The sequence below is a fragment of the Lepeophtheirus salmonis genome, chromosome 14, assembly GCF_016086655.4.
Source record: "Lepeophtheirus salmonis chromosome 14, UVic_Lsal_1.4, whole genome shotgun sequence".
NCBI classification, from domain to species: domain Eukaryota; kingdom Metazoa; phylum Arthropoda; class Copepoda; order Siphonostomatoida; family Caligidae; genus Lepeophtheirus; species Lepeophtheirus salmonis.
Window position 1 is genome coordinate 33,473,668 of NC_052144.2, and position 144,179 is coordinate 33,617,846.

Sequence of the window (144,179 nt, forward strand, 5' to 3'; positions counted from 1 at the left end):
GATACAACTTCACTTTCAAAATCAGGGCCTACATTTTTGATGATACGAAAATACGGAAACTCTTCATATTTGTTCTCCAAGAGATAGGAACAAACCCAAATGGAGAAAATCGAAGAAAGATACTTATAGCATGATCATCCATCTCAACAGAGCAGATTATGATTATGATTATGTTCTTAGAAAAATTATAAAACTTCAATAAAACAACATTTATAATGTAGAAAATAATTTATTAGCATTATCTAAACCATTGAAAACCAATAATAATATATTCAGGACTTCAGTTTAAATAAAAATATACAATTGACTTTTTTAAATGTTCTCATAAAAAAATTAGTGGATTATAAATAAAATTTCAGCCTGAATACAGAAATAAAATGCAAATTTACTTGCTAAAATATTATAGATACAAGTATAATATTAAATACAATAATTTTTGGATTTGGACAAAGCATGAATTTAAGATACAAATGACAGTTTATTCACTCTTCTGTTTGCTCCAAGATCACTTTCTCTTACGATCCTATTTTCTTGCACATTCACGGGGGGCATATCTTTTAACTATGAAATTGAAAGTTTCTAAGCTATGAATTCAATCAATTTAAAATATAGCACAAATAAACAGGTCCATTGTATAGGTTAGTCTTCTTCTATCCTTATTTATGATGAAGAGAGCAAAATTCTCAAATTTTAACTTTTGGTTTACGAGACATTAGAAGAAATCCATTTCTAAATTTTAGTGTTCATCTATTTTGTTACAACATTATAATCTTCCTACCAAAGAATAACTTTCAAATAAGCTGTGACATTATGAATTGCATCAACAATCTTGACTTTATTAGACCTCACAATATACACAAACTTTGGACATGAAGCTTCTTATGATTTTGATAAGGATAAAAAGTAAGCTCTTACTCTAAAAACAACCTTAATTGGATGTTTGACAAACTTACGAGTTGTTGGAAGAGTGAAACGCGTTTATTTGTTCATTTAATAACTCCAATTATTTACTGCGTCTTGCTTTAGAACATACCCAATTCGTATTTTACCTTTCACAAGATTAAGGAGTGTGTTTCGGGTACAAAGATTGATGAAACATTATTTTTTTTTAGTTTGCTTCTTTTTAATAGGACATGACATGTAGAACGGCAGGTTTAGTTATCCCATTTGTCGCCTTGAAAGTCCTAATTCAAAAATGTAATGGGTTCACACTTGAATTGTAGTAAGTTCTACTCCTTTCTACATATATCTTATATCCATAATCTTCAAAGATTTCGGGGTGTCACTCCCTGAAGCTTACGACACAGCATTGATTTTAGTAGGGAAAACGTCCTAATAATGTAAGTCCACGTCTAATCTCATGTCAATTCCAAGTCCTGTGAAGTATTGTGAAGATTGTCTTCACAATAAGGAGAATAAGTTGCAAGTCTAGAGTCCAAGTTCCAACCTCTGGCAATTATTGACCATCTTATCTTAAATGACACATATATTATAATAATATAAACAGCAATAAATAAAACATAAATGTAAAATTGAAAAGTGAAAACTCCGCTTTTCTTCGGAGGGATATTCAAAAAAGGAAAAATCAAAGAACAAAATAATATATTCTTTTCCCACAGCAATTTTTGAGTGAGAGCCATGCTTCATCTCCCTTTATTAGATCCCAGAATTAATAAATAATCAAGAAAGAAAAAGAAGAAGAAGGAAACGCAAACCCGTTTTCCTTTTCTGGGAGCCCTATAAGTAGAGTTCCATCACTGGGCTATCTGCTTTCACGATAGCTGACTTTCTCAGGTGTTTGAGTCATGGCCCAAAACATTCATAATTTAACACTATATTTTTTTTGAAGAAATCTGCAAAGGCAATTTTGTAAAAATACCCCAAGTATGCCATCATGTCGTGCGCCATGGATTACAGGAATTGTTCTTGATCTGAGGGTGACGCTTTTTTTCATTTCCAAGGGACAAATTCCTTGGAAGGTAATGGGTCATAAAAATGAAAGGGAATCTTTGGAAACCATAATATAATTCTCGATTCTATTCTAAACATTTTGAAGAAATATGGAATTCCAACTCTAAAGCCATTCCAACATTGTTTAAACATCTAAAACCTAAAGTTCCAAGGCTCACCAAAATCTCCAACAAACCCATTTTCATTTGGGAGAACAATGCTTATGCTAAGAAAATTAAATAATTAAGGAAATCTCAAGCAACTTTTTTATTTCGAATTTTAGGTAAAAAAATATTCTACAATTTCAGGATCATACATACTTTACTCCTTATTTGGAACCTCCTACTTCCAAAAAATAGAGCATTAGACTTGGTGGACATTAACCTAATTTCATCAACAATAGAAGATGAAACTTCTTATAATGATATATATTTTTTTTTTTGCATTAGTTACTTTGCATGCACATACATTTTGCGAATGCAAACTGCGATTATCAATGAAAATAGAATAGCTTCTTCTACTTTCGGAAGAGAAATAATGTGTTTGCGAAATTAAGTAAGTTAAAAAGATTATCATTAAAGTTATTAATCCTTTTTTTCATAATAATTAAGCTCAATAAAATTATTTTTTTAGTATTCATTTATTGTATTAAGTTATTTTTGGGACATTTGATATCTGTTACAAGGGGGCGCTGAAATCTCGAGGTGTAACTCTTCTTATAGGGCCCTGCCTTTTTTAATCTTAAAAAAGTAATTTATTTGACTAAATGCACCCATGCTTAGTAATAAGTCATAACTTCCTTTATACTGAAGTTAGAGACATGATTTTTGTATACAAATGTCTTTTTTTACCATTATCTATGAGATAAATTAGCTTTTAAAGGAAAAAATTAATTTGATTTTTGTTTGTATCATACCTACATAAAGAGTTGTCAAGTTCAAGAACGAGCGAAAAAATGAGCGCCACTCATTTTCATTGAGCTGAAGCACTCATTGTTTTAAAAACGAGCGGGAGCGCGCTAACAAAATTAGTAACTTAGTGGGAGCCCGCTCAAGATTTCTCGAGCGGACAACCCTCTGTCTATAAGGAACATGGACAAAACGTGCATCAATGTATAGTAGGTACTATCTACAGATACATATTTATATGAAAATTAAATTAGAAAGACATTTGTCATGGATAGTGTGGATTTAAAAGCTGAGGATAAAATTGTTTCCATACAACTTGATCATCATTTTTGGGCGATGGCCATATAAAATGCACAAAGGCTTCATATAGCAGAAATAACAATGTGGATTGGATGGAAGTTTTAGAGTAAGACAAATTTGTTCTTTTCATGGTAAGTTTAGATACCATTGATCTATAATACTTTAATATCACTGTATTGTGTATTGGAATTATATTTATGTGAGTAAAACTGACGAATGCTAGAAGTAAAGATTGTAGGAGGTCAACGTAAAGAGACTATAAGGGAACGAGGAGCATGTATAGAAATGTTCAAATAATGCATAACAATGGAGCTAATAAAAAACTCAAAAATGCAGAAAATGACCAAAAATGCAAATAAATCACGTAAAATAGGATAAAAACAATTATATAATTAAAATTTCTCAATCAAGTAGGCCCTTGTTCCATTGAGTTATCATCTAGTCCCTCAGATGGTCTTATGTCAGTCTATTCTTATAATTAGTGAGGAGATCTTTGAAAACGCTGGAGGCTCTCTCACAGTTCACGTATGTCGCAAGGGCGCAGTCGAAGCTTGCTATGGTGTTGAGATCCTCCTTCATGCCAAGCATATACTTGCCAGAGAGCACTGAGTCAATAAGACTCATCTTCTTGTATGGTGGATTTTTTTTTCAGTATCTCTCTAGCTTGTGAGCAAACTGGGGGATTGCAAGGTTCTCCAAGACCTTCTCAATTATGGACAAGCCCTGTACAAGAGGTAACTTGCTCAAACAGAGAAAAGTTGATGCACTGCTGCACAGTGCATAGACAAGTTGATAATAGCGTCTAGTTTGACCATGTTGATCAAGTATGGCCTTTCCAAGTATGCCCCGTCCAAAGTATCTGCCAGCACTACACACATGGTCCTACGCAGCCTGTCTGTGGTTTCATCAATGGAAATAAACTATAACTTATCCTTAAGTTTCTTCTTCATATTGCCCACTACCTCCTTTTTTGTTTTCTCTATTGTCCTGGTCATGGTGGTGTGGCTAGGTATCGTCTTGTTGGAGTACTTCTCTAAGAATTCTTTGAGCTCCCTGTTATTAATCTTGGCAAGCGGGATATTAGCAGAGACCAAGCCTTTCACTAGGTCAGTATTGAAGAAGCCACCCCTATTATCCTTGGAGGGGATGACGTTGAACACCTTATGTGTAGCTTTGTCTAACTTGTTGTTTAAATCTACATTCTTTTTGTGCCTGGCGCACTGGTCATTCTGTTCTAGGACACACTTCCCCCTTGGCTTTAGCGCTAAAGTTTGTGTTATGCATAGATACCTATTAATATGATGAGTAATTAGATATCCAGTCTTGTCGGCAGGATCGACTATTAGATTTCATAGGATGGTAGTACCGAAACACAACAGTTTGCATAGTACTTTGTTTCTGGCACGACAGTCCAAATCTGGGTTTCCCCGAGCTCCTTAATGACTAATGAGAGTACACTATCTTAGGGACGGTCAATTTAAAAAGATGGTCTTTCACTTCGAATGAATGTAAATATATATATATAAAACTCTCCTGGATGTCCTTCCATATTTATAGTGAAAAAAACGATTGTAAAAAATATAATTAAATCTTATTTGCATAATTTGACATAACTTATTATCAATTATCATACTCTCCATTACAAGTTTGACTCATAGATGGGAGTCCTATCAAAATATATTGTGAACTGTTGTTATATATGTTAATATATTAATTAGTATTTATGCGGCAAGAATATATGTGGCCCGTCAACTCAAAGTTAGCAAGAATGATTTTTCTCAAAAGTAAGTGTGGATTAAATTTGTATTTATTGGAGAATTATTTTGTTGATTTTTATCAATTAATTATACTATTATAACCCTTTATAAGCACAGCTAATTGCACTTTGAGTAGTTGAAATGTATCGACACTATACAAGAATGATAAATTGATAGATTTTATGTAAAAGAGCCCATGTTTGGGATAATATAAGGCTCTTACATCAAATGAAGGTTCTACACTATAGCTAAAATTCTTGGTTATCTTAACTCATACAGCAAGTTTGAATACAATTCCTATAGTTGACACAAATGGGTGTCTATAGAATATTTGGTATATGTATCCGGTGGGTCACTAAGTTCCAAGGCTGACAAATAAAACGAAGTTTATTTGTCAATATTCGAAATTTATTTTCTAGATAGCTTCCTTCAAGAGCGATACAATTAGTCGAGCGCTTCTCTATTATTTCGATGCCTTTTCTATAGTACGATTTGTCAAGTCTATCAAAATAGGCTTCAGTTTTGGGAACCACCTCATCGTTCGATCCTTATCTTTTCCCAGGAGCTTTTTTTTACATCTAAGAAGAGCCAGTAGTCGCTGGGGGGGGCAGATCTGGAAAATACGGGGGGTGACAGCAATTCGAAGCGCAATTTGTGTATTTTTGCCATGGTTTTAAAGATTTGTGACATGGTGGATTGTCTTGATGAAACAGCACTTCTTTCTTCTTAATTTGGGGCCGTTTTTCGGCGATTTCTTCCTTCAAACGCACCAATAACGCCATATAATATCCGCTATTGATGGTTATTCCTTTCTCAAGGTAGTTGATGAAAAAAAATAACCTTGAGCATCCCAAAAAAGGGAGGCCAAAACCTTACCGGCTGACCCATGCTTTTTTGCTCACTTTGGACCGCTTTCTCCAGATGCTGTGCACTCAGCTGACGATCAATTTGACTCTGGTGTATAGTAGTGGATCCAGGTGTTATCTACTGTCACATAATGCATAAAAATCCTTGTTATTGCGGATAAACAGCTCCAAATAGCTCTCCGAAACATAGACACGTTGTTGCTTTTGGTCCACTGTGAGCAAACGCGATACCCATTTGGAAATCAGCTTTCTCATCGACAAATGTTCATGCAAATGGTGGAAGCACGTCCTTTTGATATTTTTAAGATTTCAGTTATATCATGCAACTTCAGTCGACAGTTTGTCAACAACATTTTATGTACTTTTTGATGTTTTCCGGTATAATCAGCTAATACTTACAATTCGGCGTCTTCAAACTTTTTGCACCGGCCGCGCTCTTCATTTGTCACTTCAAAATAACCACTTTGGAATTTTTCAAACCTCCTGAAGCACTGTGCTCTGCTTAGAGCATGCCCACCGTAAGCTTCCACAAGCATTTGATTGGCTTGAGAAGCATTTCTATTCAATTGGTAACAAAAAATCAAGGATATTCGCACATTTTTGCGTAGGGACCAAATTAGACATTTTACGAGCAAAAAAAGTGCGTTGTTGAATGAAACTATTCAAACAATGAATTAAATATTATTGACACATGTCAAAATAATCATTTAGATTTTTAAACCAGTTTATAATGTCTAACTGGCACCTCATTCAATTAGCCTAGAATCAATTAACCGATCCATCAGTAATATGGTCCTAGCTAGAACAGAAAATAAGAATTAATTATAGCTAGATTACGATGACCGGGATATTTTGTTGAAATGTCCAGGTCATCAGGTCGAAATCTGTTTCTTTTGATAAAAATACAATTGACAAAGCTTGATCAAAATTGAACAACGAAATCATTTGAAGGCTCTGAACTACAGCTAAAACTCATCCCAGTAATTTGAATACAAAGCTCAAAATATGTCTATGAAATATTGGCCTGTACGTACCCATATATGATGTAAATAATATATTACGATTTTTTCTTTTAATTCAAGAGTTGACACACCACATATAATGAGCCGGATTCAAATCCAGAGCCTTACTCATTCACTAATAGCAACATAATCAAATCAGTATATGACGATAAATGTGATCCGGTGAAAAGGTAAGCAACTTTATGGGAATCTTTCAGACTAATATCCGCAAGAGCTACTAGGTGTATATCAAGAAAACCAATCATCTTCAAATAGTTGAGAACCTTACAGGCTACAGCGCACGGGAAGATATAGAGTTGAAGGTAAGGATAATAATGAAATATTCTTGTTTTACAGTAAGGTAGAATACCACAAGAGTCCTAAAACCTGAAACAGATTGGATATAAATTCATAGTTGGTTTTTTTTTTATTTGATCTTGTCATGAATGACTGGGGATCTGAGTTTTTCAAAACCAGATAGATGATTCCCATTTTCTTAACTGGATTTTGCTAATTCTTCTGAATGAGGGCAGCTCTCGGTGTCAGTTACAACTTTTAAATTAGTTTGTAGGTTCTCTAGACGGGATATGAGATAATATCTTATTTTCATTCCTTCAATCTTTTCAGGTTCCTCTTCCGGTAAGAAGTCCCTTCAAGTGGGATGTTCTTGAGAGATTCCATAATGACTGTGTGTCCCTCAGTTCTCTCATCATTACTTTCCATAGAAATTTCCTGCCTCCGTCTTTTGATTAGTGGGTTTTGCCTCTACTTTACTATGAACTATAACTGGGGATATCTTAATCTTACTTTCTGAGAAGGTTTCCCTCTTTGTGTGTAAATTTGAACTTATTTCCATTTGAAATACAGCACCCCTATACGACTTCATTGTGTTATAATTATCCCCAAAATTTCTCTTTATATTATATTTTATGGGCATCTGGTCATTGAGTAGCCAAATTGGAAGCAGTTGCTACATTGTTTTGGGGATCTATTGAAAATCAATTTGATGATACTTTCTTTCATAGGTAAATTTTGAGGAATTTTATGTGTATCTCCCTTTAATTCAAGCAAGAGAGAGCCAGAACCAATGGTCTTAGCTGACTCTTTTAATGTCGGATGTACAACCAAACTTTTTAGATTTTTCATTAATCTCACATGTCCATTCAAGGGTAATTTTTCAGTAAAGAGTTTCAAATTCAAAACTAAACGGTCTCTATTGCTTTGGAAATGTATCGTAGAGCTTGGATTTTGAATGAAGGATTTATGAATTTTTCAAGAGCAGACTTTAAGCCTATCACATGGATTTTAAATTTTAATCATTTTGACGTTTGATCGTAGTCCATGGGAAGATTTAGATTTGAGAATGTTTATAGGATACTACTTTTCAGCCACACAATTGCACGACTTGCCCAATTTCTTAACTTATATGTGATAGGTCATAGACACACTGACAAGCACTCCAAGTTTATTGATGGCTACTTCAACTACGTCGTAAATTCAGGAGAATATTCTCCTCTGAAGTACTGTCGTCCAAACATATGTAGATTTAATATAGTCTATAAGGAAGGTTTTGATATAAATGAAATCGATGGACCTCCAGAACATTCTTTATCACGGAAGAATTCGTTATTTCTCGATAAAGCATGATCTGAGGAGTTTTTGGCGAGAAAAAAACAGGGAGTTATCCAATTGAGAATTGATTAGCCGGTCCGTGTTATTAAGGCGATTAAATATATTTAATTTAAGAAATTATGGGAGTTCTAAGGATTTTTTCATATTTAAATTAGATTACCCAAAAAATCCCCTTTTCTACAATCTGGTTTATAAGTAAAATAAAATTAATATATGATTTTGTCAACATTATAATATGTGGTGTGCCACCAAATTTGTTTCAAGTCCTTCACTCAAATAGTTTTGGTTTAATTAAGGTTGCTTAAGACAATGGTTTTCAAAGTGGGGGCCTTGAGGGGAGGCTTGAGGGGGGGGGGCAGGAATATAGATAAGTGAGGATTGCTTTCAGTCTACACATACATAGACAATACAAATGTTTTGTATAAAGGGGGCCTTAGCTAAAAATGTATTAGTGTAGGGGCCTAGGCATAGGAAATTTTGGGAAACACTGGCTTAAGAAATATTATATTTATCATATTAAAGGGCCCTGACAAGCTTAGTAGCATACTTGGATTTTTACTGTTTCTTTTTGGAGGAAAGGTTACGGGATATAATAAAAGTAACAACGTGTTTCATTTACATGAAATTATGTAGACGGAATATTAAAGGGTCATAAATAATCCAAAATATACATCAAACGAAAATAAGCACAAGAACCGAGACCGATAAGCAATATATTGGTGTCTCGTTTCGACTTTGTCGGTTCCGCATCCAGCGGTTCAAGAACTGGAACCACTAGACCGATAAGGACAAGACCTTGAATTAGACACATTTTTCTCTCCCCGGAAATTCAATTCATTTAAAATCTGTTTGAAGCAAGAGCACTAGCCATTATTCACTATCAATGGAAACTATTTTTTTTAACTCTAAATGCGGGTTACCACATATATCGTGCGTGTACCAGGACTGCCAGTGCTTGGGGCTTACCTATATATTAGGTTTTACAATATCATATTTGGTTTTTGGGTATTATCTTAGAAAATACATTGAATCCTGGGTTTTTCGTATATATTAAGCTAATAAAGAAAGATTTACTATGTTTTGTTATTACAAAATATTTCACTTAGTTATTTGATACAAGCCTATATAGTGGATGCAGTCTTGTACTTTATATTACATACACGCCTGAAAAATTTCCCAACGTGTATGGTTTAAAACGTTTTGAACAACTTTAAACATGCAATAAAACATTTGCAAACTATAGTGACGCTATGGTTACAATGCCTCCACACATTTCAGAAACTTAGTACTTTGAATTACTGTTAATTCAAGACATTTGTGGATGTTGCTAAATCGATTCATATAATATATATATCCAACAATATTCAACACCATTTTCCCCCATCGGCTAAATCCCCACATTTAGTATTGTTGAAATGACCATTAAAATTTTCAATCGCAGTAGGTTTGGCCTTTAAATGCTTTTTTAAAAACTGAGAAATTGTCTTTGTAGTCCATATTCATAATGTAGAATTTCAGTCTCTATGAGCCATCGAGTATCCAACCTACGCAGATTGGGGTCAAGATCATAACTTCTCCCGAGCTGTTTGTCCATTGAGTTTCACTTAATCGAAACTTTTGAGTCAACCCCTATGCAGATTGGATCCTGGTGGGCCAAAGCCCTACCAAGAACAAAATGAGTAACCCTCCTCTTAAAAAATTAAATTTTTATTCGTACTATATTCCTTGATGGAATAATTATTAAAAAATTGTAATTTCTGTATTATTTAGGTACAGATAATTGCTGACTTTGCTCATTTGTTTGAAATTATACTCATCATTTGAAGTTTTGATTATCCTGGAGCTTTAATATTTTTACTTTGTTAATTAGAAAATGTACTTTTTATAGAAAACATAACATTTTTATATCAGAAAATAATTTTTGTAAAAAGACATATGTATGTCTTTGGTGGTATGGTGGTAATTGGGCAGAAGGAATATGTTTTGTTGGGAGGACATTCACCATTCTCCCAACCTGTTTACAACTATAACATTTCATCCTCCAACAATAATGATTGGATTGGACATATTTCGAAATAATTAGAGATACTACTAACTATTTGACGAAAAAATATTATAATACTTTTAAACTGCCATAAATTCTGAAAAAATACTGAAGTACGTCATAGGAAAACACTATATTGATACCTGAAGAGAATCCTGCAATGTAACAAAATGAGGAGTATTTGCTTATATTTTTGCTTCTGTATCCCTGGTTTTAGAAAAAAATTTGTAAAGAAGTTACGAGTCTTCATTCTACTCCTGTCTATAACATCTGTAATCTCGTCAATAGGCTATATTCAGGGATCAAAGTGAGTTGGAACAGTAAAAATTTATATAACAAATTTTGTACATGATAAATAAAATTAAAAATATTGAGTCCGGCAATAAATAATCCTATGGGACTTTTTCATGCTAAGTTAACTGATGTGTTACTAATGTGTAGTTACATAAGACAAGTAATTTCAAAGTATTTTTGATGCAGTGTAATAATTAATAGCCATTTATTGATGTTTTAGAAACTAACCAAAAGTAGGATACTTGATACACTAGAAGGAGGTACAGGGTAGGATTAGACATGCTACAACAGGAGGAAACATGTAAAAACATGAATTAAATACTTATAATTCCATATATAAGATGAACAAATAAAACATTTACAGAAATAATAATAAAATTTAAAAAATATTTTTTTTATTATTTACAGTGATTAATAATTAAAGTATAACATGAAATTACACAAAAAACAAAACATAATTTAGTATATGTATATAATAAAAATGGGGTGAACAAGTCTCCTCTATAGATTTGAAATCGGAATACATGATGTGACCTGAATAATGAAACTAATAATATATTAAAAACATGTTAATTAATTGAACAACATGCTAGGGATTTAATAAAGTAAAATTAAAATCTCATGTTTTATAATAGAAATATATTTTAACAAACACTTACCTATAATGTTTACTTTTTGTGTCAAAAATTTCAATGTCAAATTATCTATAACCGTAAATATTAGACAAACATAAATTTACATTGATTTGATAAACAAAGACAGACGCTCAATTGTATAAGAACAGGTTAAACAGGAGAAACCCGTCTGTCAATTCCAAGCAAAATGGATCAAAGGTTTGACAAGAAAGGATTTTGTCAATTCCATTTTGAAGGCAATTGAAGAAATAACTCAAATTCTCAATCATTTTGCACGGGCTGTTGTTCCTGACGTAGCTTAAATTTGTAGAAGCATCCGTTCAATGCCCTTGAAATTAGCTGACATATCGTCTCGTAGTAAAGTAATAGTGTACCAGTCGTCAACTCAAACTTATTCAGTAAAAATGACTGATTCATACCCCTAAGCATGCAGATCCCAACTTTAAAAATTACGAGAGCAACTATGACAACTCAAGAACTCAAGTGCCTTAGGAAAAAAAATAAACAACTTCAAGAAACCCTTTAGATCTTACAATCTGAGAATCTAAATCTTATTTTCAAGCGAGGATGAAAAGAGAACGTGAACTTTTTTTTACCAAGGTTCAAAGTAAATTCATCGTCAATGAGAAGAAGTCGGGTGGATGGAATAAAGAAAATATTATTCAGGAACGGATACTCTAGTTTTTATTTTCAATTCATTTTCAAAAATAGTGACCAGAGATTGGTCATATAATGGGTTTTTCATTGTCTTATAATATATTTTTTTTTTTCAATGTTATAAGAATGCAAAAATACTGAGTTATAATGAGTAATAAGATCAAAAGAGTTTGCATTGAATATTTTTTATTGATTCATTTATGCGAAAAGTACCTGCTTATTCTATTCAGTCAATTTCATCCTTAGAATTAATCAGCTTCTTTAAGTAAAAACGTTAGAAAAGGATACTGGACAAAAACAAGCAAAGGCTGTTCATTAAAGTATCGAAAGGTTGGAATTTGAAACGCAAGGTTAGAATTAGACTTGAAATATATAGACTCAAGAGCCTCCAAAAGGGGGGGGTTGGAGGACTAGAGACCTCCCCATATCTAGATATTTGTAACTTGATGGTAAAATTATTTTGAAGGATTTATTTTCTAGAAATTTAAACTAATACCTGGACTTTTTGCCTCCCCTTTTTCATCTACATAATTTTTCGAGTAAACAATAGAATGTTTGCAAGGTACCCGGCAACCCAACTTTTCAAATTCGTAGAATATTTAGAATGAAGAACTAGTAGTAGGTAGTAGTAAAGGTGTATTCGTTGATTATATTATGGAAAATATATAATGTATTGGGGTGTTGACAATCGTAAATGACTTAATGCGACATACAAAAGCTAGATATTCAATAAGTAGTCTGCAATAAAAAATAAGTACAATTTTGAAATGTGTTGTAGGTCACTACGTGGCAGTCACAACCTCAGACTCATGAACACTTTGTTTAATATCTATTTTATAAATTGTTCCTATTTAGAACATGATCTTATTAAATGTAAACACTTTTATCTTGTTAAGGAGGTCTCTCTTTTCATTTGTTTCCCATTTTTTGAATTTTGTTCTTTGTAATTGTTGATACTGCACTTATGCTCTGTTCCTCATTACCTTCGTACTACAGAGATACCAAGATTGAGAGAAATACAAGGTTATACTATAACGCGTTTACAACTGATGTTTGACTTCCACAACGCCTTTTAATATTGACGTCATACAGTAAGAATGGTTGTGTGTTTTCTCAAAATCTACCTTTCATATCCAGTAGTAGGTACGATAGATCGAATTGAAAATTCTAGCAAGGCCGATTACATGATGGTCAAACCTTGTATTTTTATTAACCTTGAGTGGTATAAGAGTACTGGCTCACTTAGAGAATGATTATATTAAAGTATTATTATAAGTCCATCGTGTTATCTCGCTAATACAAAAATACCCTATATATTTTGTTGTCAGCTGTTGATTCTCTCGAATAAATAATATGACAGTGGTAGTCTGCGGCTATATAAGATATAAATAGCGATGGTATGATAAACTTATTTGGCTAACCACCAAGTGATTTCGGGCCTCTTTTCTGTTTCTTTCTGGATGAAAGGTTGCGTGGTACAATAAAAATAACGACGTGTATCACATCTAAAGGACTCAAGGGATAGAGCAGACAGACAAAAAATCTACAACAAAAATATTTTTTGGAAATAAATAAGTTCTCAATTTTCAGCTATTGCACCGAATAATATAAAGTTGCCATTCTCTCATGAGCCATGATTAAAAATGGATATTTAAAAAAGAAATAGTTTTTAATACTTTGTTTTATTATCCCTATTATAACATTCCGTTAAAAATTTATTTAAAAAAAAATAAATATAGCGTTAAAAATTTACCGAATTTACTTTTTAAATATTAAATGCTTAAATGAGTTTCACACCATAAGCTTAAATAACATTTTCAGCGAATAATACACTTAAATAATTAATTATAATCAAATGTGGCCAATGATCAAGACATGCGTTACTCAATTTCATTCATAATTCCACTTTTTTTTGTTTGGGTTAAACATGAGTTTTTGCTATTTTTTATCTTAGAATGCTTTAATAAAGTAGGAATTACATTAATTACCAAACGCCAACGTCCTTCTGGAGACTTTTGCAGAAACATTGATTCTTCAATGTGAGCCTGAAGCGAATAATTTAAGTATGAATAATTAGAATATGGAACTCAGTGACATCATTATAAAACAACCCATTAATTTAATCTTCACATACCTCACCTAGTAAAAAATAGCTGATTATATTACTAGATAAACCTTTGAGTGTTTGGTGGGAGTCCTATTCGCACGTTTAATGGCATTGATCCACAACTTCCTTCGATTCATGACTTTTGGAAAATTAAACATTTGCTTGGGTGATAAGCCTCGAGACTTTATAATAGAAGTTCGTCTATTATTAAAATGCACGTTACTATTATGAAAAATATATTGCTATCAATAATTTTTGCCTAACTATCATAAATAATTAAATGAAGCTCACAAAATAGTGGTAATATGATAATGGAACCCCCTGACATTAGCCATTATCAAAAGTTAATTCATAGTTAAGCCGTTCCAGAGGATGAAATCAACCGAATTAATTACTCAAAAAATGGAGCACACTTTATAATTACAGGGCCGTCCGTAGGATTGTATTTTGGTTTTTTGATTTTTTTGGAAAAAAAAATTAAATATTAAAAATCCATAGCTATTCACAAAGAGTTAAATTTTTTGGAAAAAAGATAAAAAATTTCATAGGCTCTATTCTCAAAAGATTAAATTTTTTTGAAAAAATTTCATAAATCTATAGCTGTTCACAAATAATTTTAAATATCAAATTTTTTTAAAAAAATCTCAAAAATTCATATTTATTCGCCAACACTTAAACTTTTAGGGGGAAAAATCAACAGTTGTTTACAACAAATTGAATTTTTTGGAAAAAAATTTCAAAAATTCGCAGTTCCTCACAAAAAATTAGAAAGTTTTATTTCAAATGTAATTTTTTTTGATAAATCCATAGCTATTCACACAAACTTAAATTATGCAAAAAAACTGACAAATTATATTTTTTGGAATTTTTTTTAAAAATAACTTCAAAACTTTTTAATTTTCGAGTAATAAGCAAAAATTTCTTAATTTGGGGAGGGGGTTACATCCCCTCTAGCCCAGGCCCTGCGGACGTCCATGAATTACTTACTATGGAAAGCCCAATAAACATTCTCTTTAAATTTAATCACTTTAAAAGAACTTCAAATATCAAAGGCTATCATAGAGTGTAACTAAAAAGAACGATGATTTTACTGTAACCTATCGGAGTAACAACTAAAAATGGATGTTGATGTGTTATTATTTGCAGGGATTAGATTTTTTTTCACTTCTCGAGTCCCTTTTTTATTATTTATATTGTATACCAACACATGATTGAATCAAATATACGAATAAGAATAACAACAATGCATAAAAACGAACGTTAAATTGAAGGGAAGAGAAGAGTTATCAATACGGAAAATGTTTTTACTACTAGAAGGTTCGTATAGTTTATTTAAAGTTTGCGCAGCTGGTTTCTCATTGTATCTAAAAGCTTCTTCAGCGTCTCTTGATAGTTGGTATTGTATTCATCAACATATCAATGTATTCTAAACATATGTTTGATCTAGATCTATGTCCATCAATTCCATATTATATTCTTCTAATGCTTCACAGGCTTTTTGAAAACGGATTCTTGCTTCATCCAGGAATAATTTACCTTCAGAAGTTTTCCGTGTTAATATGGACTTACAAAAACTGTTTATACTGTTTACAGCTCTGGTTACTTGAGCCTTTTTTCTAGATGATCGCTTCCTTAAGTCATCACCTCGTCCAGCCGTTTTCATTTAGCAATTCTTATAACATAAAATTCACTTAAATCTACTTAATCTTTTTTTTCTTAATCAAAGTTTTAAAAGATTATAAACTCTAATAATTAATCAGTAAATACCAACTGGGTATTGATGTGTTATTATTTGCAGTGATTAGGTTTTTGCACTTAGGAATAATGCTTCACTTCTCGAGTCACCTCTTTATTATATTATATAGTCATGTTCGAATCAAATATACAATTAAGAATGACAACGTATAAAAGTCACGCAACTAAATACACCTAAATAAACACGCAACTCCTCAGATGCAAGGTTGATTTTGTGAGGATGAAGGAAATTATTAAAAAATATGAGACGCTTAATGGGAGTATAGGAAACATACCATACAATATTAAGAATAAGTTTGAAATGATTATAAAACACTATGAACAATTGATGGAATTAGAAATGGGTGTTGCTCATTGCGACGAATTAGAGAAAATACTCTGGGAGAATTAGCAAAAGAAGAAAAAGCGTAGTGCCTAGCTTGAAAGCTTCATAGATGAAATAAAGGTCGGAATGGATATGAATAAAGACGTTGAGGGATTTAAATATCACTCGGGATCAATTTAGAGACGCCATTGGATATAAAGGCTCCTGCAAAAAGGTCAATGCAAGAAATCCGGAAAATATTATATGTGATCTAAAACTTGTTTGACCTAGCACTAAAATTCTGCAAATCAAAGCCTGAAATGACATTTCATACACGCCACATTCACAAAAGCAACGGACTTTCACAGATCTTCTTGTAAACTCCATGTTTACCCACCCTCTCCTTTGGCTCAAAGAAGATGGGCATGATATTGCAGATGCTCCCAATGACCCCAAGAGTCATGATGCCGGTCGATAACTTGATATTAAAGACTTGAAGAATATTATCTCTCTGTGTCGGACTCTAAGTCTTTTGCATATCTGGCCATATAATCACCTATTGGCAACCCAATAGAAGACTTCGCTCTCTTTTGATGCAAGCAGTGCGGGTGGGAGCTCAGGCTTGTTTTTACAAACCGTACCAACCATGGCAATCTTCCTCCTCTTCAGAAGCTGTTGTCCGAGTTGATAAGAGGTAAAAAAATTATCACAAGTCACATTGTGACCCCTCAGTCCCTCGGTCAGATCAAGTACAACACGCATCCCTTGGTTTTTCTCTGAGTGTCCATCGGCCAACTTTCCTGTATATACCTGGATTTTCCAAGCATAACTTGATTTGGCATCGCAAGCCACCCTCCTCCAGCCGTCCTCTCCTTCCAGTTCGGAATCAAAGTTTTCCTCAAGAATGAGATCGAAAGCTTCTACAGAAATATCCCGCACACTCATATTGAAAAAATGTAAATGCAGTGAATTCTAAAAAACCAACCACCTTTATACCACCTTGAAATGCAAGGACAAAGAACAAATATCGCATTGTCATTATGCTATTACGCATAGGAAATTGCATATTAGAGAGACTAATCAAACAAAGAAACATTTTTTATTACGCAACTACTTTTGTAAGTTTCAATTCTGTTAAAATTTTATCATGGGTCATTTTGACCCGTAGGACAATCTTTGTGCATTTTTTTGTACTGCTTACACTAAATTGTTTCTGCGAATTTTTTTTTAATTTTTTAAATATTCGGGACAAGTTAGTGAAAGTCAAAAAAATCAGGCCAAAAAAACGTTATTTTATTGGTTTTTATGGTTAGTTAAACTATGTGATGGGGCATTTTGACCCGAAGACAACAGGAGGGTTAAAGCTATCGCTTAACTTTAAATTAAAACAACTGAGTTAAATGTTTCTTTATTGTTGAGGATGTAAATAAAGATATTCCGGAATTACCTGTACATACAGTCCAATATTTTATAGATATATTTGTATCAATTATAGGCGTATCATTCAAATTTGTGGAATGAATTAATAAATTCAAAAACTTTGGCTATAGTTTATAACCTTTATAATTTGTTTGAAGAGACTTTACCTGGCTCAAATATAACCACTTTCAAAATTAATTTATCCTTTTTTATGTGATTATCAAGTTTGCCTACTTTAAAAGCAATTTACGACTCACATAATTGGTTAATAAGAATATTCTTTTCTTAAATTTTAATGATAATTATTCGAACAATACAAATGTATGAGAAAAATCATTCTAGCTTGCTTGTGTATTTACTGACTTCATATACGAATTGTATTCAAAAAGTAGGGTTACTTTGTAATTTTTTAGGAAAAAATATTAACTTATTCATCAATATTTATGTTGCCCCCTCCAAAGCAATTCCTCTCAGATACAATACACTTGTACCAACGCTTTTTCCAATCCTACGAGCACTTCTCATAAGCACTTTTCGGTATAGCCTTGAGCTCTTCCAGCGAATCAGTCTTTATCTCCTCAATCCTTTACACATCTCCATTCTTTCAGTTTTGGAAACAAGAAAAAGTCAGATGGGGCCAAATCACGTGAATATTGTGGCTGTGGCATGATTATGGTGTTGTTTTTGGCGAAAAAATGCAACGATTCTTGTGGTCAAAAGTAGCAGTTTGTGAACAAATTCGCAGACACTTGTCTCATGCCCAAAACGTTTGAAAAAAAATTATAGCGCGAACCAACCAATATAGCAATATCCTCAGCGATTTGTCTGACAGTAATTTGTTGGTTTTAAAACACAATTTTATTCACTGATTCAACGTTTTCATCTGTTGCTGACATGCTTGGGTGTCCAGAAAGAGGCTTGTCATTGGCACCTTTCCGGCCTTTTTGGAAGAGCTTGTACCAGTTTTTTTTTTCTTTTTTTTTACTCAGAGTAGTTTCCCCGGTTCCCACAATGAACATTGTAAGTGTTTTGGAGGCTTTAATTTCATTTTTTACAAAAAATATGATGCAAATTCTTTGATCCATCTTTTTCAATAGCTAAAAATCGCCAAATACCCAAAATACTTTTGACTGTTATGCCTCTCACAAACAAAATAAACACATGACATAGCTGGAACAGTAAATATATATTCATGACGAGTGTACTGAAATTAAATAATCGAGGATACAAATGTACCTTACCAGCCAAATTTGAAAAGTCATCTTACTTTTTGAAAATAACTTCGTATACCCCATGTCCAGAGGAAATAGTAAAAATTAATTTCCTATTTATCCTTATTATTTTCACTGAGGGGGAAAATCTTGCATGAGTCGTGCAAGAAGAGTTTTGGAGATCCCAGTAGAAATGCTGGATGCTTGTTAATTAAATAATGGAAATCAATTGGAAGTCATTTATATTGAATGTAGATAAATGCTTAATCTTCCATCTACTTTATTTTTTTTACAATCCGTTACTTCGTATAATCCCACCATCCGCTGGAAAATAAGTCACTTCAAAATAGCTTTCAAAATTACAAATTAAGTGCTATGGATCAAATTAAAGTTATAATGGACATTAAAAACTTATTTATCTAGTACAGTGTGTACTGTTTAATAAATTTTTTTTTCTTTCAATTCAATTTTTTCCTTTTAAACCTGATTTATCTGGTTTTAAAATAGACATTTTGATACCAAAATCATGTCTCTAGCATCAATATTAAGAAAGTTATGACCAATTTAGCATCGATATTTCACGCCTTTTTTTTGTAATGTTTATGTTTTTAATCTACACCTGAATCTGTGATCAAAATAAAATAACACAACTTTCTTAAAAATGAAGAGAATTGAATGAAATTTTCAGGAATGATAAAGTACAGTTTTGTGCAAAATAATATGCTTTTAAATACCGACAATTGAATTGTATAATATGAAATTTGAGTATATTAATATCTCCCCACACTCTCCAGACAATAAATGATAATTATTGATACTCAATTAAGCAGCCGCAGTGGATAATGATCCACCTTTTCGACCACAACCACTTGCACAACCCTTGGGTCGGGGTGTATCATAGGATATTAGAAGAGATCCTTGATACTCTGAATAATTGTGGTGATAGGTTTTGATTCCCTATAGAGACCAGATGTACCCTGCCTAAACTGTTGGCAGATGTATATTTGCAATATAAAATGGAGTTTCTTGTAACAATTTCTTATCATAACATATTTTGATAATATCAAATTACTTAAAATGAAATTGCATCATAATCAAATGTATTATGATCAAATTACATAGCAAAATAATTTATAAATCAAATTACATAGATGTGTTGACACCTCCACTCAAACCAATTGATTTAGTTAATAAAATAGTTGAATTTTATCATTCTGATTAATTAAGCAGGATATTACCCGTGAAGAAAGACTGTGTCGATGACCATACAGAAACATGTTGGTACAATTACATACAGAAACGGTTAATTTAGTACAATTTGAGAGAACTATTTCGTAATTTTAGGAACCCCGATTCATAAATAGTTCTTTCGAAATTAATTTGTCTCCGACATTTACAATGCATTTTTGCCGTAGAAAGAGGCACACACAGTGTATGTGTTTGTATTATTCACCAAAATGTAAAATTTAGGATCATGGGATATATAATGCCGGAGATAACGGAATATCCCTCCTACCGTCGCATTCTAGCGTCTTCAGTTTGTACTCCTACATTGTCTGTTGTTGTTTCTTTTGTAAATGTGAAAGTTGCTTGACCACTTAGAGTAAAATAGTGTTCATGAAGTTCAATTTCAGCAGTGGATATCAACCAATAGGTCGGAGCTTACCCCTATAGTACTTCCAATTCAAAATTTTGTAGAAATATTTTATGACCCAGCAGAAAAGCTGGCAAAAACACGACTTCATTACTAAATCACAAGGTAATTTGTCGAATAAAAGCAAATCTGAAATTATGGAAGGTGAATTTGTGGTAATTTAAGACTTTTCCGAAAATTACAGCTTTGTAGTACAGGATGCTGCTGCTCAAGGTGTCGTTAGAATTCGTTAGTCGTTACCAAAAAATGGGAATCATTGTCATCTCTTAGTTACAATTATTTACGACTACTACTGACCTTATTTAGTAACAGTAGATTTGTTCCAGCGCAAACAATTTGAAGGCCACATTCGGATTGATAAAAAATATGTATTACTTTAAAAGGGAAGCCACGCAATATAGCCTTCGCCTCCCATATGAGAATCAGACCGATTTAGTTGCTCGGGCTTGTTTCTAACCATTTAAAATCAATGGAGTGTGATTTTGTACGCATTCGGACAACAAAACTGAGCGTAATTTTTTAAAGAAGAGGTTGAACAATGCAAAAACCATAGCAAGTACCCAGAACCTTCATGCATTTATCCCCGAAACGGATACATCCATTACATTTTGGGAAATAGCGATACAGCCTAGTCGACGGTGGGATGAGTGGTTCATACTGGATACTACTAAATAAAACAAAAAACTGCTTTATACATATTTAGCAAAACTTTGAAATAATAAAATATTTTATTTTGATAAATACATATAATAGTGACAACTACCAGGATTATGAATTTTTAAAAGTTAGAGGGGATAGAACGGAAGAATAACACAGATTTTTTAGACTAGCGGGAGTAATCGACATTGCTTGGAAGAAGAAGGCAAGAAATCCATCAATTTGGGTGAGTCGGCTACAGTTGTTCACTTCAAAGAGCCAGCTCATAGAGCCCTTACGTTCGCGAACGACACATTACTTTTCTTTACATAATATTATCTTAGTAACTATCATAATATTCCTTGTTTAAATAGAAGTTAAAGCTTAAAGTAAAATAATTTAACTAATTTTTATGTAAATCTTGGAAAATAAATTGGGAAAACATTTTTTCAATTAAAAGTTTTAATAATTCTTCTGACAATATGATTTTTTTTAACGAGTTTGTTAGCGAGCAAAAGTATTAGGGTGGTTAACGACTATTCAGGCGATCAACGAGTATTAAAGCGAGTAACAAGTAAAGTTCGTTTTTTCTTGGAGTTTTTTTTTTTTGAGAAACTCGAAAATACTTAACCGGCAAAGTTCAGCTCGTGGCACATCACTAATTTTAATAATAAGTAATTATTAAGTCCTTATAGTACTAACATTGGATCGTTCCTTCTTTCAGCATTAGGAGTTGGTAAAAAGTAAACTGACTCAGCAATCTATTAATTTATGTCTGAACTTGGAGTAAAATGTCATAAAATTCGAAACCAGTAGCTGTCTCATTTAGTCTGCAGATCTAGGATCTTCTAGGGTATTATAGTATATTAGAAGGTGTCCTTTATGTTTTGGAACTGGGGGGGGGGGACTACTTTGAGCCCCAAAACTCAACTTGAGGGCATTTTTAATATTAGAAGGGATCTATGATGTTCTTGGGAGCGGCTGCGATATAATATTTTTGTCATTCAATAGTTTGATTACCCGAATATAATATACGTAATTGCAATGAAATTGCACACGATAATATTGTCTTGCAATTCAATTACTCACAATCATATAACTAACAATGAAATTGCTTCACGTTGATTTTACCCCCAAAATGTTGTCCGCAACCTTTTTACCACAATCATTCTAACGGACAGCCTAAAAAGGGTTGACCTTTTCCAAAGAATCATAGTATGATAATAAAATTTGACTGCATGGATTATCCTTTCTTTTTTTAGATAAACATGAAATAAATAAAAGTGGGATTCTAAAAGCTGTTCGTACTAAGATTGGACGAAGATATGGATTTAAATCTAACATTATTATTTTATGATTTTGACATTTACTTTATTATTAATAATTATTAAGATATCATCGGTGGAGATATATCTATCCTGTGCACAATTGTATATAGCAACTTCCACATGAGGAAAAAGGGGTGATGATCTTTTGGATTAAACTCCACTTCTCGTTTGTGTTTTGCAACCTAAAGTTATGACATATGTAACTGAATTCCGATGTTAGAACAAGAAAATATTATTTGGATCAATCTATTATATAAATATTATGTATTTATAATTTATTGTTTTGATTAGTTATATGATTCTAATTGTTTAATTTTGTATATTTAACTTAAATGTATGATGGTTTATTTTTTAGTATGTAGATTATATTTAATTTAAGCCTTCTATTACAAACTTGGAACTTGAAATATATTTCGAAATACTTTAACTTTGTCGTTTTATTAGTTATTATTCTGAGAATATGGTTCATAATGAATTAAAATTCCATGGAGTGTGACGTTTTCAATTCTTCTGTAACGGGTAAAAACTGTCTAAGTCAATTATACGTAGTATATCTTCATTAAACATTTTACTAATAAATACTTTCGTTATACACTCAAAAATCATAATAAAGCAGGCAACTTATAAATACTGATGTGATTATCAGTGAGAATCACATCAGTATTTTAAACAATTATACCATATGTCTTTCTCCCCCCTTCTCCTCGCACGCGATTTTCTCTAAAATATTATCAACTATGAGTCTATGATCATATCATGGTTCATGTACTTTTGTGTGAATGCGTGTACGCTTAGCGTATCCTCAAATCCCCTCCGGGTATATAAACTAAAGTTCAAAATAATAATGGCCTACTAATTTTTCGTTCCACACCCCGACTACTTTCACATTATCAACAATATGGGTAGGGATTTTCGAAATGTGTTATCTCAGTAATAGTTGTATTATATTCGGTTATCTGTTTAGGTTTCGTACATTTAACAGATGGATACGTGAACGTCTATACGGATGGGTCCCACAATCCCCCTCGTTCTGGTGGAATCGGAGTTTACTTTGGCGATGATAATAATAACAATGTGAGTGAGAGAGCTCAAGAACCCGTGGATACTTCTCACTGTGCCGAGTTGCAAGCTGCTACTAAAGCTATCAATATATTAAAGCGTCATCATGAAACTAATGTAAATTTATTTACGGACTCTGACGTCTTAAATGAGACTAGGAGTAAAGCTGGTAACCAAAGATGGTGGGATGACTACAATGCTGCCAAGAGTGGTATGAATGTTCGGATACACAGGGTTAGTCGAAGCGATCCTTCGTTGCATGAAGCTCACATACTCGCCAGGAAAGCTACCCGCTAAATGTTGTAATTAATTTAACACTCATTTGTTAGCTCACGCCATTGCTTTCCTCTATTTACTAAATGTTACTTATAATTTCATTGATAAATAGATATTGCTGATGTTGAATTATTTTTTTTCTTAATTACACATGAATACACATACTTCCGTATATGATAAAGTTGTTAGGACAAATTAGTATACCTTAGCTATTTCATTGATCAACATAATTAGAAGTACACACATCCTCTAACCCGTGATTTAAGCCTTCATTCCACACTGAGATATGACTGAACTATGGATTGGCAGTAGGAAGTAAAATAACATATCTAGATAAATACAGAGATTTACTTACAACAAATCCTATTGTTGAATGTAGCTTGTCTATGCTTCCAAGTTAATAAGGTCATTGTGTCTAAATTATAAATACTTGGAAGTCTGTGTACACTTAACACAGGCTAATCTAGGCAGTTAAACCATACAAGTAATATATATATCGAAAAAGTAATGTTAATTGGAACAACAATCGTACGACTCAGCAAGAGAGATTTAATTAATTTATTTGTTTAAAAAATTTGTCATATTCGTCATATCCAATGGACTTCTTTCGCGGAGTAGACGGGAATATGAACATCTGTCTACTCAAGTTCCATTGAATTTATATCTGTAGATGCCATTGAGATTTCTATAATGTTCAGGGATCTCTTCTCTTGGGTGGTTCTTCAGCTTCAATTGAAAGACCCCTTCTCCTTCAATGGATAATTTTAATATTAATTCATTTTGTGATGTATGTTAAGTTTGAATTTATATTTAGCTAATGTGGTTTCTGATCAAATTTATGAAAATAGTTTAGACAATAAAAAATCTCTGATATCTATTTTTTTAATCTGGTCTGATTAAAGCTAACTGAGTACACGAATTATAAGAATGGTTATGGAGAGGGTATGTTTTCTTAAATTCAATATTCCTGCCTCGATCAAAATACAAGTAGTACTCTCGATATAGACTCCCAAACTATTTCAATAAATACTACTACATAAAATAAAAGTTAGATCATGCAACCCAAAACTTGCAACCTGGTTTCACAGGTAATAACTGTCAGGATAATATTATAATTTCTAGTATTATATATATATAAAGGAGGATTACAACCGTAGAAATCAGTACTTTGAAGTTTTTAAGTCCCAATATTGGATTGGTCTGCTTAGAATAGATGATTTATCAAAAACTTCAATATGTACATTCAAAATATATGTATTCAAATGGATTAAGAGACCCCTCCTCCCCTATTCCTCCCTTTCGACATTAGTAATTGTTGATACTTCTCCAATTTCTTAGCCTATGTATAACTTAAGAAATATGATAAGATCTTTGGAAACAATGTAAATTCGATACCTACAAAAAATATGATTCATAATATTGATTATTTCATTAATATTGAATATTTTGACGTTTTGATGTGTACCTATTAATAATTTTCAATGGATATCTCATTCATTCTCTGAAGTCCAATTGCAGGATGAAGGGAATTCAGAAGGATTCGGGAATGGGCTGGAAAGCTGTAGCCCCTTCCCCCCCCCCAAACTAAAGGATTTTGGCCTCTTACTCAAAAAAAAAAATTCCAAAAAAGTTTAATATTTGAAATTTTTTTCCAAAATATTTAATTTTCTGTTAATAGCTATGGATTTTTGAAATTGTTTTCCAGAAAATTTAATATTTGAATTTTCATTTTTGAAATTGTTTTCCAAAATATTTAATTTCGTGTTAATAGCTATGGATTATTGACATAGTTTTTCAAAAAGTTTAATTTTCGAAATTGTTCTCCAAAAAGTTAAATATTTGACATTTTTTATAAAAATCTTGATGGTAGAATGGTACTCTTAAGCAGAGTTTTGCAGAAAAAAAACAAAAACTTATTGATATTTCTAATAAACCAGATCTGGAATGGAGATCGACTGTGTGACTGTATGCTCAGCTCTGACTTATATATTTTTTTCAACTTCTTAAATTAATAAATGTGACGCAACAACAAAGGTTGAGTGAATTCAATTTATCCAATGATCCGAAATTAATGATGATTTTCTTTTCAACAGACTCTATAGTAAGCTCAGTTATCTTCTGCTTTGTTCGGCTAGAGTCATAGATAAGATGAAATGGTGCTTCCTCCTCTATTTCACAGATTTGACAAATCGGGCTCAGGATTTTACCTATTTTAAAAAGATGTTTATTATATTGTATCTGGCCACTAACCATACCTACTATACTTGAGACTTGATGTCTCAAGTATATGTAAACTTTTGTTCCGATCTATGGATCGGCGATAAATTGCTTAGATTGGCGGCAGCTATCCAACTATTGTCAAATAGTTCGCCACTCATTCAATGTGGTTTTTCTGCACCTTCCTTGGCTAAAGTGTCAGCAAGCTCTTGGAATACTGTGTTTGGATCATCTAGTACAAACGTGTGGAATTGAATGTAATAATAAATCGTGTTATTCCGTCACTCCCGGTAATAAAGAACAAGTCATTGGGATAATTACATATATTGATCATGAATAATTAATTTTAAGCATTCCTTCGGATTCATTCCACTCTTACCATATAATGAGCAAATTAAGTGTTAAGGAGACATAACTAAATTCAAATACCGACTATGTACAATGTTTGCTTGACACATAAACCTTTTAGGATTAAATGTAGTCAAAAACTTTCATAGTCTGTATTGTTATCTAATTTAATTATTTATCATAATTAGCCAATACTTATAATTTCAATATATTATTCATTATGTTAACATCTAGTGCAGCGTATTATAATAATAGATCAAATTCGAGTAAAAAGTCTTGAGGCTTATCGCACAAGAAAATATTTAATTTTACTAAAGACATCAATTGAAGGAAATTGTGGATCAATGCCATCAAATGTGGGAATATGACTCACGTGAAAGACTCAAGAGTTTACCAAGTAATATAATCAACTATTTTTTACTTTGTGAGGGATACGAAAATTAAATATGTTGGGTTGTTTTATTAGGATGTCACTGGGCTCTATATTCTAACTATTTATGCTTAAATTTTTTGCTTCAGGCTCACTTGGAATAATCAATGTTTCTGCAAAAGTCTCTAAAAGGCCAGTGACATTTGGTAAATAATGCAATTTCTACTTCATATCAACATTTTATGATAAAAACAAACGAAAGCTCCCGTTTAACCGAAACAGAGATACAGAAGAACATCAAAGTAAACAAATAATTCTAATGTTAGATTATTCGTATGCAAAAACTCATGGGGTATTAAATATAGATGATTATTCGGATCACGAAGTTAAAAATCAACTCTTATCAGTCATTTTTATCCAAGAAGCACCTGAGATTGAAGTTTTAACATACGTATAAAGCTCTTATTGTATCAATTTATTAACGGAAAATAAAATTTGTCTGCAAAAATACAGCATCTTCAAACAAAACTTAACAGGAACAAGGGTTTGATAATGTCAACTACAAAAACGATTAAAAGATATCGAATATGGTGGTATCTGTAAATGATATAGTAGAGGCCTTGATATATTACTTTTATCATATTTATTGTTTTAAGTTCAGTTTTGTCGCAAAACCTATGTTGAAAGGCTCATGAATGAAGATCGATTAATTCATTTGGTCAAGTCCAGCAGTTAAAAAAAAATACTAAAATGAAGGAAAATAGATAAATAGAAATAAATTATTTTAAATTATTTTATACCCTATCTTGAAGCTATGTTCTTTCTTATGAATTTGTAATGGTTTAATACACTTTACAGATTTGCTTATGGTTCGTCAGGGTATGAATATATTCTTCACCAATTTATTTCTTTTACCCTTGCTGAGGTCAATGTGAAGGAAAACTGAAGGCATTTGATTTGAAAGTGGTATTTTGAATGATGTTTTTGAATTTTGACTTTTAAAATAACGACCTTCAGTGAAAAAGACAAAAATTGTGTACTATTGATGTATAAAATGGTTATAAAAAAGTCTAGAGACTATGTTCAAGGACTAGATTGTCTAATGGGCAGATTACTCTTCCAGAGCCCACAGGTGAAAATGCAACACATATTCTTGTCATTGTGCTCGCTGTAATTGCAAGTAGATGGAAACAAGTATTTGGTTATTTATTCAATCCAGATTCAGTCAATGCGTCTGTACTGGGGATAATTACAAAGGAGATCGTCATAAGAGCTTTGGTCTACAGATGATATATAGGGCCATTAAACCACCTCTGTTGGTAAGAAGTTAATTTGGAACAAAAGATGAAATTGTCAACTTCTTCCCTCATCCAGAAAATCCCAAAGAAAATGTATACTGTCTTTATGATGATCCTCATCTTCTAAAAAATCTTCATACATCTTTTATAAACAATATTGAAATTATTTTGCCATCATTTTTTTGGGGAAGAAAGACATTTATCAAACTATATTGTTTCCGTAAAACATCTTCAAAAACTCATAGAGTTAGAAAAGTTTAGGAATTGAAAATTGTTTCAAGGCTTTCTGAAAATGTCATAAATCTCAGCTACTTTTTCAAAAATGAATGTCGCTGATGCAAGTGGTGCAGGCCTGAGATATTCCACAATCCAGGAGTCTGATGGGTTAATCTTATTAATGGCAGAATGTATTTATCTAATTAGTTCCTGGTTTGAACTCATGACCTCTCCATCACCCTTTAAGTCATCAAAATCTCGACAAATATAACGAAGCTATTCAAACTTTCAAAAAGATGATTTGTCAATGTTATGTGGGGAAAAAGGTTATTTGAAGGCATGTCAAACTGGTATCATTTTGTCGACAACTTCCACACTTCAGTTGCCCAAGGAACTCCTTCATTATGTCCATGAAATTTTTCATTCATTTTAGATGGAAGATTTACTCATGATGCCGTGAAAAATTTATTCAGCCTTTTTAAGAACAATAGATTGAATTTGTTCTTTCAAATTTATAGTCTTCATGTCTAAAATGTTTGCTACATAATTGCCAATTTCGGTAATTTTTATTCTGTTCCTGATAATAGTGTAATAATAAAAAAGTTTACTTTTAATATCAATACATTTTTAAAAGTTTACATAAATATAATTTATAACCTTGGTATAGCCATCATCCAACTATGGAGGAGAGTTTCATTATCTATAGGTTGCCTTTCACAAAAAGTATTGCATTCCTTTGGATTGCTGGAGTAACCTAATCTACACTTTGGAGAACAACATGTTGCTGTCATTGTTGTCAATTAGTTACGAATACAGAGTTCCAATATAGTAATAATTAAATATACAATTTTAATTCCTTCCAGAGCCTATTCTTCTTTTCTATTAATAGCTAGACGATAGTAAATTTTTTCTACACACAATGGTAGGCAGCAAATATCAGTAGTAGGCATCCCTTTTTATACATCCCAGGCTAATCCAACGTTATTAATTGTCATACGATATGATGGACTATTCATATTAAAAAAGACTCATGGATTTATAAAACAAGCATAATATTAAGCAAGATTTTTACCTTTTTATATCCAGTATGGGTCAGAAGAAAAGGCTGTGGTGAGGGAAACTACTGAGAGGATTTCAGGAGGCATTCTAGGAACAAATACAATGATATTGGAATGTATAACTTCGTTTCTAAAAATTGTATTAAGCAGTATTTATTAAAGAATATGAGTTTTACAACTCCAGATATTCATTCAATCAATTTAAAATGAGAATCCGGCTACAACTTCATTCATTTGTAAAACCAATTTATTGAATAAATTTAAATGCATACTTAATGAGACCAAAAATTTTTTATTGGATACTTGATATCATTATCTAATTTGGTTAACTGAGGTACTTATAGTTAGGGCTAACTCTATGGGAAGATTTCAGGCCCTTGAAGAATTAAGATTTGTCATATTTCTCTTAAAGTTATTGTATTTTATTTTCTGTTCAAAGTTTAACAGTTTTCTTCCATTATGCCTATTATTTCATGCGTTTCTCCTACGACCTGACCCTTGAGTGCCTCTCCGAATTATAAAAAAGTGGAAATCACTACCTTTTTCGGCCAAATAGTCCAAATTGTCTTTCGGCGAAATGTTCACTCTGTTAAAAAAATTTCATCCAATGTTTTTAGAATCGAAATTGACTTAAAAATTTGCATATTCTTTTTAACTTTACACACAAAAAATATTCACGTCCCAATATCATTTGTAGAAAACAATTACTGAATTTTGTGTTAACTAACCCCACTAAACAAACAATGTCTCGGTAAATGCAAGTACTGTCATATGTTTCATTAAACTAAAACTTTAGACTTGACTAGGACTAGAAAAGTTGTACATATTATTATGATAGTGTTGCCTATTGCTATTGCACGCGAATTAATAGTAAAACATATTCTTTAACGTTTATCCATAGTAAATTGATTTCATTGTATTGATGGCTACACTGGCTATTATGTTAATTTATTTGTAATTTTTTTCATGCATTTAAATCTATTTCAAACCTGGTGAGATGATTAATTTAAAAATAAATGAAAGCTGAACTCAACTCTTTTAATTGATTGAGAAACAGACGGGAAATTATTGAATTAATTCAAATTTCCTAATTTATAATCCAGTGTTTTTTCACTCCAAAAAGAAGTAAGTGAAGAATTAATGTAATATTTAATATTTTCCAAATTATAAATCACTGTAAAAGTGGCAATCCCGAAATTTTACTCCATCAGCTGTTTATTTCTATATATAGTTAAAAAATAATTTTTGTGGAAAAAAAAACAACGAATCAACATAGGATTCCATTCAACATTTATATATTTTGTGAACATTATTGTATTATGATTTTACATTTAATTAATATAATAATTTGTATATTAAACTAATAATTTTTATTTTTATTAAAAATCATTTAAAAGAATTTTTTTGTGATTTTTCCATATATGTAAATATGTAACAAAACCAAAAAATCAATCCAAAAACACACATTTTAACCAAAAAAAATGCAAGTTAATTTTTTTTTAGTTGTTATTACCCTTGCAAAATATTTCTACAAAATATGTATTTTGAAAAAAAAAAAATAATAATAATAATATAATGATAAAACTGGAAAACAAAAAAAAAAGGACAAAAATAAATTGCAGTCAGTTATAAGCATCACAGACACTGTTTATTACGATAGAGAAAAAAAAATATTAAACCAATAATAATAAACAATTATATTAATTTTTTCTATAAATTTGTCTATTATCCAAGGGAATTTAAATATGAAATATTGAAAAATCTCCCAATTTGCTCCTATAATTTTTTTTATTATTTTCTTCGGAAAATAATCAGTAAATGGGAACGGAAAAAAATCAAACAATAGACTAGGATGGGAAAGTTGGAAATCAGGGCTATTCAATATGTGGTGGACTACCAAAGGATGAAAGGAGAGAAATAAAAGAACTTATAGCCTCAGGCCGTCATTATTATTCAGATAAGTGATTCCCAACCTTTTTCTATCACTTTAGAGCCCTAGTTCAATATATATGTTAATTCATTTTTTATAAATATCCTCAACTATGTGCTATATTTATGCTTAATGTAATCTTAACGGAGTCAATCCAGTTTCAAGTTGGAGCTTAGCATCATTTCCTCATGGACTTACTCTCGATTGGGCACTCGATAGATTTTAATAAAATTATGTTAAAAGAATGGAAGGGTCCGCATTAAATTTTCTAGAGAAGTAAGTGAATTATTTTTCAAAAAAAGATTTTAAATTATATCAAAAAATCAATGATTAAAAAAGGAGGCCTTGCTCTGAGCTATTGACAAGTTTCCTGAGAACATATTTTGACTGGATCCCCCCGGTTGAGAAACACATAGTTAAACAACAGTAAAATGTTCAGAATACATATTTTGGGACATGGATGAAACACTTATTTGGCATATACTATTCTCCTGGGTTTATAAAGAGGTGGGTTACAATCAGTAACAGATTTGAACCATGGTCCACTTATTGTAGTCCCTCATATAGTAGACTCTTGATAATTAAATAGCCCTGATTTTTTATTGTTTCTAGCAAATCTTTAAAAAAAAGGTTTTTTGTCAATCAGAAAGACTGACAAAATTATCAAGACTGTGGTGCAGGAAGGATCGCCGCTCAGGTATGTGCCTCGCGGATTTTTTGTACTTAAAAAAAGAATATTTATTAAAGGGGGGAGGGAGTGAAATTAAATAAACAGCAAGTTAATTATATAATGTTTTTGTTTAGGTTTTTTTTTCTATATAAAAAAGCAGTCAGTTAAAAAACACACAAAATCGAAAAGATAAGAAAAAATTATTTTTGCTTTAAGTACAGTAATTATAATAATAATTTATTTATTTATGTGTATATATAATATATTTAATATTAAGAAGTTAACAATATACCGGCTTCTTACCAAGGGATGAATTCTCTCCAGAATATATGTGTATATAGATTGTATTATATTAATAGTTGTATTTAGATAAATATATTTATGTTTTATTTCACTCTTAATGCGCGCGTAGTTCTCTCCAAAAGATTTAGCACTTTTAATTAAATGAAATGTATTTTTGTTAAATGAATTATTATCTCTCCTTGGAAAATATAATTGAAATATTTGTTTGAAAAGAAAATTTGTAAGAAGAAAAAAAAAAAAGAAGATTATTTTACATAATAAGACGACCATAATATTTTGTATGTAATAAAAAACAACACTTATAAACGATCAGAAAGACAAGATTTTTTTCTTTAAATAATTAATTATATATATATATGTATATATCACCTAATATCTAATTTATCTAAATAAGGAATGCCCGTTAATAAATTATTTTAAATATGTGTAATTTTAATTTATAAATTGATCCTAAGCCAATTGGGTGTCGTGTTTTAATAAGGTTCAAATCATTCCTTAATTAGTTGGTTTTGTTTTGTTTTATTTTTAATATAGGAAGAAAAATTATCTAATTAATTATTCACTGGGTTATTATTTTATAAATGTATTTTACGTATTTGAACTAGAATTTTAAAAAATAAAAAAAATATCCAGAAAAATGTGTGTATTTTTAAAAAGGAGAAAAAATCATTTGATTTTTTGTCAATCAGTTATAAATAATATGAAAAAAATTTATAGTAATAATGTCTACAACAGTCTTGTTTTAGGTGCATTTTTTTCTGGTACTTTTTTATTCTAAAATAAAAGGACGTTGAAGAGGTTTGGGAAAGGAGAGTTGGGTGGGTGTATTGGGTATATTAAATGGCAAGGGGGACTTGTTCTTTCTCCATGATTTCAGGCCAAATGATCACAACTTAATAATATAATATAATATATTTATAATAATGAGCTATAAAATAAAACTACGGAACTTTAATAAAATATTAATCACGCAACTTCATTTTACTCTTGAACCGGAAACCTTACAACTCTCAATCTTTCCCTCTGTGCTTGTAGGGTCATTCAGGTGTTGTAAAAAGGGATTAACAAGAAGAGTGGCTGGAGGATGGCCCTCTTCAATTTTTCCCAAATCCGCAACATTGTTTGAAGAGTTTTTTGAAGAGTTTTTAGTTGGGATGACGCAGTCATGTGCTACTTTCAAATGTTGTTTCATTTTATCTGGTCTGGAAAATTCCTTATGACAAATTGAACATGGGAATACTTTTCGAGAGGATCCTTCATGATAGAGGAAGGCATGTCTTTGAAATGAATATTTGTTTTTGAAATTCTTTATAATTTTTAGCTTTTCACATTCGCGGCATCGGTAAGTTCCATTTTGGGATATATCTGCGTAACGTAGTAGATCCAAGCCTCTTACAGACATTTCAGACATTGATTTCGGCTCGTTTGTATTATTATGACCCAGTTTTCCACCGTTACCACTCATCAGTGTTTGAGGGGACTTGGGGGAAATCGGAGAGCTTACGACCTCTTCACCCCCAGAGGGCTCCTCTTTCTTTGGAGTGAGTAACTCACCTAAAATTATACAAGAAGAAGAAAAATTCAGTTTATAGATCCATTTAATTAATTAAAATTTGAGTAAATTAAATTAGTTATATATTTGTTCATAGAGGGAGTAAGCTTCAATTTTGATACATATTATTTAAAATACCTACATAAATGAGAGTCTCTCTCTAAGTATATGACTTATATTTACAATGTACATACATGCTTGCTTAGCTGTAAGTGAGATTCCTCCTGTGAATAATGCATCCTATATGTGTATGTACTTTAGTGCAACTACCATTGGATATATAAATAATAATAAAAATGCCTCGGTTGGATTAGCAGTGTTCACTCAGAGGATATAGCCAGCAACGTGATTTCCCTTATATCTACTTAACATCTTCTCTACGAAAAACTAAGTATCATCTAACGACGTTATGTTGTGTAATTGAGTAATTGAAAATTTGATATAATAGAGACATACCACCACCAATTAAATGTGGGGTTCATTGTATCCTACTAGTAGTACAACATACATATTATATTTGAAACACATTTTGTCCCCTCGTGTATATATTATAAACAAAAAATCCGATCCTTTTTGACTGAGTAAAAAATCAAATTGACATGGCAATATTTGTTGCTATGTCTGTCTTATTGTTGTTGCTTGCAAATATGATAGCGCCCTGGATGATCATCATCAGAGCCCTAACGTCCTTTTTATTAATACTTCTTTCTTCTTTTTTTGTCATGGACTAATGTATGTGTATCTTTCTGGTACGTCAACACAAAGACAATCTAGAATAAATATCAAGATTTTTTATTATTATTTCACAAATATACTGGCCAATAAGTCATGGACTTATTATTTTTGAGAATATTAATTGGTATCTGATATGATCCTTTTAGAAGAGAATCTATCAATTCCAAATTATTTTATTATGACTTCTGTTACTATACATAAAAAGTGCAATTTGCAGTTTAATAAGCATAATTTGTATGTAGAAATTGATGCTAATTTATTATTTGTGAACGATTACAAAGTAATACAGATAAGTGTTCATATCTTTAGCTATGACGAGACGAACCAAAGTTTATTTTGCATGACGATCATGAAAGGAAACGAAACAATATTTTTCAATGTTTTTCCGTACTAAAACAAATAAAATTTTCTGCTTTCGATGAAATAAGGAAGAGACGAGAAATATAATGAAAGAAGAAAAAATGAAAATTGATCCATACTCCATTTTGAGATTATCGCTTAAACTGCGGACTCCTCTGTTTGTGGGGACGAACCAAATATAAGTTATTCACACATACAAAGAGAGAGAGAGAGAGAGAAATGGGGCAGCTTCATTCATTCATTGAACCTGTAATATCTACCCTTTGTCAACTTCCACATACAAAACAATAAAATATTTTCCCTTACAAATTATCTATAGGTATAATGTTTTAATTACAATTTGTATCCACATAGTTATTACTGTAGTGTGTAGTTATTTTAACAGCCACGGATTTAACCAGGGACGTGATATGACTTAGCTCTCCTATATATACTACCTATTAAATCCACGCCAAGGGAAGAAGAATAAAAAGCATGAAACAAAGGTAGGTACATACTTAGGAGGAGGGAGAGAAAGAGAGGTGCCTATTAGTGTTGAGACTCGGTCCAAGACCGAATTTTTTTCTTTCGGTTTGTTTTTTTAAGCGAGTTTTTCAAGACAGATTTGGACGGATATTTTGGCCCAGATTGGAGGGACGAACAGGAGCACTGTTAGCCTTGATGAAGTCTGAGGACAAGTTGTTCCACTCCTCCGTGGTCACGGTCTTCAGGACATTGACATTCGGAGTCTTATTTGTCTTACCCTTTCAGAGACACCAAAAAGCAAAGTCCAGGGGGTTCACGTGGGGAGAGAACAAAGGGCATAACTCTACCAGCTCCTTAAGCGTGCATCCCGGGGTGCTGTATTGGGTAAGCACATATTTGTCCCTGGGGAATGTGCTCTGCGACACTGGGAAGAAATGGTACCTGAGGACCTTTTAGTAGACGTCTTTGTTGACTTTCTCGTTGGCCTTCAAGAAGTATGGACGCATCTTGATGCCGTCGGACGCCACGACGGCGAGGACCATGACCTGAGCTGGATGTTTGGTTCTGAAGGTTAAAATGACCTGAGCTCTTAATTCAGCCAAGAAATAATCATTTCTCCTGTTCAGAACAGGGTCTATTTGCATATCTTCTTGTCAGAGATGGACTTTTGCACGGAGGAGATCGCAGACCCTCTGCCGTTTTGCTGTTGCTCGGACATTTTTGATCACAGAAAAAACAACAAACAAACATCCAATTGTAACTCTGAGTCAGTTCTTTCGAATGGCGCCATCTACAAAATTATCAGACTTTTAGAATGGAGGCGAGATGGCCTCGAAGAGGAGGACTTTTTGATTTTTTTGCACCCCTGCATAATTGGATCGAATCTATGTTAGTATAAATACTAGGATATCCTTTCATGTAATTGGGCTTGTCATAAAAACGGTACTCTAACAATAATAGTCAAGGAAGGTGATATATAGCTACTCTTGGTAACAGTTATACTCAGTGACGTCACTATTAAACCCCCGGTTGAAACCAAACATCAGTCGGAAAAGTATAATGGTATAACAATTTACATCATATATTAATCTTGGATCGAATGACCTTGATTTCGATCCAAGAAAAATAAATCTTTGAAAGAAAGTTTTATTCACTCTGTGTTTCATTATTTTTGTGTTTTTCAAGTACGATAATTTTCACAAAAACTCCTTCATTGGGAGGGAGCTACATCCCCCCCCACCCGTGGATACCCACGAATGTAGAACGAAATTTAATCGCTTTCAAATCGAGGACCAATTTATTTGAAACTAACTAAATCTATGAACCGATTTTCTCTCCATTTCTGATTGATGAGATCTACAAATATGATTTATCCAACACATTTAATTTTAAATGACGTTATTGTGAAGATTTTGTATTTTCTTCAATGTTCACAATAAAAAAGAATGACATCAGGGGCATCTGCTGGGTGTGGTATGGAAGAACTGTAGCGCCCTCCCACACAAATATAGGAATTTTTGGTCTTGGACTAGTAAAATTATCGCTGCTGTAGAAGAAAAATTTATTGAGAAAAAAGGGATAATATTTTTTTTCGAAGGATTTCTTTACTAAAAAAAAAGTCATTCCGCAAAATTTACTCCCCCCTAATATATATATATATTTATAATTCTGTGGATTCCGTTGCACGTCATTAACAGTTCATCTATATAATTGGACTAAACTAAATTCTATACTTTTTTTTGTATGCCAGATCCAATTTTTCATGAAGACATTTCCAGAGCGAACTTCTTTAATGGACCGAATTAGTTATGTTAAGAGTCTCAGACCGGTCTAGGATTTTCAGACCCAACACCAACACTATAATAACAACAATATGTAGTAGAGTGTACCGAACAACAGCGAAAGGGGATGAAAAAGTTCGTCGCACTTTAGAAGTCTGTAATAATAACAAAAAAAAAAAAACTAACTTACTAATGACAAAGGTGTAACAATAGTCATTTTTTTAAAAGCTTTTTTTGTTATTTTAGAAGCAACAGGAAAGAGTGACTTGGACATTATTCTTACTCCGAGTTCTATGAGAGCAGTGTGTTGTTTATTTTATTTCATTTGATTGTCGAGTTTCCTTTCTTTCCGTCATACAATTTCCTTCATTTAATTAATTGTACTGAGCGTTTTCACGTTACGTCAGCATTGTTTATGTTGGCCATTTTGGGGGCCTAAACAAATCAGTTGTATATTAATGAAAACCTTTTATTCATTAATTCCATCTATTCCATGTTAAAATGTGATCAACAAATAAAAGGTTTAAACAACATTGGCCGCCATCAAATATTATGATATATCCTTCTAATACTATATATTATATTATATTTCAAGAAATAAAATTTACTTAAACTGTGTTATTACATCATTATACCATCTTATTTGAGGGGTGTATGCATTTTTTTTTGCGGGGGGCTTTTTGGAATTTTTTAAAAATCCAAAATTTAAAATGTTTTAAATTTTTTCCAAAATCCTTAGTAATGTACTAAAAATAACATTTTCAATATTATATTCTTGTAAAAAATTTCAAAAATCTAGAGCTGCTAGCAATAAATTAAATTATTTGTAAATTTTTTTTTAAATATTTTGGAAGAAAATTTCAAATATGAAATATTTTTGAAAAAAATTTTTAAATATTAAATATTTTGGAAAAAAAAATTTAAATATTAAATATTTTGGAAGAAATTTCAAAAATCCATAGCTATTCACAGAAACCTATTTTTTTTCAAAAATTCATAGTTATTCACAGAAAGCTAAATTTTTTGGGGAAAAACTTCACAAAGGAAATTTTAAATTTTTGGAAATTTTTTTTAAATAATCAATTTTTGGAAAATATTTCAAAAATCTAAATTATTTGAAAAATAGTTTCAAATAACAAATTTTTTCCATAAAAAAATTCCAATATTACATTTTTTGGAATTTTTTTTCCAAAAATCTATAGATATTTATAAAAAAAATTATTTTTTTCTGTGATGCATAATTTGCCCGAATTACCTTTTTTTAAGAAAGGATACCTTTGGAAAAACTATTAGCCCTATTTTAGTAAAAAATTTCCATCCTGACAAAAAAGAAATCTAGTAAAAAACAATTATTCATTATTTCGGGGGGACGCCCCTCTCTTATTATCCTTTTTAATTTCGTTCCTAATCTCAAAAAAAAAAAAAAAAAAAAAAATTGTACAAATGGACATTTCAAAGGGATTTTCAATTTTAATTACTTATATTTTATTAGAACATGACAGTTTATAATTAGGATCAAGTAGTATTCAATACAGGTGTTAAATTCAGGATATATTGGAATCAGTTGATATGTAATGAAAAGTATCAACTATAAGCCCCCAAGATCAATTATGATGGAATGTATGACGTGAGTAAAAATGCTCTGTAGATAAATTGCTACAAAAAACTGTTTAATTCATCCTAACCATCATTAAATACACGTATTATTACATGTACGATATCAAAGGGAAAGAAATAAACAAGAGGCCCCCAGGTAGAGATATTTTCTTTGCAAAAAGTATATTTATATAATAAAAAACTTTTACAGTCCAAGGACAATGAAGGTACACACTCACAACATGTACAAAAAAAAGTAACAACTACGATTGGTACCGATTATGTACCTTGTGGAATTTACGTAATATATAATACAAAGCCGATTGAAGCAGAATATTTACGACGTAGGAGAAACTTAGAGGGGATTAGATTCAAAGGATGATGACAACGCCTTTGGATTCTCTATGTATGCACAACAATATATGTGGTTTTGCTAACTTATATATACCGAGTGGTCCATTAAAATCTGAACACTTTGAATTTTAAACTTTAACAAAATATAATTTATTACTTAACAATAGAATTAATACTATACATAGATGTGGATCCGAGCTCTCTTAATCATTAATGTGGCCGCCCTTAGTGGCATTTATGGCTTCCAGGCGGAGGCAGAAGGACTGTCACCTGCTGTGGATTTAGTCCTATGTGATTGCGTCCCAGTGCTACCTAACGGTGGCTTTGAAGGCCTCGGTGTTTAGATGAAGGGCACTGCAGCTCTTCACCTAGATGTACATCTAAATGGTGTAGTCGAGGGGGGCAAAAGTGTCAATAGACTCATTCAAGAGTCTTACAATGGATGAAATTGGTTTCTTTCAGTGCTGGTGTCAAAAGTGGCCTCTCTACGCTCACGAGGCTCTTTTAATACACTTTTTCGATAGCTCCCTTGATAGTCTGAAGTGAAAGTCGAGATCTCTTTGATGGACCCTCATGAACTTGAGGGGATTGGCCTGAGCTGTTTTCTTAAATCTTCCGTGTCCAGTTTGGTCTTTTTGACATAGCCCTTCTTCCTCTCTAATGGTTCGGACTTACTGACGGCGTAGACGATGGTCGTAGAGATGCCGAACTGCTTGGAGTGCGCGAATGGAAATTCGTCGAACACGTTCAAGTGGCATAGCTTTCTACTTGTACGAAAGGTAGAGAGCTCAGCTTTATTTTTATTTTGTAACTAATTATATATGTTTTAATATATGAAAAATATGAATCTTCATTTACTATTGAATTAGTAAGTGTTCAGATTTCAATGGATCACCCAGTACATATAAAAAGGTATGACAATTTTAGGGATTTTTTTCTTCTTCTTTATATAGCGCCTTTGTTTGATGATGATTTTTCTTTATTTCTCTTATTTTTTTTATTAGTTCTTTACCTTTTGGTTTTGGTAAAAAGGGCTACCAGTTCTACCACAGAGAATCATAGCCACCAACAATAAGAATGACTTGAAGGGTTTATTTGGCTTTTTCTTTATACATATTTAGTAATCAACTTACTCAGAAACAAGTTTCATATTATATATATATAATAAATATCTGAACAGATTTTGAGGTCCCTCAAATATATTATAATGTGTACTAACTTAGCCTTAATATTGTAGTATTTATATATTTTTATAAAATACTGAAGATACTTATTTAATAGGCAACTTAAGAAACGAGTTTGTATTGTGACTATCTACGCTCGGTTCCTCTGCAAAAATATACTAACAGGACTACCTACCTATGTAAGTTTAGAGGACAAAGACACACGTTTGATGATGAATGCTATGTAAAGGTCGTCTCTGCCTCTTCTATCTTCTTATGAACCATAAAAACCTTATTTATTTGCTTTTTTTGATGAATCATTTTTCTCGCTAAATAAATATATAAAATATTTCGTTCTTATGTATAGAAAAAGGCAATAATATTTCGCAAGAATATTAAGAATAACTATGTGCTGTAGACCCGAGGTGCTCTTATGTAATCCTAACACATGTTCCTAGATAATATATATTAAGTATGTAGTGCCTTAAGGAAGGAAACTGTCTCATAGTGCCAGCTCATAATATCTACAGATCTACTAATGTTCCATGGATTTCAAGTTTTGATATAATTTCACTCTGAGATTTGTATGTGACGTCATTTAACTGAGTTAATGAGAGTTGATAAATGGGGAGCAATATATATCAGCCAAATATATTGGATTGTTCACTTCAGACCAGTGGTGCCGGAATTTTAATATATTTGCAAGTGGGAACACCATAATGACGTAGCTTTACATTTTTATTATAGAACTATTACTCTTAGTAAAAAAAAAATTAATAATAAATAAATAGGTGCCAATGGCCGTGCTTCTGACAAAAGATTTAAACGGTAGCTTGTTTTGAGGGTTTTATGATGGGAGTAGAGGTCCCACAATGCGATTCTAAATCAGACGTGAAATGCGTGAGAATGTAATATTCGGGGAAATTATGTTAGACTTGAAAGCGGTCTTTTATGCGTACGCTGCTTGATCTTTTTTGCCATTATCCATGGCCTATCTATATATTGCTACTTGAGAATATAAAGTTCCCATTTGGTCATTTCCTAATTGGAGCAAATTTTTCGATCTTCAAAATATAAGAATCCCAACCTAGGACAACATGATTACATTGATAAAAGCCACAATATTAGAAGTCATGACAAAAAAAAAAAATTAAAGTCTGTTTTGGATAATAAAAACATTTGTCCCTTGTAAGTGATAATCAATATATGTATATAATCTCACCAGAAGGACATTTTTATCCTTTAGTAACAGTAATATATATGTAGATTGAAGAGTGGGGAATTTTAGCATTCGATTATTTGAATGGTATGCTTATTTTAATAGTGAGAGACATTGTATGAACAAAAGAATTAAGTGCTTGGGGAAGAAAAATGCAGAGTATAACACCATCCCACTATTAAGACTGGGGTTGGAAACATTGATTTTTGGGAGTGTTTCTCTACTAAGGGAAAATGATGACTTAACCGCATTGAATGGAGGATAAATAAGGACCATGCAATCTGAAAATCTTGGTTGACAAACACTTTCCTTCTGAAAGTGGGTCGTTCAGGAAGAAAATGAGCCAAAACATTCGATCAACGGATCCAAAGAGTAATTCAAGTGAAAGCCGCCCATTAAGGTATAGGACCTCGTATTACTTAGAAATCTTTATCAGTGAGCTGACAAAACTTACAAAATCGGCATGGGATGCCACAATGAACTTACAGATAGGTATATGTGATACCTATCCAATGAATTGGATCCGTATTCATCCCTATCGACATAAGGGTACAATGTAATACGACCTGATAGAAGGACAACATGCGATAAACGATGTGTTTTAAAATGCATTTCGTCATAACTAGATTTAAACAGTAAATGCAGTTTCTATCATTCCAAACATCTAATACTTGGTTGTCTACTTTGATGTACTTAATACGCGTATACAGGTTATTTTATAGGAGTAGGAAGGACAATTGTAGATATATAAATAATCATGGAACGAGATAAATGTTGCAAAATATAGCGTTAATAAGAGTAGAAATAAAAATACAAAAAGCAATAAGGAAATAAGTCTCCTTATTCTTAAGGAATAATGACCTTCAACAACATACTTTTTGTAGGTATCTAAATACAAATAAGAACACAATCTCCTCTAACGGTACGACAAAAAGGAAGGTAAATCCATTCAAAAATTTGCAAATAATAAAATTGCAGAACTTATTGGCCTGTGTGTTCCTAACCCACAGCAACAAAAACTAGTGTAGTATTTTAACGGTACTCCTTTTTTTTAATTCCTTGTCTAGGAGTTTTGGCCTTGAAAGTTAAGTATGTTTATATTTAACATACATCAGGCCTGGGGTCTGCAAAAAAAAAGAATGAGGCGTCTAGTCGACAGACTTGTTTTGTATAATATAATATTATTTCGGGAGTGCAGTGGCATTGTATTTTTTTTCTTCTTCGTGAGGGATGAACGTCTGCTGTGGATATTACATATTGTCTTGTAGGTAAAAAGGAACACTGTCTAGAATCCAGAGAGACACAAATATTAAAAAAAAAAACTTACCTCACTAAAAATTATTAACGATAAAAAGAGTAAAAATATAAAAATTGACGTATATTTGAGTATAAAAATACAAATTCTCTTTAAAATATTTGTAAATAAAATACATAGAACGAGCCAGTTAAAAAATAATATTATCTAAGAAGGTAAAGAAGGCACAGGGTAAAAATATACAGAAAAATTGGCAGTTTATCGGTATATAAAAAAATAAAAGAGTATTACAAAGCATGGGTTGGAACTACCAAGAGAGAGAGAGAGAGAGAGAATACTTGTTTTTATTTTGTCTTCTTCTTTTCCAAGGCATAGAGTCCTCCTCTATGACATCATTTTTAACAACATTCATTAGAATTAATAATTCAAAAAATTTTATTTAAAAATTTGTTAAAGCTATATTTTTTTTTCTCAAAAAAATATTTTATTTATTTATCTGATATGGACGACGAGGACGTGTTGTGTTCGTGAGCACCAAGGGGTTTCATCTGGTTGAACGGATAGATAATCACTGACTTGGTCAGATTTTTTAAATATTTCTTTTAAATTCTCAATAATAATTATAATAATAAAAATATAAGTGATGAAGGTAGAAAAAAAAATTCACACAAAAATTATGTTTAAAAAGAAAAGAAAATTTATTTTATACAAAAAAGGGGTGTTATTCTTTAATTTTTTTTCAAAAAATATGATTAAGAAATTCGGAAAATGGACTGGTAACTATTTGGTTTTCAAATTCAATTTTGGAAATGGATTGATTTTGTTTTTTTAAGTCTATTTCCGAAAGATGCCCAAGGTATATATATATATATTTAAAGTATATGTAATATTATGTAATGATTTGTTTTTTTTATTTATTTTGTATTATGTGAATGGTTCAGAAACTTTGTTTCTGATTATTTATGTGGGTTTTATTTTAAAAATATTATTTTTGGGGTGTAAAGTCTACAGACTTTTCAGACTATAACATAACTGACTACGATAATTTGAATAAATAATAAGATATGATATTGGGGAAAAAATGCCTCGAGAAAAAAATTAATGTAAAACTTTGGGTTTTTTTGAGCATCAAAATTAAGAGAAATGCCATTTGTGAATATTGTGTTGGCTCAAAAAAATTGTTTTAAAGAGTCACATAGATTATATAAAATAGGTAACTTGATAAGTTTATCTGTTTCAACAACTTTAATATAAGTTATTGCTTGTACACTACTTATAATGCGGAGAAAGTGTTTGGTTGGTAACTTATAATTGATTGGTTGGTTGGTTGGTTGGTTGGTAACTATGGGTAAAGAGTTGATTACAAGAATTGAAGAAGTGGTAACTACAATTTATAGGGTTGAGAGTTATTGTTCTTGCTTTGAGAGAATTGATTTTTTTTAAAAATTAGTTGACAATAGTAGGGGAAGGTTCTTGCTTAGGTACTGTCATGGATACCGCTGATGAGGGGGGAGCAGGGGATCCAGGTAGAGATGATGCTGAGCTTCCATTGGAACTAAGGGATCCACCCCATCCATGGACTGCTCTTAAATGAGCCGTCATATTATCTTTGCGATTAAACTTTTTGGAGCAGACAGTACATGGGTATGACTTTCGATTGAGATGAGTGGTTACATAATGCCTGTGGAAGTTGGAGGGATGGGTGTAGGCATTATTACAGACCTTGCATCGGTATGTGTTGCCCTCTTGGATACAAAAACTACGAATACTGATGGGATTCACATTTCCGCCATTCTCTGACTTGACAGGAGAGGAAGGTCCGGCGTTTTGAGAAGAGTTTATAGCTGCTTGTGCTGCCTGCTGTTGCTGCTTGGAATATATAGCTGCTGCAATTTCAGCCTCGTGGAGTTGTATAGATGCCAAATAGGAGGAAGATCGCTCTGCAGCGGATAAAAGAGCTGCTGAAGCACCACTTAGCTTCCCATGGATGGATGATTCTGGATCACAGAGACCTCCACTTCCATATAACCCGTTGGCCAATCGCTCTTCCCAAAACTTTTTCATGTCCATTCCGGGAGGGGAAATGATTTGCTTTGCGTTCATGGATATGGTTGTTTCTTCGTCAGAGGACGGAGGTGGAGTATTGTGGAGAGAGAGATTCGTTCTATTTAATAAATCAGATTTCTTTAAAGAGAGATTTTCGGGTTGATCAATTTCTGTGGTTGAATTGGGTAATTGATAGGAGGAAGAGGAGGAGGAACCTCCTGGAGATCCATTGCTTTCTCTATCAAATTCGCCTGAGCTACGGTCATCCAAATACTGCCTTTTCTTTAGAGGTCGAATTGTACTTCCGTGAACTGTATGAATAGTAACCCCGATTGTAATTAACTTTTCTTTAGTAAGGAATAATATTTGTTGAAGAGACAAAAATAAGAGTAGAAAGAGAGAGAGAGAGAAAATTGGGGGAAAAAAGTATTACAAAATTGTTTGTTTCCCTGTCTTTGAAGCTTAACCCTCACCCAAAAAAAAAAAAAAAATGTACCGGAAAATGAAAAAAAAGGATGATCGGAAAATGACTCACCTGAACTTCTTCCGTCAATGCTGTCTGCCTCAGATGTAAAGTCTTGTGACTTACAATCTGCTTACATAAAAAGAAAGTGAGATAAAAAAAATTCAATTAGAATGAGGGATTGAGAGGTATTTAAGAGAATTTAGGATAAGCGTGATTATTACCTGGTGGCGTGGATTCACTTCTCTCCGGTAATTCCTATTGAAAAAGAAAGAAAGAAAGAAATTGTTTAGAGATGTCAAATAGAACAACTGAGTCTATCTTCTCACCTTATGGTTCTTGGATTCACACCGATTTTCATCGTTGATTTCAGCATCAGAGAGTCCTGATGCAAGAGGAACGGCTTCGCTCCCTGATAGTCTACGGGGTCTGCCACGTTTTCTTTTAGGTCCCAAAGAGAAGTTGGATGCACTGCTGGACGGGGGATTTGGGGGAGGTGGCGGGGGTGGATTCACGAGGGGTGATGATGCCATTCTTTTAAGAGGTGATGTTAGATGTGGAACGAGATGATCTGGGGATAAAAGTCCAGTGAGACCCGTGAGTGCACTCAAATATCCCGCAGCACCAGACAAGGAATTTGTTGAGCCCCCTGTTATGCCAGCAGAAGATACTGAAGGAGAAGAGGATGAAGGAGGTGGAATATGGACAGGAGACTGCTTGGATTCTTTACATTCCTGAACTTCGGCTAATCCCTTAATCTTGAGTCCTTCTGCCACTTTGAGGAGGGAACTCAGGTTCTCCTGATCCACACTCACTTCTCCTCGATACATGAATTCAAGAAGAGCCTTCATCTCACTATAACGAACATCTCGAAGGAACACAATAGGATGACGGTCAGGCGTGTTGTAGAGCATACTTTGAAAATAGGGGGAACAGGCTGATAGAACCATTTTATGGGCTTTCAACTGAAGTCCCTCCACTGCAAGCGTCACATCCACAAAAGCTTCATGATTTAATAAATCCTCAAACACAGAGAGTAAGTTGTGTTGGTGATTATTCCAACGGAGGCAGTACTGTTGAGGTTGTTGATTTCCAGACATGTTTTTTATTTTTTATTTGTTCTTATTAGTTTCGTATGATGACTGTACTTATTTGGTACTTTAGGTAGTAGGTATGAAGTATTTAAATGTAGGAGTTTTGGAAGGGATCAAATAGGGGCTTTTATTATTACTATGCAGTTTTTACTTCTCTCCAATTATCTCCATCAATTTTTAAAATTATTCAGACCTAAAAAACAATAAGAAAAAAAAACAAAGCATTACTACGTGAACAAAAAAAAAAGCAATTTTCATAAGAAATATGAAATAAATAACATATAATAATTTCTACCTGGAATTGTTGCCTTAAAAAAATAAATATGTATGTTCTTTTTACAACCCTCTTCCCTCTGTTAGGGTATTTTTTAACCCTTTACTCAAATGGGTTTTTTGACTTACACATTCAAGAGAAGGGGAGTAGGCTATATAATATAAATATATGTAGATACACCTGTGATAGTATGCGGGAAACCACATCCAGGATGATAATGATGGCGAAGGGAATTTTTGAGCAAAAAAAAGCAACGAAAAAACGTACATTCAACTCAGGTAAAATGTTATATTTCTTTAACTTATACACTATGCTAAGAAAGGATAAACCGGTCGTGCCTGATTACGTAATGGAGGCCCCCCCCCTAAAGTAACTCATTCTGAACGAAGAGGAGAAGAAGGAGTAGGCAAAGAATGTATGTATGTCCCCTTGATAGAATTTGGCAATGCAAAGGAAGGTCCCTTTGTAGAAAATGCAGTACTTGGTGCAACATAAAATGAATGGCATTTGGAGTTGGTATAACTTACAGATAATTTGGATAAGGAGTAGTATGCTGCTCCCAAGTACAGAATGGATGGATTGTTTTTAAGGGAATTTGATTCCACTGATTGTTGTTGCTCATATAATTATATTATAAGTAATAATTTGTTGACTTAATCTTGACTAAGACAGTTTGCGGGTTGGTAACTTTGAGTTTAATAAAATGTTTTAGAGAATGAGTAGAAGAACAAGAAGAAGAGAGGTTCTCACTTCCACATGTCTGGATTTGAAACTGTCGTATGATGGTGGAATATTATTATATAATTCAGACAACAAAAAAATATTTAAAAAAATCCTAGACACGGGCACGCCGAGTGCGGAGAGATTCTTATTCATCACCATGGACTACAACATCATCACAACATATGTTGTTAGGCCCTTTAAAATGCCTTAAGGCAGGTAAAAAAAGCAACATACACACACACATATGTATACATATACAAGGGTTAAGGACCTCTGAGGCAACAGGTAAAAACGGGGCGCTGATGATGAAGGGGGGCGCCTTAATAATGCAAAATGAAGTCACTGAACTAAGGGCCCCCTGATACAGTTAAATATTTCTTTAAAAATAAAAAAATATGATGATAATAATTTGTTCATTTGTTGATGGAGAATGAGATACACGGATGCTGCTGCGTTAATTAACTTTAGGCAATCTTAAGGATGGAACAAAAGTACAAATTCATGGAGGGTGGAGGCTCACTCCAAAACTAATCAAATGATAATGACCTTAGTTAAAAGTTAGTCAATTAAGAAGGCAAGAGTCATAACTAAGTAAATACATTATAATAATATGTAATGTTTTGTAAAACAAGTTTGATATTAGAAGACAACACGGGGAAAAAAATCCTTAGGTCGATGACTTTGAAAAATTGGGAGAAAAAAACTATCAAAATTAATATTTTATATATTTTAATAAATTGTCAAATAACATGTGTGAAATGAAAAAATCACTAATAATTATCATTAAAGATGAAATACGATTGATATAAAAGAATGATAGTAATGTTTCCCTTCTTCAGGTAAGGAGGTTATCAACCCTTTTTATTGTTATTATTATTCAGGTAAGGGGGGTTGTAAATCCACACAGATAGAGAGAGAGAGAGAGAGGGAAAAAATATAGTCACACACAACAAAAACTTTTGACTAGGATTTACAATATAGTCTATGTATTAAAAATACTTTACCATTTGAAAATATCCTAAAATATATTGTCAAATTCAATGACTAAAATAAATATTGAATACATATAGTACAAATGAACATGTATGTTTGAAATGACTTGCTCCTTCCTTAACCCTAACAAACTTATTTGTACAAAAATAATAAGAATAAGCCGAGGAGTACGAGCTCTAATACGAAGATATCACATCATCGTCAACAAACAACAGCAAGCATAAGGAGGAGGAGGAGGAGCGGGTAGGAGAAATATCCTCAATAGCAGCACTGCAATAGGAGCAGACCGCAACAACAAACAACGGATAAAGGCGAGCGAGTTGCTGCATTAGCATTATTAAAGCAACAGGATACCTGCCGAACTTACTACTATTGCGGGCAGGCGTTTTACACGCCTAATTAACCGGCTTGGTCCTACTACAGTACTCTATAGTAGTATTAACAACATGGGATAGTACGTAGTAGTACTATTTGTAATCATGATGAAAATGACTTGTGTGTGTGTGGTGTGGGGGGATTGAGGCAAAAAAAACACGACATAACAAACAGTCTCTCTTTCTTTCTTTCTTTCTTTCTATACAACCCCCTCTCCCCTATCCTTCTACAAAAATGTATTTATAGAATTTTCTGGGGAAGTAATGATTTTGCGGAATTTTAAGTATATTAATATATTTTTCTTCTCTCCTCTTACAAATATATATATATTTTTTTACTTTTAAAAAATAGGGAGAATATTCATAATGAAATAACTTTTTTTAGAATAAGTTCATCGTCCCTAAGGAGGGAGATGATTATTGTACAATGTAGATACCTACAAAATACGTATCGCCCGGTATACGATGATGATACACAACGAGCTAAGATGAACCGTAGAAGAACTCTAAAAAGGCAAGTGCATATAAAGAGATGGGAAAAAAGAGGGAGAGAGTACAATAACCCTTGATGGTATTTGCCGTAAAATTAAATGCATTTCTTAAATGTAATTATATAATAGGAATATTTTTGGTTTTTTTCTTCTTTTGTTTCTTTCTTGCCTTTTAGAAAACCAGGGGCCCTTTTGATACCTTTATTTACATAATGCTAACTCATTTTTACGCATTTATTATGTATGTACTTATTTAATTGGATACGACTTTTTCCACTGTAACCGAGTGCATTATTCACTCATTGCAGGCAAGTAAATGTCAGGTGTATTTTCATTTCAATACCCCCGTACTACATAAGTAGTAAGAACCATAAAATATCTGATGATAATAATATAAAATACGGATACAAAAGACGTTTTGCTAAAGGAGAGGGAGGGATTTAACCTGTTCCATGAAAGAACAGGGGATTTACCGCATATTCCGGTTTGGAGCAAAATAAAGGTACACAACAAAAAAAGGCAAAAAACTGAAGAACATGCAAAATTGGCCCGTTAGTTTATGGTACATGTTTGAGGAAATTCCTCTCTCATTGATGTATTATCTACAGGACTGTACGTAGAATAATGGGCATAGTTGAAAAAATACTTAAAGAAACATTTGACCGGCAAACTTTAGAATAAAAATATCCAAAAATATGTTTTACTAAGTCAATCAAGTATAATGTACAGGGGGGTCCCGCATAATGCTGTTTTCGGAATTATTCTAACTCCCCGTATAGTGCGGTATTTTCTTGTTCTCGAAAATCGGGATTTGTATATGTATTTCCATACAATTATTACTTATTACTAGTATGTAGCATTGAGAATCGGTTCAACACCGGATTTTTTTTCCGGTTCCGTCATAAGTTATCTTTTTTCGAGTCATTTGGACCGATATTTCACTTCAGACCATAGACTAAAAAATAATTGTTTACAAAAAAAAAATCGATCTCAATACATATATGGACCAAGTTTTTCCGTCTCAATCTTTAGACCGACATTTGTGAATTAATATATGAAACACATTTAACTTCATATGACATTACTCTAGGTCAGAGGTACCCATCTTTTCCATAGCTGAGGCCTACATTAAGATTCTCAAAAGGCTTGAGGGCATCCCCCTCAAATAATAGATGTAAACAAATAAAGAAATTAGAAGCATACATTATAAACCAATTATGACTACAAAAAAAGAATACTCTCATATGCTATTTTCATTGGTTGCTTTTGGTAATTTCTAACATTCTTAGGATCGTTTCATTAATTCGACTTAAATTTAAAGTACGAACCTTTTGAATTATAAATCCAATACATTTAATCTGCCTTTAATTTAAACTCAACTTAGGTTTAATTAATGTTGGTCCAATCCGGCTAAATATTAATATTTACTGTTCAAAGTTCGCAATTAACTCTGATTATTATTCCTCTGGTACGTACACATCAATATTTATGAAAATAAAATGTGATAAAACAGGATCACGACATTTCTTTAATTTTTATTTTTCATCAATTCCGACGAAATATGGTCATATATGGTGACAAAAATTATACCCGAAAATTTTACAGAGAGTGTCGAAAAATATAATCCACTTGCGTATTATATTGGTGATCAACATCTGGTAGGAATACCTTATAAAAGAATAGGTATATTCATAAAGATTTAATTTCATAGGTGCGTAGCCTGACCTGCAAGCTGCATACGTATAATTAAATAGTATTTGGTATCTTATGGAAAAGAGGTGGGGTTGGAATGTTGCTAATTATATAATTTGCCAAGGTAATGGTTCAGTCTTTATTCGGCCAATGTCAGTTTTTTAGAACCTCAAAAATATTAAACAGGTCATTCAGTAGAGGTGTCCACAGGAAGGGGCTGTAGCCCCCCTAAATCATGGAATTTTTGAAAAATTATGTATATGAAACATGTGATTAAAAATTATCAGAAGAAAACGCATATTTTTTTTTATTAAAAAAATCCTCAAAACCACCCCCTCCCACAAAAAAAAAGAAGATTTAAAATAGGGCATAAAGCAACTATATCTTATAAATTTATAATACATATACATACTCTTCTGGGTTAGGGCAATTTTCAATCTACCTCAAATATAAGTCAAATCAAAAGTAACGAAGCACACAAATAAACAAATTTCAATTTATATATTAATATTTTAGGTATTTTTAAATCTTGTCAATGTCAAAATACTAATAAATACTATCTCCTCTTGAGGTTAGTTCTAGGATAGATACCATAATATAATAATATTCTATGTATGCCCGCCAATCAAAACTCATAACCAGGGTATTTATTTCAAAAAGGGAGACATATATGGATGGGCCCTAGACATAAAATAAAAGTTGTTCAAAATTCTAAGTTACGTACTTAGAGCTATATTTCATTCTGATCAGACCAGATTCTTGGGTTCTGGAGGACAAGTTATTTTTCACTTAATAAGTTGATTTTTTTCATTAAACAGGATCGAAATAAAATACATAATATGGGTACGTTTTAGTATATATATATTTTTTAGTAGGGTGTAGAAGTTATAATTTTTTTTCTCAAATGTTGAAACTGATATTTAACTTTTTCACTCTAATCTGAGATGACTTTTTTTTTTTTTTTTTTTTGAAAATTAAATAATTCCTTCCCCCAAAACAACAAAACCCTTATTAATAAATAATATGGTTCCTTTTTAATCGAATGACGTTTTAGAAAACATATATTTACTTTTCCAAAGGCATACATTTTTTAAAGACTAATCCTAAATATTTCCCATTTTTAATTAGTCTAATACCCCTTCAGTACTGCCCTTCCAACGCCTAAAACTGTCAGCCTCATATTTTTGAATTTTAAAATATGTTCAACCTAATGGTAGTACCCATTAGAAGTTACTGTTTATATACATCGTAGTGACCACTTTCCGATGCCCAAAAAAGAGGTCATGTGGTTCGGTCAGTATTGGTTTTAGGGATTTCAAAAATCAATAGCCATTCTCTAATAATCATTTTTTTTTTCATATGTAAAATTTTCTAGTAAAAACGAAAAATTCCTTAACTTGGGGGGCTACACCCCCTCCAGTCCATCTCTTGAGGACGCTCCTGGAAAGGTCCACTAAAAATCCTATTGATCTCAGACTGGGCTAGGATTTGTAGACCCTGACCCAACACTAACATTTATATGTATATTATACAAGCATAGAAATGCATTGAAGGAACATGCACATGATACTTAAAAGATTGCATTCCACCTCTTTTTGGACTGTCAGTATGTGTATGTATGTACGTAGTATAAGTTATGACGTAAGAAGGAGAAGAAATACAGGCAAGGGGAATACAAACTCCCATGTCTATGTATAAACGAAAAAAGGTCATTAACATCTTCTTCCTCCTCTTCGAGTGAGTGAGTACGCTAGCAGAGGGGTCTGCCTGTGTGAGCGAAGTATATTGGACTTTGGAAGTGTTCGTTCATCCCTATTACCATTCTTTCTTGACTGTGTATACATTTCATCTATTTATTTGTTGAGAGTCAAGGAAATAAAGACAGAGAGAGTAGAAGAAAGGGGTTATCTCCCCCCTCCTTCCTTAAACACCCCCTTCATCTCCTATTGCATCTACTTATCCCATGCTTTTTAAAAAGGTGCACCTTGTAGTTGTAGGGAGGAAGGAAGTAAAAAAGAAAGAAAGAAAGAGCGAGACTGCTTCTCAAGATGCTGTTTCCTTCTACTTAATATTTCCCTTCTTTCGTTCCACTTTGTTCTTAATTATTATTACTATTATATATAAAGAAAATAAGGGAAAATACATAAATGTATGATAAGTATAAGTGAGGGTTGATCGGCCTAGCCTAGCAGGAAGAAGCAGAAGGGAGAACCTCGTGTTATAGTTAGTTAGAGCTATATAACTACAATACAGGGGTAGATGCGAACAAGAAAGAGGAAGGAGACGACATCATGAGGGTGGCCAAGAAACACACACATACACAAAATAAATGTAGTGCATAGATTATTTTTTTTTATTTTTGTCACACACAGGAGACTATTTTCTATGTATATGGTGTCCGTCATCATAAAAACAATGTTCAAGAAAAATAAAGCAAAAGAGAAAATCCTAATTTAGAGATTGAGATGAGTTCAGAACCCTCAGAATTTTAATCATAGTTTAAATAATTTTTTTGAAGTAAGAGACTATAATTATTGGCTCCGCGTTATGACCTCTTTTAAATAAAATCCGTCAATTGCTCTTTTTGTATTGTGATTATCAATTTTGGGTTCGAAGTGGAGTTTGCGGAGCCCGCAAAGAATAATTTGTTTAATGAAATTGAAGAATACAAATGGTATCAGGGGCACCTGTAGCCCTAGCAAATGATGGAATTTTTGCTTTTTACTAGAAAATATAATATTTGATTTTTTTTTCAAAAAGTTTAGTATATGACAGTTAACTTCATTTTTCAAACTTTTTTACAAAAAAATTAATTTTCTTTGAAGGGCCATGGATTTTTCGAAATTTTTCTCCCAAAAATTTAATATTTAATTTTTTTTTCAAAAAATTATATATTAGAAGTTTAATTTTGAAATTTTATGTAAATATCTATGGATTTTTGAAATTTTCTTCCAAAATATTAAATTTTTATGTGAACAGCTATAGATTTTTTGATTTTTTTTTCAAAAAAAATAATTTTGTGAGAATGGCTATGGATTTTTGAAATTTTTTTCAAATTAAATTTTTTGTGAATAGTAGTGTATTTTTGAAATTTTGTTCCAAATATTTTTTTTTTGTGAACAACTAGGGATTTTTAATTTTTTTTTCCAAAGAAAATAATTTTTTGAGAATAGCTTTGGATTTTTGAATTTTTTCCAAATATAATTTTTTGTGAATAGTAGTGTATTTTTGAAATTTTGTTACAAATATTTTTTTGTTTTGTAAACAGCTATAGATTTTTGATTTTTTTTTTCCAAAAAAAATAATTTTGTCAGAATAGCTATGGATTTTTGAAATTTTTTGTGAATAGTAGTGTACTTTTGAAATTTTGTTCCAAAATATTTATTTTTTTGTGAACAGCTATAGATTTTTAAATTTTTTTTGCAAAGAAAATAATTTTGTGAGAATAGCTATGGATTTTTGAAATTTTTTCCAAAAAAAATATTTTTTTATGAATAGCTGTGGATTTTTGAAGTTTTTTTCGAAAATTTTTATATTTAAACTTTAATTTTTTGATTTTTTTTTAAATCTAAGAAACCAAGGCCCCTCAAAATATAAACCTGTGGACCCCTCTGGGTATCCACGTTCAATTTTTTGAGAAAAATTCTTTCAGCTTTCTTTTGTGCTGACGGGCTACATAGTATATCTAGGAATAGAGGATGTGTTTTGAAACCTTCCCTTTCCCCTTCCTTCCCCCTTCCTCCTCCTCTCTTCTGATGAATCATGAAACGTAATGTCTTTTTGAATAGATGTATATTTTGCACAGGTGAAAATTTAATTAATGACTTAAATATTACTATATATGTAGGTATATATAATTTAAAGGGCGGGGGAGGGGGAAGAGGAATGGAAGAAGGATATGGCTGTGTGTGCAGGGAGGATGTCTGATGTTTAACAACTGTAGAATGTACTTGTATGTATATAGATCAATCATTTTTCCATTATAGACATAGATGCTTGTAACTTATAGGAAATGGATAGTTTATATTGACGAAAAGTCCTTATTTTTCTATAAATATGTATAAAGGTAATTATTAATATTATAGTGTTGAGTTTCAGTCTGAAAATCCTAGACCGATGATTTATATAGTCACTTGGTCATTTAAATAAGTTTGGTCCAAATCAGAAGTCGGTTAACTTTTTGTAGTGCTAACCCAAAAGATGCATGGGCGTCCGCAGGATTTTTTTTTTTTTTTTTTTTTGTAATTGCTTGGTTTTTTGGATTTTATTTGAAAAAAATCCATTGGATTTTTGAAATTTTTTTCCTAAAAATTTTATTTTACAATTGGCTTTTCAGAAAAAATTTAATTTTTGAAATTTTTTCCCAAAAAAATCTAATTTTTTAGAAAAGATTAGGATTTTTGAAATTTTTTTCCCAAATATTTATTTTTTTAAGAATAAATAGGGATTTTTGAATTTTTTTCCAATAATTATAATTTTTGCTTATAGTTTGGAATTTTTTACCTGTAAAATATATCAACGGTTGCATTTTTTTTTTCAAAAGAATCTAATTTTTGCCAATAGCTTTTTTTTTTTTAAATTTTTTTTTGCAAAAAATTTAACATTTGTAATTTTTTCAATTTTTTTTCGAGACAGTTGTAATTTTTGGATATTTTTTTTCAAACCAATTCAACCCCCCTCCCCCCGTCCCTAAGTGACTCCCCTGTAGTGAACAAAAAAACATCCTAGAATTTTCTTTTTTTCTCACATTAATACCTTAATTGAAAAAAATGTGCTATTTCTGTCATTACTAAAAACTCTAATGAATTTATAACCCCCCTCCAAAAAAACAAAAAACATAAAAAAAACGACATTTAAATAGCATGAATGCCTTTTTACAGAAGTGCACCCATAAAAAATTGGCAAGAGTGCAGTTTTCTATCTGAATTCCTCTTCAATGACATTTTTTGTAGCCACAATATTGACTGCTTTCAAATTTATGATAATGAGTCGATATTATTTTGTTACCCTTATTAAAACTCAATGATTTAAAACCTCTCATATTACATATTATGACTTTTCTTACAAAAGATAATTGTTGCATGTGTGAAGCACATCTGTCTATAAGCTCAAATACTATTTAAAGCAAAAAACTATTCTTATAGATAAATAGAAATCAAACAGAAATCAAATCAATTATTGGGAAATAGGAGAAAAAATTAAATGTTTTCCCACGTCTTGTACAAAATAAAAGAAAAGTATATAATTTGTTTTGGGTGAATTGAATTGAGCAAGGAACGTCATCTAACAAAAATGTATTATTATTTATTAAAAAAATAAATGTTTACTTTGTAAAAGGATATGAACTGAGGATATGTAGATGTAGATGCTATTTTTAGAGCATAGTAAGTGCTCATATGTACACAGCTACCTATGTAAGCCATTTAAAAAGCAAAATTGAGCATCCTGTTTTTCTCTTTCTCTACACATGTTTTTAAAATTTGTCTCCTTCTTTTCCTTTCTATAAATATCCATTTAAGGAAATGAACTCGAAATGACATTTTTTTAAAAATAAATCAGAGGAAGAGAAAATTTTATTTTTTTCTTATTTACCCAACACCCTCCAATCTCCTCCTTACCTTAAGAAAAAAATAGATGACTTCATTCAAGCAATGAAAGAAATGTGTTGTATCATTAAGAACATTTAGAAGTATACAAAAAAAAATTTTTTTTTTTTTACAGAAGTAGACATATCATGTCTGGCCTTTTTTCTTCTTATCATTCATATATTAACAGTGCTTAGTCATAATGGCCTTCATTTTGTAGTAATAAATATATGGCTTACTTGTGAGTCTCTTGGATATAGTAAAAATTATCCAGAAAATAGTTATAAATATAATACTTCTCAAAGGGGTTGATAGAATTTATAAGCACTATTTGTATATAAGTTTTTTTTTATAAATCAGTGTTGGATTCAATCACTATTCCAACTCGGGGGGGAAAAAAGCTCTTCAATTTTCGGAAAATGACTTCAATTCACTCAAAATTTCATATGTTGTGTGCGAGTTGCAATTTCTTTGTCAAAAAAGGTATTATTTAATTACAAAATTGGTATTTCCAATTACTCACAATTAATTGATGCTCTCATTTCATTTTGATTCATTAAAACAATTTATGTGTAATGCCATTGCGGGCATTTGAACTTTATAAGTTGTTACATAATACTACTATTTTAAAAAGGAAAGCAAGGATATATGGATCATTTAAATAAATTCAATGATTGCATTATCTTTATTCGAAGTACTGTAAATCCTATATTTAAAATGATTCATCCCATTTTTTGGTTACAACTTGAGCAACAAAAATTCATCTATAGATTCGGTATAGATCTAGTTTTAAATGAAACCGATCTAAAGGGATTTATTATTATCAATTCAGATCGACTTTTTGTTTGAGACCAGTTGAGTCTAACTTTTTTAAAGGACGGAATGAGTTCGGCAAATTAAAAATCATAACGGTCTAGGATTTTCAGACCGAAAACTAACACTAATGGTTAGTCAAATTTCTCTAAGTATAATTCAAAAGGACAGTAATCAACTACAGACGCTTATTTATTATTAAAAAATAGAATATTTTTATGTTCGAATTCTCAAAGCTCGAATTATAGCTAACCTAAAAAAGGTATATTTACCTAACAGGAACACATCAACTTGACGTACAACTCAAAATAGACCTAATGGAATTTGTTTGCCTTGAATCCAACATTTTAGAAAATAAATTTAACTACAGGGGGTCCCTACTTATAGAGTGCATTATATGAAATCTGCGTTAAACGGGGACTTTTTAAGTACTAAAACCCGTCAAATGGGATAAATTATTTTCCAAAGTCCACTTTTTACTATTTTAATAGTATGGTGTGAACAATCAACACATTTTATTCATTATAAATTATTTGAAATTATGTAAGATACTTATAAAAGAATTGTATAATTTAATCTTAATTAGGTATTTACTTGATTCTTAATTAATTCAATTGAATGCAATACAATTTATAGAATCGGAGCCTGAGAAATATTTATTCAGCAACCTTTTTAATTGCAAGTTTGTATAATTTTTATAAGAAATAACCAAAAGTTTAAAGTCTAAGTATCAAACCAAATGCTTAAAGGACACTCTCCCCTCCCATGCAAAAGTAAACACTTATACTATATAAATATATAGGCATTCAGGGGGGTTCGCAAGGGGTGAGCGGGACCCTCCTCACATTAATGTAATTTTCCTTTTTACTAGAAAATTTAATATTTGAAATATTTTTCAAAAAAAAATATTTTTTTTTCAATAACTGTGTATTTTTTGGAAAAAGTATCCAAAATAATTATTATTTGAAATTTAATTTTTCAATTTTTTTTTCCAAAAAATTTATTTTTTCAATTTTTTTTCGAAAATCATTTATTTTTATTTCTTTGAATTAAAAACACGGCTTTATGCGGACTCCGCGTGTTTGAAACTGCGTTATGTGGGGACTTCCTGTACATTACAAAATGATTTGCATCTTTTGATTTGTTGGTAACAATAATCTCATAATAAATAAAGAATTAGAAGAAGCAAGAAAAAAAAGGTGAAAAAAAAGACATAGAAAATTCTAGAAAGATGTAATAAAACAAAAAAAAAACCTGAGGTAGTCAAACCCTTTTTCCCCCTTTCTCAAAGAAGAAGAAATATTCATTTTGATATGGTTAAAAAAAGCACACACAGGAATTTTTTTCCTTTTTTGAATGAAGACAAAATTTTTTGTATTATTGGCCTTGAAATTATATATATTATATGTTGTCCCGGAGTTTTGACCTTCAGAATTAATGGCCTTGATTCCCCCCTTGTATATTCCATTGAGGCGCACAGACAGAAGAGTAATAAAGGCACTAAAAATGATGACATAAAGGAATGACGATGATGATGATGATGTCTTTTTTGACGAAATATAATTGTATATATATTATCTAATTTTCTTTTTTTCTTGCTCGACTAATTACACAAATAAGTAATTCTAACTAACTAGGAGGTGAATTAGAAGCAAAAGACGATTCAAGCATTATTATTATTTTCTTTATTATCGTTTATAGTTGTTGTTATTATTACAGGTATCGTCATGGAGTATGTTCGTATGTGCTATGACTGTAGTTGCCTCCTTCTTCAAAACATTTTTTTAAAAGGCCTGAGACATTACGTAATGGAGTGCATTCACCCTTTTCTGTTTCCATCTCTCTTGTTTTTACTGCGCCTTGATCTTCATCCCCAGATTATTATTATTCTTTTCTTCTTCTTCTTCTGAGCGAGTGAGTGAGTGAGTGACTTAACCCTTTTTCTCATTCTTTGTCTTCACTAAGGATGGCTGTCCATGAGGAATATTATGTAGCTCCTCGGGGGCACAAGTGTTTATATGTACCTGATGCTGAGGATATTGTCACCGAAAATAATGTTTGATAAACATCAGTTAGATTTAAAATAGGGCGTTTATTTGATACTTTAGTACTCTATAATATTTTGTTGGAAGGATGAATCGGAAATAGCATCATCGTTTTATCTATATACCTATTCTGTAGGTAATATATTTATTACCTACAGAAAGTATGTATCAAAGTATTTGTAAAAAAAATATTTTGGTAACTAGTGATATCAGAATTCACAGCAATTTATTAATATTACATAACATTTTCAATTGCATTTCTAAAGGGTTGTTTAGGAATTATTTAGGGAGTGAGTAAGTGGATGGATATAATTAACGCCATTTCCTTTCCACTCTGTATTGTGTTTGTGATATTTATTTATTTTAAAGCTTTTTTTTTGCAAGGGAATTCCAACACGAAGCCGTGATAAATCTCAGGCAGGAGGATGGATTTACTTCATACTCATACAATCGTTCATAAATTGAATACATTTATGTTTTTATTTATATGAGTGTTGATACTAGTGATGAGACGATTTAAAAAAAAAAATCAAAAAAATCCCAAAGTCTATTCGTAGTTAGCCAGTTCTTCCCAAGAGTAAAATGATTATTTAATGATTGTTTGGATTTGGTCACAGATCAGGGACGTACGACGGATTATATTTTTGGGAGCTCGTTTTTTTTAATTTTTTTGGAAAAAAAATTTAAAAATTAAAAATTAAACTTTTCCGATAAAAATTTCAAAAATCAAAGGCTGTTTACAAAATATTTAATTTTTTTGGAAAAAAAAGTATAACTTAAATTTCAAAAATCCACTAAATTTTTGTAGAAAAAAATTAGAAAAATTAATTTAAATTTTTAGTATTTAACTTTTTTTAGTAAAAAGCAAAAATTTCCTATTGACTATAGACTATATTTTCCTATAGCCCTTCCCCTGCGGACCCCCCTGAAAATTAAAAAGAGCTAATTCTAGTTGAACCAAACCACGTTCAGAACACCCAACACTAATACACATATATATACATGTTTTTTCAGCATAGATAGTCAGTTATTATAATACGTCTACAATCCACACACATTTCCTTGCCTCAAGGAAGAGAAAATTTCGCCGGAAATCGTTTTTATGATTATTATATTTTGTCTTCTTTTTTTAGATGTTCCCTTCCTAAATGAGCCGTGATTGAGCTCCTCCGTTCGTAGCTTGGAACTTGGAAGTCCCCGAATGTATTTATTTATGTATAAATATACGCATTTTACGTATAAAATCAACATAACTGTACATAATAATATGTACAAAGGGCTTCTTCTCTCGAACAAAAAGGGTGACTTCGAACACGGAACAACAGCAGCAGACGATTATTAAGAAGAAGGGGGGAAGAAGAAAAAGGGAAGAATATAAAAGAGACGACAACCTGGGCAATGAACCCTTAGAATAATAAGAGTACTCTGTAAGGTTGAAAGGCACATGCATGCATATGTTGTATTAAATGACTTTTGACTTGACGTAAGATTCTAGTTATACCATGAAATAATACACAATATATATTTATATTATATTATAGATTCAATACTAATGAATGAGTTAAGTTGAGTTAAAATCTCTTTTTTTTCTTTCTTCAAAAGAGTCGTAAAAAGTATAAATATAAGGAAAATTGCACTTTTTATTATTCTTGCAATTTTTTTACAGATTATATAATTTAGCCACAAAGTACATTTTGAATATTATGACCATTTTATGACGTATTTAAAAATATGTATGCGGTCAAAAGATTGATTGCACAGCTATATCAACTATTAATGATATGGCGTAGGACCATCATTATTTTCGCAACTAACATCCTATCCTCGGATAACATGCTCCCCCATTCCGGCAAGTTAAGCAATATTCCACAGGGTCGGACTTAGGCTACAGTAATCTATGCGGATTAAAAAAGAGCCCTATGGAAAAAAATAATTAAAATCTTCTCAAAGGTTCTGCATTTTATTGTCTAAATAAATAAAAAAATATTTCAAAAGGGCTCTGCATTTTAATTTCTAAAAAAGAAAAAGAGATTTGAAATTAAATTTTCCACATATACAAATATAGCCACGCATATCTATCTTTGTTGAAGACCCTGCTTATGTTAGAACTGGCCATGGTCTCAGTTATCATCTGTACTCAGGGTAGTTTGCTAGCTTTCATCATTGGGGGGCTTAGACCCAAAAAATATATCAACGGCGTAATATAATTTCTTATATATATATTATATGATAAGTTTTTGGGGGCTCAAAAAGAGGCTAGCGACGACACTGAATCTACCCATATTGAATTTGGGCACATTGCAATCTATTTTGGTTTTGGATTTTTTGAAAATCCAAAAAATAAATTTTAATTATATAATTTTTTCGAAAAAAAAGAACTCATCATAAAAAATAATTTTTTTTTCTAAAATTTTTTTCAAATTTAAATTTTAATTATATAATTTTTTCGAAAAAAAAGAACTCATCATAAAAAAATAAATTTTTAAAATTTAAATTTCAAAAATAAAATTTTCTTATGAAAAATTTCTAAAATTTACAGCTATTCACAGAAAATTAATTTTTTTGGGAAAAATTTGAAAAATCAAGTCAAGTTTCAAATATTAAATTAAAAAAAAAAAGAATATCTAAAATTTTCAAGTAAAAACCCAGTTACCTTCAGCCCCCTCCAGCCCACCTTCCACCCCTGAGTAGGGTACATTCCGGCAAATTTATTGACACACCAAAAAATAAAATAATAATAATATATGGATGTGCTTTGTACAAGTTGTAACTTGTATAAGTAAATTGTACAAGTTGCAACCTTTTAAATCATGTAAATAATTTTAAATGAAGGATTTACAGTTCTTTCGATGAGGATAAATCAATAACTAAATATATCAATGCTGTCATTTTCGACTCTTTTAATACAAATGATTAAAATAAAAGAATTATGAGGTACCTTATTAATTTAAAAATGTCCACAGTTACATTACTCATATATACCTACATTATAGATCAAAGTGAAATGAGAGCATCAATTAATACTGAGTAATTAGAATAACTAAAGTCGTAGTACATTCATCTATTTTAAGACGTACAATTTGCAACTTGTATACAAAATATTATATATCATCTTCAACGCTTATGAATGATAATAATCCTGGTAGATAGTTGGCTTATCAATGGGGCCGGTAATTTAGAGGCCAATACCCTCATTGCATTTTTTATAGTAATCTTAAAGGTACAATAACAACACAACATATCATCCTTTATTTTTTCTTTTCCTTCTCGCAATGTACCTGATGTGGAAATTCTTCTTCCAACGTTTGTTTGAAAGAATCCGTTTCAGTGTGTTTCTTTCTTATTTATTGGATAGGAATAATATATATTTAAAGTACGGGAAAGAGGGAGGGAGGAAGGGAGAAACAGAAAGAGAGATACATAAATTGTACGGATGATAATGTTGAGAGATATGTACGACGTACATTATTCATATACATAATATAAAATATTAATATATAATAAAGTGAAGCAACATGGTGTACGCGCGCACGCTTTTTCGCAAAATAAGGAATGCGTCTCAGATTCATTTTCGTATATATACATAAATGGAATAACTCCTGCTTCTACTTGCCTGTGTCTACTTCTACATAGTTATTATTCTTTCCTTTTTTTCCCCGTCTCTAAAAGTAGCAGAAAAAAAAGGGAAGGAAGATCGAATATTTATCATGATGGCTCCTTCTCCCGTTTCTCTGCACCCTCTGCTCTCCTCCCCCCTCTCTCTCCTTTTTCTTCTCCTCATCATTCCCCTTTTTTTCTTCCCTTTTTCCTTTATATCACTCCTTCGAGCTGTACAGGCAGTTGTTGAAGCTTTTAAAAGGTTTTGTGATTTTATAGTCAACAAAACTTCCGTAGCATTAGTAGTATTTGTTAATCAAATGTTGACGGTGCTAGGTACTTTTGCCTTACCCTATTTTGCATCAGGACGTTTTGCCTTAAACCACTTAGTTGTAAAGCCATTTTGCCTTAAGGATATTTCCTCATAATATATAATTAAATACGTCTTTATTGTTTATTTTTAGTTTAAATTGATGTTCCTTTGATTTTTTTAATCAAAATATGTAATATTTATTACTATAAAAGGATTAAATGGTATGAACCTAATTTAACCTTAGGCGAAGGGTTTTAAGGCAAAACTATAGTGATACGTGATATGGTTTAACAAAACATACTAATTCAGTTCTTGCAGAACAATATTTGTTATACACTTAATACTATTTATATCTTAGAGTCCGGAGTTTGGCGTGGCCATCAGTTAAGCGAAACTACAAATAATAAATATTGCTCTTACTGTAAGGGATTAGTACACAGAATTAAAAGTATTTGTCTGCTGATCAAGCCGTACAGTGTGAAACTCTAATTAATAATAATATATTATGTAAATTGCTATATGATGATTTATGATTATATGTACTGTGAATAAAGTTAAATAATTGTATAATTTACAAATTCATATACTTAAGGTCACAAAATACGTTACAAGATAGCTATTTCAAATGGTCAGATCTTTTTTACATCCAAAAAAACTTTTGTACAGTAGAGTATAATAGTTTTCTATTTCTACGCAAAGGTATTGCTTAATAAATCACATAACCTCTAAAAATATTTTGTAGAGGCTGTTTAGAATCTATAAATTACTCCGAGAATGTTATGTAATATGGTGTAAATAAAGAATAAGATCAATTCTCGATAAATTGATTTATTTCTTATACATATAGGGTAGATTATAGGCCTTGTATTAAAATATATGGGATGATATTATATAGGCAGGATTAAAAACTATAGCTTAGAACCTTTATTTGATTTAAGAATATTTATGAAACCCTGGAATTTTTTAACAAAATTCATGGATTCCTCATTCTTGTATAGTGTTGACCTATTTTGACTACTTTAAGTGCAATTTGCAGCATCCCCTAAGGATTAAATAGAATAATAAAATAAATATTTAATAAAATCGACAATAATTTGTGTACAAGTCCAAAATATAATCAGAAGAATATTTGTAAGAGGTTGCGTAGAATCTAAAAATATATAAATATATTCCGAGTGTGTTTCATTTTCCTCTAAATATAAAATACATTCTCAAATGGAAAATAGGATCCACCATTCCAGAAAATGTCTAAAGGAGTAACAGAGACCAAAAAAAAAAAAAAAAAAAAAAAAAGATGACATCACGTCTCTTTCATTGAATATATTAATAGCTGGATCCACAAATTAATATTACATTTTATAATATGGTGTGATTTTGTTTTAAAACTTTTCTTTGAGATATTCGATTTAAATTTACTTTATGCGATAAAATAATATTTCTGACTAACATTATTTTTTTAAAAGTGCAGTCATATTTTTCATTGTTTATTCTGTACATGATACCTTTTGAACTATTAATTATTTTAACATCAGTTGGTATAATTTTATCAAGATTCAATACACTCATTGATAATTAACGTAAAAAATTGTGAAGCTCAGTAAAAAAGGAATTGGTTCTAACAAGTGTTACAAATTTTCCTCGTATTGTTTATTATTTTATATGCTTAGACTTTTGATATGAATCATTTTTGCTGGTCAGGACAGGGCTGTAACAAAGTTTTGAATAGTGATTTTTCCCGATATAAAATTCATATCAGTGACTCATCAATATTGTATCTAATTAGATATACTGAAATAAATTGAAAATTAGTTATTGAAAAGTTTGAAAAATCTAGTTATTTATTTCTCAAAAAAGATTAGTTTGTCTAATTTTATTAACTTCTAACTCAAATTTGAGTTTTTAATTGTTACAACCGTCTCTCAGCTACAGGAAAAGTTTAAATATTTGATGGTGTGTATTCATTGCTAATTCAAATTTTTGAATAACTACTCAATAGTTAAATCTCAAAATAGGTTCAAATCTATGTTGGTATATTGTGTTAGATTTTGGAGCTTTTGAATTAAAGTAAATGTAGGTAATTGATGCTAAAAACTAAACAAGTGATGTAACTGTACCCTCCTTTACAAACAAAATAATTATATGTTTATTATATTTCATATATTCGGAACTCATTTAAGTTTATAACGCAACCTTTTTATATATTTATCTGTACAACAAAGTTTACCCATCAGTAGGATTGTAAATCCTAAGGGTTTTTTGGCGTGCGAGTGTTTTTGTTGTTGGCAACCTTAACAGTATTTTTTATTTTCAGAAGTTATTATCATTTTATTCTTGAGGATATCAATATAAAGTGGAAACACGAATTTATGTTCTCCGGAATGATGATTGAGAGTAACGCTGAAGATTGACAATTGTATGTTATTGTTAGACTCAAAGATTAATCGAGGAATGAAAATGGAATAATTCCTGCCTATGACCTTACTAGAAACGGAGTAAGAATTGTGTTTATTTCTTTCATTTCATAGTTGCTCGCAGCTATTTTAACAAAACGCCATGACAGCTAAGCTTTTCTTCTCTCAAACATTCTTCAAATTGTGAGGCTTACTATGTAAATTTTCGGTTTCTTTTTTTCTTTGGATATAGAAAATGCTTATAATTTGCAATCTTACCCATCAGACTCCTTTATTAAATTCAAATGAAAGTTGCGTAGGTGAAGGTGCATTTTTTTTAGTGATGTGAGACGCCTCATTTGATAGTTTAAAAATTAATTCGGATATAGTTTTCTTAAAGGATAAAAGTCATCACCTCGTTCGTGACATAACCATATGTATTATTGCTATTAATATCGATGCATCAATATCAGGTAATGAGGGCTATAAAAATACTATTAATAAGAAGAATTTTCCATTGTTTAAAGAAAATAAAAACTAGAATAAATCTACTTTAAATATAAACCCTATTAACCTAATTCCAACACCTACATACCTCCTTTTTAATTCCCATACTAAGCTTTATAATATCTAGACAAACATTCAACAATTTTGATTACTGACATAAGGGGTAAACGTTTCGATTGGTCCTTATGATTATGAGAGGTCTAAAAAAAACAACATCCCATATACATCCGCAAGATAGCGTAGATGTTGCCGTAATACACCAATAATATACAAACTACCAATAAGCAATAATAAACGTAAGGTAGCGCCACTATCATCATCAGGTATATAAACAAACTATGTAATAATAAGTTAAAATACAATCATATTCTATTTTTTTCTCGCAGAACTCACCCTGTGAACTTATGGAGATTCCAAAGTTAGTTATAATGTAATATCCTTTATATTTAATACCCTAGGTGCACTTATGGGACAAAAAACTATTTTTATTGCCAAATAAATTTGAATAAAAATGAATTATCTAGTCGTCGTTTTCACTCTATGTTTGGGAATAGTCTTTGGGTTGAAATATGTCGTTGGATAGCAATAAAAAGAAGCAAAGAAATGAATAACTAAATTTTATGATTAATCGTTCAAGTTTTTAGGCTCTTAAAAATGAACAAAAAGCATTGGCGGCACATAATATTCAAGTCTGTTATCTTTTGATCCTTCACCTATAACATGAAACTTTATTTATTAAAAAAAAATCCCCAAAAACTTTGGCTTCTATCATGTTTGAACCACGTGTGGGCCCATTTTTGGAGAAGGGTTCAATATATTTAACAACAAATAAACACAACGGCAAGAGTCAAAACATATATTTCAAAGAAAAATATATAAATAAACAAACAATGCCTAAGATGTTCGATAACGTCATGTTTTTGAGTCAATGTATGCTGTAATTAAATTTGGCAAGGTTTTCAAAAGAGGCTCGCAAGAGTTGAATTAAATACATAATATATATTATTAATGTCTCAATTTCTAAACATGGAGAGAAATGACCTCCAATCTGATCTAACTTCTTTTTTTAAATGAAAAAAGAAATAGCAAAGGAAAAGTTTCACATATTATATCAAGACATTTATTGTGTTGCTAATGTAATTTTGTGCTAATTATAGGTTTACAACACAATGGTGGCAGCAAGCTACTAGGAGAATTTGATTTTTTTAAATACATAATGTAAATATTTTCCCTAGTTTATGACACATGCTAAATAATTAAAGAATTGAACTGTGTCCATTATATTTTAAATAAAAATAAGGCAAACTTTAGTTGTTCCATTTGTTTTCAAACAAAGACTTACTTGAACGTAGATTGTAGCATGAAATAAGCCAATGAGCCAGTGTCCATCATACATACTTCGAGAAAAAAAAAAGAGATCTTAAGGAGAATAGGTTTTTTATTAGCCATTCGCAAATCAGAAATAGACAGTGATAAAAAAAAAGACAACTTTAAAAAAAAAAAGATGTATCTTGTTTTTCATTTCTAGACAAATATATATGTATATGAGAAAATGCATTTTGAATAAATAGAAGTGCGGAGGTCTGCCCAAGGTTATTAAAGTGAATCTACACTTAGAAATACTGAGCGTAGTACTGTTATCATGGTACTTGGAACTCTGTGGGTCATAGTAGTTACTTTAATAACTGAATTAAGTTATTATAAATATAACAGAACTCATAAGTAATGAATAATAACTCTTAATTGAAATAGGTGATGGGGTAAACACCAATATCTATTGTGTTGCATAATATAAATAAAAACGTTGACCATAGCAACAAACAGGGTGGACCTATGTAGGAACAAACATCATATTTTATATATACCTTATAGTACCTTCTTCTTCTTCTTTGCTTTGAAACCCCTTTTAATTTATTTGCTTACTCCATTAATACCTTAAAGGCAAAAAAAAAAACCTAATGGACGAATTGTTATGTAATGACTGTTCATCCTTTCTTGGAACCCCTTCTTTTCTGCTTCTTGGTTAGAGTACAAGAATCTCTCAAGTGGAAAATATACTCGAAGGGGGCCCTTGCGGTAGAATTATAACTATTCCCCCTCTTCAAAAATATATTATGAACGTGGGCCCATTTTAGGGTGGCGTAGGCCGTTGTGTGGCAGATATATTTCTTCTTCTTCTATATAATAATTTAATACATACTTCTCTCCCTCTGCTTTTTTCGTGTGTTGGATATCATTTAATGTAGTACACATATACAGACGTCAATACGTCATATTAGATATTTATATACTATACATAAAAATAACGATAGAAGGAGCTTCTATCCACATTTGCTAATCGACATGTGTTGTACATTCATTTAAAGGACATTATTATGTATACACATAGGCAGTACACATGTATGCCCACCAAGGTTTGCATACATGTTTTACCAATGCCAGTCTAGGGAATGAGTTCCGCGAAAATACGTAGAAGACTATTTGAATCCAAACTGCTACGAAGTATGTAGTATGAAGTAGTATGTAATTTGAGGATTCGGCTACGTAAAGGGTCTTGAATGGAAAGATCATAATGTGTATGAATAGCTGACTGTTCGAATTTATAAGAATAAGGGTTCTCTATATCAAGGGAAGGCCACCTATACATTTTAAGGGGAGTTTGAAATTTGTAATAGGGAGTAAATTTTCTATTTCTTAGATACTAGGTTTACAATATATGTATACATATTCATATATGAAATCTTGAGAGTAAGGGTGAGGACTTCAGTTTATATACCCCACCTATGCTTTTCAAACAAGGGGCCAGATTATTATCATTTTCATAGCCATAGATCAAATACAACTTCACAAAATAACACATACACTTTTTAAAATTAAATAATAAGACTTTTACAATTTTGTAAGCTAGTTATTGGACTTTCGTGGTGGGGCAGTTTTAGATGTGGGCCTGAATCAAAAGTCTGGCAAGTAGAATATTATCGTTTGTTTTCTTCAGTAAATATATTATATTTGTGTGACGTAGATTGTTAATAATCATTAGTCAAATTTTAGAGGATTTTCAAAATATATAATTGATCTGAGAAAAAAAACTCATTTTTGCCAAATATGACGTCATCAAATATTCACAATGGAATCCTTCATTACCTACGTAGCTACATAGTTCATAATATGTATATTCATGAGTGAAACACTTCTTGCTAATATCATAATTGACGGGCGCACCTACCTAGGCACAACCAGCCTCCCTTACCTAGGCCCCTTTTTCAGGGTAATTTATATTACAAGAGTCATTATTATTATTTTATTGTTGTTGTTGTTATTTTCGCACAGGTAACAAAAAAAGCCATTAGAGAATGGAATACATAAATGTATAAAAGACGGGAGAAACGAGACAATTCTAAATAAACAGGGGTATAACTACGTACGTGGCTGTGAGAGAATCATGAATAGACTAAGAGTTGTATAAGGGAAGGAGACGAAATGGTGTGGAATAGGGGTATTATACATATTTGCCATTTAGTATTGGGTTTTTTTGCAATCCATTTTGCAAAAATCCCTTCTCTTCTCGTAAAAAAAGAGAAAGTGTCCAATGATATATTACTTAGCAGGAATAATTGAATTTAGGTTTATATTATGTACATACAAGTTTTGACACATTGTCTTGGGCAGAACACATGGGTTGTCCACAGGAATATATAAACATTTTTCAAAAAAAAAAAGAAAAAAAAAAAATTACAAAAATTCATAGCTGCTCGTAGAAAATTAAATTTCTTGGGAAAAAAAAAAATTAGGAAATGAAGTTTAAAATATTCAACTTTTTGGAAAAAAAATCCGAAAATCAACAGTTACTCACAAACAATTTAAAAAACTACACCTCAAATATTATTTTTTTTTTACTCTGATGCTTAACTTGCCCAAATAAGAAAAAAAATTCTTGTAATAGGCAAAAATTTATTATTTTATTTTTTTGGAAGGGGGTCTACAAGCCCCTCCCCTGCAGACACTCCTGAACCTTTTCCCGGATTGACGATAAGTGTTTTTTTCTAGAGGGACATTTCTATTGCGACCACATTCTCTGATTTTAGAGTGAAATACACCGTCTATTAGTGAATGATTTGCCACCTATTCAGAGTATAGGAATTGCAACACTTTAATGACGTCATATGACATCATTATACAAATAAAATTCTTCTATAATATCAGACTAGACCAAATACTGAGTGATCCCGAGTAAAGCAAATCTTTTTGGTGGAACAGATCCATAGCAAATTTCTTTAACGAACCGAATTAACTCGATCTTATAGTTGGATTACAATGCGGAAACCCAACACTAATACTTATTTTGTTGCACAAATGGGCATGAGTAACCAAAGAAAAAGTATGACTTGTAATATTTCAAAAGTTTGTTTGATTAGGTGTTTTTTTGTACGTAAAGGAGCTCTTTGAAAAGACGACTCCTTTCCTGCTTGCAAAATCCTTTAACAAAAGCAAGTATGAACATCATATTATCTCTAATAAGACAAGGTACATAATGGGTGCTCCACCGAGTCAAGGAAAAAAAAGTACGAATCATTGCCATATACAGATAAGTGAACAGCCAAAAGAGATTTATTATAAAAAAAAAAGATTATATCTGAGAGATGTACTAAGTCTATACTTATGTACCCATGTACAACTTAGGTACATAAGTATTTTTTGCTATCTTACACGTTGGATTTGCAAGACAACTCAAAATGTTTTACAGACAGAACCTTTTATCATCTTCAATGTAGGCATAGGGGAAAAAAAACATGGATAATCAGGGTAATCTACAGTCTATTGGCTAGAGGGGCTGTAGCCTCCCAAATTAAGAATTTTTTTTGTTTTTGATTAGAAAATTAAATATTTGAAATTATTTTCGAAAATATTTATGGTTTGAAATTTTTTTGTTAACATTTATGTATTTTGCTTTTTTTCCAAAAAAATTATTTTTTAAGAACGTCTATGGATTTTTGAATTTTTTTACAAAAAATTTAATATATTAAATTTTTTGTGAATATTTGATTTTTTTTTTTCAATTTTTTTAATTGATATTTAATTTTTGAGATTTTTTCCAATAAACTTATTATTTGCTATTCACAAAACATTTATAATATTTAATTTTATGAAAAAAAAAAAAAAATCTGTAAATCCATATTATATTACACAAAATTACCTTTTTTGGAAAATAAATTAATATATTAATTTTTTTGTGAATAGCTGTGGATTTTTGAAATTTTTTTCCTGACATTTAATTTTTGAAACTTTTTGTTAGCAGCTGTGGATTTTGAAATTTTTTTCCAAATTTTATTTTTGTAATCAGCTGTGGATTTTGTAATTCTTTTCAAAAAAAAAGAAAAAAAAGTTTAAATTTATACCAAACCTTTAAATATACACACCCTGTTAATTCAACTTCTTTTCTTAATCCAAACGAGGGATATGATATATAGAATGTAGATACAACTCTCCTTTATCTGAAAGATTGTGTGGTAGGTTATCAGCTATGAATGATGAACTGCACATCATCTTAAAGAAGAAGAAAAAAACACAGTATACATTTCCATTAATGGAATCCAAATTAATCCCTTTATTACACATAGTGAACAACGAACCATGGTTTGTTTTCATCATTTTTTGGAAATTTTATTTTAATTTATTTTAGGAAAATTTGAGAGGTTTTGTGATAATAATAATAATTCATTGTTGATGGAAATGGATCGCAGTGTTAGAGGCATAGAGGTATTATTATATGAATATGTATACATTATATACTACTAACAGAGGTCCCTGACAGAGACAGAGATATAGCACGGCATTACCTTATTTACACAAAAATATACTATGTATTTTGTTGTCAGCTGTCGATTCCTTCCCTGACTTGAAACGTATACCAGAATTTGTTCTTTTTGAAAAACAAATAAAGTCATAAGTTGTTCCATACAAATGCTCCCTTTCCAAAGAGACAAGAACACAATTTCTTGTTGATTGTTTTATTTTGATTGAAAACAGCTTCTTAATGACCTCAGGGGCCCAAAAATATATCATAGGAACATGTTTGGTTATTTTATAAGTCTACATGCCAAATTTCAGGATGATCTGTTCCACTGTTTTGGATTACGGTGGGTGAGAATCCCAAAAGCAGTTTTATAAATATAAAACGGCTATAAGAGGTATAAAAACAAATTGGGCCCCTCTAGAACAATTTTCAAACTCTGCCATTGATTAGGAGTACAAAATATGTATGAAGGTATTATGGGAGGGTTTTAAAAGAGCAAACATAGGCTATATATTGTACATGCACTATAAGGAGAGATAATGTTAAATAAATATGTTGTATACATCAAATGTAAACATGGGCTGAGCAAAAAATAGCAAAAGCATGTCTAGATACTTTGTTCATGGACTCTTTGCCCTTACTATCATAAAAGTTTATACTGTATTGGGTCGTCAGCTCTCGATTTTTCTGCATATTTTTTCCTTATCAATGTTTTGAACGTTGATTAGTTGAGTTCAAATTAGTTTTAGTTCAGATATAATCCATTCCTTTCATTATAATTTTTGTAAAGGAATGAATTTTATAATTTTAAATATTTGAATAATTTTTTTCCAAAAAATATAATTTTCTGTGAATTGCAATTATTTTTTGGAATTTTCTTCTTAAAAATATAATTGTCTTTGAATAACCTTGGAATTTTGGAATTGGAAAAAAATCAAATCCAAAAACCAACCCAAATATATTCCTGGGGACTTTTTGAGGTAACAAAGTGATATATGAGTTAAAGCTCTACTTCTTTAAATTATTTCCTTTTGCAATTTTTTTCACATGAAGGATTTTGTGGATCAAAATAATAATTAGAGTCCTTCAAATTACGTCACTCCAAGTGTTCCACAGAAATAAATCCTTATTCATTAGTAGTAGAATTGTTTACCGGATGACGACACTTCTGGGAAGCTTGGAGTAAAGAGAGAGATTTACATTATGCTAATGATATGTGTGTTCAACCATATATATACATATAGTTATAGAAAAATTAAAAATTAAAACTATGAAGAGGAAAAAGTAACACCCATTTCTTTGGTTGTTAATTCGTGTTCATTACCGTGACTTATATGGGAGGCAAAAAGAGGAGGTGGGGAGGATTGGGTGTGAGTCTATCCGAGTCTCACTATACATACATATATAAAGTATGCCTTGTGCTTGTAATATTTGAGGGCCTCCCATTGTTTGCAAACTTACAACAAAAAATATGAGATGATGCAAAGAGGGGTATTTTCGTTTAGTAGAATAGAGTGTGAGGAAAAATAAGGGGGGAGTATTTGAGGGAAGAAGCCTAACGAATCCACTGCCTTTATTTATATTATTTCATACTTGTATTAATATCTTTGTTTTTCCTCTACAAAGGAGAAGCCTTCTAAATAAGTGGAAGGAAAATTGCTTAGGCCTTAAATCACTCCCTTACTAGTTATGCTCTATACATATGAGTCATTTTATTTGTGCGTGGAAATGAACATACACCTCTAAGGGGTGTCTGTGTTCATCCTCTAGGCATTATGTATACCTATGTGCTTAGGTACACATTGTATAAAGTCCTGTTATTATCCGAAGGAGCAGGAATGTTTCATCTTTAGAAAAGTTCATTATTCATTAAATTGTTATTAATATTTTTTGAAAAAGTAAAAAATAAAAATCATTTGGAATAAAAAGTTAATTAGTTATTTGAGGAGGAGGAGGAGGGGAAGAATATCTATTTGTGTGTGTGGTATTATGACCGTTAAAACAGGCTGTTTGAACGATGGTTCAGGACGTTATAAAAACATATCATGTCTATTCAAAAAGTCATTGATCAGATGAATACAAACATTATTCCTGTAAGTGCAGGAACATATACTATTACGAGGAATTTGCTATAAGAGCAACTCCTTTTCAATTGCATAGAATGAAAACAGGTGGTCATGGCTACTTAGGCTACTATAAGTCAAGTGGCCAAACGAAGACCAAGGGGGTAAATATATTTATAAATATAGCTGACTGCCCCACAAGTTTTTTGTCCCCTTTTTCGTGTGAGCAATATTATTGCAATATCAAGACAATTCGTCCAAGGAACCCCTCTAACACCACAAACAAGTTTAAAGCCCTCGGGATGACCGGGATCCCGAGGATTGTTAAAAATCACCAGCAAACAACACCAAGTACCCCGTGCAACCCGAGGGCTTGGAACTATTTTTTTGATATTAAAGGCGTTCCTTGGATGTATTGGATGCATTGACTGAGGTTTCCAGCAATCCCACACTACCCCAGGCCAATCTGAGGGCAATCATCTCGATCCATTTCTTACAAGATTGGATTGAATTTAAAAAATTGCAATGAAATTGTATTGCAATAATGTTGCTCACACTTGAAGGTACAGGAATGGAACACACAAATATGTTCAGATATTTGTCATAATTAATATTAAGGGAATTTATAATATGTTATTATTCATCATGAATTTGATTAAAAAGGTCAATTTTCCTCCATGGTAATTTTCTCCAGGACAATCTTCCAAGGGCAAATTTCCACAGGGCACTTTTCCTAGTACCCCTTGGATAATACTCAATACTTAATAAATTTACCCTGTTAATTGAATTAACAGGTTGAATTCTCGGAGGAAACTAAATATACGTCTCAACAAATACATTGACAGGATAAAGTAATTTTGATTGACAGTTTGTTATAGTATTGATGTAGTATATTAAAATTCTGCTGTAAGGAACAGCGCAGCTATGACAAAGAGTATAAACTGGAATTTTAAAACCAATTAAAGAGAATAAGTTAATTGATTCACTTTTTATCACATCATCAGAGTTAGTCAAAGTTGAATATAATTTCTTTAAGTTGGAATTGCCAATGATTTTATCTGTAAAGTTCTTAACCCGTAAACCTAAGAGAAAAAATCAAATGTGATGTCATATATCCTTTATGTAAGCTGAAGTATTCGCTCAATCATTTGCACATCTTGTCGACTCAATGTATTTTTTTCTAGGACTACTCTATTACTAACCTCTCAACCTCTTTGAATTCTCCCCTTTAATTGAATAAACCAGGTAAATTATGTGTAGGGATAAAAAACTGCACGAAGGAAAATAATGTAGTAGTGTCATCGGTTGTATCATAAAAGGTGACATCTTGTGGAAGGGGCCGGGGTGCACATTTAAAGAATATACTCTATCTAACAGGGGCGTTTCGCTACTTGGTTTAGAGAATTGGGCATTATGTACCATGGCTTCAGATACTCTATCAGAAAGGCCGCTAAAGATGAAAACATTAAGGGGAGTCCGCAGGATTATATTTGGGATTGGCTTTAGGAAAAAATTTGAAATAGTAAATTTTTTGGAAACAAATTCAAAAACCCACAGCTTTTCACTCAAAAAATAAATCTGGAAAAAAATTTCAAATATTAATTCTGAATTATTACATTTTTTGGATAAAAAATTAAAAATTTTACTGTTATATTTAAAAAATTAATTTTTTTGAGAAAAAAAAAAATCAAAAATTCGAAGTTGTTCCCAAAAAATTACTATGTTTTATATAAAATTTATATCTATTAACAGAAAATTAAATTTTTTGAAAAATAATTTTGAAAATTAAATTGCAAATGTTACATTTTTTCGAAAAAATTTTCAAATATTAAATTTTCTATCAAAAAGATAAATTCCATTTTTTTTTTTTTTGGGGGGCTACAGCCTATTACCTATATTGAATCGCTTACAAATCATTGCTATTTTCTTTCTTTTACGAAGGAAGCTCTCAATCAGTCTAGGGACGCCTATCTCACACACAAATGATATAGCCCGTAATTCAAGAATTGTGACCTTTTATCGTACTATATATGCACACTACATAGAAATACAAAATGTAAAATGTTCCTCTCTGAGAAAATAAAGTTTGATTCTAATTATATGTACGTCATCAACATGTGTATAATATATATAAAAGAAGGTTAGGAAAAGGTCATTTCCCACAAAGGTAGGTATCAATTCAAAAGGAGGATTATTTTTTTCTTTTTTTTTTTTTTTTTTTTGTAAGCTTCCGTTCTTAGTTAATTTGATTTATGAAAGGAAAATGATGTTGAATTACATAATCGTAAAAATCCTTCTTTTTCATCAAACGGATCCATCCTCCTTCAGGTGGGGTCATTAGAGTGAACTTTGAAACAACCATTATTCAATTATTTATTGCACTTACCTAATTCATAATTTAGTTTTGATTATGAAACGTAGAGGAAATATCCTATGCAACCTTTTTTTCCCTTCTAATTTTGTGGGTATACGTACTGTAAAGTGCAATGCACATTAGAGAGGAAAAGTTGTCATTTGTTAATAAAATAATCTATGAACATTTTTGTATGAAATCATCTTTCAAGGTTTGAAAAAATTAATTTAGTCAACAAAGATTTAAAGTAAACCATTCTTCGCTATTTTGCATAAAACAATTTTATGTATACAGTTTGCTCACTGATCAGTATATAATTTCAATGGTAAGTTTATTTTAACAGTGAGACATAATATGAGCAAAAAAAAAAAAAAAAGTGTTCAGAGGAAGAAAAATGCCGAGTATATTTCAAAAAATGTCATCCCCACTGTCAAGGATTGGTGTACAAACGTTATTATTATTATTTTTTTTTGGGGGGTAAGAAAAAATTCAAATATAAAATTTTTTGCTCTATTGTATAATTTAACCGAATGAAAAGAATTTACAGTAAAAAAGAAAAAAATTTACAGTAAAAAGAAAAAATTTCTTTTTTTTGGGAGGGGGGCGGCGGCTACAGCCCTTCCAGTTCACTCCCTGCGGACGCCCTTGGGAAATGTTGATGATCCAGGCAAGATCATATATATGATCAAATTTTCCTTAGGTTATTCTAAAATTTTGCTCATCCATGGAGTAATTATAGAAAATATCTTTATGATTATTTTTGGAGGCTAGACAAATATTTATTAAAATTGTTTTATGCAAAATAAGGAAGCATGCTTTATATATATATATACACTTCAATGTAAATTGTACAATGTACCAAGTTACATACTTTGATATGCCTCTGTGCTTTTGAATTATCATTACTTTTCATAATAAATATTCCATTTCAAAATTTACATTATGTATGTGTATTTGTAGTTGGTATATAGAGTCACTTTTTGGCTTGAAGTATGTAGTAGGTATGCATGTAAATAGTTGGGAGAAATAGAATAAGTGTTTGAACACAGGAGCAAGACGGCCTTTCCTCCCTCCCTCAACAAAAATACATGCATACATACTTATATGTTGTTCCTCCCTCGGAATGACCTTGAATTCCCTCTCCCTCTACATATAATATTCTACCTTTTATTATTGTTTTTAAAGAGTCCTCCCTTCGTTTTTATCAGCTGTGGTTGAATGTATATACATACCTATAGTAGATATTGCTTTAAAAAATAATAATTATAACAAGGATATTTAAATACTTAAATATATTCCTTATTAGGGCCTATCTACATAATATGTAGGTTTCATTATCAATAACTGATAAAAACAAAAGGGGCGTCCATAGGGGGTGGCTGGAGGTGCTGTACCTCCCCCCCCCTCCCACCTAAAATGAAGGAATATCACCTTTTTACTAGAAAATTTAACTTTTGAAATTTTTGGTGAACAGCTATAGATTTTCAAAAATTTTTGGAAAAAAATTTCATTTTCTGTGAATAGTATATGATTTTTAAATTTTTAAGAGAAAAATTTAATAATTGAAAAAAAAATTCTAAAATTTTTTTAATAGAAATTAATTTTTCGTAAATTTTTTCTAAAAAATTTAATTGTGTCTCAACAGCTGTGGATTTATTAAGTTTTTTTTTTGAAAAAATTAAATAGCTGTGATGTTTCCCAAAAGTTTAAAATTTTGAAACAATTTTTTCAAAAATGTAATTTTTGAAATTTTATTCGAAAAAAGTTAATTTTTCAAAAAAATGTGAATATTGGCTAAACGTAGGTGACCATAGATAAAAGTATATATGGAATGTGCAACATAGGAATCTCCAGTTATGCTAATTGGAGGCATAGTTAATAAAAAAAATTGAAAAACAATCTGGTACCCCTGACAGTTGAATAATGTTTATTTGGGGAGGAGCTAATCTGTCATGACGTTTCATTAGATCAACTGAAAACAGCTGTGACAAGGAGGAGGAGGAAATTAACATGGACATGTACAATAATTACTCCGATGTTGATCTTTAATTTCTACTCTGATTCCAACAAGGGCTTACAATTATAACTCCGCAACAGATCCTCAGGGGTTCGCTCCGTCTTTTATCTGCACACACAATCTGGTTCAATCCGGTTCTATATATATCAACGATAGCTTGATGTGTAGTAGAAAAGGATTTCTCTCCTCAGGACTTAAATAATAATGTCAACAGCTTGGGAGAAGAAAATTCACTCTTCCGTGATTCAACTTAAGAAAAAAACAAAAAAACAAAACCCGGCGTAAGCCACAAAATGAAAACGAATAGCATCACTAGTGATCTCTGCCAGCAGATATTTCGACCCCAAAAGTTATCATACCCTTTATTACATTCTCTCAGGGGTGGTTTTTAAGCTCACCTCAATTAAATTAATATTCCCATCCCTAAATATGAACTATTCTTTCAATTTTCGTTCATTTTTCCTATTTGTAAGACTCTAGACACTAGTGGATTTTTTCTAATCCTACAATGGAGGCATGTAGAAACGACCTTTCTTTTATTATTACTATGTTCTTAATCCATTGACAGTTCTTTCTTGCTTAAAAACATATATGTGTATCTTATCTCTCTATATGTATATAAATAGAACAGAGGGAGAAAAAGAAAAAAAAGAGTTAATGTCTGAGGAAAGGAACTTCTCAAAAAAGAAAGATGTATATATTATATACAGCATAAATATATCGAATGAATGATGTATCAAAAGTTATAGTCAAAGTATATCAAACTAAAGGCTATTATTAAGCCTTTGAGGATGAAGAAAAACTTATGTATTTAAATATCCTCTTTGCATCATCTAGGGGATTAGGTTCATCCTCATCATGAGTACCAGGAGGAAACTAAAAAAAAATGAAATACAAAATTCTGAGACTGTTAGTGACTGATTTTAAACATTAGTGTCTACATTTTATAATATTAACTGTTAGTAAACATTAATTATTTTTGACTTCACCAAAGAATGGTATTAGAGTAGGACACAAAACTCAAGATAACAGCTTTAATTCGTGCGGGTATAAAGAGTGAGGCCTCAAAAATTAAAATCCCCTTCGAGGCCGTCTAGTATCAGTTCTAAAAGTCTGACAATTCTGTACTTGACCCATTCGTAAGAGGTGACACAAAGTTACAATTCAATGTCCGAGCTACAAGAAAAACTGAAGAGGGTCTACGATCTCCTCCGCACACAAGTCAATCACTGATAAGAAGATCTTCACAGTGGACGCTGTTCTAAACAGGAGAAATGATCGCTTCTTGGTTGAATCAAGAGTTCAGGCCAAGGGAACATTCCGGACCAAACATCCAGTAATGGTCCTCGGTGTCGTGGCGTCCAACGGCAGTAAGATGCCTCCATACTTCTTGAAGGCTAACGAGAAAGTCAACAAGGACGTCCCATGGTGGAAGAGCACATTCACTAGGGACATATATGTGTTTACCCAATACAGCACCCTGGCACACATGTCCAAGGAGGTACAGCATTTCTCCAGGGAGAACATGGCTGGCTTCTGGCAGGCAGAATTATGTCCTTTGTTCTCTAGCCACCGTGAACCCCCTGGACTTTGCTGTTTGGAGACTCTTGGAGGGTAAACCAAACAAGACTTCTAATCTAAATGTCGATACCCTAAAGGCCGTGAGCACGGAGGAGTGGAACAACTTGTCCTCTTACTACATCAAGGCTAACAGTGCTTCTTTTTTTCCCTTTATTGAAGCCATCATTCAGTATGGAGGGAGGCATATTGAATAAAAATTGTTGAAATACTAACATTTGCTTCAAAAAATTGCCATAAAAATGGCACAAAATAAAAATATGTAATAAAAGTGAAAACTACGTTTAAAATTTTCTAATTTTCGAGGCCTCACCCTGTACCTCCAACTGAGATTTCAAAGCAAGTTGGAGTGTCCAGAGAGACTGTTTATACTGTAGAAAAGAAGGCGAAAGAGGATGGGAGCATTCAAAAAAGGGCGGCAAGAATCCCATTATTATAAATACAGATAACCTCAAGTACATTGAGAGAAGTCATAGTGGCCGCTACTCTATTGCATAGATGCTAATCCTTTTTGATAATTCATTTTGACTGAATGTTGAGATGAAATACGGATGTAGAGAACGCCATGAAAGTATGGAGTAAATGAAGGCATCTTGGAGCATACAGCTTGGAGTGAAATATTTCCAGACTACTTCTGTAAGTCGTGCGTCTCTTTCTGTAAGAGGAATACTATTATGGTAAGATCCGATGGTGACATAATTGAATAGAGACATAACTGACAGTAATGCAGATAGTTTTGTATAAAATAATATTTTTGCAAGATGTATTATGGGATATATATATCCACCCCGTATATCCAAGAACGTACAATTTCCACACGAGTATCATTAGTTATTCATAAAACGTTAAATATCTTTTCAATTCCGTTACAACTTACAACAAGGGGGAGTAAGGATATGCAAATGTAAAGCAATGCACAAAATATATTGACCGCCATGCATTAAAAGTACCTACCATTCGTCACGTGCATTGAACGACAACAGCAAAGTAAGATATATGATAAGAATAAGGAAAAGCTTGACGTCATATTATGTTGTTGCTTACTCTAGGAAGCAAGTAAATTTATCTCCTGCCAAATAAAATGTGAAATAAACCTCCTTCAAATATTCTGATCCAAGGAAAGGACAAATAATACTAAGAGAGAGGGAAAATACTCTTTCCTATATGAATTTGCAAGTTCAATAACCCAAATAAACTAACTTAGTTTGTAGATGTTCAGTACGGAACATGCTCAACCTTTAACATCCTAGGTCTTTTTTTTTGTAGTCAAAAGATTATTAGGGACGTATCAGTCCCAAAATTGTACCGCCCTTCCCTAATTCTTAAGAACACGTACAAATCGGAAGTAAAAGATCCCACAGAAAAACAGTTGTTATATAGTATAATAATGACCTATGCATAATTGCATTGTCCTACGCGGTCATCTTTAGTTGACACATCTCGATCAAATTATGAAAAAATGCTTTTTACATAGTGAATACAGATACTAAGATAATTTTTTTAGTTATTTTGATAGATCATTTTTCAAACTATAAAAAGTATTTTTAATTTTTTTTTAAATTGTCTTATGGAACAAGAAAATAGAAAAAAGTTATTAAATTTGATGATCCACGTATTGCACACATCCTTTTTTTTTTTATATTTCCATAAAGGAAGGATCAAAATTTTCTTTAGTTATTCTCTCTTTTTACTCCTTAGAGTAGCTTTAGAAGAAAAACTTTCTTAATGTTTTTCATAGATTAGCATCAAGTCTATCATAATTAATTAATGAAAAATAAGGATTATTGCCGTATTTGACTCCTTATTGACGAAGTAAGAAACTATTGTCTCCTTTCATATTTTGAACAAGACGACATCGTAGAAAAATTAAATTTTGATTAGACTATTTTCTTACAACACGACAACTCTTCCAAACTAGCCGTAATTGATATTACAAAAAAGTTGAAAAACAAACCGCCCTACTACACAATCCTACTAAGATTGAGGAATTTCTTATACAACAGTTCAGGCAATCCTTTTTGTTCCAAGGCGTAATATATTTTCTACGTTTTATTTTAGGCCTCTGTAGAATTTCTTTGTAAATATTTTTGCAAAGTTCATTCACCCCTCCCCCCCTCTCTCTCAAACACTCAAGAAGAAGAAGAAGGTTGTGTGAGTGATTAAGTGAGTTATATATATAAGTAAAGTGTATTGTGTCCTTAGAACGACCTTCCCCATTTCTTCTTTCCTTCTATTTTCTCCCCTTTAACTCTCTCTTTTTTCATTAAGAAGGGTAAAAGAAGAGCCGAACAAAAGTAGGACAACGAGAGCCTAGTCTGTATGTATACACTTATTAAGCAGGAGTAGAGGAAGAAGGGTGGAAGAGGGAGGGGGAGAAGAAAAAGGGCTGCTTCGCGTCCTTGCATCCCATTCCTTCCCTTTGCTTGCTTTCCAATTTTCTCAAAAAAGCAAATAAGAAAAAGGGTCGATAAAAATCATCTTCACATTTTCATCACAAAATTCTTATTTTCCCAAATGATTAAAGCCATTCATTTGAACTAAAACATAGGTATTCCTTGATTTTTATACATAATTGAATACATATTTTGTGATTTATATGTTTTTATAGGCCTATGGACTTGCTTCAAAGAAATAAATAGAGACAAGAGGGATGAAGTATATCTAATCATTATTATTTTCTTCAATAAAAACAAAACAACCTCTCATATACAACAACATTCACTCACACATAAGTGGAATTAAATAAATAATAGAATGAAGTAAAGCTTTCTATTTTGGGAGTAGAAGAGAAGACGTGGAAATTTACACTTTGTATACATTTGTACATTTGCACCCTCGTTTGCCGTAAATATATGAATGTGAAAGCTGTCAGTTTTCACATTTTCCCTTCCTTCTCCTCCCCCTTTTTTTTCTTTACTTGCTTGCCTACATGGGGTGCCTTAATATTGAGGATACGTACATATATAATTATTTAGGATTACCCTTGGTGGTCCTCGTAAAAAAAGGATTCCTATTTAATTATACATATATTATATGCATGCATGGAAGAGGCAAAGAAATATTTTGACAAATTTGTTTTCTGATTAATTTCTTTAGCTCTTTGATAACATGTGGTGCTATCAACATAAACACAAACTTGAATAAAAATAAAAACAATTGAGAAAATCCTGGCTCACCCATTTAAATAGTTCATTCCTTGCGTACATTTTTGTCTTACATGAGAGCTTCTTAGGTTGCTCATACTCACTATATATTTAATGATGTATGAAAATGTTTATTTATTATTGAAAATGAAAGAAAGGGAATAAAAATGTTTTAAAACAAAAGGACAATCTTGAAAGCAACGTCACAAATGTTCTATGTTTCTCCTGTTTTCCTTATTGCTAAGGTTTAAAATATACTCTTGAATACATATATGTATACATACAAGAAATACAAGGAAATGTTTTCTCTATTCCTTAGAAAGGAAACGGTGCTTGAACTGCTTAGGCTTTAAAAAACAGTACTGCTTTTCTTCCTCTGTCTCTCATTCATGGATCCTTTTTCGAGTACATCTGTGCTATAATCATATTAACTACAAACAAAGGCCTTTATGAAAACACAACCACAATAAAAAGCCCATGAAGACCTTGCTTAACTGATAGCAGCATACTACATATATTGTATTTATATAAATGAGAGTCTGATTAGAAATACATTTCCCACTTATCTCATATATATGATGGTTTTTAATTTTGAGTAGAGTTGGATTATAGTCAAAATTTTCGAATTCCGTTGGGGGTGAGTTTTAGACTGTTCAAGTTTTTTAGAATATTTAGAATATCCACAGCATATATTTATTATGTTTGGGCATCCTCCTTTTTAAACCAATCTCCACTTTTCTTTTCAAAAGAAAAGATCTGCGCCTCTAGTTTTTTTAGTGTCCTGTCCAGTTATAATAGAAATTAGACATTTGATTACTCAAAAATTTCGATTTCAAGTAAATTCAAATTAAAAGAAAAATATTTCGCCCATGTTTGAGTCATTTTTCTGTAAATACCCGGGTTTTTTAGTCAAGTCAAGTTTGAGTGTTTGGAGTTCCTATATATTCTCGAATTCAACGCTGGTTTTGACTATATGTATACTAGTAATATGAGTTTTATTTAAGTATGTATAAGTCATAACTTTGCCTTAAGAAACAAAGAAATTCAAATAACAACAAATATAAGAACTCAACCAACAAATCATCATAAAAAATATATCGTTGCCAAAAAAAATATGTATATATATATATATATATATATCCACTCCAAATTATAAATATATATTACGAATTTCTTCTCTTTTTCAGAAATGTAATCTACAAAATAATTATTCATATAAATATATATTTCAAAATACAATGGGTTGCCAATTGACCGCCCATATCATAAAAAAATGGAGAAATTGTTTATTTTTATATATTTATAGCATATACCTATTTCATAGACATTACCCTCAAACAAAATTCATTCAGAATAACAGGTAGAAATGTATGAATATTGATTAATACTACATATGTAATGTAATAATTAACTGACCTGAAAAAATAGAAATTAGATATCATTAGAATTTTGAATATACATAAAAACAAACAAATATTGAATTATTTAAAACGGTATAAATATGTGTAACTTTGAAATAAAAATGTTGTGAAAGAAGTCTGTGAAAATATGCATTAGGCCAACTATGATTCATATTATCTTTCAATGTAATTGAGAGATCTTCGCCGCTTGAAGGGGAAACAAACAGATAAGAGACAGAGAGATATGGAGTTTTGAGACATGTATTGCAATTTTTATATGCATTTTGTTTTTATAAGGGGGCTTAAAATAAATTCAGGGTATAAACGTCACATTAAAGAGTATTTTTTATTAAAATTTTCAATATTTTATATAAAACAAAATTAAGATAAAAATAATAATAAAATACTTTAAGAGGGATTGCAATAAAATTGATCATAGATAAACGTTATAGTTTAAACTTTAAAAAAAAAATTCTCTAGTGGATAATCGTGGTTTACTTTCATTAGTGGCAAAATATGTAGGATGCATAAAAATATATGCTTCAAAAACGAAATTTTTTTTAGGAAATTGAAAATTTAGAGCTTCCAATTTTTTCATAATCTGAATTAAGCGTCAACATCAAATAAGGAAAATTGAAAATTTACTAAAGTAATTGTCAAATTCCAAATATTTTAATTTTTGTATATAATTTTATATATGGAAATTTAAGAAGAGGAACATCTAGTTCGCACTTTATATTTATGGAATAATTGAGTGACCTTCTTATCCTGAGTTTCTCAACATTTTCTGAACTTTATAATACCTATATTTAATGATATAATTTTTTAGTGCATGTATTGTTTTATAAAGATAATTTCAAGAAGTTTTATGAAATGGTATAAAAACACTTTCAAATTACCGGATAGTGTTAAAAAAGAATAAACTTTACAACAATTAGTATTTTATTACAAAAAAAAAATCAAAAAAAATCCATGAACAAGGTCTAAAAATGTCGTAGATCATATAAAACAATTCATAGCCATGGACCATTTATATGTCCATATATCTTCTTTCTAATAGGTAAGTGCTAATGTTAAGGTGATTTTTTCCGGTTATATATTCAATAATTTATTCTAGACAGCTCTGGACTTAAATTAAACTCAAGACCGTGAACTAAAATTTTTCCTTTCCAATAAAAAATAATTTACAAATTATTTTCTTTTCTAAAAAACTAGGGATTTATTCTTTCTACAAATTTATATTCTAAAAAAACGTCATATTTTTTAGTGATATAGATCCAGATTGATTTTTTTGCGTATACCTAGTTGGCTCCAAATGAGTTTATTCTTACAAAAATACTATATTGTCTTTTAAAGAAAAAAAAAATGACTTATTTACGGACAATAAGGAATAAATGATTGGTATTTATCAAAGTAAAAAATATTTTCACATATTTTATTTTGAAGAAATAGTTCGAGTATTTATGTAAAAATCCAAAAACATCAAAAATGAAACAAAAAGAGAATTTTTTTTCACTCCATATTTTATGATTTGTTTGCAAAAATCATTTTGCAAACAAACTATTGAAACACGACTCTTCATTAAAAAAATGTAGTACATGAGAAAAGAATAATTTCGTAAGTAGGGCGCACAACAAAGTATTTTTATGAATAAATGTATTAACTTTTAATTATTAGATATTAACTAACTTGATTAATGAATCAGAAAACTGAACTTAGAAGGGAAGAAAAAGATTTCGTAAATATACCTAAAAGTGTCATTCTGATAAAGGAGAATAAATGAGGAAATTGATACATTTATATTCATAAATTGAGGGAAAATATATGTGATTAAGGTAATCATGCAAATACTCTGGTAGAAATATTTGGAGTACCATGAAAAAAAATGTACGATAAATCATGTCAAAATTATAAGGGATTTAAATGAGATTTTACATCGAGAAGAACCAAACGTGAAACAACTTTTCAAATTCAAAAACAAAATACATCCTTTCCATTAAAAAAAACAAACAAACCATTTTCCTCGGTTTAATTTACCAGGGCTATCAATCTTTAAGAAGAAAAAAGAAATAGCCTATACCAATGTGACTAACAAATTTAATATTTAATTTTGGTCAAAAATGAATATTTTATTAAATATATACCTTTTTCATAATCTATTCAATTGATTTCATCGGAAATGATGTCCGTTTGTTCATAGAAAAAGTGGCAATACATTTCATTGCCCTAATAATGCTCAAATCTTATTTTTTATATTCATTTGAGTAAAGTTCCTTATTTAGAAAGTGGGCCCAAACATTTTTAAAATATGTTCCTTAGAAATTTTGATATTTGTAAATCAACCATTCTTTAGTCGTCAAAGTTAGGTTTTTTTTGGAACCGAGTAGACACAAGTAATTGAACTTCGGACTCGAGTAAAGTCAGATATTTATAGAATGACCATTTTTACGAAAAGGATTCTTATAAAAAAATCCTAGATTAAGGGCTTCTCAAGCTGTATAAAGAGAAAGGGGAATAAAAAAAAGGTTTTCAACAGGAGGGATCTGCATTACAAAAGATTAAAAATTGCTTTTGTTAGAATGAAGGAAAGGGCGCTGGTGAGAAAATAAGAGAAACAGAGTCAATATATTTTTTTAACAATATCATTTTGATTTACTGCCTGAGACAATGTACTACATCATGCCTATCAAAATAACTACTAGATAACAGAAATCCTACATATATGATTTAGCTAATACTCGTAAGCTCGGTTGCTTTCTTATTTGATCACACTTTACACAAAAAAAAAATCATCGGATTCAGATCCGCCCAGTTTTGAAACCAAAAGTGAGTGAAGATAATTTCGTCAAAATAGTATTGGAGATATTTTTTCGTGGTGTGCAAAGGGCCTGCCATATGTAAGGCCTCCTATTGACAAATACGTCAATCCGGACCTCCCCTTGGTCTCTAGTACATCCAGGTAGGCATCAGTGTTGACTTTGAGGCCCTGGGGGAGCACAAGGACGCATGATATGGTCTTCTATCTCAACCCGTATGGCCATTGCCTCAAAATTACCTTTAGAAGTCTCAAATTACTTTTTGATCTTGCTAACGAACGCCACACTAAGCCCCAGAATTCGAGTAATTGCTATGTTGACAGTCCCGGTGTGGATTCCAAGGAGGGCTTCCTACCTTTTCCAAATATTGGGGACAGTGAATTCGTTGATTGATTCCATTTTTTTTTCAGTTGCTGCATGCTTGAAGAAACTATATAAGAAATGATCCATCTAAATTTCTGTGTTTGTCCAAGAGAACGCGGCAAAGTGGCGGCATAGATAGCTTATGCACCTGTTGTTATTTGAATTGAAAGTTTCATTTTTTTTCTTTTATTTTTAAGTGTTAGACTTGAGGACATCAAACCCACCTATATTGGGGGGGGACAAAATAATATAAAACTACAACATTTGCTTTGCCATCTGTTGTTTATTTATAAGTCCTATTTATACAAAACGATAAAGAATCGAAATAATTTGTCCATACTGATTGATATATTCTCTATCTCTATATTCCATTGAAAATCCGTTCTTTGCACATGAAAAAAAACAACAAAAACCGAAAGTGCAATTTTCCCCGATTTCTTATTTTGCCCATAACTTTTTTATTTTCAATAAATTTAAAAAGCGCTTTTATACGTATGCTTGTTGTAAAGACGACAGCCATTTTTTGATTCATAACTCAACCCCATATCTAGTCTCCTTGAGCTCAAAAAAATATTTCTTGTGTTTTGGGTATAAAATAAGCCCTCCTTATATGACCTCCCAAAAATCTGACCCCCGTCTAAGCCTGACCAAGTTCAAAAGAAACACCCATCCTCATAGTCGTAACGGAGTGGACACCCATAAAGTACACTAACTCTATTATAGGTATGTATACATATTTGTACTTAGTAGATCCAGTGTTTTCCACTATGAGTGTCTTTATTGAAGCAAACTAAGAATATTAGTTATCTGTATGCATTAATCATAACGAAACAGAACATACTATTATTAATAACTTGATAGATGGACGAACTAACTATATTTCATAGTTTGTACAATGTACATACATATTAAACATCATCAATGGAAGATCCTTTACGAAGATAATTACTACTGTATTATGATGTAGAATGTTCATGCATTGTACATACATATATATTTATGTATAAATCTATGAATAGAAGAGAGTCCCTCTTCCACTATCCTCCTACGGGATCTGAAAAAAAAATCATCTACATAATTATGACCCTAACTAGGTGTGGAAAGGAATAATAATTATATTATGTAGTACATCCGTAGTATCATTTAACATGTACTTTATATCAGTGTACATGTCGTGATAATGAGTAGGCAGATGATGATTTCATTTCATAAATGCACAAGAGGAGAAAACGTCTTGAATTAACATTAGGGTTGCATTGCTCCAACAAAAACAAACTACTTATCTCATACGTCCTCCAAGACTATCATTTTTTTTTTTTTGTATTCCTGTCCTTTTGGGTACGGAGCATATGTATAAAACAGCTGATTACTTTGTTTATTTATTATATATGAAATAGCATGACGTAGCAAGTGAGATGAGTGAATCTACAGCTGACAACAAAATACTTAGGTTATTCTTGTGTAAGCGAGGTAACGTAGTGCTGAAGTTTAAAGTAGGAGACTCAAATATTATACGTTCAAGCTCTTATTCATACCTTTCTTCGTGTTTATTTATTTTCTCCAATTCTAGCTATGAGGAAAGAATAAAAAGATAGCTTGAACTGCAAGATCAAGCTATTGGTTCTTAGCACTTATGACCCAAAAACATGAGTAAATACCTAATATACCTACCATGAAATCCAAAATTGTTGCTCTAATTCAATGTCCATCTAAAATTATATTTAAAAGGGGGGAACTTCTAGTAGCTATTACACATGCGGTTAGTCAACACAAAAGAAAGCTAGAAAGCTAAAATTCTCTACACTCCAACATTTTTCCAATGTTCAGGATTACCTTGTTAATTTTCGGTTTTTTGTATGTCGTCCATCAAAGTTGTGAACATATATTATTGATTTAAATTCACGAAGACACCAGTAATTTTAAAACAAATCCAATAACATGAATATGAGTTAATGAACAACACGTAAGAAAGTAGGGACTTAAATTCTGCGTTACTTGCTCACGCTTTGCTCATATTTTGTTATGTAAAAGGAGAGGGTTGGGGGGGAGAGTAATGGAGGGAAACAGGGGTTGATCTCTTAGCAATTTTGAAAGTTTGCCCCCTAATAAAGATTTTATATAGAATATTAGTCCGGAGACTGATTAGGTCACTTCATGAGCATAATGTGTTTTTTTCTTGAGCCAATCCTTTGTTACTATGATCGTATGTCTACGGGGGTCATTGTCATCCAAGAAGACTTATTCGACAATGCATTTTCAGTTCTCTCCCCTGAGAGAAGAAAGTGGTTGATTAATAATTCTCGAATGATGAACATTCGTTCTTTGATACAGTCAAGTCATCATTCCTCATTTGCACCCGAAACACCCACAAAACATAATCTGTTCAGTCCCATGCTTGATGGTAGAGTTGTTGTTCTTGAGGTTATCCTCAGCACTTTTCATATTAAGTCCCATGCTTGATGGTAGAGTTGCTTTTCTTGAGGTTATCCTCAGCACTTTTCATATTAAAACAAACTTTTTTTGTTCATAAAATGTCTCTCACTATTCAAATAAGCTTACTATTAATTTTTCTATAGCAGGGTTTCTCAACAAGCGGCTCCCGGGCAAGGTATAGTCCGCAAAAATGATTAAATAGCAATAATTGTATAAAATAAATACATTTGATGTTGGTATAATTGGACTAAAAAAACTCATGAGCACTTAGATCAGATAAGGAGTATTGCCTCAATCCTTCTAGATGGGAACTTTAAAAAAAAGTTCAGAATTAATGAGCAAATTAAAGTCATTAGATTTATAATATCTATAAATAAAATATTCAAACGTCAATTACTTTTATCAAGTTCTTATTATTTACTATCTCTTTAAAATTAAAACCAGTTATTTATTAGTGTGACCCGTCAGATGATCTCTTCATCTAATTTTGGCCAAGCTTCAAAAATCTATTGGAGCCCCTGTTATAGACCGTTCTTTTCTTTGTGAGTGGTCAAACTTAGAGATCAAATACTTATTTTCTGCACCGTATTTATTTACTAAAGACACGGACATATATATTTATATCTATAATTGTTGGACCGACGACCACTCGTGCTTCCGTAAATAATTAAAATTCCAGCATTTGAAAATATCGTTATTGAGGAGGGGGTGTTGAGGAGGATCCAAGGACATGCATTCAATTAATGGACATACACATCATTAATTCAAAATTATGTACAACTTCGGAAGGGTAGTGTCGTCATAGCGATTATGTTTTTATTTTCTACTACTTCTTGTAGCCTCGTACTCCTACTAATTGAAAACTTTCAATGAATAGCAAATTGAAAATAAAACATTGCAAAATAAGAGTATTAAGTTTGGCGCCTAGGGCAGGGGTTCTCAAAGTGGGCTCCAGTTACTGGTCCCCGAATATATTTGCAAGTGGGGAGGACAAATGATATAATAATGATGTTATCTTTTTTGGAAGGGGCCGTTTGGGGTTTTGACAATGCTGTCTGAATTGTTTTGACTTTTAATAAGATGGTAAAATTTTCTACTTAAAAAAATTCGAAAATGATGACTTTTTATTGGGATAACAGTACAAATTTGGTAAAGGTTGGGGCCAATGGTCCTTTTGCCCCTATGGTTCTGGGAAATCCAAGGGATCCCAATGTCTTTTTGATCCCAAAATGTTTGAGTTGCTAATATACAAAGGAAATAACAGTTTATACATATAATTATATAGATGGATTGTACCTGTCATTTCATCATTTACAGAAATACCCCGAATAGTCTGGATAATCAGTTCGCTGGTTTTATAATATATAGGGCCTAGTCAAGGAAAAATATGCATACCCTTCCCTTTTAAATCAAGTTGTAAAGTTTACGTAGGTCAAATAGGAACTATTTGATAAGTGAAATATTTCTTTTCCTTAATATCAATATCTGTATTTTATGTATATGAAATTTTGAAACTGAATAATATAAACAGATACGAGGCACAAAATATAAGATTCAAAAACCTTTTTTACAACATTTGTATTTATTTTTTCATATAATAGGAGGATTATAGTACCAGAAATCCAGGCTTGAACCCAAGATATGCACATCATTTGGGAATTGATTCCAAACTTTGAAGACTTGCGACTCAAGCTTGAGCTCACAATCAAAGACTTCAGACTGTACATGGACTCGCTAGCTATTTCAAAAGGACCTCTAGACGAGCTTCAACACTATGGACCCTATATTATAATGATGGACTTGAAATGAACTTAAAATAAATCTAAGGAATCAATTAAGACCTCGAACTCTACTCAATGAACGTATTGAAGGACTTTGGCTTATGAGCAAAGACTTGTAACTCTACTTGGACTTGCAGTATAAGGACTTTTCCTGACCCCTGTTTATTATTACGATAAGGATCTTGAAATGCAAAAAATTATCAATTTACTATACGGAAATATAAACTGATTAAATTATGACTAACAAAAAGCAGGAGTTTAGAATAAAATTTGAATTTTGTAATCAACGCCAGAAAAACCTACTCTAGTATTTAATTAAATTTCTTGTTCTTTTTTTAAACAATAACCCAACATAGAAACACTATAATACTATTTTTTTTACTCAAAATTCTTTTTGCAGACTACACGGCGCAAAATTTTTCCATGATTGATGATGATATAATTTTATATGCATTTGTATTTTATACCTTGGTGTTAATTGAATTGTGGAAAAGTGCATTCATTATTCGTTGAGTGTTAAAAAGAACAAACATAGATGTATAGAGTCTTCACTGACGTCATAAATTGCATCCTAATTGAAAGAAACACCATTTTGGAGGCACAAAGTGTATATTCTAACTTCATAAAACGGAGCCACTTCAAATGAATCTTGATTAAACTACATAAAATGGCTTTAAGAATAAAAAAAGACTCAACAACTGCATTGAATACATCTTTTTATTATTGAGTAGTAACGAAAAGAGTAGACCAATTAGATAAGAATATCCTTTTATTTCTGTTGCAATAGTTAAATTATGGTTTACAATATGGCAATAAGGTTGTATAACGATGTAATAGTACATTGTCATAATACATATTATGACCTAATATATGTATAATAAAACTGTATACATTTTTGATGGTCAGTAAGCTTTAAGTTCTTTTAATTGTTTAGACCCATTTTGACATCATTGGTTAACTATTTTCCTCAATGTAAAGGAAAAAAAAGGTTTTTAATGCTATTAAACTTGGTTGTTTAAGCCCACAAAATAGCCGACATTCACGTAAATACAATCCATATATATGTACATTTAAAAAACTATTAAAATTTGACGCTCAACAATGGGTTAAAAGATGAAAAATTCTACTTATATAAATATGTAGCAACCAATCACCTGTTACAAATACAACAATAATAATAAAAGCAAAAAAAAAAAAGAAGAAGACTTCTGCATCAAATATTGAGTAAAAAAAAATAATGACTTGTTGTTAAATGTTGTATTCCTCTATTATTATTGTTGCACCAGGAGAGAGAGAATGCGCTGTTAATGAGTTGACCTTGAAATAATGACGCAAAAACAACAACAATAAATATATATGCAAGAATGATTAATGATCATGGAAATTCGGGAAATGCACTTAAAGTTAAGAAGAAGAGAAAAAAAAAAAAGTAAAAGAGAAAAAAGAAACATGTAACCAAAAAAACAACGGGAGATATGTTTTTAATCAATGGATAAAATCCAATGAAAAAAAAGGAATACACTATGATTTGAATTTCCCGGGCCTTCTTTTTCCCTCCATTTTGTTTCGTCAACCCCTCTCTTACCAAACCTACTTATTTAACTAAGTAAGCATGAAAACAAAAAAAAAACATAATATATCTATTAAAAAGTTGTCAAAAAGTTGTGAAGGGTAGGAAATTGTTGCTTTTGAGATGGGAGAATGCGGAGGAGAGCAGCTATAAGAGAAGAACAGAAAAAAGGGTATTTTTGCACACAATTATATATAAGTATGTATTTGATAGTAGGAATTGACAGAAATTGCGGGCAAGCGTTCGCCATTACTCCATTGTAGTATGTACGTTACTTGTATGAAAATAAAATATATAATATAAGAACTAAGTAACATACATAATAGTATAGAAGTAGATCTAATCTGCCCTAGTAGCCTAATTCTGACTTCGCCCCTTCTTTTCTCTCTTATTTTAAAGAACAATATAGTAATGACTCGAATTTCATGAGGGTATATGTAGTACAACGACAGGACGGATAGGGGATGATGATGATGTAGGTAGGTTGTAGTCCCGTGCAATTTCTACTCCTCCTCTCCTTCTTATGTTGTTAAGCGGAATTTGGCAAAAAACACTTTGCTTCTTCTTCTCTTCTTATTTTTGGCAGATATACACATTTATCATATCTTTCTCTATTGTGACGTCACAGGGATTAATTAACCCCTTTTTTCTTTTCTTTTTTCCTCCACGTCACGTTATTATTCTTATTCTTATACATACAGTTTTTCGCAGAAAAACATTATTAATAATTCGTACGAGAATAATAATATTTCCCCCTCATAATACTTCCAAACTACTTTTTTAAAATTGTTTTTTGAATAAGATGAAATATCATGATTAGATCCCTTTTTTGGCCCAGGTTTGACAAATGACTTTATTTATACTATAAATATATCTAATGAGCTCTCTGTCTCATATAGCATCAAATTAAGTCAAATTTGTAAATTTAATTACTTTTTAAAAGTCGTTTTTAGATCTTCTTCTTTTGATTCCCATCAAGAGCCCTTGTGCTTTTATTTAAATAATAAACCATATATGATCATATTTTATATATTGCAAGGAATAAAAAAAAACCTTTTGGGCTCTACCGGGATTAACAGGTTGGAAATCATTGGTCTAAGATATGAAGGGTCGACCTTTAAATTCACATAAAATTTTGCAATGTAAAAAAATTACATTTTCTAGAGAGCAAAAGGTGATTTATCTCTTGCGTATTTTCGTACAAATTGTCAATATGATTATTCTTTACCAAGTATTTACTGGCGGTGAGTCTCGCGGTCCTAGACTTTTTTTTTACGGTTCGGTCTTGAGTTATTTTTTTCTAGACGAATATTTTAACCCTTACCGCGATCTCAGACAATAGACCGAAATCTATAAATAGTTTTAAAATCGTGGTTCGATTTTTTGTTTCTTAATCTATAGACTGATTTCTCCCGGTCTCAATCGATGTACCAATTTTTTCCCAACTCCTGTTTTTTGAGTTGAAGAAATATGATTTATGCTGTACATTTAACTTCAGTTGACGTTATTATAGGCCTATGACACCAGAATTTAAAAAAAAATGAGATCAATTTTTTAATGACCAAGCTTCTTTAAAGGAATGAACTAGTTTGGTTTGCTAAAAATCATAACGGTCTGAGGAAAGTCCAGGATTTTCAAACCAATATATATTAATATATATCTATTAATGGAACAAGCAAGTAGACATTTTAAAGTAATCACTAAATCAATTGAAGGCATCACAGTATATAAAATGCATATATATACATTTGGTTCGAGTCAATTATGGATGTCGTACTATGAAAATGTAGGTGAGTCATCCCACGCGAATAGGTAGATATATACATAGATAAATAGATTCTAATCATGAGGTGGTATTGCATTTAAATTTAAATGCAAGTACTTGTGTACAACTATCAGCAAATTTTTTTGGCACATCAAAAAAGCCCTAATTGACTATATCACATATTCAATCAACAAAATACATACTTGAAAAATAGAGTCTTTATTGGGCTTTCACTTTTTGGACTAAGTCCTGACTGAAATAAATCCCATATTACTGCGTTAATAGGGCATAAAAAGTTGGTGTTGGTGCGGGGGGATGCCTTGAAATATTTCTAGGTTAAAATTTTTAAGGAAAAAATTAGATAGTTAAGGATGATTATTTTATGACCCTGGTGTATAAACATACTTAAGCACTCGACGGCAATCCAAATCCAATTTCCTTGATAAAGTTTCTTTCATTCAGTTTATATTAAGGCTGGTCTTAGGTGACTCGTTTATATAGTTACTTACAATTTTTATCCATATTTAGCGAAAAGTAATTTCGTGGTAAGTATTTTTTTTTTTTTTGTAATAAATAATTTGACGAAAAAATTGCTTTTTATAGATTCTAACTATGGAATCTGAGTCTTAAACATATATAATGGGCCAAGAAAATTATTCAAAACATTCCAAAAGGGTATTTCTGAGTTTTTTGGTGACTCTTTCCAAAATGTCATTGCCTTTGTACTCAAGCTAAATATTAAAATACTTGAATACAATTGCACATTTATGCTCATTAGGTCCATACGTACTAATAAAATTTTTGTTGAGTACCTATTGTTTAATTCTACCAATTGTTTAGGGGATTTAGAAAAGATTGATGGAGAAAGAGGGAGCAATCTTTTTGTTTTTTTTAGTGCATGCATAAATTTTGTGACAGAAAGAGGCACGGGGGGGGCTCTTTCTGTCTTTTTACATGATTTTTTTTTGTTGAAGAAAAAGCTTTTGACGTTGTTGTTTTTATGTTTATATATATTTTTATATCTATTGTTGTATATGGAACAGAATACATAAGACGAAAAAAGAAGAGATATATAAAACATCATCCCTCTGTGTGTCCTACTTTGCTGCTTTTATCCCTAATAATATGTAGTACACTTTTCCTCCCTCCTTTGGCACAAATAAAAGTACTTAAAATACAGTAGAAGGGGAGGGGGAGAATAATGGCTGCTGCTGCTGCATAAGAGGGAAATGTTATTATTTATTATAAGGGTACATATACATGATGTTTCGCGTTTGTATCATCATCTCAAACAAAAAAAAAAAGAAGGAAAGACACACACAAGAAAAGAAAACTGCCTTAATTTTTTTTATTTCCCCCCTAAATATTTTTTTCATTTATTTCATCAAGGCACGAGTCCTCCTCCCCCCTTCTTCATTCACAACCCCCTCCTTATTCCGTCCTTGACATCCTCATCTCTTCCCTCCCTCCCTCCCTTCTGCCTTTCCCTTACCAGCTTTCTATTAGTCAATATCATATATATATATATAAAACAGTTAAACATAAATTAGAACTAAGCAAACTGACCAGGTCACCCTGTACTATTTGCTTTTTACTTAATAACCTTGCCTTTAATAAAAAAATATGCAGTGCTACCTTGGATTACGACAATGTGAAGAGGGATATATGTAGTTGAAAATATGCGTACACCAGAGGCTCTCTATTTTTAAACTAATTGGTATCCATGTGTCTTTAGTTAAAAGACACTTAACTTTTCCAGAATCCGTGGTTGATAACTTTAGAAGAGTTGTTGTCCAAATGGTTTCTGCTACCAAAGCAATGAAAAAAAGTGATTTCTATTAGCTTAAAGATATTTTCTGAGCTAAGGGAAGACTTTTTCCTTCACAAGATGTCTCTTTTTAAGGTACCATTACATTATGATTTCCCTTGTGACGTATACAACTTTTCCTTCCCTACACAAAATTCACATTGTTAATTTTGTTAAAATAGATTGGATATTTAGTTATAGAGTAATAGTCTTCGCGGACAAAAAAGTATTTTCGTAGCAGATTAGAATGGATAACAAAATCATATTTTTGCCACTTAGTTTATAGCTTTGTTTTCTACTAATCAATGACAGAAGAGCCTTTTAAGATGGAGGCCGTAATTCCTTCCCTTCAACAATCATATACTCATGGTTAGAAAACTATGACTGTCGAGCTATTTATACACAAGTCCAGCATCATTAATCATTATCAGCCAGTTTGTTTAAATTCCTTTAGAACAACCTAGAGTCTCGTAATTTGAAGAGTTACTCTGACACAAAACGTGACTACTTACGAGATAACATAAAGGACTCATCAAAGTAGAGGTACAGCAGAGCCTTGATAATCCAAAAGTGTTCCATATACATAGATCACACAAAAACCCTTCCATATCTAGCTGAATAAATGATTTAAAAGATGTTGCCTTCTACAAAGAAACTAGTATATAAATAAGATCCTGAATTAGGTCATCACCATCTTATTTCTCATCTCCTTAAATAGAACCCCCACTCCTCAAATACAAGCCCCACTTGCTTGTAAATGAAAGGTATACTCATAAATATAAAACGATTAATTCATAATGTAAAAATAATAGGGAGGTCCAAACCCTTTTTTTTTTTTTTTGTATTTGCGAAAAATTGAATGTACTTTTTTTGTTAAATGTAAGGTTTGTACATGATTAAATATCTTCATGGTCTTGGAAGGAAAATCACCAGGTACCTCATAAATTATATCAACATATGTAGCTAGTATTTACCTAAGTATGTACATAGGTTAGTTTAACTACTTTATGAAAACAAAAAAGTGAGCGAGAATAGCTTCATGTTCGCAGTCAAACCAAGTTTTTCTTATATATATACAATATAAGTATATTTATAAGGGAGAAAACTCATACGTGGCTAAAAATAGGCAATGATTTCATGCAAAACATTACGTATCTTATATTTTTGCCTTAGTTAGAGTCATCTCTAGGCTATTAAAACACATGGATTTACTATATTCAATATTTTTGAATAAACTTGGACTTATTGTTTATATACAACTGTATAATAAGTCATTTGAAATTTGCAAAATTAAAACATGTTGCAGTACATAGTTAATGAACGGGAATGTGCGTCTGTATATTTGTTCCTAAGAGTACAAAAAAAAAAAAAAAAAAAAAGCATTTTCTTCAAATAATTGAAAATAGTTTTGTATTTATACAAAGTCTAAGATTGCATTTAGAATTTTATTTTGCATTGTACTTCTTCACTTGCAAGAGCTTGAAAGCAATAAAATAATAATGGAGCTACAATATATATATATATGATAATAATAACATCATTCAAATTTACAAGGATTGACAAAGTACTATTTATTTTGATTAAGATACATACATACTCAGGACGACGTCTTCAGGTGGGGGGTTGAAGGTCTGTATTTCTCATATGAAGGATTCAAATAAAATATAATCCTGCAGGCAACCCAGATACCCTTGTTGGGGTTTCGGTTTTGAAATCCTAAGCCGGTCTTACAATTTATGTAAAAGCCGAATGACATAGGTCAAATTTTGGTTAGAACTACTAGCCTAGTAAAATTCGGTCTAAAAAAAAAAGATCATTTTTGATCCGGCTCACAAATCAAAAAAAAATGACGACTTTTTACGAAGATAAATTTTGGTCTACGATTCAAGAACATAGTCTGGACCAAAATATTGGCCCAGAAAAAATTAATTGAGACAAAAATGATTTTTTTTATATCTCGGACATAATCTCAACACTAAAGCATAGGACATCTATCAGCCTAAAATATTGTATGGTCGTTAGTAAGGGAATAAAAATCGGGTTTGTCCTGCCTCTGTTCTTGAAATTTTTTTCAAATCATAGCATACATCCTTTACACTAATATTATATTAAAGTACCTGAATTAGTTTTGTCAAATCTTAATATAGAATAATGGTTTAACATTATTCTATATTTTGTCATAATTAATATATTTTTATGTTTATATGTACAAATTGATTAATGATGACGTCACTGGCGTATATACCCAATGTGATAACGTCATCTTCCAAAGGTTGTACCATAATAATGTTTTTGCGTCCGATTCGGACTCGTCCTAAAGATTTCGAACGGAATAGCAACATTCTACATAATTGTATTTTTTGCTTTTTTAAATAATCGTTTTGCAAGTTCAAAGTACACATAAAAAATCATTTTGATCCGTTTGTACATAATTATTTGATTTGTTTAACTTTATTTAATCATATTATTGACACTATGTTCAAATAAGTTTTGATAATAGTCTTATTTGTAGATTTAGATTACGTACGTAATCCATAAATTGGAATTCACGCTAAACAATATGTTCAAAGTCTTCTTAAAATTTAATTAATATAAAATGAGTTGGTTTGATAACAGAAAAGAACATTGTAGAAATCTATACAGGGGCTTATTTGATAATAATCGATTTAAAATCCAACACTCCCTAGCGCCAGTATACATCTTTGAGACAAATAATAAATGCGGGGCCCTTTCAGATTTTTTTTTTAGTATGAAAGTAGCATTTTATAGGAACAAATTTTTGAATGACTTTTATTTCTTTTGTATATAAAATTTGAAGCTTTTTGACGAAATGCTATTCAAATATTTTAGTAAAACGTAATTATTATTTTGTAGACAAAAGAAAAAAGTTATGACATTTTTTTATACGAATAGACATATTTCTTATTTCTTTTTTCTTTCTCTTTTTATTTGTATAACTATGCTTATATATGAAACATTTTGACATAATATGTAGAATGTGTAGGTTCCTATATATTGCACTAATGCGCGGGGTCATAAGGAAGTGCCTCAATGCCCTCTAAAACTGAGATTTCTCATATCTCCAATGAAAAACAAATTTTTACCTATCTCACTGTCTCGCAATCTTCAGCATGAGTATTTGCATAATTTTCGAAAAATATATATATGGTCCGTCAACACGAAATCAACCTGGAATTATCGTCGATTGCTATCAACAAATTATTGTTGATAATCCTTTTGAGTCACCGAATATTGTACTTAAAGTAAGAAAAATTGATTGACACTATAAAAGAATAAGAAATTGATAGGTTTTAATGAAAGGGTTCATATCTTTGCCAATATAGGTCTCTTTAATCAAAGACAGATTTTAAACTATAGCTTAAATTATTTCAATTCTTAACTCATACGACACATTTGAATAAAAATCCACTTGTTTCTTAAATATGTCTACAAAATATTGACCTGTTTGTATGTATGATGTAAAAAAAAATTTGATTTTATAACTTTTTGATGTTCTACATATATTCAATGGTTTGACGTTTCATCTTATTTTATAGACCAGGATACTATAGCCTGGATGTTGACCGTAACGCCTTCGTACCTTTAAAATATTATACAAATTACATGAAGGTATGGATTCATAGTTTATTTTCTAACAAATAAATATTATAGAAAGTTTTTTAAAAAGTTCTGGATCCTGGTTTGCAAAAATATTTTACTATCTCTACTACTAGTAATTTTAGTGTAAGACCCCAGAAATATGGTCACTCCTTCCACCTTGACCCAAACTAAATACTTCACTTTAAATTTTCACACATGAATAAAACGAAAACATGCTACATACTACAGAGATATCAAGGTCAGATTGCACTTATATTCTCCCCGTTTGACTTTAGTACATATATTTATTATTATCCGAGACGTTTGACCTCTGAAACAAAATGAGGAGGCATTGATGCAGATATATACATTCATATGTATGCATTGCATACTTAGGCATGTTGTTTAGAAGGAGTCAGAGATGTCTACAAATGTAGCAATTGATCACAAAAAACAATTTACAACAAAAATAATCTCCAATTTGTTTGCAATATTGCATAAAGATATATCAAACTATTTATAGGTGATTTATAGTCTTATTTACAATTAAAATATTTTCACTTTATTATGTTATATTATTAAAGGACTCTTGGGCCTGGTGGCAAATAGACATTTAAGCTGTCTTAAATTTAAACTAGGCTGCAACCGGGTAATAAAGTTATAGCTCCCACGAGTAAACTTATCAACATAAGTGCCCCCTTTCCATCTTTCCCATATCTGTTTACCCTATGCAACTCCGATATTAGGAGCTCTCCTTTAATTGTGAACACTTTTTAATAATCATTGAATTATTCCATAGTTGGGAAGGATTGCTTAACTAAGAACTGGTTTTCCCGTTGTTTTCTGGGTTTTTTTAAACAGGAAAGATGGCGCAATACAATAAAAGTTTTAATGTTTGCATCATAGTCTTTGTATTCATATATATGAAATAATTTAGAATACCCAAGGATGTTAACTATACTTTAAAGCCTTTATTTGATTAATCAAAAGGTGCATTTGACCTAAAGCATATAGCAGGGGAGTTTACAATATTATATTATGGGGGGAAGGCTTGGTGTTTGGATTTTTTTTTTTTGAAAATCCATAGCTGTCCATAGAAAATTACATTTTTGGAAAAAAAAATTCAAATATTTTTTTTATTTATTTACACACATTAAAATCAGTCAAAATAAAAGTTTGTTACCAAAAAAAAATAATTCAATATTAAATTTTTTCCTCTGCCACATAATTTGTCCGAATGACGAAAAAAAAAAAATAAATCTTAATTTGGGGGGGCTACAGCCCTTCTATCCCATCTCCTGCGGACGCCCTTGTATAGCCTCTTTCAAATACATCTATAGAATCCATAGAATTCTAATTCTTTCGTTGTGACATGTAACTTTTGCTATTTTAAGTGCAATTTTCGATGCTTTCTCCAAAGGATTAATCAGAATCAATTTGGAGAAAAATAAGATTGCTTTTGTGTTGACAGTAAAATGTCAAAAAAAAGTCAAAATGGAGAAATTATAATAAATCAATTGGAAGGAAAAAAATTAGTCCCCTTCTCAAAATCAATTTAAGGATTGGTTTTCTTAAAAAAAGATTTTTTTATTTTATTTTCCTTAATAAAAAAAGGTCATTCGTTGTGAAAAAAAAAAAAAAAATCCTGCGGACGCCCCTGGATAGGCCATGTATAAAATATATGTAGTTTGAATGAGTAAAAAGATTTTGCCTGCAACCCGTTTTCTTGGCAGAAACATCGTACTGCGCAAAAATAATCATTCAACATTGTATACTTAGTTATAATCAAGAAAACAGTGGGAGGCCATTTTTTTTTTTTTTTGCAGTTTATCATTAGAGAAGAGGGGGGAAGAGAAAGAAATAGAAAGATAATATAATAATAACAATAAAAAAAAAGATATGTGGCTTTGAGGGTAGAATTTCTCCTCTACATACATATAATATTTTTATTAAATATTTTCATTCATATAACTCAAAACATCATGACCAAAAATTAATGCTTGTGCTATAATTATAATTATTTTCATGTATCATTAATGGTCGTCGTCGACGAATTGTCTAGAAATCTGATAATGAAGCTTCTTTGACTGCAACAACACTGGATATCTTGAACTTAAACAGGAGGAAAAAACAGGTTTCTTCAGTTGCACATAAAATAAAATGAATTTACAACATGTTATTATATAATAATCATATATGAGGAGCAATATAATTGCCTCAGATCAAAAATAAAAAAATACCAACAAGGGATCATAAAATCAAAAAAAGATATCATGCCACCAAAAAAAAAAATATAGAAATCCGTGACTTGAATGCAATCAAATGCAGAGGGAAAGATTTTTGTGGGTGTAAAATTAGTCTCCTCCTCAAGTACAAAGTACGATGATGCTCTTTGCATTTTTTTTGTTTCTCAAATTGCACATTCCATATTTATTTTTTTTGCATTTTTTAAAAGAAGTTATTTATTTACCAGATCTGCTTGCTTTATTTTTACAGTTAGTAAACAGTTAAGAGAGATCCTCCTCAGATAAGAACTTGATCTGTTGACTAACACATGGTTCGTTAGGACAAAAATAAAATAAAACTTTTATTATATATATCAAAATTCAGTCTGGATGGAGGCCCAGTTGTATCTACTCCGAGCAATGTTGTAGAACACATAATTAGCTGTCGATTACTAAGAAAAACATTGTCCTAGTCGCCACCATGAGCACACAGAAGTAGATTGAGATAGCAGCGGTCCTCCACGCAGAATTGATACGTAAGACATTTCCTTCGAGGAAGACGATTACCAATGTTTTCAATGCATGGATAAATTGTAAATCTTATTGCTCGAGGTACTGACTCTATACTAAGGACATTCTACCTATATAATCTCATCAACATAGTGCTTATAATAATTTTATATTTTAGAAAAATAATGTAATTTTGATAAGGAAACATTTGTTCCTCCTATTTATGATAAATAGAAAAAGATGTTTGTCAAAACCCCTGTGAGCGGAATTTAGCTTGTGAACCGCTAATTAAATACCCTATACTATTGCTATCATTACAAAATATGCACTTCAAAATGAATAGACACCAATTCTTCCTAGTGTAAAAGCTTCCTAGTTATTTAAACTAGAACTTTTTAAAATATGTACGTAAACGCATCAATCAACTTTAAAACACTGTATTGGGTGTAAGAAAGAAAATAAATTATGTTTTTATTTAAAGCAATTTTATTTTGTTATGTAATAATTATATGCAACTCTTAGCAACAAAGCTGACCACTTTTTTTAATTTTTTTCCCTTACTTTTTCCTTGGTTTTTTTTGGCAAGAAAAGAGTAACTGTAAGAGTGACTATTACACACCAAATAAAGACATGGACTCTATATATACCAAATACCAAGAAGAGTCAGGTGTCTAAGTATATAAGACTGTGTGTAAATACCTTTTTTCTTTTTCTATACTTTGTCTTTTCCTTTTAACATTCCTACTAATTATTCGAACGTTCTTGTTCAAAGTACTTCATTGAACTCAATATATTTCTCCTGAATTCGTATTTAGTAGTCCTCTACCTATACTTCTGAGGCTCAACTATATGTATGTATATTTATAGATACACAGAAAATCATTTGGCGATGTATTGACGACGATGAAACTAAATGTAGCCTGTGAACACAAAATAAGGCTTGAATGATTTTTTTGAAAATTGAGTATGAATTACATTTGTACTCTTTGACAAATTGTTGTCAATTTATATCAGGGATGTCCAGAGGGGGTGGGCTGAAGGGCTGTAGGCCTTCCAAATTATTATTATTTTTTTCCAATTTACAATTTTTTCGCGTAAATAGTGGTAAAATAATTTTTTGGTAAGGTTTTTCTAAAAGAGGTCTTTTGGGCACATTATGCTGCAGAGCAAAAATTTAATATTTGAATTTTTTTTTTTCAATTTTTTTTTTGTGTGAATCGCTATGGATTTTTGAAATTATTTACGAACAAATTTAATTTTAATTTTTGAAAAAAAAGTTAATTGTCTGTTAATATATATGGACTATTAAAATTTTTTTCCAAAAGTTTGTATATTTTGAATTTGAATTGTTTAAATTATTTTCAAAAAATTCAATTTTTCATACTTTTTTCAAGAAAATTTACATTTCTGTGAATAGCTATGGATTTTTGAAATATATTTTCAAAAAGTTAATACTAAAACTTTTTTTTTTCTCCAAATAATTACTATTAGATTTTTTTTTTTTCCCTAAAATGTAATATTTTTGAAATTTTTTCCCAATTGGAAATTGATGAACTTTATTTGAAAGTGACATATCAGAGCCAAATACAGTCTCAAAAATTAAATGAAGGTTGTAAACCATTTTTAATATCCTTGGGTATCTCAACACAACCCACAAATTTGAATTTGAAAGCCCATAATTGATCAAAGTATATGTATAAAATTATCGGGCTGTAACTATATAATATATTTAAAAAAATCATTGTTCCTTTTCTTGTTTATATTTAAGATTGTTTTTATGTTGATTCCTCAAAAATATATGTTCATCAAAATCAATGATCACATTTTCACTTATTCATATTTTTATGCTTCTATGGTAGAAAAAAATATAATATGATGGAAAATATGAAATGTAAAATAACGTATTTAACTTTTGTTCGAGGTAGAGTAATTAAAATTTTTGTGGGAAGATTGGACACCTGTACCTATCAACCTAGGTACATAGGTAAACTACAATATATATAATGGTAGAAATTGTGAAGAGAAGTCCAAGACTAACATCCAGTTAAACTTAGACACAATATATGATTGACGGATGCAGAAACCAACTAAAAGTATTTGTACTGTTATTAATATAAGGATCGGCATTTCGTTACTTTTTCAATTAATAATGAGTTGCGTCAACACAAAATCGGTATTGGACAAAAATAAATTTGTTTATTTCATATGTATATAAACTCCAATATTCGATACTATCATTGTATACTTTATGACCTTTTATATTACCTTAAAACTGTACTTGATATACCTAGCCCTATAGAAAAAATAATTTTAATTTCCGGCAACATCCCCCTCACCTCCCACGAAAATAACGTTTTCCCTCATGAATGCGTATTTTTTTAAATCTATTATCAAAGTAATCAGAAGAAACTCGCAAATGTTGTGATCACTCAAGCCTTTTTATGCTTAAAGCAATAGTTATAAAACATTTTAAGTATGTAAAGTACATATTATAGGTCATAAAGTATACAAATTTTCAGTCTTCGAAGGGCGTTTTTTCACCTCTATAGCCATTTGATTATTTTTTTTAATTTTTAAAAGAACCTTTGAAACTGAAACTTTATAATCACAACTTTTAAAATACAACAGAATATTGAATAAACAGGTCAAAAGGGAAATTTAAAAATATTTGTTAAAGGCAATTTTTTTTGAGTTTAGGGGAGAGGTTACACGTCTTCTGGAGGTCAATTTTTTTATGGCGTAGTTGAAATTCAAGTACTAGTATTGGATAGTACCGTTTTAAGTTCGTCCGTGTCCCCAAAGCACTAAAGCAGGGATTCTCAACCTTTTCTTTAGCGATGTACCATTTGTAAAATATTTTTTTTTTTGAAAAGGAATCCAAAAATTAAATTTTTCGAAAAAATAACAAAATATTAATTTAAAAAAACAAAATTCAATAATCCATAGCTATTCTCAAAAATAAAAATTATCGGAAAAATATTTCAAAAATCTATTCTCAAAAAATAAAGTTTCTTGGAAAAATTTTGAATATTAAATTTTTTGGAAAAAAATTTCAAAAGTTCTTAGCTATTCCAACAAAATTAAATATTTTTGAAAAAAAGTTCAAAAATTTATTGTCAAAAAATTAAGTTTTTTTTTAAAATTTTTTTGACAAAAATTACAAAACATTAACTTTTCTAAAAAAATTGCAAAAACCCATACCTATTTTCAAAAATAAAAAAAAATTGAAAAAAATTGAAAAATTCTTAGTTTTTCAAAAAAAAAAATTCAAAAATGTTTTTGAAATTTTTTTTTAATTATACACAAAAAAATTTAAAATATTTAATTTTGGGGAAAATTGATATAAAAATCCATAGTTATTCAAGGAAGATGAAATTAAACTTCATATATTTAATTTTCTGGAGAAAATATTCAAATATTAAATTTTCTAGTAAAAAACAAAAATTCCTTATGATTGGGGGCTACACCCCTCTCAGCCCACCCCTTGCTGACGCCACAAGGGTTATGTACCACTTCTGAAATATTCTTTCAAAATCTTGAGTACCCCCTAGAATGCTTCCTAGTATTCCAAGAGGTACGCGTACCCTATATGAGAACCACTGCACTATAACAATAATGTACATTCAAATCAATATTATATGATTTACAACTTTCCACCTAATGTGATTGTAGGCCTATAGGTCGTACATAGGTTGGAGGACTACATATGTATTTACTAGTTAGTAATATATTATGATGAACTTTAATTACAGGTGTGTTATTTCACCATATGGACAAATAATTAGTACACCTATGTATGTTATTTTATGAAAAACAAAAAAAAACAAAAAAACAGGAGTTTATTATTCCACCCTTGACATTAATTACCTATTTATACATACTTTGTAGTAAATGATGAAGCTTTGATAAGGATATGAAAATAAAAAGAAAAAGAAAAAAGAAACACAATACAAAGTAATGAATTTATTGTCCTTTGATGCTCTACTCATTAAATATATCTAGAGCAAGTATAAATCAAGGTAGGGTGGAAGCGTGATCTATCATAAAATAATTGTGAAAATACATTTTGTTTGGTGAGTTCATACACAGAATCAAGATCAGCTCATTTAAAAAAATACAAACATCACGCAAATTATATAATCAAAATCAAAAGTGGACAAAATATGATATTTCTGGTGCCTCAACATAAAAACAATCTTGAACTAAAATCAAGAAATAGAGAAAATCTAATTTTTTTATCATTTCTTCATATATACCCACCCACAGGGCACCTTGTATTCAAATTTATAGGATGAGTTAAGATACCCAAGAAGATTAGCTATAGTTTAGTGCCTTTATTTGATTTAAGAGACTTATATTGGCCCTAATATGAGTCCTACCAAATAAAAATTCTCAATTTATTATTCTTTTATTGTGGCTACTTTAAAGACAATTTGCAGGGCCTCAAAAAGGTGTATTATAATTATTTGTTGATAGAAATTGTTGATAATTCGTATAAGCAACCAAACACTATCAATACTAAATAATAATAAAAAAATCATTCTAGCTGGCCTTTGTGCTAATGGGCCACACTTCTTCTAGGAGCGGGGGAGTGAAGAGGCTTGAACAAAAGCTAAGTATAGACAAAATGGATTTACAAGCGTTTAAAAAAATTCTAAAGCTCTTCTAATCCCCATAATATATGTATGCCATAGACCAATGGCTTGCAAACTTTTTGGTGCAGAACTTACTACTCCCTGAGAAAACATCAAGTACCGCCGTTCGTCAAAACTTTGACAATTTTTTAACAGAATATCAAGCTAAAATTTAGTCTGAACACTTTTAATAAAATTCAAATTTGTTGACCTATTTAAAATAACCCTTTTATTCAAATACCCAAAAAGAGAAGTGTGCCACAGACTGAGAACCACTGCCTTTAACCAATTTTTTTAGAACATTACCTTAAAATAAGAAATTCTGTGGAACGTCAAAAAAATATTTAGTTTTGTATGTCATAAATTTTTTGAGTTTTTGTTTATATTTTCCTTTCATTTTTCCCATTTTTCCGAGGCACACCTTTGTACAATAGGGTCACAGTCAAGAAACACACTCAATAAGTCTAGCAATTGACATCCTTAGCAGTTATTTTCTATTCTCATTATAAATATTTATATCAAACTATTATTGATCTATATGAGGCTTTTAATACTTTGAGTCCCCTTTTAGATACTTTTATGATTAAAAAAACAAAACATTTTTGTTATGATTTTGGTAGAAAAAATCTTTCTGTCAGCCGTGCCTTAGCAACTCAAAATTTATGATGGAGTCGTTTTTTCCCTCATTTAAAAAATATTAGTCAGAAAATAAAATATTTTTGATTATAATTCATCATTAATAAAGGATCTTTAAAGAGCCTTAAATTCCCGCAATATTCATATTATAACATATATAAGTATCAATCTTTTAAAACTTTCTATTGAAAGCCATGAATAACCCCCCCTCAAAAGCAAATTCTTTTGCAATTCATTTTGGTTTGAGGTGTGTACTCCAACATAAACAGTCAAGGCGAGTATCAGGGGAATTAACACCAACTCTTGGAATGTCTACAATAATATATACAGTTCATACGAAGAACTAACGAACCAAAGTCAAAGATATATAAAGAAGGGGAGATAATCGAATTCACTATGAGAAAAAATATGCAAAAATTTGCCAACACATGTCATTCTTATTATTTTTATTAATAATAAAAATGTGGAGGGAAGGAAGGAGCGAGCAGTCTTTCAGTTAAAATAATGATATCATTTTGAAGGACTCCAATTGAAAAATTCACATGACAAAGTATTTCTTATGTTGTAGGAATAAAACCGTTGAGAATGCTCCATGTTTGTGTATTTATATACTTTGATAAGTCTGATGACTATGTTTGCAAAAGGGGGGAAAGGCAAGAAGTATTCACACATATGAATGTATGTATGTATGGGGGAAGAAGGGTTGAAAATATGCAAAGATGTTAATACATAAGAAAAATCCTTCCTTACTATTTTGGGATATCATTTGTCTTAACAAAAAAATGTAAACTTTTTACTTCTACATAAAATAATTATGTAGATAATATTATGTTTGTTTTGTTTTTTTACGAAATTTCTGTAGGGACATGACCTTGAAGAACATGTTGTTTATGAATTATTAGATTAGCTGTTCATGGATATATATGTATATTTTTGACGAATACCCTACCTATAGTAGGTATGTATATCTATAAGACATAGAAATATTATTATATTTTTTCCACTTTTTTACTTCCCTCGGAGGGATTGGTAGAAGAAAAACCAATGGGAATATGTACATATGTAACGGTAATGTGGTCGGGACGCACATTATATCCACATATTATGTACATACATGGATTATTTCCTTCTCCACACAAGTCATCATTTCGCAAACACACCATTGGTATCTTAATCTCTCACCAATTAAATATATATATATCTACCAATAACATACAGCTATCTTCATCGTGCTATCCTTTAACTAAAACCTTGAAACACAGTAGGATCTCCTCCTAAAGAGGAGGAAGGAGGAGATGCAGCAGTAGAAGAAGCCGCAAAGGACGATCAAGGACTCATTTTCACATCCTGAAACTCCAGTCAAACAAATAAACTGCATACACACATATTTATTTAGTTGTTTCTTTGTGGATACAAGCAAGTAAAAGGCAGAAATTAATACCTTTAAATCTCTTTCTCTTGCTTCAAAGGATTTCACAGCTGTCTCTGATCATTTTATTAGACAATTGTTGTTTCTTTTTGCTCTCACCTATTCACTCACTCGAGTACTAACATCAGCTTACACTCGCATAGGTATATTGTAGCACGTAATAATATGTCCTTAAATCCAAGACATTTCCCTTGGGTTACAACATACGGTACTCATTGGATTACTTTTAGAATTCATCATCGTTTTTGAAAAAATGTTACGTAATCCTTCTTACTTACTTACTATTTAAATACACAGAGCAGCACACACACAAGACGACGAAGAGGGGGGGGGGAGGGTGTTTGTGGCACAAAAATTAGCAAAAAAAAAAAAAAAAAGAAGCAAAACATTCTCTTACCTGGTCTGAGGTAGATTTTCAAGTACGTGATTCTCCTTATACTTATATATTATAATAGTAATATAACTTATGATGAAACACTTATTAAAAAAACTTCACTAAGAAATCACAAAACTAAAATGTTTATCTGTCAATTTTTTTTTTGTACTAAAAAAATCACAAAGTAGGTATAAAAAACACTTTACTTCACTATAATAACAAGAGAATTATAAACGAATAGTTATAAGAAATAAGTCTACTCTGCATTGTCGTTGTAAGAAATAATAGTATTATAAACTTGTGAATGAACCAATGTAACAAAAAAATAATAGTAGTATGAAATGATATAAAAAAAACACTATTTTTTTTTCTATTTTTTCAACCACCGTTTTGAGTAGTAAAACAAAAAATGACTTCTTTTTTCTATGTTTGCTTCTGCTTTTTCATATATAGGTATACATATATATTTACAGACTCGCACGCTCTGTCATTTTTTCGCGCTCTCTCGGCCTTTAGGCATAATTTTTGTTTACACGTTCGTAAAAAAATGTATGTAGACAACCTCCCCTTATTTGCTTTCCCTCTCTTCTTAGGCCGTGCAAAAAGAGGCCGTTGTTTGTGTATGAATATCATAACTTTTTTTTCTTCTTCTTCTAAAGAGGAGGGAGGGAGGGAGGGAGGGAAAAAAATGCGCACGCCTTACATTTGCAAAAAAAAGGGGTATGTGAAATACAACAACATAGTAAGAAAAAGAAGTGTCCAGGTTGGGCCTGCTTTATATATTTTTTCATATTTATAAAGATAAGTACTGAACAGAAAATTTTCCCCTCTTTTTCGCATCATCTACGTGTACGCGGATTTCGTACCTTTTCGCGTAATGTACCCTGTGTTCAAGGCACAACGAATGGATGTCTTCTTAGTGTGTGTATGTACATTATTATCATATGTAAGTTTATGATATACTGTACATGTAAGCCTCCCCCAAATTCACGAGGCCTTCTCTCTCTTTCCCTTATATTCTCTGTGTTTATCTCTGTTTTTATCCTTCTGTTTCTCTCCCTCCCTATTTGCCAGTGTTACGTGGAGGGGGAGAGAAGTGGAGGAGATATACATAGAGACAGAAAAAGGGACTGAGAGTCATAGAGAAATAAATGATTCATAATTGTACAAATTCATTATAAAGCAAAAAAAAGATATGAGTTTTGGATCCTGTTGAGTGGTTCCTTAGTGAGTACCCCCTCCCCACAAGGCACCCCTTTTACTCCAAGGTTGGTGCCGAGAAAAGACAATAGATGTGCAAATGGACATATTCCAATTAATAAGATGGGGAGATATATCCGTCACAAAAAAACTTATACTTCTCCCTCCCGCCCCGTTCTAAATCTACAAAACGCAAAATCCGTCTCATAGAACACTTAGTGACAAATGACGACCAGTGACGCCATCAATAAAAAGCTTTTATATTAACTATTATCGTACATAAAATATACTTAAAATTTGCCTACAGTAATTCATATGGTTAACTGAGGCACTTTACTGTAGTATTACTGAAAATGATGACTTCTATAGGGCATTATAAAATGTGAGTCGTTTTTACGGACATATAACAGAGATGGAACGTAATCGAGTTAAAGTCCTGTCTAAAGGACAAATACAACCAGCCCTATGTGTGATAAGAATCATATTATATGGAATTAATACTGAATATGATATTAGAAGATAATTTGCTATACCACAAAGGCAGGCCCATATGCCTCCCCCTAAACAACTACCACACTATAATATATATATATTGAAATCCCCATTTAAAAGTAGTAAAGGAACAGATGTGAGCGTGTTCCACCTTTCAATTATTTTGACGTCATGGTGTGACAGAAAAGAACAATTTTATCCAAAGAACTCCCTTCCTCTAGAAATGTATGCTACACACAATGAAAGAGGGGGCCTACTTACGTTAATTTGGGGGATAGGTGGGCCTATAATGTACATACACAATCAAAATAACCCTTTACATACATAGCCCCGTCGTCGTTTGTTCATTCTTGTACTTGTTTCTACATATACTTGGATATATGCTTCAACACGTGTCAGCGAAGATTTCTACAGTATATTATTTAAAGGGAGAGAGAAGGGAGATGATAAATAAAGCCTTAGTGCAAAAATAAAAATCTTTTTATACTTTAATTAAGTATAAATTAATGTAGATTCGTTACGAGCTACTCAAGGGAATGTGAGGCTTCGTCATTTTGCTTTTAAGAAAGAGACTGAGAGATCCTGGATGTGTATGTTACCCCTCCTTATAAAAATCAACGTAGGTCAGGGTCGGTGTTACCGTGAGTCGAGACTAGAGCAATAATTCTTAATGTTCATTTTGTTGAATGACTATTTTTTAGACAATGCATGTTTATTTAATTTCAAATGTCTTATATTTTATTAAATATTTATTAGTTTCTATAAACAAAAATACTCTTTGTAGGGTTCCTAATTTTTATAATGAAGTGCCGATCGAACCAAATGACCTCAAGGTCCCCTCCTAAATCATACTCTTTCATACATAGATAGGTGGCTTTTGTTTCAAAATATGGATTCGTTAGAAGTCGTCAGAGGAATATGAAACAATCCATTTTGCGTTAAGAACTACACAAATAAAGAAAATCCCCAATAGGTCAACAATTTTCTCCCGTTATCCCCTGGAAAGAATACATCCCTTTTCCATAGGATGCCCTTATACGCAGTGTGCTCAAAAAGTAAGGTGACTACTAAAATTTTGCGAGCAAGGTACGTTTGGTATGCTCAATTTATTTATTTTTATGTTAGTATGTACACTCACCACGAACACATATTTACTATTTCGACTATATAATAAGTTTAGTTTGTCTGTGAGAGGCATAAGAATTAAAAGTATTTCCGGCGATTTTTTTGCTTTTCAAAAACATGGATCAAAGAATTGAATCCAATTTAGTAAAAAAAATGAAGTTAAGTGCTCCAAAACACTTGAAATGTTGACAATGGCATACGGTAAACTGTTCTGAGTAAAAAAAGGGTTTACAAGGGGTACCACTCTTCCAAGATTGCCAAACAGATGCCAATGACGAGAACCTTACCCTGGAAGCCTAAGCATGTGTACAACAGATGAAAACGTTGAAGCATGCATTGAAGAAAATTGTTTTGAAAACCGTCGAATCACTATCAGAAATATATTTTTTCCCTACGTTTTGGAGAATGATGAGCTTAATTTTGATCAAAAGAATCGTCGCATTTTTTGGCCAAAATCAACACCACAATCAGCCCCCATATCCACTGGATATCCCAAAAATGAAAATACCAACGAAAAGACGGAGATTTGGAACAATTGATAAGATAAAGACTTCATCGTTAGAAGAGCACAAGGCTATACCAAAAAGTGCCATTGATTTTTGCTGCGAGGATTGGAAAAAGTATTGGCACAAGTGTATTGTATATAAAGTGTATTTCTTTGAAGGGGACTACATAAATATTGGTGAATAAATTTAAAAAAAATCCTAAAAGTACAAAGTCAGCTTACTTTTTGAACACACCTCGAATATTTATAGGTTATTATGTGAAGAAAACTATTATAAATATATTTTTGGGTAAAGCAAATTAAGGAATTTGAGAATAATGCTATACGGTGTCTGTAAATACCTTTTACCCCCCCCCTACCCCCCTCTAAAAATCTCGTTTATAAAATCATAAAATAACCATAATCTAATTTTTAAATTATATGTCTAAATTTGTTTCAATCAAAATGAAATAATAATAATAATTAATATGTCTATGTTTATAGTGAAGATAGACAACTGCTTGCTGGCTATATGTTTCCATTAAGGTCTCATTTTAAAACAATTTTAATTATGGCTTACAAAACAATAGATAGGCCTTATCCATTCTTTTATTACTTTCATTATTAGTATATTTATAATTATTTTCAAGGAGACAAATGATATAATAAGATCAACAAAATCCATGTAGAATAAGACCTTCTTAATAGTTTTTGTACTAAGTTTGTAATAAAATCGCCATTTATGATACTTAGCTAAACCAGCCAAAAATAATGTCGATCCATCAACTACCAAGAGATCAAGACTCTTTCTATGTACTACGTCATGGATACATTCAAATGTAGAAAGTTATTGCTAAATGGATCACGGCCATGCATTGATAAAACCTCTTGGACCAGTAGTCCCATTGTTTTTTAGAACATTTAGTATGCAACTTACAGTCTTTATCCATTAATCTACGCTTTTGATAAGATTTAAAATTTCCTTTGCGTTATAATAATAAAAAAATAGATAAAACAATACGGGACAGTGGATCAACTACGATGAATAACAAATGATCAAGGTTGTACCCTTAGAGGTGTTGAGGTGTAAGCTTGTTAGGGCCCTATAATATGATAACTATAATATTTCTTAAGCGAGGGTTTCCCAAACTTCCCTATGCAAAGCTCACCCTTACACAAATACATTTTAAACTTTATACGATTTTTCAGGGCCCATATTGGACCTTGGGGTACAAGTACTCTACGTATAAGGTATTTGCGGCCCTTTTGTATGGAATATCATTTTTTGTGCTCGAATTTTATAGTGACGCCCTTTGTTTTAAGGTACGGTTACCAAACTTATTACATATTAAAAAGAGCCAAGACCAATAAAGCTAAGTCGAGACCGAACCCGTTGAAATGGAAAAACCCGAGAACAGGACCAATAGAACCGCTGAACCTGAATCAGGCACAATCTTGAAAACTATTGTTGTACAAATCCGACTTCTAGGCTACCTAAACCGATAAAATATCTAACATAGGCATATTCAAGTAGTGATGCTACGATTAATCGGGAATCGGAGAATCGGGTGTTTTTTTAAAATCGGAATCGGCAATCAGAAAAACAATTTTTAAATTGAGATTCAGATTCTCATTTATTACTGGTATTTAAATATACATTACTTTTCAAAGTTATGAAATAAAATAGTCCCCCCCCCAAATTAACTAATTTTTGCTTTTTACAAGAATATTTAATATTTGAAATTTAATTTAATTCTTCAAATTAATTTCATAAAAATTTAATTTTCTACGAATAAGTATATATTTTTGGAATTTTTATCCAAAAAAATTAATACTTTCCAAAAAATTTAATTTTCTACGAATAAGTATGTATTTTTGGAATTTTTATCCAAAAAAATTAATATTTTCCAAAAACTTTAATTTTCTGTGAATAGCTGTGGATTTAAAAAAAATTTTTTTGTGAATAACTGTGGATTTAGGAAAAAAAAATATCAAATTTTTTTTTTTTTTTGAGAATATTTATGAGTTTTTCAAATTTTTCAAAGATCAAAATGTAACTGAGAAGTTTGTGTCAAAAAATTTAATATTTGAAAGTTAATTTTTTTTCCAAAAAATTCCAAAAACAAAATTTTTTTAAAACTATTATTTAAAAGAATCGGTATCGGGAATTTTTAAAAGAATCGCATCAAAATCAGCAGCAGGATTTTTTTGTAATCGTTCTGTCACTATATTCAACCCTCATTTAAACCTCAAATCTATTTTTTTTCAAATATTGATTCTGACCTGTGGCATGACCTTGAAAACGCAGTCTGTCTCATCTGTAGATTATTACAGCATAAAGCTAAAACAAAGTCTATGGTTAACCTAGCCCATGAAATTTATTTTTGGGATATAGTGATCATGGCTTAGGATTAGGCTTTGGAAATACAATCCATCCAGTTGCGAAGGAATCATTGGGGCTATTACACCCCCTTTTTTAGACTAAGAGTAATACTTCTATAATCACATTTAAGGTTGCATGACTATGATGTTCCCCTTATATAATTTGCCCCCACTACTGAATTACCCCACCTAGAGGGTATAACAAAATCAAACACATTAGACCCAAAGAAAGTTAAATATTTAGCTACTCCCGTGATTAAAGGATCTTATCTAGGCATCCTTTGAACACTCCAGCTGATAATTTCAAAATCAAGCTAAAACTAAGACAATTCATTTGCTATCTATTAGACGTGCCGAACTTTGTTTTAAGTCCAAGTAGAGGGATCATATCTACTTTTGGTGGTGTTCCTGTTTTCAGAAGGGACTTTTGTTCCCTTTTTCAAAATTATAATTTAGTTTATGAACATAAACTCCGAAAAACCTTTTTTTTTAAATAACAAAATATATTAAAAATTCAAAAGGTTATTATATTGACGCACAGGACATTGGACAAATGCTCCTTAAGCCCGGCGCTTGATTTGAGGGCAGATTAAGAAAGTCAATCTCACTTAGCTACGAGTTAAATGTATATAAGTAAATTAATCAAACTATATTAATCAAATACACATATTGTGAATTCTTCAACGACTCATCATGTACTTAGAAGATCAAACCTCGATAGATATGACTAAAGGGACCCTTAGGGAAGTGGCAACATGTTGATTAAGATAATAATTAATCTAAAAACATGTACCTTATATATGTGTTCACTCATCCACACACCCTCGATCAAAAAATGACTAAGGATGGGTAGGGGCGTTGCTTGCCCCTTTTTGGGGAAGGGGCCCAACCTCCCAAAATATTTATCATATACATAATGTTGTGTACAAGTTCCAACTTGTACAAAATTCCTTTTTTTCGTTTGAAAATGCATTATTAAATTACGAAATTGGTCATTCTAACTACCAACTATACAATCCTTTTCTTTAGAATTATCAAAATTTCATGGTTATTACGTACTTATGTGTAATATAATTGTGGGTATTTAAACTTAATAACGTGCCACGGAATTACTATTTTTGAGTATTTTTATTAAAATAGTCAAAAATAACAGCATTAATACATTTATGGAATATTCAATTATTGCATGATACTCATCCTAAGTATTGTAAATCATTCATTTAAAATTAATGATTTCATTTTTTGTTTTCATTATGTACAAGTTGCTTATACTGGTTGCAACTTGTACAACATCACATTTTGTATACAGCTTATATTATAGAACTGGGGCTCAGCTCTACCAAATGATGAATGAGGATAATAAGTACATAACTTTAATATTTATTTACGAAAAATCCATCCCTAACAGTGAGACAATACAAAAAATGAGAATAGCCTACTATTTTAAACTTACTATTAACAGAGTCAAGCTGATAATTTTCCCTTGCTATGTTTAGTCACATACTTCTTAGAGTGTCCCGTTCTCGTTAATAGTCTCATCATTTACAGAGGCCTAGAGTCTACCTTGTAGCTGTCCCAGGACTTGATGTCATCATCTTTATTCCTGAATTTGTATTATATGTTTAATATCACTGATATGTTCTCTTATTCGAAAAAGTTTCATATTACAATCATAAGTATAACTAAGTCAATGCCTCAGCATATACATACATACATATATGTAAGCAAATAATATATGCTTCACTCATTTGAACTTTGTCATGTTGCTGTATGTGGGTAGGGAATGTGTGTATGTACATAAGTATAATTCATGCTAATGTATCTACAACTTCACCACAAATTCGCCAATTCTCTCCCCTCCTCTACTTTGTCTTGAGACAACTTCTTCAATTTGTGAATTTATATATATTTTTTTTTGTGAAGCAAAGCTCCTAATGATAAAGGAAAAAAAAATATTTATTATGTTTATAAAGCAGTTTGATAAGGAGGATCAGGGCTGTAATATATATATATATATATATATGATGTGAGAGAGCAAACGACAACAACCCTTATCAAAAAATATAAGTATTTGCTTCTCCTCAAGAAGAAGAAGAAGGAAAAAAAAAGGAAGGGAAAAAAAGAGAGAGTGAAGGAAGAACGAGAAAACTTATGAACGTTAAAGACATCTACCACAAAGGAACAAAAAAACTACACAAGACATGAAAAGCTTCAAAATGAAAGCAATTGCAACAACATGAAATGTCATTTTTTTTTAATTTCCGGAAATGTATCATGAATGTAAGATTTGTGTTAAATTTCTTGTCAAAACTTCACTTCACGCCTCCTTCCCGGGAAAATGATATAATTAATAATGAAAATCCAGTGTAGAATGGGCATGTTAAAAAAAAAAAGAAACGGAAAATCAACATGGTAACCCTGTCAATTTGAAGAATGCATTGGAGGAGAGAAAGAACAACGCTCATGACGTTTCATTAGATCAGCTACAATTAGGTGTACAAAGGAGGAAGGAGAAAAAGATATAAATAAGGATATTTTGTAGAATGAGTCCAATGTCGATCCCCAATTCTACTCTGAGTCCAAAAATGACTTGGAATTGTAACTCTGCAACAAATCCTCAGGGCTATTCTCTGTCTCTTATGAGCACACACACGAATGTTCAATCAGGGTTTGAAAATAATTGAATCTATTTAGAAAATTATGTTCATCACTCAGGAATTAAATAATAATGACAACTGATTAGGAAAAGAAAATTCATTCTTCAGAAAAAAACACCGGATTTTCATTACAGGATATAATCATATTTAATAAAGTTAATGATAAATATCGATGGGATTTGTGAAAGTGTGCAAGGAGAAGGCGGGAGCGAGAAATATGGTAATAACCCTTTTTAATATCTGTTTCTTTAATATATGATTTCGAGGGGAGAGTAAAGGAATTACTGCCATTGAGATAAGAACCTTTTACATTTAAAATAGTACTAGCAGTATACAGAAACATTTTAATTATATTAAAATTCATAAATATTTATTTTATTATACATTTTTAAATCAATTTACGGCAAGGATAGGATAGAATCATCTTGTAGAGGGGAGAAGTGAATAACTGATTAAAGTAATGAACAAATAAAGAGCACACCCTTCCAACTGTTTTTCCTTTTCTAATCGCTAAACTTAGTTTTTTCTTTACACAAATCCCATCTTTAGTAATGACGTATTATAGTAAGGTACAAATATGTTACATATCATATATTTTTTATTTCTAAAAGTCCCTTTGATGAACAAGTGGGGGAAAAATGGTTTGACTGGTCAACTTTCCAAAGTATAGCCTTGTTCCTTCTCAACCTATTTTGAACAGTAATTAAAGATGATTTCTTTTGTTTCTCAAATTTGTATGGCTTTTATCTATATTATAATTTCATTTCTTGTCTACCTTTTATTTACTATTTATAACATAAATTTCAAGAAACAAAAATTAATATTTTGTTTGTTTCTCACAATTTTTTTCTTTTAAATATTCAAATACGACATTTTTATTCTAAAGCTGCGACCAGATAATCAATTCTTTACAGTTTTCAAAAAATGTCAAATGTTCCATATTTTATTCTAATAGTTATTTGACCCCTGAATAAAGAGTCTTAAATTAATTTATTCGTATCAAATTTGATTTTTGAGAATGTTCAATTGAAGTTTTTCAAATAGTATTTTTAACCTTTTTAGACAACTTTTGAGTAGGGGAAAAATCAATAGTTTACATTTAATTAAAAAGTACAATATTGATTTTGTCATGTTTTCCATTCTGGGTTTTTGAATTTTTTATTTTTTATTGTAAATAGCTCCGAATTTAAAAGAAATAGTGGTTATTTTTTATTTCAAGTAGAAGAAACGGTCATCCATCCTAATTTACCAGTTTCCAAAAACGGTACCATACTACTTGTTAAATTTCTAGCCAAAATAACAACTCATCAACGTAGCCAATTAACTTTCCCATGCTTATTGTTAATTGAGTGCTAATTGGAAAATGTGCTTTTCAATCCAAATCGTTATTGAATACATGTGTCTATCTCTCAAACGCGAGTCTCATTTTTCATTGATATCTAATATCTTTGAATATATTTGTAGAAACTATGACTTAAAACGCAACCGATTTTTTTTTCTAGCTAAGAGTATTTTTATATTATTTAAGGGAGATCATTTAAGCATTAAGTAATCACTGGTGTGTGTGTTCATGAAAAATGGTTAGTATCACTGAGGCATGTTATACTTATAAGCGTCGTTTGAAAAGTCCGAGTGATGGAACAACTGGAGTGTAAAGAGGTTAGGTTTAGTTAGTAGTATCTCTTGGATGAACACACACCAAGTTTCAGCCAGATCGGTCTATTTCTTTCTGTTTAGCGTTCGTTTGAATTGAGAAAGTGGAGTGATTTTCAATTTTGTGTGTTGATTTAACGCCTCAAGAGACTAAAAAAAAGCTGAATAAACATTATGGGGAATCTGTCCCTTCGATTAGAACAGTTTATAAGTGGTTTCAAAAATTTTCCTAGTGGCCATATGGGCACAAGTGACGTTTAAAGTTCTGGACCCTGTAGAGGTTACTACTTCAGAAATCATTGATAAAATTCATGGTATGATAATGGATGACAGGAGAAGGAATGTGAATGAGATTGCTAGTGCTGTGGGCATCTCGAGTTGGAACTTTTTTTCGCTTAATTTTGTGACCACAACTGCTGAGTTGTGAGCTGGTGCATTATCATGATGGAAAATTACTTTTTTTTTGGGCCAATTACAGGCGTTTTTCTTGCAGGTTGGTTTTCAAATGGTCCTATAACGATGAATAATATGTACTTGTAATAGTTTGACCCTTTTCCAGATAGTCGATGAGGATTATTCCTTGTAAATCCAAAAGACAATCGCCATTATCTTTCTGGCCAATTCCTCGATTCAAACGAATGCCAAACAGAAATAAATTGACCGATCTGGCTGAAAGCTGGTGTGTGTTCTTCCAAGAGATGCTACTATTTGAACATAACCTCGATATGTCCCATTAGTACCACCTCAGACTTTTCAAACGACCCTTGTATGTATGTAAATAAATTGAAATGTAGATGTAACAAAAAGTGTAATGTATGTACAATATGTTGAAGTACAATGAATATGATGATAAGATTTATGATGTAATGCTTCCATGATATTTTTTTTTTGAAGAACCACATACTACAATCCCCCCTAAGCTCCCCTCCCTCACTTGAATAGTATTTCTCTTCCCTTTTATTACTAACTAGCGAACTACATAGTAAATACATTTCTGTTCTATTACATTTTGATAAGAAAACTTTCTTTTTAACCAGTCAGGGCATGAATCAATTTGCTTTTCGAGAGGCGTTACTAGTATACATTTTATGAATCTTCTTTTATATTCTGTCAACCCTTTCTACAAGGGTGTGCAAGCTATCTGTGCCGCGATAGGGATTTTTTTTCAAACACAATTTTCTATTTCAGCCTCAGTTATCCCATTAAAAAAAAATAAAAAAATAACACATTTCTGCAAGCTTGATGGATTCAGATTCATTTTATTTGAATAAAATCACTTCCAGTCTCAGTTACAGTCTCTATACGAGGCCAAAAGTATGATCCTTGGTCCCTCGACAAATCCTGGAATTCCTTCTGGAACCGACTTTTAACTTCGTCTTTGGTGTTGCAGGGACTATGGATGGTTTGTCTTTAGATCGCTCCCCCCCTCCCCCAAACACACAAAAAAAGAAATCAGATTCGGCCAATATGGAGGCCAAAAGTCCGGCGAGATGAAATCGTCAAAAATAGCCATTAAATACATTTTTTTAGGTGTGGGATTACTGTTGCCTCAAAATCATCTTTGGAGGCCTCAAATTTCCTCCTAAGCGTGCGACCGAACGTTACACTGTGTCCTAGAGTTCAAACAATTGTTATGCTGTTGTTCCCGGAACGGATTCCAAGGATAAATCCGTGCATTTCTAAATATTTGTTTCTACGAATTCGTCAATTGATTCCATTTTTTTCCTTCTGGTGCAGGCTTGAGTAAGCTATTTAAAAAAAAAAAAAAAATCATTTGCCACAGTGCCTGCATTTTCTCGTAAAAGGGGACCAATAGATATCTTGCGCACCCTGTATGTACACCGTTGATATTTGGTGAAACTCACCCCTTGCTTTCATTTTCTATGAAAGGTTTTTTGTGGTCGAGGCCATAAAAAAAGGAATTCTTTCTTATAAAGAGTAGCTACGTATTTGTTTTTTATAATATATTGAGTTCTTAGTTATTTGACTATTAATTGTAAAGTTAAAGATATAATTTTATAAATGAAATATATATTGAAAATATGTAAAACGATCCCATGCTAAAAAAATAAATAGACGTTAAAAGCAAGTTTTGTAAAACTTTTTTCATTATATATGTTAGCATTTGTAGAGTTTAACTTTTGCATTCAAAAGAGTACCATATGAAAATTATGATTTAGACTTATTGTTGGATCATTCTAACAAACTTAAAAGACTGTGTTCTCATCTCTCCAGTTCTAATCAAATTTGTCAGTGCTAAGAACGGTCCTTATCGGTCTTTTATGGTAATAACCACAGCTCAAATGACGTAGTTACTAATTGTGTCATTTCAGTTGTTGAAGTTTTATCATAATTCATAACCTCCTTCAATGAGACAATAAGGTTTAAAGTAGGAAGTGTGTGGCCAGAACATATTATTATATGTTCTAGCTATTATTCATTATTTTCTCCGTTTTTATGCCTTCCATTATAGCTATAAGTGAAGAAAATAAAAAGATAAATAGTACCAAAAGATCATCTATTCTTAGGACTGTTGAATGGTAAAGAATATCGGACAAAAAAAAACCAACTAAAGGGGGTGGGGTAATATTGATTAGGAAATAAGTCCTAGAACCGATCTAATACTATTGAGACTACAAAGGTTTTTATTTGCTAATATACCTACACATAAAAATAAAAACAACAACCGTACCTTAAAAGTATAAGCAACAAACATGCCAAATGCGTGCTTCAAATACAAAGTTGAGTGAATAATAGATGACCTACATTCTGTCAAAAAAGAACCGGGAATTGTTAATTTAAATTTCCCGCACTGAAGGGATTTAAAAAGTGTTTTTTTTCTAGGTGGCAGCACTGTCTTTCATTATGACAAAAGTTTGAGCTCGATTTGTTGACTAGTTTGCTTGCAACAGGTGGATAAGTCAGTCTACCTCACTGATGCTTCACAATTTTTATAATTAATTTTTTCTCCCTCCATTCTGACGATTATTGCCCTGTTTGCATGTCATAATAATTGACCCACTTATCATCACCAGTTATTATGCGTTTAGTGAATTTTGGATAGGAATTCTCACTATCAAGCATTTCCGAATATACTACCTCACGGTGCTGTTGCAGAAAATTCAGCTTTTTTGGAACGAGCCCTACAACAACGCGTCTCATGCCCTAATTTTCAGTCAGAATGGTAAGAACTGAATAGCGAAATCAAACATGGCATCATAATGAAAAACAATGCGGTCGACCTAATAATTTTTTTTTATAAATCCCTTCAGTGCGGGAAATTTAAATTAACAATTCCCCGTACTTTTTTGGCAGAATGATTTATTTCTATTGATAATCTATATATTAAATACAAATGTCTGTATGTGATGGTACGGGAATCACGGCCAAACTAATGAATATATTTTTCAAAAAAATTTAATGTACCTTTTTAATGCTCTGCAAACGGGTTTGGCAACAATTATTGGGCGTTTAAGGCCATGGTAGCCTTAAAATAGCATTTTCTTAAATACATTTTTAACTAACAAACTACTAATACTTTACTTCATATAAAACAAAAAAATTAGACTGTAAAATTCTAAAAAAATATTATGCCTGCATAGTTGGTACACTTTTTTTAAAGGATTATAAGATTTATAGAAGAAAGCAAAAAAGAGAATAAGACAAAGGATTTTTTAGCAAACGACAGTTCAACGGTTGGTGCTTGAATATTTTTTCTTCTCTAAACATTATGATCTCCTTTTGTGCAAAAGTGTGTAAAGAAACATAAAAAAATGCAGCGAAAATAATTCCTAAAGTTTTAAAGCCTTTATTTTTTGTTTTATATGAAGCAGAAGAGTTCATAATTAATTTTAATTACTTAATATCCTGGGCAACGCTGGACAAACCTGCTCTAGCTATTTAGTAATGATAAATGTATCATTGTCTACAAGAAACTGAATGTGCAATGCTTATATATGTAAATTGTTTCAGAACCTTATCCTAAGATGTGAGGGGTTGGGCTTTTTGAAGGAATGCTCAAAACTTTCATCATTCAAATTGAAAAAAAGAAAAAAATAGAAAAATAACTATATATTTTTTCTAAAATTTATATACTTACAGTCAAACAAGTAAAAAATGTTCGACTGTTCGACTCAAAATGTGTCCAAATAATCTTTGAGTGGAACAAAATTTAGGAACTCGCACAACTTTCTCTTTGTGTAAATTATATGAATGTAAATGTCGAAATAGAAGCATTTTCGGTTCTCGAACTAACTGGTTTTAATTTGGACCAATAAACTGTAGTTCCTTATTTAAAATATATTGTTATTATTTGCTATGGAAATATTGTGATTTTAATACTTTATCACGAGATCATCTCTATGATTTAATTGTATGCTGTTACCGACAAACAATTATGTACATATTAAAATCATAATTAAAACCACCCAGAGATTTTTAAGGTTTAAAGATCATATAGATTAACAGAACCTTCATAAAACACATATTAGACAGATTTATGGAGACAGATAGGTAGTGTCAAAGAATCTCTTCTAAGTGACCGACGCGTATAAAACGGACTATGAAGAAAATCAAAATCACAAGTGAGAGGATTTGGCGAAATCCGGAAGGGAAACTTCGTAAGATGGCCATGAAGCTAGGTGTGGACCACACAACAATGAATAAACTTATGAAGAAGAACCTTAAGATGTTCCCTCACCCTCATCTGAAGAGACAACTATTTTCCGTCAACACCCAAGAAAAGAGAGTCAACCAATCAAGAAACTTCTAAGTGAACTTAGCTAACTATAGTTTTATTAATGGATGACCATTTTTCTACAAATTCTTTGAACATCAGGAGAAGACAAAGGTCCAAAACATGACTGGAATGTTGTACTTACGATTAATTTCATAATATGTTGTCTACTAGCTAGAGGTAAAAGGTTTTTTTCTAGTTTTTTTCTGAAGAAGAACACAAGCTCTCGCAGTCCTGCTCATATTTGAGTTTGATGTGTCAAAGCACATACCTTGAATTTGATCACTTATTTTCCGTCATGAAAAATTTGAACTAAATAGCAGTGCTCAGAAATGTTATCTGAGTTTAAAATAAAATAAAATTTAATTACTTTACTTATTGACTAAAATTTAGCTATTAAAACTCTTCGCAATGAGTATTTTTAATACTCAATTACGATTTATTAAATGGATTTAGCTTATAAATTCTTTTTGTTAAAAAAAAAGTCAGTAAAAAATCTGAAAAATGTAAAAAATTATCCTAACATAACTTGATTATCCTCTTTGGAGTCATATATTTACCATTTCTGATAAATTGGGACACAGAAATTGTAAATATGGATATCAATGTTGTTAAGAAAATACAGATGGGCATTTAGCAAAAACTGCAAGTTATGGGAATCTTTGCTCTTTATGACCAATTAGCACAAAACGTTAGTAAAAAAGCTAGGAAATATTTTTGATAGCAAGTTTTGTCTTTAAATTTCTTGTATCATAAGGTTTCGTTAACACGAAGTGCTTAAATAATATTCAGGTCAAATAACACATTTTTTATTTGAAATTGTAAAAAAAAATAAGCTCCACCCTCAATTCCTCAGTCTGTTGAAGTCAGGCATGGCTCACAACATTACCTTTATTGATAAGAAAGTTTTTCCTTTTTGTTGAGGCTAATGGAACTCTCAAAATGATCAGGTTTTGGTTATAAAAGGATCTGACACACCTCGTAGAATCTTTCGGACGCAAAAACCACAGTTAGTAGTGATAGTCTGGGGAGCCGTCAGTAAATCCGTTAAGGCACCCCAAGTCTTTTTACCCTTTGAAGTAAAAATTTATACCTTAGAGTACGTAAACCCCCTCCAGGAAAATGTATTTTCCCATGGGCTAATTCCCATATCAAAGGAGAGACAATCAAGATGGTGCTCCAATCCAACGTCCAACATGATATAAGGTTCATCCCTTTAGGTTTTGTAGCCATGACTTTTGGCTTCTATCCAGTCCAGATTTGAGCTCAAGGGATTTTTGAAACTGGTCCATTTTGGAGGATGGAACCTGCAAGACTCTTCATTCAAATTTGGATACACTGAAAGCCTCCCTAATTCGAGCATGGGACAACATTCAGGCGGAAATAGTTCGTGTCTGCTCTGATGCTTTCCCTAACATACTTAAGCATACAATTTCGGCAAAAAGAGACAATTTTCAATAATTTTTTTTTGTCATTGATTTGTGAAATAGTCAGTAGTATTCATCTAAAGTTTTAGGTGTGTTTAATAATATAAAAGGCTTAGTTACATATAATTATTTATAATACAATATTTAGTCATGCCTGTAAATGAATCTATACTTGACATTATTATCCTGATAGCCTCCTTTAGTCCATAAGAGGATTACTTCATGTATTAATTTAAAGAAAAAAAACTCTTCTTTTCAATCATCCCATAAGTTTCTTCGCCTTCTTTTTATTCTCTGCTTCTCTTGTATTTCCTCTTCTTTTCCTTTGATACAAATCTTTGTTCCTCCTCCCTTTCATGGTCTAATTCCTCTTATTCTTCTCCTCGCTTCTTCTTCAATCTTAATCAAAATAATCATTTTCCTTTATTTTATTATAAATTATTAAAATGTCATTCACACAAAGTAATTAACCCTAATTACTAGTGTTGTTCAGTATACTCCAACTGCAGTGGTACTGATGCATATAAAACGATATTTTACTAAATTGGTATTGGAACCAGTACTACCAGCTCTATTTATCTTTAAAACAGTGTTCCGCAATGACTTAATCAGCAAATTAATGAAGTACATGGAAGTCTTCAAAGGGTTTAAACATATGAATACGGTAGTATTCTACCTCCTTTCGTGGGCTGCTGATATCAAAAACGATCCCCACTATTTTAAACTTTGCTAAGTTTAGAGAAAATCTAAGATCAATAGTTTTGTCCTCTGCAGCAAGACATGGTGCTTTTGATGTGAAAATACCAAGGAAGGTTGTGATTGGCGAGACCATACTATTGACATTGTCAATTGTATAAATTGTCAACAAGGTATGGAACTACTTTTATACAATAGTCCGGAGGTATGAACGCTTTCATGGAGGAAGACCTATGGATTGATTTTTATGTTATGTATTAATTAGTGTGGGATTGTTTTTATGACTTTTCGATTGTCGGAAAGTTTAACTGTTTTAGGTGTATATCTTGGGTAAGAGTACTAATTTGAAGCTAAAATGTTTATTTATGTTAATACTACGCAATTCCTTCTAGCAATTTCTATTAATACATATATGATATGTATAAAGATAAAAAAGCAAAAAAAAAATAATAGTAATTTTTTATAAAATTGACAATAATTCGCCAAATAATCGTTACTCAATTTTGATAATTACTACAACGGGTCATAAATCTGGTCAAGGTTTTAGTTGTGATTCGTCATTTTATTATATTTAAATAAAAGAATAACAAAATTGGGAGTTTTTTGTATAAAAAAGTCAATAGACATCTGGTCTGTATACCTACATATATAATACTTTAAGGACTCAAAAATATAAAGGTAAATCATAATGAGGGGAAGTCGTCAACATTTGTATACTAATATTAATATTTTTTGCCAAAAAAAAAAAACCCTTCTGAATTTCATCATCGTCATCCTTGAGGACACGTATCAAAGACAATAATGATTCATGACAGGTGACAAGGCCTAACTTTAAGTAAGTATCTAGCTACTAACACAAGTGTGTTCTCTATGCAAACACATTCACACATGAGAAATATTACATTTAGCTATATACATTCAAAATATATGATTACTTCACCTAGGTAAAATAGAATAACAATTATTAATAATTAGACAATGTCGTACTTTATACATATGAGTGTGTAGACGCTGAAATGATTTATTTCATCTTTAATACAATCTTTCAAGACCTGTAAAGGGTATTTTTGGAAAAGAAAAAATAATTAAGGCTCACTTTAACTACGGATGACCTATACATATATTCGTTATACTTTTAAAAAAATCGGACGATGAATACATTCGTCAGAATTAAATTGTAATATATTTGTTCGACGAAGGAATTCGTTTTCCATATACATAGAAAGAGATTAAATAATTATACAAAAGGTATATATTCGAGTGTCTATAACACTAATTATATTATTAAAAAACCGTTTTATGAACCGCAGAAAATATGGTGTTCATGGCGGTAAATACAGTGTAAAAAACTTCGGAAGGGAACCATTTTCAATATGGAAGATGGTGAAAGTAGGAATAATTGATACAAAAATCATATTTTGCCATATTAATCAGTAAATAAAAAGAATGATGAGACATGGAGTTTTGTACAAAATTCATGACAGTATACAACTTTGTACATTATTTCAGTCTGTCTAGTGAATTAAATTGTGCCAAACTTGCCCTGCTTTGTCCACTGGGGCGTCTTATCAACCAAGAAGTGAGAGCCACTTGATAAAAATGATGGCACATATTATTGACATAATAATCACGCACTTATCATTGTTATTGTTTTTCAAAAAGTAAAAGAGCCAAAGCCCCTTTCCTCCATTTGTCAACGCCTATGTAAATATGTTGTTCTTAGTATCGAAGACAACTTTTGAAAGTTAATTACTCTAAATATATGTATGTTTTTGTTGTCAAGACTAAAATCAAAGCAACTGGAATTTTAGAACATGCTTAAAAAAATATAATTGAATTGTTCTTTTTTTAAATATTTTATCGTGACCTAAATCCATCAAGCTCGTCAAGTATCAAGCCACTGGGGCAGAGGATTTAAGTCAAATTTAAGTCAGTTTGCATCAACTTACAGAATCTCCAATTGTAAAGACTAAGATAAAGTCAGAATTTTGCGAAAAAATTCAAATTATTATCTCACTGTCGAAAAATACAGGAAATATCGGCATCACTGAAATTAGGAGGGAAGGCCTTATCAAAAAGGAAGTTGATTTACCCGGGTAAACTGTATATCTTTCCCCATACGTCATACTTTCTTTTTCTATCTATTGGGGACAACGACAGGGGAAAGTAGAAATTGGAAAATACTATATGAAAAATCATATTTGTTCTCCTCTCCTCTGATTTGCTAAAAATTGTACCTATAGAATTTTCCATATTTAAAGCTAATTTAATATATAAAATTCAATTCTTGTACTAAATTTGAAAGTTATAGAAATAACGTTTAAAAAATTAAAATTTAATAAGTAACATATTTAATACAAATAAGTTATATGACTCAACTTATACGAACTCACTTTTTCTTTATATTTCATGTATCCTTTTATAAATTCTTCTTTTTTTGTCAGAGGAGATTGGGACTTTTTCGTCTGCCATATTTATTTTAAAACTATACGCTGAATCTCTGATGTTAAACCTTTCCCTCGTGTTTTTTAAACGCATCGACAAGCTAAAACTAAAAAAGCAGAGGAGAAGAGACTAACCCTCAGTTCAGTCCTTAGACCGACTCAGCACCAGGTTTGATTCTTTATCAAAAAATTGTACAGGATAAAAAGTACTTTAATTTTCGTAATTGTTTTAGTAATGATTAAATTTCTTAATGTTGGACAGTGGGAAATTTCTGTTTTCACTAAAATCAGGGCCATTAAAGTTCAACTAAATCCTTAAAACCCCAGGCTGACACATTTTGTGACAGAAAAATTAAATATTTGCCATTCAATGATAATTTATTTACATTGAATGAACAATCTATTAATCTGTTTTAGTATACAAACATATTGGCCTAGATATTACACGTAATCAGGAGTATGACTGAGTTTGTTCATAAACTGATTGCAAAAATAAATAAAATAACTGAATATATTTATAAATAGTTAATCTAAAGTATCTTTATTTGACCAAATATCTACATATATATATATATACAATCATTCATTGCAATGGGTCACTTTTAAGGGCTGCTAAAAGTTGGTACATTGTTGTTCATTTGAGGAAAAAAAAAAGGATTAAGGTAGATGTAGGTAATGATGTAACAATAGAGTAACATAGCATTCTAGACATTCATTTGGAAATCCATATAATCTTAATACCAGACAGTTTTTTATATAGTCATATTAAGTTATATATGTATATATTAAGATAAGTAATATGTCAAAATTTAATCCTGGTTGAAGTGATAGATATTAAACAAAAATGAAGAACATTAATAAGATGAAATAAGGAAGCCTAAAATCATTAATCACATCTTAGATCCCTTAAATTATTTAAAAGAAAGTAATCAATACTTTTTACTCATAAACCAAATTATTAAAAAATAAAAAACATACTCTTTTTAACTCCCCAAATCATATTTCGGACGGTATAAGTTATTTATTTGAATGCATTAATCAACTTTATTTGATAAAGCCTTATCCCCTGATTTCAGTGATGCCAATATCTCCACTATTTTTTTCGACAGTGACATAATAATTTGAATTGTTTGACAACATTCTGACTGTTTCTTAGTGTTTACAATTTGAGATCCTGTGAGTTTAGGCAAACTGAATTAAATTTGACTTATATCTGGTGCTCCAGTGGTCATTCTTGTACAACATACAGTCTATACATAAAGATGAATTGTTGAACACGTCGTATAAAGTTAAAGTGTTTTTATGTGTAAAACTGAGAAATAGAATTAATCCTCCAAGGAGGCTTAAAAATTACCAATTTTGATCCTAAACCCCGTTCTTTCAAATTAAGATAGCTTACACTACACCAAAAATGCAATGAAAGACCTAAAAATTTGTCAAATCAGTTTTTTGATTGTCTCCTGAAGAAAAAAAGAAATAATTTATATGGAGGTACACAAGAATATTAGTCTGAAAAATAGACAGTAAAGTACATTGTCCAGAGCCACATGTGTCGTTGCAATTACAAATTGATTGCTACTATACGTATATTTAGAAAATTAATATTATTTCAAATATATTTTTATATCTATGAAACAATGAAATATCGGTTTATGCAGTGTTGCGTTCGTCTTTATCTAGGCCTGAAGATTGCAGTTCCTTCCCTTTCTGTCTTGGTCCGGTCCAGTTAAGTCCTAAAAACTTATAAGGTTCAGTCCTTGATGACATCCATCAACTTTATTTCTTCTTTGTTGAATCAGTTCTGATACTGACCGTCCTAAGGACCGAGAATCATAAGGACCGTTTGTAAGACTGAACAGAACTGGGCCCAATAAATTAGGACCGATACAACAATAGGGACTGTTTAACGTCCAGGACTACTTGTCAGTCGTCAGATAAACAAGTAACAGATAGGAAAAGCTAGAAACAATAGATAATAATAATAATTAATAATTATGAGTTAAAAAATAATTAATAAAAAGTGAGAAATCCAATATAAAAGTAAAGTGTCGAAGCGATAAAGGGTGTTGTACTGTTGGTTTTCAATCAAGCCAAGGTTGGGCATATGTTTAATTCTTATCTTTCACAAATAAAAAAATCCAGAGAAGGCTGAATTATAGTGAGAACCTGTCAATGGGCAAAATCAATATGGTTCTGACTGGTATCCTGGACCGTATGTCTACATATGTGCGTTGGACTTCATATCTAATTAACTAAGTAACACTAATAATCAGTATGCTCCAGATTATTTGTTCACTATATTCCCAAATTTTCACCCAAAAACAAAGACAGAAGCAGATTTACAACGTTATGAACGCACTCTCAAAAAATGTATTGTTCCTCTTCTTGAGCTAAATCTAAACGCGTACTATATAATTGTTATATAATATTTCTAAAGATTATAATTATTGAAAATATGAAAGACTATCTTCGTACTTTAATTATTTGGCATGCATAATTATTAGTTTAGTTATATTAAATTTGATATAATTACAGATATACCCAGACAGTTTCTGAAAAACAGTTCGTAGACAATGGCTGATAAAGGCTTTTCTTACATTGAAAAAGACAAAATTAAAGGTTTTCTTGTAATGAATCCATTCATAATAAGAGGTTGTCAGTTTAAATTGCAAGTAAATTATGGTTACTAAAAAAATAGTTTTCCTTAGGATTCATTTGGAAAAAGGTTTTGAAAAATTTTTTTTTTTTTTTTAAATAGTGAGTACTCATGGATCGACAAAGTTGATAAAATTATTTTTGGCGTTGCATACACAGCAAATTATTTTCCTCCCCTCTAACAAGGAAAACATGACAGCCACAATGAAATTAATTAAACAGATTTATGACAAATAATTAAAATACCTATATAAATTTAATTTATATTTTATGAAATTTCTTTACAATACTGTATTGAAAGATTCTTAATCATAGTTGTTCTGGAAGAATATCGAAGCAAATAATTTAAAATTTCTTATATACAGTCCAAACATACTGTTCATCAAATTGAATAGTATATTGTCGTGAACCCTAGGGCAGTAGATATAAAAATGACATGACAGTTGTAGGATCAGAGTAATTGAAAATATTATCGGTAGTTTTCCTATTAGGATACAATTGCTAGAACGTTTACTTGGTGTCTGAAATCGTCAAGATTCCTCTGTTGAAGATTCAGTTCTTTCTTGATTAATGAAATTTACAAGGCATAATATATGTTAGCTACCACCATTCTGACCAGCAGTGGAGTTACAATGTGCCTTTGCGACATTTCGATTATTGTACACCTCTTCGTATAATTCCCAAGAGAATTCTGACTTATTTCTTTGCTTAATACACTTTGCTGTTATCTTATACTTTTTTTCTTGTATCTGAAGTTATTCAATATTAAAAAGATAGCTAGTTGGAATGAGAGTGTCCTTTCGTTTTTGTTGAAGATTTCGGATCATACTCTTTCAAAGTTATGGCAGAGAGTCCACTGTGAAGCTCTCGTAAATATTACTTGTATATAATAATTAATATATATTTCATAGTCTTAATAATTTGAGATCCAAAGCAGTTTAGCAAATTGATTTAATAGATGGCGCCCTAGTGGAAGTTCTTATGCATCAAATATTACTTATATGTTTATGTAATAAAGTGTTTTATTACAGGTCTTTTTGATTAGGAAAACACGCCTTGATTCCTCAAGTTGTTGATGCAAATCCTTGCATTAAAAGGATAGTTATAATTTTAAGGAAAATCCATGTTAAAGAATGTGTTACTTGTTGTACATAGTTAAATATGGGGGGTCAGATCAAAAGTGACGTAACTGACATTTTTTGAGAGATATTCGCATAACACATTTTGAATCGTTGTTGTGAATGTTAAGTTACCTAACTTTACGGGGTTTTTCTACCTAGATATGAAGCGAGACCAATCTACTAATATCCAAATTATTTTAATTAAAAATCGTTGTTTATAAGAGAAGGAAGGTATTCTTCTACTTTGATTGAATAAATAGTTTTTTTAGAACAACGTCAAATATTAATTTTTCTGCACTTTATTTGAAATATAACCTTATCTCGTCTTTGACAAAAGAATAAGATCAGGAATTAGTTACAGTTTATAGGGTTTGTCCCAGCCAAATTATTTCATAAATACAAAGGCACTAATTTTTTGCAGGTGGTTGTAAAGACATTTCTAAATCAATTACTCAGGGGCGTCCGCAGTATTTATGTATATACATATTTTTTTTTTTTGGGGGAAATTATAAATTTTTTTTTAAAAATTTTTTTTAACCTAGAATTTTTGAAAAAAAATTTCAAAAAAAATTAATTTTTATGAATATATATAAATTTTTGAAATTTAATCTTAAATTATTTTCTTTTTAAATTTGATTATTTTTGAACAGCTCTGGAAATTTCAAAGATCTATAGCTACTCACACACAATTAAATTTTTTGGAAAAAAATTTAAATAATTTCATTAAATATAAAATTTTTTGGATTTTTTTTTCAAATATTAAATTTTTTGATTTTTTTTTTCTAAATATTATATTTTTTGAATTATTTTTTTTCAAATATTAAATTTTTTGAATTTTTTTTTTCAAATATTAAATTTTCTAGTAAGAATCAAAAGTTCCTGATTTTTTTTTTTTTTGGGGGGGAGGGGGCTACAGCCTCTCCAGCTCCTCCTTACGGACGCCCCTGATTAATTGATTTATAAATGTCTTTACAGCCACCTGCGAAAAATTAGTTCCTTTGTATTTATGAACTGATCTATTTGCAAATTGCCAATCTTTGGAATATCTATAATCTCCATACTAGGATGTTCTGGTTCTTGAATCGTAATATCTCCTAATAGAATAGCTTCCTTTTCTTCAATACTTTCCCTTTGTGTTGAGGTTCTTTTTTATTAAAGCCAAAAATGTATAATTCTCACAAACAAAAACAAGTAGTCTAACAGAATATAACACTATCCCCAGACATATCTGATATGGCTTAAAGGAAAAAAAACAATAATAAGAAAAATTACAATAAAAATCACATCTTTTTTTAATTTTTTTAAATTTTTGGTACATACACTAAAAGTCCGAATTAACTACCATTTTCGGAGAAATTTGCTAAAACGTCCAGTTTTCTCGATTATATAATCCAAATTTGTTGGTATAAGTTTTATGTTACATCCACAAGAATATATTATCACCTGGTCTTTACTGATGATGGCCTCCACCATAAAAGCCCTGGGAAGAGTCGGATCTGTGGCCACTTCCCAATATGTTTTTGACCTAAAATACATGTAGTTTTTCACGTAACTTTACTTCACACATTCATACCAAAGGACTCACCCTATTATACTCTTAGAAGATATGTGCTGGCGTTTTTATTTTCTCGCTACAGAATGTGCAATTCATACTCTCATCCTCGTTATTCGACTTATTCGAATAAATTGGTGAGGTAGCGATTCTACCATTTTTGCTTTGATGGGTAAATAGGTTTTTAAATATTGTTTTTGTATCCATGTCAACCCTTGGGAGACCATGTGTGTCCAACCGTTGGGTTCCTATATTTTCCACTTAGGTTTCTCGCCGACCTAGTAATTCCATTTTTATTCCTTTATTTTTTAAACACTCTAGACCTATGAAAAAAGGAGTTGGTGGTCCAAAACGCATAGTTCCTTTGTACTTGACGACAAGTGAAGTAGTCCTCTTGTGGATTATAAAGTTTGGAAGGCTGCCAACTCCTCATTTATTCCAAAGCCTGAGTTATCCAGCGGTGGTAATATTGAGGTGTGAATAGCATTAATTCCTTGGATCCAGTCTTGGATTGTAGTTCACTGGTTCTTCATGGTCTAGGATCCTGCTAACTTGTAAAAAGGTTTTTGACCCCTCTTGAGACATTCTTTTCCAGTACTAGCCAAGCATATTTGTCACTTGAAAAAGGTCTAAAGTCTCTTCAAATATGTTTTCCTTGAAAGTGCTTTTCTGGTTTCTTTGTACATTGATTTAATTAATATTGTCTAAAAATCTCTATAAGTATAATATATTCAGATCAATTCTTTAACTCCTACTTTTCCGAGGATTCGAAGAAAACTCCTTGATCTTTATTAAATATAATTAGTGTGTTAGTTTCTAAATGCACATCGACAACAACTGCATCTTCATCGTTCATATTCATTCCCGATTGATCTACTGACTCTAAATGTTATGAAAAAAGTCTCCAATCCTTGGGTATCCTTAGCTGTAATCTCTTCACAGGAGACATTTCTTGCCATTGTTTCCTTAAGAGAGTTTGCAAAATACTGAATTTTTACCATCGAATTATTGCACCCATTTTTATTGTGACCAAAGCAAAAATAATTATGACAGTGTTCTTTGACTCCATTAAATCCAAGTATTACAAGTTTGTCCCCGGAAAATAACTATCTGCGGCATAGAGGTTGTATAATTACTACTGTATAGTCTTTGTATTTCTTATCAGCAGATTCATTAATAGGTTTTTTTTTGGGGGTAGTACTCAATCACTTCTCCAAGTTGTTTGAGGCATTCCACACTGCCCAACTTCCATATTCTCCTGAAAGTATTGGCCATGGTAACCATCACTTTCTTCTTATGTCTGAGAATGACTCTATTTATGCCTTTCAATCTCAAGTTTTCCTTGATCAAATTACTGTCGATGTCCAAGGCTTTAAACAGGATAACTATTTTAAAGTGGTCTAACTTTTATGTTATTTGGAAACTTTGAGAAAATCCACCCCTAGTTTAACCCAAAGTTAGGGTTTGCTCCCGCTAAATAATACTCTATAAATCCGTCTAAAATAAAATATCATAAACCTCTAGATGTTTAAGGCTGTAAAAAAAGGCTCTAAAGGGATTTGTCCGCCTATCCTCAATCCATCTATACCTCTTATCCAAACGATAAGAAATTAATATCTTTAGTTCATTTGACCATCATTGAATGTGTTATTCGAGGAGCTCCCATGTCGGAGGATTTATCAGGAGGAAGCCTGTTCAGTGTTCATCTTCAAAAATGTATACTATTTGAGCTTGAGGAAGGGAATTCAACTTGAGAACACTCCCACATTTACTAAATGACAAACTGGACGTAAGTGTGGGCGTATAAAAAGGGGATACCTAATTTGGCACAGATACAGTTTTTCAAATAAAATCTATCAATTTCTACTTAATTCATTTTGGCGATAGTTTTATCTACTTTAAGCAGAATTTGCTACATCTCCAAATGCTTAAACAGAATATTTTATTCTCAGATAAAAACTGACAATAATTTGGGGAAGAATAAAAATGTAATCCAGTCTCAATTTGTATAAAAATCATTCTATTTTGCCTTTGTGTTGATAAGGATTCTATGCCAGACATTCTATTATATTAATTCGATATAATATCAAAACTATGCGTAGAGTCAATAGTTATATACGAGAGTTGTTTGAAAAGTCCTTGCAAAGTCCAAGAGATGGCACTACTGGAATGTATCGAGGATATGTTTAGTTAGTAGCATCTCTTGGAAGAGCACACACCAACTTTCAGCCAGATTGGTCTATTTCTTTCTCTTTGGCATTCATTTAAATCGAGGAAGTGGAGTGATTTTCAAAAAATGGACGAAAAATGATTTTCTGTGTCGATTAAACAATACTTTATGAAAAGCAAACCTCCTCAGAAGATTAAAAAGAAGTTTGATAAACATTATCATGAGTCTGCACCTTCAGTTAAAAAAGTTTATAAGCGGTTTCAAAATTTTCAGATTGTTCTGGACGCCCTGTTGAGGTTGCTGCTCCCTACATTACTCGAAATAATCCTCATCGACTATCAGGAAAAGGGTAAAACTATTGCAGGTAAATATTATTCATCGTGATGGGGCCGTTTGAAAACCCAGCTGCAAGAATAACGCCCACGAATGACCAACAAAAAATCTATTCTCCATCACGACAATGCACCAGCTCACACCTGAGCAATTGTGGTCGCAAAATTATTGGAAATAGGGTTCAGCTCGTTTACCATCCCCCTATTCTCCACACTTGGCTCCCTTGGACAACTATTTGTTCCTCAATTTGAATGGTTATTTTTCAGAGTTGGACAAATCCTATTTTTCAGAAGGGTTAACAAACCAGAGCAGCGTGGGACAAAGTGTATAAGCTTAAAAGGAGGTTATGTTGAAAAAAAAAGGAAAAAAAGAAGAAAAGGTTTACGCGAAACAATTAAGTAGTTTTTATTTTTTCCATCAACCCTCGTAAATGTTCAACTACTGGGATTGAAAGAAAGAGGAAGCTTTCCTTGATTTACAAAGTATTTACAAATCTAGTCAACCGAGCAGTATGAGAAAACATACTACGAGTCTGAGTTCAGAGTAAGACTTTTGCATAATTTATGATTCTACTTCTCTACACACTATGTGTATCTAAATATATTGTACTTATTCATGCTGTTGGAAAGGGGTGGGGGGATTCATTGTATTGAATCAAAGTATTTTTTTATAACTTTCGGTGCTCGTCCCCTTGCTATCTATTACAAATGTTGTTGTTTTTTCTTTATTCATACAATCCTTTCCTCTGATACAATTGTCGTCCTCGTATTATATCATTATCTCCTGTGGAGTTTTTGGAGGGAGGAATTGGCAAAGACAGTCATCATCGTAGAAACAAAGGGAAGCTATCTCATACAAGGTTCACATAATTGAGCGGATATGATGCAATAGTTCCATTTCACATTAAATGGTATCTGCCTTGAGTGATAAAGAGTCGTGGAAATACTTTTAAATTGTATCTAGGACGTACAAGGAAAATAAGATCAGATATATGTGGTAGATAATACTAGGGGGATTTATGCTAAGTTGCAAAGTAAATATTAAGAGTTTAAGGATAACAAAAATTAATATCGATATTGAATGAAAGATATTAGTATTGATACAGAAACAGCAAAATAAAGAGTGTGATTTGAGCAATGGGATGCCCGATATACGAGGTTGGTCTGAAACGTTTCCAACCTAATAAAGATAGAATACATTTTTTCTGAATTTATTTATTCATTTTTCAACATAGTCTCCTTGTAACAATATACAAGTCACCCAGTGGTGATCCCATCTCTTTAACCAGCCCAAATAGTCGACGTTTTTCTCTGCAAAATAGTTTGTGTATGATACATTTTTTTCCTTTTAGCTCAATTACTCCGAGTTGGCTTGACTTAGACGTGTCAAATTTTAACACAACAACCCTTTATATATCTATTATAGTTGTAATTTATTTAAAGGTGACACTTAGAAATATACATATATATGTATATTTAATGACAGGTCGATACTCGATTTTGTTCATTTTTACAAAAAAAGCTCTCATCAACTCACTCAAACGACTGCTACATAACATTTGCGTCTCCAATATGTCTGGAACTTTGGTGAGTAACTGTCAAAAGAAACTAGATAAATGTAACTAGCTATTATTTATGAGTGCTACCATCTTCATGGTGAGGTCGGAAACTTGTCTGAACACCCTCTTATATGGTCGTACAATTAATAAATTATCATTGTAGTTGTTTTTCAATTAATCCTAAAAGTGTTGAAGGTATTTTTCAGTGGCAGGGTTCTCCTCATGAAATTCAGATCCCACCTATCTGAAAATTATCTGACGTATTTACTGAGTTTCTTACTATAAAATACTATTTTCATCATTATTAAATTTTGTGCTTAATTTTAAGCTCAGCTTGACAAAGGCGTCTATAGAATCATAATATCAATATTTTATAATTTATACAGAGAGGTCCGGGGGGGAGTTAGAGTTGGATTTTTTTTGTTTTTTAAAACAAAACTCAAAAATTGCAATTTGATGGAAAACAATTTAAAAATTAAATTATTTGGAAAAAAAAAACATATATTAAATTATTTGGAAAATAACTTCAAAGATTAAAATTTAAACAAACAATTATTTGAAGAAACATTTCAAATATTAAATTTTTTAAATTTAAACATAAAATTATTTGAAGAAACATTTCAAATATTAAATTTTTTTTAAATTTAAACATAAAATTATTTGAAGAAAAATTTCAAATATTTTCTAAAAATTTTTGAACAATTTAAACTCCCGCCATAAAATATATTTTGAAGAAACTTGAACAATTTTTTAAATTTTTTTTTTTTTAAATTTAAACATAAAATTATTTGAAGAAACATTTGGGAAAAATTCAAATTAAAATTTAAACATAAAATTATTTGAAGAAACATTTTTAAATAAAAAAAAAATGAATCACATCCCTTTTCAATTTAAAAAAAATACTCTAATTTGTATATAAGTATTTAGAGATGCCTTCGATTCTACTTTAATTCTACAGATGAAAATGTGTGCGTAGGTGAAGCAAATTTCTGAATATAGCGTCTATACAAAATATTATACTCAAGTTTTACAATGTATAGAGGTGTGCGCGTCTAAAACTGAACACTCCTTTAAATTTTACGCCATGCACATATTCGTGATTTTATGGAGTTGAAACCGGTTTATACTTCGAGACAAGGGCTTGACTAGTTATAAACAAAACTCCAGCAAAATCTAAATAGCAACAGTGAAACAACAGCCGATAATGTGGAGAGACGTCGAGCGCAATTTTGGAACTTTCCGCGTGGGGAAAAACTCCCACTGAAATTGCCAAGACTCTGAACTGCAGCCGCACCACTGTTTACAGCGTGGTAGCAAAAATGACTCCTGAGGCGACCACAAGATCTAAGTCAAGGCCTCGAAGGTCAGACAAAATGGTTGCTGCCGTGAAAAAGTCTGTCGAGGTCAAGAGAGGCAAGGTCACCGTCAGTGGCCTCTCCAGGGAGTTCTACGTCAGCAAAAGGACCATGGACCGGCTAGATAAGAAAGATCTTGGCCTTAAGGTCTACAAGAGAACCCCTCGTCAAGTCCTCAAGCCTTCAAATTTAAAGGAGTGTTCATTTTTAGAAGCGCACATCTGTATAAATGGTTTTCATCTTTACTATTTATATATATATGTTTAATATTAATGATATATTTGATTTTTCGGAGGTAAAAATATTGATTTTGTGATTTTATGGGTAAAAATCTTTTTTTTTTTTGTCTTATACAATAAGATACAACAAAAGAATAAAACAATTATCCATTCAATGTTGTTTGAAGTAGATCGATATCTTCAAAAACAATCAAAATAAAGCGATTTAAAAATAGAGTAGGTGGCGTCGAGGCCGAAAATTTAGAAGCCTCTAAATCCTGAACCGGAGAACAAAAAAGCCTGAGTATTTGTAGTTTGTAACTAATATCAAAGTATGTGTTCAATTTGAAAAAAGTCGAAGATGGTGCTCTGAAAAATGTCCTCTTCTTGATTGATCTCACTTGGAATGACTCTAACACATTCTTGATATCTTTAGTTTTCGGGGTTTGATCTTTCTTTTCTGAGACACACTGGAAACAACTTTTTCCATAAATATATTAAAATAATTTTCTTTTAACCCCCTCAAGTTGAAACTATAAAAAAAAAATCTCAGAATATGTTAGTAAGGATATTCTGAAAAACGTGTGTAATGATGTTAATTACTTTACCACAATCTATACATAGAGTCCTGAAGAACATAATTCCTGTGGCTCTTTGAAGTTTAACTCTTAATTTTCATACATAAGCTGTTCGGGAAAGGGTTGACTTTACATCCAATTACAAAGCAGAAACGAAAAATTTAAAGCTGAGTTGATGCATCCAAAAAATAACTCCAGAATTTATTTTATAAAAAGAAACGGAAGTACATTGTACATATATCTATATATAAATCTTTGCTATGTATATTCAAAATCTCTTATTGTTAGTAAAGTATTGAATACTTAAAATTTAAGTGTTTATATTTTATGACTCCATACGAAGTTAAATTGATTTAAAGGAGAAGATTTTTTTACGAAATAAAGAAATAAGCAACTTTTATTTGTTATACATGACTTTATTTCATAGTAATTTGATCTCCAAAAAGTTTCTATAAATCTTACATTAAATTCATACTTGCTTTTACCCTCTGTTACTTCCCTGGGGTAGATGAACTCCCCAGGGACTTAAATATCCCTGTAATATCCTCAGATGTATCATATTTTTTCTCCAACTTTAATGTAAAATTATTAATTTCTAATTTTTTTAGGATGGTACTTTATTAGTTTCTGACTTATTACCAAATTATGAAATTAATCATCGAGGTTTCAAAGAATGTTATTTATCACAAAGGATGAATATGAAAAAAAAAGGAGATAGAAGAGGAGTGAGATATTTTTTATTTTGTACAATGCGTATTATTCTGTCTGATAATAATTTAGAAATTTAGAAATAATAATCCAGAGTTTACCAAAGTTAAAATAATTAACTCCAACTAGTATTTTAGATAATTAATTCACAGATGTAGGAACAGAGATTAAAAAAAGAAGATTGATCGGTGGCTATGCCGCCGACAACTCAGGCTCACTTAAAAGCAGAGGCTATCATCACTAAAGTTACATGTAATTCAGCTGTACTTTGGGCTCAATAATAAAAACATCGGGACTCAATGATTTTGTTTACCGAAAGACGGGGTTAGACTATGTCTATAATGTTTATAAATAGTTATCTATCAGAAATCGCACAATACTTTTTCTTCTCGGCTATGTTCAGTCGCGTAGTAGCTCGTTTATCAGACCTCTAGCCTGGTCTATAGGTTTTTATTTTCCCCCTTCCTTATTTATCGTTTCGTTTTGTCGATGTTGTTACAATAAGTATTTCTACATTACTATTTGGATAAAAAGTAGGATTTGTTCTTCATAAATTTAATACGGGGCATCTTTAACTACAATCTGAACAATAATGAAATCATTTAACTCGGTTATTTCTCAGTCTTTGCTTTAAGTTAGTTTTGCAACTTTTAATTCAAAACAAGTATTTACACGATATAGCAGACCTGGAGGAACACCATCATCGAATTTGCTTGCGTTGGACACAGCCCGGCGTACATCAAGATGATGTTTGGACACCAATAGAGCACAGTCTACAACCGCTGGAAGGAGGAGAGTGTATATAATAGAAAAACCCACAAGTCCCGGAGTGATTAAAAAGCACCCCCATATTCCTAATAAGCCTGAAAAGTTCCTTGAAGTCATTTCCTTGGACTCTGATTAACATTCTTACCAAATAACGTCCAGAAAGCCGTGCAACAGTGTCCAGGGCCATACAGACTGACTTGAGGATAAAGTCATACCGCTTCTAGAAAATACATATCCTTACTGACAAAATGAAGGCCACCCGTGCTACTCACGGAATAAAATTGCTGAACAATTGCAAGTCCCATGGTAATCGAATAATCTTTTATTCGAATGAGAAACAATAGACTGTCGACAGATCCCACAACACCCTCAACGACAGTTGGTTGGTCACAGAGAAAGTTGATGTCCCCACATCTTAAAAACCAAGATTTTGGTCCAGCATCATGACCCTTGGGGTCATTAGGAGCAGCAGTAGTGTAATGCCCCCATCATCTTTGAGTTAAAGGAGAGGGTGGGTGCCAACAGGTACTGTGAACTCCAGTATGACCGAGTGATACCTTGGTTGAAAGTTGAGGCTAATGGTGTAGAGTTCCTGTGTCAACAAGACTCGGCTCCCTCTCACAAGGCCGACAAGACCTAAAAAAGGTTTAAAGATGAAAATGTGTCATTTTGACAACCCTAATTCCTAGCCCTCTAACTACTCCTATATGAATCCCATGGATTACTTCTTTTAGGGAGGTTAGAGAGGATGGTCTCTGGCAACTCACACAAAAGCATCGACTAGTTGAAGGCTTCCATCATTTTTTATTATTATAATTTCGCGTACGTGTTTTTATTACATGATAATTATGACGACACAAATAATAAATTGATAGAGACGACACCAATATACACAATATATGTATATGAATAATTTCCCTGTTATATCACTATTCAGTAATATATACACCAATATATTATAATATTAATATACACACAGAGAGCCCGGACCTGAACCCATGGGATTTCTATCTCTGGGAAATGTTGTACCAAGTAACATTCGTCCGTTGAGGCATAGCTGAATCTGCAAGAGGTGGCCCAGGCATGCCGAAGCTTCGTTACCGTGTGACTTAGGTTATAAAGAAAGGCAGATCTCATTATAGAATATTGAATGTCATTAAATGTAGATTTCAGAACTTATGGTTCTACCACATCGTGTTCGTTCTATATAAGCCTGTAAAGATTTTCCCAATGTATCTGAACGTATAAATGTTGTGTACAAGTTACAATCAAAAAATCAAATAGATAATTTTAAATGAAGAATTTATAGTCCATACATGGAATGAGAAGAATGCAATTTAATTGATTATTACATGGATGATCGATAAATTAATGTTGTCATTTTTGATTATTTTGATGCAAATTACTAACATAGTAGTATAATATGTATATTATAAAGTTCAAATGTCCACAGTTATATTAGTTTTAAATAGATTGAATATCCATTCAACTT

The 144,179-nt window shown here is 31.3% G+C and overlaps 2 protein-coding genes and 2 long non-coding RNA genes across 13 annotated transcripts; 3 read left to right on the top strand and 1 right to left on the bottom strand.

The window, feature by feature from the left end:
- Positions 1-23,222: 23,222 nt before the first annotated feature.
- On the top strand, positions 23,223-23,922 carry LOC121129681 (uncharacterized). Its single transcript, XM_040725405.2, has 2 exons — positions 23,223-23,360; positions 23,423-23,922. The coding sequence occupies exons 1-2, from the start codon at positions 23,357-23,359 to the stop codon at positions 23,812-23,814; spliced, it is 396 nt and encodes a 131-aa protein (XP_040581339.1). The 5' UTR covers positions 23,223-23,356; the 3' UTR covers positions 23,815-23,922.
- Positions 23,923-25,856: 1,934 nt separating this feature from the next.
- Positions 25,857-27,238, top strand: LOC139907214 (uncharacterized). The gene is made up of 2 exons (XR_011783669.1): positions 25,857-26,755; positions 26,878-27,238. It is a non-coding gene; the product is annotated as an uncharacterized lncRNA (long non-coding RNA).
- A 3,340-nt stretch (positions 27,239-30,578) lies between these two features.
- On the bottom strand, positions 30,579-110,828 carry LOC121129836 (protein tramtrack, alpha isoform). Of its 10 annotated transcripts, none has more exons than XM_071893472.1 (5): positions 110,398-110,828; positions 45,522-46,479; positions 45,417-45,450; positions 45,265-45,321; positions 30,579-33,757 (listed from the first exon to the last, which is right to left on the bottom strand). In XM_071893472.1, exons 2-5 carry the CDS (start codon positions 46,290-46,292, stop codon positions 33,180-33,182), a joined length of 1,440 nt encoding a protein of 479 aa, XP_071749573.1. In that variant the 5' UTR covers positions 46,293-46,479; positions 110,398-110,828; the 3' UTR covers positions 30,579-33,179. The 10 variants fall into 10 exon arrangements, with proteins under 10 accessions (XP_071749573.1, XP_071749575.1, XP_071749574.1 ...); XM_071893474.1 differs by lacking the exon at positions 110,398-110,828 and adding an exon at positions 110,013-110,339; XM_071893473.1 differs by lacking the exon at positions 110,398-110,828 and adding an exon at positions 67,426-76,647.
- On the top strand, positions 95,718-105,864 carry LOC139907215 (uncharacterized). Its single transcript, XR_011783670.1, has 2 exons — positions 95,718-101,089; positions 102,629-105,864. It is a non-coding gene; the product is annotated as an uncharacterized lncRNA (long non-coding RNA).
- Positions 110,829-144,179: the final 33,351 nt, after the last annotated feature.

What these genes read in the sequence shown, in the direction of transcription:
- LOC121129836 (XM_040725554.2), bottom strand. Translation starts at nt 46,292, where the DNA reads ATGTCTGGAAATCAACAACCTCAACAGTACTGCCTCCGTTGGAATAAT. An exon ending in AAGTGAATCCACGCCACCAG is followed by an intron (nt 45,322 to 45,416) that starts GTAATAATCACG and finishes TTATGTAAGCAG; the next exon opens with ATTGTAAGTCACAAGACTTT. An exon ending in CATTGACGGAAGAAGTTCAG is followed by an intron (nt 45,041 to 45,264) that starts GTGAGTCATTTT and finishes CTATTCATACAG; the next exon opens with TTCACGGAAGTACAATTCGA.